The 144,179-nt window shown below is 38.2% G+C and overlaps 3 protein-coding genes across 5 annotated transcripts; 2 read left to right on the forward strand and 1 right to left on the reverse strand.

Annotated features, from left to right (window-relative positions):
- Nucleotides 1-3,552: 3,552 nt before the first annotated feature.
- Nucleotides 3,553-71,311, forward strand: SRFBP1 (serum response factor binding protein 1). Of its 2 annotated transcripts, XM_058827447.1 has the most exons (8): nt 3,568-3,681; nt 25,934-26,022; nt 26,956-27,028; nt 47,457-47,528; nt 66,685-66,766; nt 67,643-68,378; nt 69,551-69,588; nt 70,304-71,307. In XM_058827447.1, exons 1-8 carry the CDS (start codon nt 3,652-3,654, stop codon nt 70,492-70,494), a joined length of 1,311 nt encoding a protein of 436 aa, XP_058683430.1. In that variant the 5' UTR covers nt 3,568-3,651; the 3' UTR covers nt 70,495-71,307. The 2 variants fall into 2 exon arrangements, with proteins under 2 accessions (XP_058683431.1, XP_058683430.1); XM_058827448.1 differs by lacking the exons at nt 25,934-26,022; nt 26,956-27,028 and having other exon boundaries at nt 3,553-3,681; nt 70,304-71,311.
- Nucleotides 71,312-74,464: 3,153 nt separating this feature from the next.
- Nucleotides 74,465-87,721, reverse strand: LOX (lysyl oxidase). 2 transcript variants are annotated; one of them, XM_058826611.1, is made up of 7 exons: nt 86,679-87,502; nt 86,202-86,310; nt 84,764-84,901; nt 82,420-82,576; nt 79,932-80,027; nt 79,664-79,779; nt 74,465-78,186 (listed from the first exon to the last, which is right to left on the reverse strand). In XM_058826611.1, the coding sequence occupies exons 1-7, from the start codon at nt 87,400-87,402 to the stop codon at nt 78,180-78,182; spliced, it is 1,347 nt and encodes a 448-aa protein (XP_058682594.1). In that variant the 5' UTR covers nt 87,403-87,502; the 3' UTR covers nt 74,465-78,179. The 2 variants fall into 2 exon arrangements, with proteins under 2 accessions (XP_058682594.1, XP_058682595.1); XM_058826612.1 differs by lacking the exon at nt 74,465-78,186 and having other exon boundaries at nt 79,660-79,779; nt 86,679-87,721.
- A 44,367-nt stretch (nt 87,722-132,088) lies between these two features.
- ZNF475 (zinc finger protein 475) lies at nt 132,089-142,868 on the forward strand. Its single transcript, XM_058827997.1, is given in 3 exon segments — nt 132,089-132,763; nt 139,324-139,504; nt 142,717-142,868. Coding segments are annotated over 3 exon segments (1,008 nt in total).
- The last annotated feature ends 1,311 nt before the right edge of the window (nt 142,869-144,179 follow it).

The following is a 144,179-nucleotide window of genomic DNA, read 5'->3' on the forward strand; positions in this document are numbered from 1 at the left end:
TACTAATATTTGTTGCTTGTAGGTGGAAAGGGATGGGTTGAAATTAGGGGGAGTTAACTCATTTTAGAGTGTCCACATCTTTAAGTTGTCATGACAAAAAGAAAGGGAGCAAGCCCAGAACAGATGTCTTGGTATCAGTAAAAAGAAACTCCTCTGGCAAAAGTCAAAGCACAAGCTGCAGGAAACAACAAGTTGCAGAAAGCCGTCTGGTTTTGCTGTCCTCAGTGTCTAGTTAGCATTACTGACACTTCTTTCTATGAAACTTCTTAAAGTTTAAAGCTGATTCACAAAACATTAAAGATTAACAGAAATTTCTAAAATTTACTTATTGGCATTTTCAACACAAAGCAAACTTCATATATATTTCATTACATCTGTACTGAGCATACAGATGCAAGTGTCTGCAATAATCACTTATTTCAGCAAGTATTCCAACATAACTTTCAGGCATTGCCTCCAGGATCAAGTTGTAGCCACAAGATGGTCTTCACAGCTGCTACCACATCACATGAATCTGGAGAGTGCCAAGATAAAGGGAGAGAAATAGGACCCAGCCATAACCCCCTCTTTCTTTACATAGTTTTCCATTTCCACTCCCTTGTATTGTTGTGCAACATCGTATGTTGGAACACCCCACAAATCACACCACATTCCTTAGAGCATTGTCCAAACACTTATGGATTTCTGTCAGGCTTGATGCTGTCATCACTTCATTGAGGAGCCTGTTTAGCCATCTTCTGGGTGAAAAACCCTTTTCGAATGTCCAACCTAAAAAAACACATCTTCAGGCCATTCCCTCGTGTTCTGTTACTGTCACCCCAGAGCAGAGATCAGTGCCAGTTCCTCTTCCCCTCACAAGGAAGTTGTAACTGCAGTGAGGTGTCCCCTCAGCCTCCCCTTCTCCAGGATGAACAGACCAAGTGATCTCAGCTGCTCCCTGTATGGCTTACCCCTCTAGGCCATTCACCATCTTCGTAGCCCACATGTGCTGCCCTGCAATGCACACACACAGACAGTTGTTCTCTAAGGAGAGAAAATAGCTCGGAAAAATGCATTCCAACAATGAGAATATGTGCCAAAATACTGCAGTGAAATACCGACATGACAGGAAGAAATGTCAGAAAAAAGCATCAAAGTATATAAGTGTTATATGGGGCAATGCCTTAAAGAATCCTGGCTGTGACAAGCTGACAAGAAAATCTTGACTTAGAATGCGTTTAAGTAAAAAATAGTATGACAAAGGGCCGACAAGGATGCTATGAGGCACAAAGATTCTTAACTCTGGAAGGCCACTGAGGTTTAAAAAGGGAGAAAGAAATAAACCACCTATTTTCAGCAATAACTAAGTGAGAATAAAACAAAATCATTGGATGAAGAAGGGCCAGAAGTATGTCATCAGGTCCTACAAGACACTTTCAAAGCAAGTTACTTCAGTGTTCAGAGGAAATGGAAAGGAAAATTGAAGTTATGACCCAGTAGGCAACACAGACGGATTGATGTGAGACCAAGCTGACACTGGTTGGATTCACAGAACCGGAGCTGGCTCCCTGCTCCTGCTTTTCTCTTTGCTAAGATGCACAATGGAACTTAAGACTGGCATATTTAGGGATTAGTTTTGCATGAAATATCAAGACAAAAGGAAGGAGCTCTTTATTTTCCTTGAAGATCCTTCCTTCAGTTTTTTTTTTTCATTCAATTTTACACTCACTGCAAACAAATATAACCTAGGTGTAAGATTATATCCAGTAATTCTTAAACACGTATTGACAGCATTGTGTATATCACATCCAATACTAATCTATACTCAGATATAGTGAAATTCACCTCCTCTTTCTGTAGATCACTATAGCTGCCTGACATTGGTGGTACTACAAAGAAAAGTTCATTCTTTGATGGTTGGCTGACTTTTGCTAAACTGGATATAACTGTCCAAGTCAGAATTTTTATGAAGCAGCAGCTGTGATAAACACCCCACATCTGCAGTGAGTTGCAAAGCAAACATACACCTTAAAATTCAGCTCCTGTTGGAACAAAATTCCTTTACTACGAGATGAAGGGATGAGTTCAAAGTATTTCCAGTTGGCTCTTTACACATCCAGATGAAACCTAGACTGCTACTGAACATCCAGCACCACCTTCAGAAACATCCTAAATGGAACTCAAAAGCAATACTTTGAAAGGACTAGTTTGGCCTAACCTCACTTGCATGTAAAGCATGAAAAAAAGTGCAGTCAAGGGTGATTTTGTTGCAGTTCACTCACAGGAGATGCCCAAGCACCAGTTAGAAAGCAAACACTAAAATATAACAAGATCCAAATGCTAGGTCCTGCAGATAAAATACATTACAGAGGCAGCTGACAACAGTTGTATTTGTTTAAATAATCAGACTTCAAAGCAGAATTCTAGGCACAACAGTGCCATCCAGGGGTCAGTTAATTGCTGGTAAACATCCAAAGAATTTCCTGAAATTGTTTTTGGGTTTTGGTTTGGTTTGGTTTTTTTTTTTTTTGGGGGGGGGGGGGTTGGGGGGGCGGGGATATAGTTTTAGGAGTTTTTTGGGGTTTTTGGGTGGTGGTGGTGTTTTTGGTTTTTTGGGGTTTTTTTGTGGTTTTTGTTTTGTTTTTATTGTGTTTGGGTTTTTTGTGATGTTTTTGGTTTTTCTTTTTCTTGTTGTGTTTTTTTTGTATAAACAGAACTCAGTTTGTTTAAAGTTATTTCCCCAAATATTTTCAAATATGACCTCAGTTTTTTTTAATGCTGCAGAAAATAAAAGGGAATGTGGAAAAAGCTCCAGTTCATTCTCTAGACATACCGAATTTTGCTTACTTTTAAGCAAGAGTTTTGCAAAAGTTTCAGTACAACATTTGTAGCGATTTAAATCAACATGTCCTTCTAGCACAATAAACTAGCAATGATAAGGAAAGTTCTGATGAAACTTTGCCAAACTTATCAGACTAAGACATCACTCAGTTCAAAACACGTGCTCAGTCATGCTTCACCAAAGCTGTTTAAAAAGTATTACGTATATAAAATTTCATACAACCAAAGCTTCAGAACGTATAGTTTCTACCCAACCCTAAATCTTCCTACTGCAGAAAGGGAAAACTCAATCTGAAAATTGTAAAGCACTTTGAAAATGGAGGATGTTTTGTCATGGTGGGGATAGGGTAAGTTCTAGAGGTACGGCAGCGCTCACGGTTTACTCCTGTAACACTCAGCAGCAACAAGCGGAGAAAATAAACCCAAAATATTCCTAAGATTATAAACTAGTCGTGGGCTCAGAGGCCACTTCAGTTAAAGGATTTGCAAGAGTACATCCCTGCAGCTTTGGATTCAGCCGAGCACGCCATCGGCGCCGCAGCGCGGACCACAAGTCTCACCTTCTGCGAAGCCAGCTGTTTAGGAATGGCCCAGACGCCTCGGGGTAGGCCGGGTTCGAGATCCGCCCCCTGCCCACGCTGCTCATCACGGGCGAGCACCAGAAAAAAACACCCAATCAAAGCTCCTTATCCCCATTTCTGAAGGAGGGTTCCGGGGCGGGGCAGGAGTGGCCTCTCAGCGCTTGCGCGCGGTTTCGGTTCGTGCGGTGGCGTGGGGAGCGCTCGGAGGGGCCCGGTTACGGCGGGGCCCGCGGGGCTTTGTGGCGGCGCCATGGCTCCCGTGCTGAACCTCAACAACGAGGTGAGACACCCGCGGCCTCGGGGAGCCGGTGCAGCGGGCCGCGGGGGCTCGGGCCGGGAAAGGCCCGGCGGCTGCCGGGGGAAGGGCCAGGGCGGCGGTCAGCGGCGGCGGATCGCCCTCCGAGCGAGGCGGCTCGGGGCCGACCCTCCCCGCAGCCGGCGTGGCTGCCTGGAGCCGTAGGGAAGGCCCCAGGTAGGTGCCGTCGTCCCTCGGCGGCGAGGGAAAACATCGGCATCCCATCGTGCTGGAGCTCAGCTGTGAAGAAAACAATGTGAAGTTAAGGGGGGTGACACTCGATTTCGACACGTGTGCCTCTGTGCGACGTCCTGTCCTTGAGTGTCGTTTCATCAGCCTATCTTGCTGTGTTTGTGTTCACACCGAGGTTTTGCAGGTGATCTAGCGGACCCACCAAAGCCGCAGCTGCCTGTCTCCTGGATGACAAAGATACTGCCTTATTTTCTTGGACACTGAGGGATTGAAAATGAAAATTTAATGGGTTACAGCTAACTATTTCCTGTTCTGTAAGAAATCTGGTGTTTCATATTTATTTCAGTATATCTTTTTTCCTCTTTATAGTGTGAATTCGGTTATGTGTGTTTCACTTGTGTTGGATTTTGGTTACACATTTGAAAGTCATTATGCAAAATAAGCCTGACACAGCTAAAGTAACCTCTTTTTAGGTGTTGCACCAACAGTTTAGAATAGCTGGCAGTTCTGCTCAGCAGGTGTGGTGTGAGCATCTGCACTTGGCACTATACACTTAAAGAATTCCTACATAATTGGCAGCTTTAATTGCAGTTATCAGCAGAACAAAAATTTCTGTGTTTTACGCATATAGTAACTTGGAGAGGGGTTGATTCGCAAGTTGATTTCCTGGTCAAGAATTTAGTGAAGTTTAGCCTCTTCACCAGGAAAAATGTTTGATAGTACATAAAATCGAGATATTTACTCAGTGATTTTTGATTCTTACTGTTAACAAGTGTAAGGTCAGAAATAATTGATTTGACATTGAAATATATCTGTAAATTACCAAGGAAAAAAGAGGACATTTCATTCATCGCTGTAGTGTGGAGTTGTGATTGATTCAAGTTCGGGTGATGGTTCATAGTCCTTCATCACAAAAATGCCAGTATAACAGGGGATGAAAATAGAAGCATTGACTGAGGAGTTCTTCAGAAAAAGAGTACACTAAGTTTCTGTACAAAAGATTGGAAGATTTCAGTAAGGACACTGGGAATGTCATTTCATCTTATACTTCAAACATAACCTTCTCCTAAGAGGAAACTGAAAGTTCTGGAGGAGGTAGTTTTTACCAGTTTCTACAAAAAGTAGACACTCTGTAATAATATCTGAGATGTAAGGTAGCACAGAGACCGAAATTCTGGATGCCATCTCTTCAGCAGGGACAGAAGGTCTGTCTGGCTTAGAGTAGGATGGAGACCTATCAAGAATAGATTAAAAAGTGTTTTTCATTTCTATGCGTATGTCCTTTTGTAAGTGTCAGAGCTGTATTAATAATTATGGTGTTTAGTTATGAAATGTGAAATAAATTATTTACCAACACCTGGATATTTCATATCTCTGTAACATATATCCTCTGTGTATTTGTTACAGAGATGCCCTTGTAAGAAAGCATTTTAAGAATAAAAATCATGTCTTCCTCTAATAAGCGAAGTGAAGGAATTTTTTTAGGATCATGTTTAAAGGAATAATTTTTGAAAATGCAATCTATTAAATAATATTTCTTGTGTATTCTTCCAGTTTGCTAAGGGAAAGCAAATTACAGAGCAGCTCTATTCTGTTCACTTCAGCTTTTTGGAGTCAGGCAATACTAGGGATCATGTGGGTTTATCCCTATTAGGCCATATACAGAAGGCATGATGGTGTTTGTTGCAGAGACAACCTTGTGACCCTTATATAGCTGTTGGACTTTTTTGTCTTTGCTGGATTTACAGGAGTCCAGTATCTGAAGGGAGTCTACAACAAGCCTGGAGGGAGACTTTTCTCAAAGGCATGTAGAGATAGTGCAAGAGGGAACGACTTTAAATTAAAAGAAAGTAGATTTAGATTAGATATTAGAAAGAAATTCTCTGCTGTGAAGGTGGTGAGCCATTAGCGTGTGTTGGCCTGTGAATATGTGGATGCACAGTCTCTGGAGGTGTTAAAGCCCAGGTTGGATGCTCTCTGACCAGTCTGGTGCAGTGAGAAGTGTCCTTGCCCATTGCAGCAAGGCTGGAACCAGGTGGTCTTTAAGGTCCCTTTCAACCCAAACCAATCTATGAAATTCTGTGGTATTAAATTTACATACTTCAGGTTTTAATTCTAGTAAACAAAGAGTTCTGCTTTAATTAACATAAAATACCATGTGCTGCTAGATGGTGGAATCTTGAGGAATTCTTGAATTATAGATTTCAATTTTTTTTTTTTTTACCAATTTACATTTTGTTTATAGGAAGAACAAGTATTCTTAAGACCAGTGTTTGTCAGTGATATGAACTGGCACTTATCTTAATGTTAATTGACCTTTATTTTAGTTACTTACTGGTTTATGCTTGATATTAGTAGCTAACAAATAGTTATAGATGTCAAAAAACTTGCTTGTTCTGCAGTGTCTACTACATGAGTTGTATATGTGCTTTGAAACTAGAGGACGTTTAATTGTGCGATGATTGATGATGATTAAGAAAATCCTCCAGGGAAATGAGACAAATAGTGGACTGTGATGCCTGTGTCCATTCTAATAGCTTTTGAACTCACTGGCTAATTTCAGAGAAATTGGAAAGGAGTGGAGACCTCAAAAGTTGTTGGGCTTTAGGGATTTTTAAAGTATGATTTGGTTAAAGAAAAGTACCTCCATGGAGCAATGTTGTCCCAGCTGTTCTGATCTATAAGGAACAAAGAATGAAAATGTACTATTTAGGTGACTGTATGAATGAGAGATTCAAGGTAGCTCTACAATGTTAGGGACCCAGGGTGAAAAGAGTAAATTGCAGTCGGGATGAGGTGAAATAGGACAGAAAATGATAGGAAACCAATCACGATAAATTATTCACAAATAATTAGTTTAGAGATTTCATTAATCTTTAGTTTCATTAAAAGTTTCTACAGCAGTGTAAATGCTTCAAAATGTCGCATTATTTCCACATTAACAAGTAGGACTTGTACCAAAATTGTATAAATGTTTGCTTTATTTTTCCTAATTGAATATATATCTAGATAATAAGAGAAAAAAAGCAAGGTCTTGGCAGAACCCACAGAGAGCAAGGTCCAGTAATTTTAGGAAGCCATATTGCTGCTGGTAAATAGCATGGAACAGTTTTAGTGTTGCTGCACTAAGTTGAGATTAAGAAGGGTTAAGAAACACTTTTTTTTTTTTTTTGTAATTTGGGCATTGTATTACTGTATAGGATTGCTGCCTTTTGATTACTGCCCAAGAGGGAATTGTGTGGGAGAAGGAGAGAGGATGGGTGCAAAGGAAATAAAAAACATAGAAAAATGGAACAAAGTGAAATAGCGAAGACTAGAGTTTTTGGGAAAGAAGAAAATACAGAGTTTCTTACCATTTTCTACTCACTGAGTTCATTGAAACAAAGGAAAATGTAAGTCAGAATGAAAATTTCAGTTTTGCAATTCTATATTCACTGCATATGGTCTTACTTTTGAACGGTTTGTATGTATTAAGCCTGGTTGTATTCTCCAGTTGTGCTTACTCTTACAAGCATGCAGGCTGAAGGAATAATTTTAAAAACCTGTCGCTGTCTTGAATATGTTTCCTGTTTCAAAAAGCTTTCTAAGACATTTCAGGTGTCTTGCCACAGATTAGCTTCCAAAGTTAAACTTTTCTGGAAACATTTGCTAGATGGCAGCACATAATCATCAGCTACCATGGATATGGGCAAGTTTAAAGGGAGATATCTCATGTTTAATGTGAAAAATTATCCTTGTTAATCAGCAGTACACGGTAGTGTGAAATGGAGGCTGTTGAATGGGAGCCCTACAGATTTATAGGGTTTTTTTTTCAGAACCTGTGCTTCTTAAACTATGCTTTTCTGTTTTCACTATCATCATCTGCTATCAGTATTGTATTATTGCAACAAATACAGTTACATTCCTACCTTTTTTTTTTGAGTAGTATTCTGTTTGCCGATGAATGCAAACATATGCATTGAAGTATGTATAGTTTTTTTAAAAAAAAGTGTTCTAATATGTACCTCCATGAATGCTGTAATGACTAAAGGTGAATAATAGTAAGGCATCATATTGTATAAAGCAAATCCTTAAGAGTTGAGGCTCACTTCTCTCTGTGGGACATGTGAATCAAATTTTCTAGGCTTGATTGGATATTGAAACTTTGTTATCAGGTGAATTTTTCTCTTGAATTTGGAATAATTAATCATATGTAGGCAAAGTAATTTTTCTCTGCACTTATAAAGCTACAGGTTTTAGATAATAAAAGCTGATGTCTGCTTAATGCTTGTCATCCATGAAAGAATTGTTTGGATTTTTTTCCTAAGAAGGTAGGACCAACATATCTTATCTTAAAACCATATCTTTGAGAATGATGTGTGTGCACAGATGTTTTTCAGCCTGCTAAGCAAAGTCCAGAATTAAAAATGTTATGTAGGGAGCTTAGTAATGAAGCTCAAGGTGATAAATTCCATTCATAATGTTCTGGATCCCAGTGATACTCTGCATGGCAACACTCAGGTCTTCTGCTCTTTAGATTTAGGGCTGACATCCTGACTTCAGATTTAGCTGGGCAACAGTTTAGGTAATAGCATGTTTAGAAAGCAGTCTGGACATGTAAATTAAGAATTTAGTTTGGTGTATGGCAAAGTATGAGTAGCATGGCTGATAATGAAAAAAGTCAGATTAAAAGCCATGGGGAATAGTCTTAACTTAGGGAGAAAGACTGACATACACTCTCTGGAAGTCCAAAACTGCAGTCTTGAGTTTTAGCTGTAGTTCAGTAATTATACTATATGATAGTATAGTATATATCTGTACTATATTATGAACTATATCAGTAGTTACTTAATCTTTTTATCACAGCACAAACAGAAGTAAATGTATATGTGGAGGTGCTTATATAAAGGCTGAGTTGTCTTGGTGTAACATGGGTATGTGTTGTGTTTATCCTTCAGACACAACTAAGATAAAAAACAAAAAGGAGAGAGCTATTGAAATTGCATTTATACATGTGTTCATTCACAAATTGAAGACAAGTTCAAGAACATCCTTTCATAAGTAAAAATTTTTGGTTACCAACGTTTCTGTATAGCAGTAAAGAAAACGTTGTCTGAACGGAAGATCAGGCAAGATTAGGGAGGGGGGAATTTGAGTGGGTTATTCATTCTTCTTGAAGCTGAATTGACTTCTATAACCAAGAGCTGCCTTGTAATTTTTGTAGGGTGCACAAAATGTGAAAGATCTGAGTATTTACCCATTCTAGTTCTTAGTGTATTATTTATTTCTAGTTTTTATATATTATGTCCAGGACAGTTGTATAAATATTTTTGAAGTGATACAAAATAAAATTTCCATTAAATTTTTTAGTCTTTGAATGGTCACCATTTTTGCAAGAAGCATTCTGCACAAAGTGAGTTTAAGACTTCACCGTGTAAGATCATCCTTGTTTTCAGCTTTCTTCAGCATTATGTATGACTAGCTTGTAACTCAGATTATTATCTTATTAATAATTATAGTGGTGTAATATAAATTAGACATATAATTCAAAATCTTGTTTATTTGTGGTCTGGTTTTTTGCATGCATTTTATTCTATAGAAACCAAAAGAGTTTTTAACATTGAAGTGCCTTTCATATAAGGCTTTTTGTGGAGAATTGCTTTGCAGTTCAGACAGATGAGATATGCCCTTGAATGTGTGTGATTCTCCATCTGTGTTTTGACAAGCATCTGGACTTGCTGCTTCTGAGTCTGGGGCTTCTCATTCACCCATTCCAGCCACATGGTCTTGCTTCACTCTTCTGTGATCACAAGAAGTTTGTTACTAGAGTAGTTTTCTACTACAGATTCATGGAAGCAGGGTCTTAAAAGCCATGGAATTCATCAGGAATGTGGGACCTGAGGTGAGTGGAATGGGCACAGAGTTGGAAAGATGGACTATCCTACCACAGTGAGTGAGCTGTTTGGTTGGCTGATAGAGCTGTGCTGTTTTTCATCTCACTTACGTGCTGTCTTTCTGTGAAATAAACATAGGCTTTAGGGAGGGTATTGAACCAGCAAAACCTAAAATAGGGTGATATATAATGTGCAGTTATGTTGTCTGGCAGGTGTTTGTTACAGAAGTTAACTAGTGGTCAAAGCTGTAGAGGCAGGAGAACTAGAGAGTTCAAAGGGGAAGTCAAAGAGGCTCTTATATTTGTCTAATCTTGACAGCTTTACATAGTTCATAGGAGACTAGTTAAAAATCATCTTGAAAGAAGAGTCTTAAAATTTCAGTGGTGTCTAGGTATACAGGTGCCTAGGATGCTCTGTGGTCAGAATTGAAGCTGTGGCTGGATACTGGTGCTGCCAAGATCTATTTATCCCTGACAATTCATGATCTTAAATACTTACTTGAACCTGGTCATACAGTCTCTTATTTGTTACTAGGTTTATATTCACTTTTTGGGAAATGTGACTAAGGGTAAAAAAATGGTCTCTTACCTGTTGCAAAAGAGCAAGTTGCAGTCTAGTAGTAAGTAGAGGAAAATGTAATGTTGGAGTTGTATTCCCAAAGGTAATTAAGAAATTAACACTTGGGCCTTCGTGGGCTCTCATTCAAAATGCTTTTTTCTATCATGGGCAACTTGATGTGTGCATTCCGGCTTTTAGTGTACTAGATGCAAAGATCCAGATGGCTTTTATTACTTAAGGTCAGCTATGATATTTTAAAGCATATTCTTAAGCCTTCCTTACAGTGATGAAAAAGTATCCTAGATAGGAACTTTCAAAACAACAGTGACAGAGTGCTGTAGACGCTACTGTGTGTAAAGCAGTTCAAAATACTGGGCATCCGGTCCAGTGCAGTGATCCAATGTCTCACTGAAATAAAGTACATAACCCCAAAGATCTCTTTTTATGCTGTCCCCTGGCTACGTGGTGATGCAGGAATCCTTAGGGCAATTCAGTATTTGTTTCTGCTCTCTTTATATAAAGAGGAAATGAGACTTGAGGTGAGGCATCTGAGCAGTTGCCTGGTACTGGACTGAGCTGTGAGATGTCTTAATGCTCATAATTCAAAATGTAGTCTTGTCCTTCAAGGGATAAAACTGTCTGATGGGGGAAAATGTTTTGTTTGATGGCTTAGTTGTTATAAAGCTTCCCAGTAACTGAGAAAGCTGATGTATAGGTTCCCTCAGTCTGAGGTGAGTTGAATCCTGTGAATCTCAATGACCAGCAGAGTGCACTAATCACAAATATTAACAAATACTGTTGCTGGGCTACTGTCTGGCAAAGAAAGGTGATTTTATGGAATGAGGGGAGCCTGGTCATGTATTTCACCAGTGGGAGCATTTCCGTAGGAAAAGTCCTTGACCGTACTCCAAGGGCTGCTTATCCAACAATTAGCGTAAAATACTTGAGCTCCCTGAAAGGAAAAACTGGAACTCAGAACTCCTGAGAAAATTCTTCTTGCTCGTCTATAGATAAGTTCTCTTTTTCTATTTTCTCTGTGGTTTTTGAGCTGTATTTCATCCAGCACCTATAAAGTATGCTGGCCAAGCCATTTTCTTGAAGTAGAAGTATTTACCCTAGACTCTTATATCAGGTTTTTCAGTACTTTAAGTGCCCCAGCATCTAGACTCTTCCTCAGATGGTGGACACCGGTTCTTGTACTCTTCTGAGCTATCTGCCAGTATGGTTTATATGTATCACAGAGTCTCTGTCTCTTGGTCATCTTAAGCTGGCTTGAAGTTCATCTGTGACCACTTCAAAATTATTCTTAAGGTAGAGTGGCTAGCACTTGGATACTTTTGAAAAAGTATGGGTGTCTAGGATGCTTTGTGGTCAAGTTGGAGCTGTGGATGATTACTGGCACTGCCAAGATCTGTGTATCCCTGGCTCACATAGGTCTTAAAGGCTTCCGTGAAGCTGGTTCTCCATTCTCTTAAATGTCACAAGTCAGTCTAAAGTCTTGGAAAGGCATATAAACAAGTTATGAGAACAGAGAAAAGATAAATTTCTGCACGATTCAAAACTAAATAGCTAATCTTTTCCATCAGTTCATTTCTTAGTATATTGGCAAATCACTACTTTTTTTCTGTATGTTACAAGTCTATGCAAAGTTGGAAAGCAAACACGGGTTTCTTTTTAAACTCTGGAATATTTGGCAGCAGTCATTTTAGCTCAGTGGAAATGCAAGTAAAAATTCTTGCATTAGTTGTGTTACTAATAAATAATTGTAGGCACAACAGTTTCTTGAAGAAGAAGAAAGTTGTGCTACACAGGGCTTGATTTCTGCTTAAAACGTTTCAAGTGTTAAATTGCTGACATTCTTTTACAGACCATGTAAATGTCCTAAGGAAAAAGTCTTTTGAAAGCTATGAAATTTCCAAACTTATACTCTATGAGATAAAATTCTGAGGAATTGTGGCTTTTTTTTTTTCCTAGGAACTCTTCCAGCAGCTGTTTCTAAAGTTTCTAGAGTTGCCACATCATCAGTTTTACTAATATTAGCAGCAAATTCTGATCTGCTTGCTCTTCACACAGTTTTTCAACAGATTACTGAAGCAATTAACCAAGGCTAACAAGGCAGTTTACTTCTGACAGTATTGTATACAGCCATTGTTGGACTACTGTACTTCAGGACAGTAATGAAAACTTTTTCTTAGCTCAAATGGTTTATATAAAGTGTGTGTGGTAGGCCACGTAGACTAGTAAGATGCTCTCATAAAACAAAAACATCTGTAGTTCCTTGGTGTGGTAGTGTACAATAATGAAAAAAACATGCAAACTGTCATGGGAAACTTAGTAACTTTTACTTTAAAGGAACTGTGAGGTACTTGGAGTACACAGTGTAGTTTTTTTTTATTAAATGTAATTTATGGCTATATATGCCTGAGTAAAACACAATTTTAAAATGGTTCTGTTACAGTAAATGTGCATGCATAATTGCTAACTGCTGTCCTTGCAGAGGTCTTTCAACAGCCTTTACATTGCTGGGTCTGGAACTTGTTGCTAAATGAAGATGGGAGGAAGGCTGAAATGAGTGTAGAAGGGAAGGTGTGCTGTTAGGCTTTTTCATAATAGAATTTGGAGGCTTGGGGGAGGAGATGTTCCTAGAAGGAGAATATTAGTCAATTGTGAATTCGTTGCAAATTGCATATCGGTACACAATGATAAAATTCTCTGCAATTTATCTTGTGCTGCAGAGAGGTCAGTAGTAAAGAGCAATTAACAGAGAAGTAAAGTGACCAAGTACTAAATTTAGTGAGTCTTTTGAATGTCATTCAAATAATATAAAGGGATTTAATTTTCTTCTACTGATTTTATATTAAAAAAAATTATTTCCTTTGCAAAGAAGGGTCACAATGATACCTGTTTATTCATATGGCATGTAATACCACGTGAAACTGTGCATAGAAAAAGAAGCTGAGGCAGAGTACTCTCTACAGCTACCTGAAAGGAGGTTGTAGTGAGGTGGGGATTGGTCTCTTTTCCCAAGTAACAGGACAAAAGGAAATGGTATTAAGTTGTGCCAGACTGTCTTTCAGGGAGGATTTCTTCACCTAAAGCATTGTCAAGCACTGCAACAGGATGCTCAGGGTAGTGGCTTAATTCCTGGAAGTGTTTAAAGATGTGTAGATGTGGCACTTAGGGACATGGTTCAGTAGTTGGCTTGGCTGTGTTTGGTTTATGGTTAGACTTTGTCATCTTAAAGGTGTTTTTCAATGTAAATGATTCTGTAGATCCTCTTTGCTGTTTTATAAAGACACATATGAGAAAACATAAGGTCATGTACAAGTATGTTAATACAGGAAGACATGAACAGATAAAAGCTGTTTGCACGAGAGGCTGGTAAGAACTGTTTTGAATACCAAATGGTTCAGAGGAATGGATTTGATCCCGAGGCAGGTATCGCTGAGGAAATGCTGCAGAGGTTGTGAATAGCTCAGGGGAGCATACCTTACATGGATAAGATAGAAGTTCCAAACAATATAAAACAAAAGGGCAGTTAAGCTTGCTCATGCAGGGAAGGGAAGGAGAAGGGAAAAATGAAGGAGCTTGTAAGTATTTAAATATTAGAACAGACAAAAATGATGTGTGTGTGATGAGGTGTTGAACAAGATGAAATAGATTGAGGAATGAGGAGAGTTTATAAGGATGGAAAAGGGGAAATCAGTTTGGTAAGAAAAACCTAGAGACTGAAGAAGGAGGTACCAAGCTTCAGAAGAAGAAAATCTTCTAACAGAACCAGCACTTGGTGTGGAAGAGAAGTTGTCAATAGCTGGATAATGAACATACCATTGGGCAGACAGGTGAGAGTACTTGTTCTGTCACTACATAGAAGATTTTTCAAGAACCTTTTAGCATTGCTCCGAGTTGTTTGTAAGTAATACTGGGATAGTTGTGTACAAATCTCCTGTAGATTTGGCATCTTGGCAACTGATGAAGGACAACTTGTGGAAAGGTATTTAAATTAATGAATAGAGGTCAGACATCTGGCAGGGATATTTTAAGTGCTTTATTCCTTCTACTTTTCATACTTGTCCTTTTCCCCAGTTTGTACTGATGTCATGAAGAAACTTTGAGGAAGAATGCAGATTACTAAGATTTTGGGGGATTTTTTTAAACACTGACTTTCCTGTGTGTTTGTGTTTATGAAAAATTTTCATAATTAAGTTGTTTTTTTTTTAAACTGATATGAAAGAATAAGGAACACCAACTGGTGTAGCAAGGTAATTCTCCGTTCCTACTAGCAAGAATTCTTCTCATCCTTCTGAAAGGACTGAGGAGTACCTTATGTGGTAGTACCACTTAATTTTTTTTTTTTTTTTTTGCATTAATCTGTAATGACTGACAGAGAAAATTCTCACAAAAAATACAAGTTGTAGAGACGTAATAGCAGAAAGCACCTTAAGAGTTCATCAGGCCAATAATACTGCAGCATGTTTGAAGTGAATGGAAGTTTACCTCACATTCTGGTGATGTTTGTAGTCTTTGGCTGATTATTCGTCCTGTTTGGAAGTGTAATTCAGAAAGATCTGTGATACAAATTTGGATTTCCTGTATATGATGTTTTTATCAGAGTGTGTTTCCTGAGACCATGGCTTTTGCTGGTCACTGGCATACCCTAGGTCTGAACAGGGGTTGTGCTTACTTGTACTCACTGGATGCATTTTGATACTTACTTTTTATATACGTGTCAGATATCTGTGCTAGGGGCAACATAAGACGGATGAAAAGTTAGACCTGATAGTCTATTAGTAAAAGTTTCATGCTTCTTCAAAGAAATTTGGAATTGGTAGCATTTTTCTGAATAAGAAGACAGACTTTTGTTTGAAGGAGAAAGGCAGAAGTACCAACTTTGAAATTCAGAAAGCACCAACACATCTTTTCTGTTCTTTCCCAATTTTCTTGTTCTCTTTTCTTTTTTAAACAAAGGATTTTTTTCTTTTAAAAATGTGGATACTATATCTTTATTTGGTTCTCAATAGCTTTTTTCTCAGGCATAAGAAGAAAGTGGTTATGGTTTTTTCAGAGGCCAGTTGTTTTTTTTTGTTTTCTCTTCGGGTTTTTTGTTTGTTTTGGTTTTGGGTTTTTTTGGGACTTGTTTTGTTGTTGTTTTGTTTTTTCCTCCTGGAACTCAGCTCAATAATTTTCATTTACTCAGTATTTTGGACTTAACATCATTCCATGTTTTTCTTATTGTGCTGTGTAATTCTATGGCATACTACTCCCTTCCTGTGTGAAGGTTTTTGTTACAGTTTTGTGATGCTATTTAGATAGATTATTTCGTTCTAAACTTTATACATATCATATCAGAACATCAGAAAACACACTCTTGGAAGTTACAGATTAGAGATGAGAAACTTCCAGTATTATTTTAAAATATACTTGCACAACTGAAATTTCTTAAGGTTGTGAGGAGAGTGTAATGGAGAAAGCTGCTTATCCCTCCAAAATGTATCAATACTGGTGATGTTTACTTTTATCATGAAAATTAGCTATGACTGTTGCAAGACATAACTTGAGGCCGGGTTTGCTTCTATCTAGAACACTGACTTCTGCATGAGGAGCAGAAGTTGATGGCTGTTCCTTTTGTTGATAGTTGACCATTCCCCTTTTTAACTGGGAATTTTCACATAAATAAATAGCCTTCCACCCTTTTTCCAGTACTTAGGCCTCTTCTTACTTGTGTTGACAAAGGACAACCTTTACAGAGGAGGAGTTTGAAGAAAAATAGTTTCAAATTTAAAACAAAAGTTATTTTTCTTACCATAGGAAGATCAGTTACTTTTATAATACAGGCTAAATATATATTTATGGTCAATCTAAAAATTGCTGTATTTAGCTAAAAATTTTATTTTTTAGATTTAGGAAAAAATGGAAAACTATTTAATAGCTATTTTTTCAACTTCACCACTCCCCTCCTGATGCTGTTTTGTTTCATTTGATAAACTCGAAGAAATTTTTCCTTAATTATTCCTTTATGCTTGCATAATAATAACTATATAGTGATACTGAAATACAGATTTTGAAATGGATGAGTCTTACTACAAAATGAGTGTTTGTGTTGAATGGCAGATAATAATTATGATGATGATGCATTTCCTGGTAATATTAAAATACAAATATTTGTCAAATATTGTGATGCTGTAACATTGCATAGGCTTCCTATTTTTTTCCTGGCCTCTTGGTGTCTGAGACAAGTGAAAGCTGAGGGCAATTGAAGTAACTCTGAAAGTATCTTTTTTTTAATGAAGTGTCTTGCACAGAGGCAGCTCTCTTGCTTCTGTCCTCTTCAACAAGTTGTCGGTGTTCTAGTTTCCCTTGAAGTTTCAATCACCAGATTAAATCATCAGTACAAACGATGTGATAAAAATTATAAAAATTATGTGTGTAAGTTGAGAACTGGTGATGCCTGGCATGTTACAGCTTTGAGTCCAGTATTCTATATAAAATTTTATATAGATACCATGACTTACTCTGCTCTTTTTAGTTTTCAGTGTGTTGTTCTTGGGGTTACTCTTTTAGAGTAACTCAGATTAGAGTAACTCTCAGTAACTATAGTTATGGCCTATGTTTACCACCAGTCTGGACTGTCAGGAGAGGGTGTTCTGTGGCTGGTTCAGAGCCACATGTGCTGGTGAATGAGTATGCATGTACTGTTCTCAACCAAAATGGAAAAAATGAAAACCATGCTGATGTTAATTCACAACTCCTACATGGCTACAAGTTTTCACAAAACATGTAAAAGCTCTGGCCTGTGATGATTGGTCAACCTTGATTTCAGTTTAATAAACCCAGAAGTTACCAGAGATGGATGCTGACAGACAGACTGTATGCTGATAAACCTAAGCCTGAGAAGCCAGGCTAACAAATATAATTTTAGAACACACATTTTTGATATTTCTCTAAGAATAGTTTGAGAAAAGTTGCAACATACTAGCACTAACATACTAGCACCACTTTTTTGTGGTGACTTAGGAGGGTGTACCACCATCTCTTAATCCCAAGTCAAAGCAGTCAGACCATCAAATACACCTCCAAATTAATACTGGAATCACTATGGTAGAATTTCTGTATTTGTTATGGGGAAAGGTTCTTACTGAATTTTGACACAATTTTCTTTTCATGATGGCAGTTCAACTCTACAGATCTGGATCTTGTTTGTGACCTTATAATTAATGTAAAAAATTACAGGGATTGTTTGTGAGTCATTGTAGTCAAGCTGCGGTGTCATGCCTCAGATTATGCACATAATGTAGAGATCCATAATGTTGCCTTGTGATCAGTGCTCTTTTCCAGCTGCTTAAAAGGTTCACCATTTGAAGAGAGGTAAAAGCCCTCAGCACTCTTACTATTTATTCATGTGTGTTCACCCTTGTAATTCTTAAGTCACTACTAGAGCTTCTGCCGTTACTATCGTTCTGTAAAGTCAAAGCTTAAGGAGTCATGAAATTCACATGTGACTTCTAGCTAGAGCTCTGGTCTAATTAAGAAGTCCTAGACAACGAAGTCAATTGATTTGAGCTTGTCTGTATTGGATGTCTTGATCACATCCTCCTTCAGCATTCCATGGAAATATTTTTAGCAGAGTGATAGCTGGGGTTTTTCAAACTTGTATTCACCTGATCAATTAAATACAGAGTTAAAAATTAGCTTGAGGTAGTCCTCTGTTTTTGAAAACGTGTTTAGTTTCTACTTCCACGTGGTTACATATGCAGTGATATGTCTAATATAGCATCTTGAGGCTAGTTTATAACAGTTATTTCTTATCTGGACATTTACAACTACTAATGTGTATTTAGGGTTTAGAAATGTGTCTAGCCGTCTTATGATCCTGGTTTGGACTTGAATGCCTTCTGAAGTACTGCATAGAGTCTGACTCCATCCAGTGAGACACTGACTTTGAAGCAGCAAATCCGTTAAATTTTGGTCTTTGGCAATGATCAAGTAATTCTAGGCTAGCCTTACTCCCTCCCAACTACTTAGATACTTGGAATTGCTTTTCAAAACCTTTAGATGAAAATCATCTTTTTGAGCATTTCCGAGTACTCACTGTGGTTTCCACTTGGAGAAATTACACTAGAAACAACAACTGTTCTCCATGCAGGAGAAAATACAGTGCTATATTGAATAAAGAAACTCATATTTCAGTGCTTTGGTGGAGAAAGTACAAAGAAAGCAGCATGGGCAGACTGTGGAGGAGGGGTTTGACAGTAACTCACAAGGGGTATGTGGATTAATTTTCCTGTGAGGAAGGTGGAAATTCACCCAAATGTGCAGTGTGCTTTTTTTCATTCATCCTTAGCAAAGCCCTTGGGAAACCTGACATAATGATTACCCAGAGACCTGAGATGCTGCAGGTGTTTTGCTTTTTGGATGCTCCAGCTACCGACATTTCTGCCTGCTTTGGGCAGCAGGGTGCAATAGTTCAATTCATAAGAATTTACCTCATGTTTCAAGAATTTTTATATGTTCTGGTAGTTGTATTAGGATGGAATTGAATCCACTTGATTCAAACCTGTTCTCATGTAGCTGCAGATGGCAAATGCAAGATTAACACCACATTGGAATGGCACAAAGAGTAACTGAAAAACTGATTTCCTTAGCACTTTCTATATTGGGATTTGATCTTTATATTAAATAAAGGGATAGCTCATTTATTGTAGTCTGCTTTGTTGTGGTCCATCTCTCTGTCTTCTCTATGTTCTTACTTTTCTCTTTTGTGCTGGAACTAGCTGACATTCATGTGACCATAAGGGACAGCAGTTCAGGAAACTGATCTGGCTGAAAATTCACCTTGTTTTGGTTTTTATATATATTCTTTTTTGCAGTATATGTTTGTATAAAACTGTTCAGAGCTGAACACTGATATTCCACACAGGTGTGTTTATGTTGTTTCTTGCTGCTTTTGCCACCCTACTTAGATATGTTTTTATAATGCAGGTGCATGAAGCCGTATTAAGTCTTTCTGCCTAGTTCCACATATTTTGATATGTATAAAATATATACTGTCATACAGGAATTCTTTTTGTTAAAAGAAAGCAAATTTCCAGGTTTCCTTTTTTCCTAACTTTTCCTAAAAATCTAAAGATCATTAGATCTTTGAAGCTGGCATTCCAGATAATAGAGAGAAATATTTGTTATGAAGTTCCAGAAACATTTTTTCACTTAGATTATTCACTCAAAAAATTATGTACTATTGTTAGTTCTGGCTAATATGCAATCCAGCTGCAGGTGTTTCAAATTTTAAAACTCTGTGTTGCCAAATAACACCAAAATTAACATTTAGAATACTGTGTTACCATGGTAATTTCTTGGTTAGAAGAATGCCAAGTAACTATAAAGTGAAACCAATGCTTTTGATGTGCCCTAAAAAGAGGAAGGGAAAAGAGATCAGTGAGAACTGAAACATTACTGAGTCCATGATTTTTTTTTGTAGGTATTAGAGAGACCTTGAATATTCAACTTAAACACATTTCACTTTCTTTTTATTGTTTCATTTGGGTTTTCTTAAGCTGGATTTCTTGCTTTGACACTTGTTGATGTGTAATTTAAGCACTTAGAAAAAAATTTGTAAAAATGGCCACTGTACAAAGCACAAGTGATTTTGTTGTATTTTAGTGACTTCTTCCCTTTCTGCTTTAGCAGCACTATTCAAACTTGACTGATTCAAAATTAAATCTCTTACTGCATTAAAATCTAAAATCTATTGTGTACCTATGGGCATATATTAATAATTTTTTCCTTTTGCTTTGAGCCATTTTGATCCTGGTAGATCAGGCTCTCATTGCAACCTCCTAGGGTTCTCTTGGCATGAATGGAATGTATGAAGACTGAAGTATATCCTGTACATGCAATTTCATCTTTTTTCTGCCATTCATTCACTTGATCCTGGTGTATGGTAATTTGTCATTAGCAATATGGTAGGCTATATTTAAAATAGACTCTTCCTGGGACAGAAACAACAGCCTTGGTTCTTGATGTTTTCTCTTTGTTATCCCACTCTAATGTGTGACCCTTGTGTCAGATAAATCCTGTTAGCCTGGAGAGTACAGGAAGAAACTGAAATGGAAAAGTAAGCTCAGAACTATCCTCCTTTATTCCAGGCATCAAGTGATAGAAAAGACATAAGAGACCTTATATTGCATGGTGAATTTGGATGGGTCTGCATAAAATTACAGAACACTGCTTTGGGAACATCATTTTCAAATTGTGAAAGAAATATTTTTGCAGTTGTGTCTGCAAAATTGTCTTGTTGAAGACAACTTTTATATAGGAGAGATCTCAGCATGTTCAGGGAGAGGCTGGAGGCCTCTGTTCAATGGGTGTGTATTTGTTCAACATTATGGATATTTGACAGTGTTATAAACATTAACAATTAAGTTCTTTTTCACTAGATGAGGTTAGATGTAGTGTCTTTCCTTGTAGAGAACAGAATGATTTGTCTTTTCTGGTTGCTTGTACCAGAACTAGGAGTAGACTGTGTGCTGGCATAAAGCAGAAGTGGATGAAGAAATTCTGTCTGTCTAGTGCGGGTTGTTTAAGGATTTAATAATTTAAGTGCATTATTGGGTCAAGACCAAAATATTCAGTACCTCGTGGGCTGAAGCCCAAGAAGAACAGTTGTATGTGCTTCAGACTGCTCTGAAGAAAAAGACCTGTCAATCAGTTTATTGGCTGTAATGCATTTTGGATAGCTGGGACTGACTCTGTAAGTTAACTTCTATTACCTTTAGTTAAGAAGAATTTAAGACATTCTAGGTCCTTCAGGTATTTTCATATACAGTATTAGCTTTTGTATGTGGTAATGTAAAAAAACCCAACAGTTTTCCTTCACAGTTGTTCTAGTATTTCAGTGTTTTTTAGAATAAAATGCATTCAAACAAGTCATAAGCAGAAACATATTCGTGCTTCTCTTAATCCATTGGATTTTTTTTTAAATAATGACTTGGGTTTGGGATTTGTTTTGTCAAGTACAGTTGATACTGTAGTTCACAGTAGACACGTACCTCTCTTGATACATCTACAAATCTTTAGTCACACTTTCCTTTATTTTTTTCTAATTGGCTGAACACTAGCTTAGTTTGGAGTCATGTTGCTTGTACAGACCTCAAAACAAGTTTCAGAAGTGGCCAAGTATAACATTTTATTCTAATGTAATGTTCGTTTAAGAACTTTGCTGCTGTTGTCTTTAAAAATGTGAAGGCAAGTATCTTTGACTAGTCATGTGAATTTGAATGTATAATTGTACCTGCACTGTCATTTTATTCACATTCCTTGCTGTGTTTTTCTTGCCATCTCTAATATGAGGACTGTTTTGTAGTAATATAGACCTTGAGAACCTAAACTAGACTTCTTGATATTGTTTTATCTAAAAATGCCTTAACATTTCTCTTAAAGAAACTTGAAAATTTTCAAGCAAGTTTTTTTGGAACAGCCTAATTATGTGGGAGGCTCTTAAAATAACTTTTTATTCGACTGCACATGTGTTTTGTCTTGTATTATGTACAATAACAGTGTCCCATTAATAATGTCTGTTGATCAGAAGCCGTTTCCAGACAGTCTAATACTGATTTAGGAACTGATTCAGCCCTTCCAAGACTTTTGTTAGTCTAAATTAATTTGTAACTATGAGTGAAATACCAGTGTCAAATCGGAACTATTTCATGAAAAAGACCTAGAGATCAAAGGCACAGTTAAGTAATCCTGTGTCAGTTTCTTTCTGGGCACAGGAAGGCTTGGACATGCTAAGGATTGGGAAGGTCTGATTGGACTACCACACAAAAAGACAAATTTCTGGGAATGGCTGTTAACCCTTTGGAACCAGCTATAACCTGAGATAGAAAGGCAAAGTAGGTGAAGCTATTAGTTTCTCCCTTTCTTAGCTGTGAGTTCTGGGTTAAATACAGTTCTTAAGATGTCCTTAAACATACATCTGTTCTTTATTATTTACTAGAAATCACCATCTTGGTTTGATATGTACCCTCTCTGATGCCTTTGTACTATGTCAATAGTACCCATCCATTAAAGTTGGGGTTTTTTTCATTGCCAGATGAGTACTGGGAGCACTGAGCCAAGTATCACTTTAATGTAGGCTGTGCTGAAGGCAGCAATTCCTGTTACAATCTCCCTCAGTAATGTGCACTCCTTGGAAAAGGTGAATTGCTGGAGAGTTTCTAGATCTTGTCTGGCTTGTTATTTGCTAATCCCCTGCTGTGCTCTTTGTTTGACCTTTCTGGAAGGGGAGCAGCAGCTGCCATCTGCCTATGGATTGAAATGGTTTGTGTGCAGCTGGCTGGTACCTGCCATGGTTTGTGGCAGTGCTTGCTGCAGGTGGCAGGCTGTTGGGTTGATGGATGCCTCTCTGTGGAATCCCATCAGCCAGGGCATTTTTTAGGATTTCATCTTTGTTTAGCATCAGTAGTAATATAAATAATTATAAAAATTCTGTGAAAAGGCACAATGCCAAATGGATGATTTCTGTTCATAAGCATATCTTTTGAAATACGCTTATGTGCATTCATGCTAGTATATGTTACTACCTAGGCTTGATTTCAAAAGTGAGTTAATTTCTTTTATGGTTTCTTTTGTGTTTAATAATTGATATGTAGTTTGTTCGTACTTCGATATTATCTATTATTAGTAATTTGTGAACACAGACATTTGGTAGCATTAATGAGTAAGTAGGAATGGCTTAATTGTCTCATAAATAGTATTTCCCAACAAAATAAAGAAGTGTTTTCAACAAAGGAAAGCATGTCTCGTTCTTTGTTCAAAGAAGTCCTTGAAGTGGTTATTTCCACATAAAATTGCAGACTTCCTTAATTTCCAGGAATCCTAGATCCTATTGATAGAAGAAATTGTTTGGTTTGTGTTTTGCTTGTTTATAATTATTCTTTTGTGCTTACTGTGACTGCTGAGTAGATTAAAAATCCTTATTGCCTAGCAATAAGCAATTGTCCAGTCTTAAAGCATAAAGTCTGATCCTGACTTACACTGCAGCCTTTTTATGTTTCAGTGCAAAGACTTCTCCTTTTCTTCCTGTCTTTTCTTGAACTATTTATAAAAAATACCTTATTATGAATACATATTTGTTATTTTTTGAAAGTCATGACTATTCATGGTGGGGTTTTTTTGTTTGGTTTGGTTCAGTTGATTTTTTTTTTCTAGTGATGGCAAAGTTGCCTCTCTCACTTCATAATACAAGAGACCAGGGCCTACCCTGGTGGTCTAAGCCCCATTGTTTAAGGCACACTGTAAATCTGAAGTTAAACTTTTTTGATTTCTTTCCCGAAGAGCTGACTGTTTTCTTGAGAACATTATGAGTACTTCCAAGAACAGAGTTGATGCATACTGTCCCGTGTGAAAGAAGTGACTGGATTACATAAATTGATACTCCTAGTCTGCCAAAGAGCAAATACCTTCCTTCATTCCTTCTGTCATGTCTATACAGCCTTCATTGGCTGGCAGCAGAGGAGGCTGAAGTTTGGCTCTTGTAGGCCCTGGAAACATGCTGTGTGTGCATTAATATTTCTATTAAAAAGTACCTGACAAAATATTTTTAAGAGAAAGTTAAATATACTTAATGTTTGCATACACACTAACTAATATGTAAAGTATGAGTTACTTAAGTTCCAGTATGTTTCTAGCTTGTGGATGTTTTAAGTAGTTATTAAAAAAACCCAGAGGATAAAAAAACCCAAACTCAAAACAACCTCCCCTCCCCAGACATTCTAAGAAGGCATATCAGGTTTGCATCTGACATTCCAAACTCATTGAATGTACATAGTATCAAAGAGGAGTTCAGTCAGAAGCTGAATTGTTTTCTTTCTTCCTTTTAGAAGAAGATGTACCATAGGGACCTATGATAATCTCATTCACTGTCTTATAAAAAAGAAATATCTGCATGCCTTGATGGCAGATGGTGATGTTATGGGTTTCGTCCTTAGCATGTAAAGACTTGCGGAGTGCTGCTGTGTAGCAGAAACTTGGCACTTGATCATTTTGGCATGTGGTTTCTGTTGTTAACTGAAGTAGAATGCTTTTATAGGTAGAACTGTGCATACAGTTACTTTTACTAGGGTAACTAAGGTAAGTACTGACCTTTGCTGTAACAATTTTTGGAACAGGAGACCACTTTTAGGTCAGTTGTTTTTGGCCCAAAAACCTTTACCTTTTTCCTTGTCATAGTGCAAGTGACTAATCACTGCCCCCCATACATGCCCCCTTCCCTTGCTTCTCAGAGGAGTACTGCTTCACATGTTCCTTTTCTTGCCTGGCAGAGGTAAGGCTGACAATCAGCACATGCCCCTCTCTAGCAATTGTTTTGCTCTGATTCAGCTTTCATTTAAGCCACTGCTGAATACAGTTGAGTGCTTAACAACTTGATTGAATCAGTAACCTAAGCTATAAACATAATCAGTTATGCAAAATATGTATTCTGCTTTCCTTTTTTTTTTTTTTTGTTCAAACTAGATGTAGCACTAATATTCCTCATTGACCTGACTAGGTGTGCCATCATCATCAATCTGTTATTTTTATGTTATCTCTGAGAAATTAGGATAGAAATCTGATGTAAAGAACTTTATTGAGAAAGAGGTGCCAACTTAATTTTGAAACTTATCCCACTTGATAAATTTAAGATAAATTTGGCTTTTGTCTGGAAGACTGATTTTTGTTTTGGTATTTCACATTATTCAAAGTTTAATTGTTAAATACAAAATCTTAATAGACATAGTAAGATATATATGAATAAGTAAGGGGGAAGCTGAGTTGTAAAAAAAGGGTCACTATTGACTCCCTGTGTCTCTGAAACGTTCATCATTAGACAGCACCTGGGTTTTCTGTTATGGAATTTAATTGTAAAAATTGGAAAGATTTCTTTGTTCATCCTATCTTTCTAATAATAATAATGAGAATTCTCTTTCTTTGTTATTGGGGAAGACAAAAATATAATTGCCAGATTTTCTTTAAAACTGCCTGCTTTAAACTTGGGAGCACAGTACTGGGTAGGATGGCAAGTTGAGACAGACTATAGTGAGTTAGAAATCTCTTGGGTTTTTGTTTTCAACAAAAATTAATTCAAATATATAAAAATTTAATATCTCAAATTCTGCTCTATAATAATGTTAATTTTGAGAGTCTTTCCTTAACACTTCAAGAAGTTTCATAATGAAAATGCTTTTATGTATTATTCACCAATGGACATAATGTACTGCTGGTGTTTCAGTGGGACAAAAATAAGCCAAGTGAAGGCAAAAGGTGAGACTTGTCAAATCTAGCTCAGTCTAGCTCTAAGAATAATACTAAATGGCTAGTTAGGAATGTCTTGTCTTCTGTTTAGACCTCAGACGCATTTTTAAACTGTTGGTTCTTCCTCTGATGCTTATGGAAGCAGTTTGATTTTAATGGAAATCTGAATTCAATTGAAATGGGATTTGGTTGGCAGGGAAATGCACTCTGTTTTCAAAGTAGTTCTCTTTGTTCAACTAATTTCTAAAATTCAAGTCAATATAATGTATTATATATGGAATTTAATCAAGGAAAACACTTTATAATGTCTTACATATTTCTCACAGGTTGTGAAGATGAGAAAAGATGTGAAGAAGGCCAGAGTCCTCACTATTCGCAGACTAACCAGACACATCGGGAAATTAAAATCGAAAAAGTCAGTTTTAAGTAATAAAGTTTTTTTGTGGTTTATAAATGAGGCAGTATTTTAATTGTTTTCACAAAAATGGAAAAATGGGAGAAAAATGTACTACATTTAAAACCTGAGGCACTAAAACACATAAATTCTATTTGTCTTATTTTTACATCATTTTAGACTAAAAATACTATCTAAAAGGAGTTTCATAAAGCAGAATTGGGGTGGCTTTTTTTAATGGAATTTAGTGTATTGGAAGGTAATCTGAATCAGTTACAGAACCTCTTACAGCACATCTGAATGTGCCAGTTTTCATCTTCTAGATTATTCTGCTGTGGAATTTAAGTTACACCAAGTTTTCTCACTGTAGCTGTCTTTTAGAATTGTGTAGCAAAAAATACTTCGTTTGCATAGATACACAGATCATACTTGATTTTTAGTAATTACTATTAATTAATTTTTATACGAACAGTTTAAACAATATTTTGTAGATTGTTTTTAAGGATTACTGGCCTGAAATAACATAGTATGTGAGATACATATGTTGCTGTGTTCATACTGTAAATTGAGCATACTCTCACAATTTTAGCGAGTTGTCCAAAATAAGCAAGCCCAGTGAACTGCCATATTTAAATATTACAGATCTTAATATATAATTATATTTGAGACACTCATGTCACCTATTCTTGATATGAATTGTGGTTTAGTATTTTCTAATACAGTAACATTCGTTTTTCACTTTGTTCTGCTAAATCCTCAGTGTTTCCTCTGCTGTTCAGTACACCAAAAGGATTAGGCTATGTTCAGCTCTTTGCTAAAACATTAATTTGCCAATAAGGTATTGTGTTTATGAACCATCTCCTGATATTTTTAATTTTGCTGCTTATTATTGCCAGAAAGGAAATAAAGTAACTGAACTGAGATTTTCTTAATAAAGATAGACTTCACTTGCAGGGGTTCAGAAGACTTGAAATTAAAGAACCAAAAACGAGTTGAGAGATTGATAGAAGAAATCCATGCCATGAAGGTAATGCCATGTTTAGATAATTCAATATTAGAGACAATTATTTTAGTAACTGAAAGCTTTGTCTGTTTTCTGCAGCTGCATTACTGAAACTTCAAGTAATTTCAGAGTAAGACCAACTTAACTAGCAAACTGTGAGTGCTTGCATTTGTCACGATGTTAAACTTTTTGAGTCTTAAGCTTTCCAGGCTAAACATGAATTTGCTTAGTAGTGTGTTGTATTAAAAGTTTTTACTGTAACAGTTAAAGCACAGAATTTAAAGTTCTTTTGCCACTCAGGAGTATGGGAAGGCATTTTGTGTGTCTGACAGTACAGTATCCTCATTGTCTGCAAGCTTTAAATACAATGCCATTTGTATTTGGTTCTGTAACAGTTTCAAATTTTAGCTGCAAGGGACTGGTTACGCCTGAGTCAGATTTTTTTTAAATTTAATTGCTGTTAAATTGATACAGTGTTTGTATCTTATATGTTATGACATCAAGAAAATGCTTCAGAAATTTTATAACTTCTTAATGATTTGTGCTAGTCTCTCAATTTTAGTGATACTACATAAGATTGTGTGGTGAAATGAGTTACGAATTCCAACCATAGGGCTTGAGCATAAGTCATGTATCGGTCGTGACAAATGTTTTCTCACAATATTGCTGTTTTGATTGTTTCCTTGATAAGTGTAGTTGATAACTGTAGTTATCCATGACTACTACTATCCAAGAGTGATACTACTCTTACTATTGCGTGCTATTCTGGGAGGTTTTTTGGGCTTTTTTAACACTTCTTTTTTTCCTCAGCATTGCAGAGATCTTAGTCTTCAAAAAAAGGCTAGTAACAGGAAAGGTTTCATTGTCCAATTCAGATGTGCCAGATGGATCAGGCAGAACCATAGGGATTTTTAGCTTCATACTTCCAGTAAGAGTCTTCATAAACAAGTAAAGGGGAAAAGAAAGTGGCCAGCACTGCTCAAACACCATGACATTAACATTGAGGCACTCTGCATTACTGACTTGTCATCAGTCTTAAACTTGGTCATGTATTTGCTCCTTTTTCTCTCCTTTTTTTGTTCTAATTTTTTAATTGTTTTTACATGCCATGTATGTGTGTCTCAGTGTGTTAGAGAATGATCAAGTGATCACATGTGTTACAGCACTGAGCTCAGAAGCCCATGTTTTATGGGGCTTTTGTGAGTGTCCTTGAGATTTGTTCCACATGCAATTACCAGGAGTGTTTGTTTTGTTCACATTGAGCTTTTTCCTTCCAGGATTGGCTCATGCAGACATCTTAAAGCCTGCCTGCACTGAGGACTGTATTGGCCAAGTACATTCAACTCCTCTTTCAGTTGGCTTGAATATGTACAGGGCTTGTAAGTGGTAGCTTTAAAAGTGATTGTCAGGGGAGGATAGGTTTGTAATCTAGAGTAGCAGTCCTGCCCAACCTGGTGTAACGTAAGTCCCACCCTTAGGGAAAATATATTCTCGGACTACATGGCGTGGGTCATTTTAGTTCATGGGATATATGTAGTCTTTTAAGGATAAGCTGTTCTAGTTTGGAAGCAAGATTCCTCTCTATTTGGAAGCAAGGATCTGCTCTCTCTGTTGGGGTTTCCTACTAGATTACAGCTTTTCAACATCCACCTCCTCCAACATGAGCACCTTTTCTCACAGGCTGCCAGTGGATATCTGGATCCCCCATGCACATCATGAACTACAGGGAGATAGTTTGTTGTATTGTAGTCCTCAACACAGCTTGTAGAGGAATCTCAGCTTGAACTTTCAAAGCACCTTCTCTCCCTCCCTCCTTTCAGTGGCCTTAGTGTCACCATGTTGTTCCCCTCATGTGTCTTCACCTTTTCCTTTTCTATGACTAGGGAGAAAATTGTTGTCTGTAGGTTCATTTGTTCTCAAGCTCTATCAATTGTTTCTAAAGTTCTTGAAGGTTTTTGTAGCACTGAAAGGTTGATCTTGTCTGGGCTCAGTATTGGGGAATTGCTTGTTATGCCCCTCGCTGCTGGCCACGTGAGCCTCACTGGCACCACATGGGCTGTGTCAGACACCACGGTGCTGGCACCATTCCACACCTCTCTTATTGTGTGGCACCAAAAAAGGAGAAGCCGCTGCTGACGCCTCTGCCCTTCTGCCTACAGCACGGCTGGCTAAAGGCAGCTAAGCAGGCAAAGTTCACTGCAAGCTGTGTAGTCCCAGCAGCCACTTGAAGAGGAGGCAGGACTGTGTGTATTGTTTTCCTTCTTAAATATGTCATTGCAGAGGCATTACTTACTATTCTGATTGGGTCAACAACACGTCTGTCATCAGAGCCTTCAAGGATTGGCTTTGCTGGACATAGTAGAAGCTTCGAGGAGCTTCTCTCAGAAGCCACTTCTGTGGCTTCCCCCACTCCCACTTAGAGCTGCACCAATGCACAAAGCCATCTCTTTTAAACATCAGTCCTTTTTCTTCCATCATCAAGAACAGACCCAGACTTCTTTCTTCCTTATCAAATATCCAGAAGGAATGAAAAAGCCACCTGAGAGCTGTTGGCAGCAAAGTCTTTGGAAGGACTTTATGTATTCTGATGACCTCAGAGCAGTTATTGGGGGATTCCATTTTACAGGGAATTTGTTTCAGTCTTGGGGGAGAAAGACTGAAATTCTGCAACCTTGACACAGTTGTCTGTTTAACTGAAGTTTTTAATGCAATGGCTCAAGTTTCTCTTACTCAGAAAAAAAAATCTAATAGTTTGAAATCCTAATCAGGGAGAATCCTTTGCTTTCTTAAGAATTATGTTTGTCAGTTCAGCTGCCTGTAAATTCACAAACTTTTTGAGCCTGCAGCTCAGCAGGACTTTCCAGAATGAAACAATTTTGAACTTCCAGTTACAAGATTTTAACTTCTCTTCTAATTTATATTTTTTCTAACTATAATCTGATACAACAGGAAGGACAAAATGCTTGCTGTTACCAGCAGCAGTATCACTAACTCTCAGGGATGTTGTTTTCCCATCCTCAAGTAAATTCTGAACAGACAGTGCTGACATAATATCACTTTAAACACATTGGTTTGTCGGAGTGAGATAGTATAAGATCCTTTTACTTTTTAGGCTTAATAGAGTGTCTTTTTTTTTTTTTTTAATGTGCTCTACATAGACATGCATGCACAGTTCTGCATATATATTAAAAATCTATGAAGTGTTGGTGCTGGGCTGTGTTGAAAACACCTTTTGTTATTTGAATTTGCAAATAGTATATATTGTAGTATTGTTAGACTGACATGTAATTTTTTTCTTCTCTATATTTTCATTGTTAAAACTGAAGAATTAAAAAAAAACTTAACTGGCAAATAAAAGTTCTCAAGCATAACAATCAGAAGTAAACATTGTGAGAAATTAGAGCAGTGTCCTGCATGTGGATGGAGGAACTGGGTTAATGGTTTACAGGAGTTCTCAAAGCTATTAGAATAATACACCAGCTTTTGAATTCTTCAGTTTTCATTTTTCCAAAACTGCATAAAATATTTATTCAACCATTCACAAAAGATGGGGAGAGAGAATGGAATGATCCTTTCTAGTCCTCTACTATGATACTACTTCTGTGAAATACAAAACAGTGTATACTTACAGGTATTTACTTGTTTGTCAGGCTTGATGATACTATCAAAATGGATTCATTATCCATGTAGAGTACAACTTTCCATATTTAAGAAGCTATTATTTTTTTGAAAGTTTCTTGGAACAAAAAAACAGATTGTCTAGTGATTTCTTAGTAATGTGTAGCTTTCCTTGAGTTATTGGAGTTTCTTGGCTGAAGATTTTAATACAACTGTTGTTTCTTCACCATGTCTCTAGGAATACTTTTGCTACTTTTTATCTTACAACAAAAACCTTGGCATTATGGAAGGTATTGCTATATCATGTTTGGGGAATTCCCATTAAGAAATTATGGACAAAAGGCAGTTTGCAGTGCTTGAAGGCAAAATGCCTTCCATTTGTCAGGAATGAGCAGCAATTTGTTTCAGCCATTTTCAAGTGTCTTGAAAAAGGAAAGATGCATTCTCTGTCCTGAAAATTATCATTGGAGAAACAGATCAGTTAATACAAAGAGGGTTTTTTAGTACACTCAAACCACAGTATTTATCACAGAATAATGAATTTAGTACAATAGATACAGGAAAAAAATAATGGTTTACATTATTTTCTCTTAGTTTTATATTCTAGCAAGACGTTAACAGAAGTAGACTTAAATATGATCTCCATTATTAAGCTTTTAAAAGCCAAATTATTTTATAAAAGTAGAACCTCAGTTTGATGTTTTCATACTCATTGTCCTTGGAAAAGTCATTCCATTTCCTGAAAGTAATAGAGATAAAGTTGAGAACAGGGCTGGGTAACTGATAATTTTTGTAGGAGGTCGGTTTAAGGAGCTTGGTAAGTCTGTCTTTTAGAATGGCCTTTTTGCATGAAAGTTTTATATCCTGAATATCAGGCTTTTTAAAAAATCTTTATAATTCCCTTCTAGCAGTGGTGTTTTCTTTCTTGGTTAATGGTTTCATCTTCTGTAACCTGGCTTTCAGTTAACATCTTGCCATTAAATGGTCTTAAGTCAGAGTGGAAACTAATGCAGTTTTTTGCTTTTTCTTTCTCTTAGCATGCGTTTCCAACAGTCATGCATATCTTCTTTTAAAATAGGTAGCAAACATTCATCCTTATGTTATAGAACCTTTATCTTTAAAAGTTTTTGGAAGAGTAATGGGAAGTGCTTAAACTTCAGTGTAATCAGTCTCTCAACAAAAGAGGTTGAGCTTCTCAACAAAAGGCTGAGGCAGGAGTGGGTCAGATTTCGCAATGGTGTGGGCCAGATGCCACATGTAGACCATTTCAGGGAAGGAGGAAGGAGCAGAACTTAAAGCTATTCTGCCTTCAGTGGAGCAGTCCAGATCCGTGCTTTGGTGCATGTGTCTGACATTTTATCTGTGCATGATGCATTCCTCTGCAGTAATATAGGAAGCCATGGTGCTTTGAGTGGCAGATATATCCATGTGTGCATTGGTCAGGCATACACATGCTACGAGTCAAGCACTATTAGGAAACACAAAAGTTGGCTACTTGTGCTCTTAACAGCACATTCTATTTTGCTTATGGCAGTTCATGGCTGTTCTGGACAACATATGCCTTAGTAGGGAGTATTATTTTTGTTAAACTGCATATTAATTCAGTGGCTATCTAAAATTATGTCAAGGTTGAAGTAAAAGCTCTACCAAATAAGGAACACAATGTAAAGACCACTTAATGTAATGGAGAAGGTGGTATGAAGATTTTCAGTGTGTTCCTGAGCCCAAACATAACCAGAAGATCTACCAAAGGTGGAAGCAAGAACAGCAAGCCTGTCAGGAATGTAGAAGACACTGCCTGAATGTGCAGAGATTGTTAGTAAATACAAAACTGATGGATTTTCAAGTAGTGAGGAACGGGCAGCACTGCACAAATGGATTCTGTAGGTACACTGCAGCAGAAGTAAGGCTAAAGGAAAATAAGATTCCACTGCTCAGTGTGAAGATAAAGAATAAGGTGAGCTACTTAATGTTTTGGTTTTTTTAATTGATGGATAAGAATGAGGAAGGAATGCCTCATCAGGAACCTACATAAATATGTCTCCTCAGTGTACCCACCTTACTTGAATATTCCTACTTAATATCCTTTTTTGATTCTCAAAATAGTGAGAAGGCAGGTTGGTATAATCACTGTCTGAGTTCTGTTCTTTATCTTCATAGCATTTCATGTTCTTTTCACTGATATATTGCTTCCTTTCATATTTATGCTAAAATGAGAAACTCCATACTTTATATTCTTACCTGTTTTCCTAAACTAGTCTCTTGGTTGCTTTTCACGCAGGGTCAAAATACGTTGAATGAGCAATCTCAGCATAAGAAAACTATAGAATATACTTTTCTTTTTCTATATAGCAAGCATAAAAGGATACTTAAAACTGTAAGAAAGACAGAAAAATTAGTGTGGGATCTTGTAGTGTACAGTTGTAATTTGAAGGAATAAAATAGCTGACAGCTATTCTTACTGTTTTATTACATTATGATAGCAGAAGTTTTTTGGTTTTTTTAAAATATTGAAATACTGTCCTGGATTACATAAAAAAATGGGCTGCATTTCTTAAAAATAAAAGTCAGTAAAAATATCATCAGCTTCATTTTGAAAACTTTATTGTTGACAAGATACTTAAATAGAAGCAGCTATCGTGAGTTTTTTTTATGCATTAGATCCCTAGTTAAAAAGCCAAAACAGATCACAAGGGCAGCTTTTTGTTGGATTTGAGACAACTTAAGGAAAATATTACAGTACATTCCAAGTGCAGGTTGTCAGCTGACTTAAAAATATGGCTTGCAAATTAAGCTTTTTCTAATCAAATCTTGCATAAGAATTTTACTATCATATGTTTTGAAAGGATGCAGAATAAGCCTATTTCACGTTTTGAAAAAATAGGGTTTGCAGATGTGTATTTTCATGGTTTATTTTAATAAAGAGGCAACCTTTACAATAATATTCAAAAAAAAATAATGCAACTCATATGCCTTTGTGAAAATTGACCAGTGGCAGCAAAACAAACCACTTACTATTAATCAAAATAATGACAGAAGTGTCAGCTTGTTCTGCACTCATGTTGAAAATACTTGTGTTTTCAAAATAGATACTTTTTTTGTTGTTGACTCTTTCATCATCCCAGCATGCATTTCACTTCCCTGAACCAACTTGGGCCTTTTCTTAAATGTCTCTGTAATTCGTGAGAAGCTGAAAAAGAGGATAACGTTTCTATAAGTACTACATAGATTTCCTTCTACTTCGATCATCCTCTATGCTGAGGTATGATAGTTGTCAAAATAAGATGATCCTCATGGGATCTCTGAGGCAATTGTAATTAATTTCTTGCTGTATACTAGCTGGTCTTTGTACTTAATTTATTCTAGAGAAGTGAAGAATAATATCTGCAGTAAATAGTGAATCTACTTAGTATGGTGGATCAATATTAAACTATCTAAATATCCTTAATCAACTGTCCTTTTCTGTCCTCTTTCTTCTAAAGAAATTTTCCATAGAAGTTAGGTTTTTTTCCTTCACAAATAGAAATCCTTCTTTAATATTGTGGTAAAGGTTTTATTCCTATTTCTTGTAATTGAAGAGTTTGTGGTGGGTGAGAAGAAGAAATTGAGATCGCTGTATCTTTATAGTCACTTGGAAATTAATGAATTTGGAATGGCAGCTGCATGAATTGCTATGACTCCTTATTCCAGCTGATGTTTTTGAGTGTAAAATTTTATTTCCCCCATGGCTACCTCCTGTGTAAAAAAAAAAAATGAAAAATGAAGTCTTTTTGGGAATGTAATGCTAATGTGAATATGACTTCAGTGCTGGACAGACGTTTTGGCACTTATTATTTAAGTGAGGATTTAGTGAGCACATGGATGAATAGTAAGAGGTAGAATAATGGTACCTTTAGGAGATGAAAGTCATGCCTGGCAAATCAGTGGGAGTTCTTTGAAGGAGTAAATACATAGTAGATATTGTTGATTGAATCTGTACAGTGTTTTGTATTAAGAAAAACAAAAAACAACATAATTGTCCAGCTTTCACCCAAAGCCTCTAGTGGTTTTATGTTGTTTTAGTTTGGCTTTTCTTTTTTTAAAGCTGTTCATGGATATGAATTTTCTTCTTTTAGTCATAGAGTTAAACATAGTAAGCAAAAGAGAAGAAGAGATGCTTGGCTTTTGTAGTGTTGGAAAGCTAACAGCAGAGATTTGTGCACATCAGTGCTGGAAATGATTCAGAAAAAATGAATGAATGACAGAACTTTATGATTCCAGAATTTTGGGGTACTGAAGATACTGATACTAAAACACTGCTGAGCTGATCAACTGGGCAACAGAATGACTGAAGATATTCAGTGGTGATAAATGTTTAGTACTTGTGGTGGTGCTGAGAATTACATTTCCAGTAGCTCATTTTTGTATTGAAAGAAATTGTTTTTTGCTGATACTGCTAGAACGTGGATAGCAGCGTTTCCATAGATATTAGTGAAAATGCTAGATTGCTCTTCCTTGTCTTCAGACAGAAGTCAGTCTTTTCCTTTTAAAATTAATTATTTTACTGTATACTGCATAAATCATGTTTGTGTATGTAAAAAACAACCAAATAAACTAGTGAAAGTATAAAGAAGAGTGTCAAGAACTATCAGATATGGCACGGCATCTATATAACGTGTAACAAAATCGGAAGAGGATTCACCGGGATACAAGGTGAACTACTGATGTTGGAGTTTAAACAAAAATCACGTATTTGTCCTGGATAGATATTGTGTACTAGTATTTTGCTGAGGAGGTTTTAACAGCCAGTATGAAAATCTGCATATACTAAAAATAAAAACCTCTTTTTGTGTTTTGTTACAATCTCGTTTTTTCACCTTTACTCCTCACCCTGGGCAAATCAGGTGACAGGTTTGTCTTGCTGAAGTTTCAAGATCTCTAGGAAAGGACAAAAACTAATTTTTTTTTTTTCCATGGAGCTTGAAGAAAGGACTGGAGGAGGAATAATTTTCCTGGTGACAGTGCATACTGGGAAAAGGAATGGAAACAAGTTCTTTTTATCTGCATGATGTCTAATCTTTGAACTCTTTTGCCCTCTGGAAGCAGACCAAGGGGTTGTGCAGAAGGGGTCTGTATTCACGTGATTCTGCTTCACACTACATCTCTCCGGGTTCTTCTGTCCTCGCTACTTGTTTATGTTTCCGCGTCTTCTTTTCAAACCCGGACGTAGCGGGTGGGGAGTTACTACGCAGATGGCGCCCATTTGTCAGTCACTATCTCGTCGTTAGGGAATGCTGTGAGCATCCAGCACGTCCTTTCGCTGGCTGCCTCGGTGGCGCCTTGCTGGCTGTCGCTGCTGCCGGGCGGGAGCGGCGGGAGCGGGGCCGGGGGTGCCCCGCGCCCTCTCCTGGCAGGTAGCGCCGCTTTCCTGCCGCTCTCGCTCAAGCCGCGCTGCTGGCACCCGCCGGCGCTGCTGGCAGCCGCGCCGAATACCACGGATAGTAACTCAAAACCCCAGGCGCTTCCAGCCAGCAACAGGGCTGCTTGGAAATATGGAAACCCTCAAATCGCATGTGGTTGTTATTTTAATATTAGGAAAGCACTGTGGAACAAATTGTGTCAGTACAATGAAATTACAGATTGCATTACAGCGCAAGTGAACGCTGACATTCAGAACTAAGAGATGTTTGAAGAAAAAAGAATACTCAAGTAATAATTTTTGGCATCATGCTTGCTGTGCTTCTAAGTTTTTTTTTACTTCTCTTTTTTTTGTCATTTTTAATGCTTGTAATTGTAGTTTACTTTTATAGTACCTTCTACTTCTGAAATTGTCACTAAATTGCAGACTTGCTAATTGCTTTCTGTATGCTATGGTGAAAACGGTGACTGCTCTCTGAAAGTGACTACTGAATCAGATGTGAACCTCCAAAATGAAACAATTCATTTAATCTAATTGACAGAATAAAATGCCAAGTTCAGAGTGTTCATCTCGGTAGACTGATGTAATTGCTGGCATTTGACTTGCATACCTCTTGAAATATTAAATTAGTTTATAAACGTGGCAGAAAAGAGCAGCCTATACTTGCCAAATAAAGTTTGGGTATTTTACAAGAGCTCAAACAATTAGCCATGTTAAGTGTTCTTTTGGAGAGTTGTTTATTTCATTATGTTTTGTTATTAAAGCATGAATAAATAGTCTTTCCCTCATCTGCTTGTTCTGCTCTTAGAAAGGGTTATGCAGTGTAGAGAAATGAGGGTATTTAGCAAGAGGAAGGTAACCATTTGTGCAAAACTGTGTTCACAGGAATATGATGTAGTTTTATTAGATGAGTATTTCTGTAAATTTAATTTTCCATAAAAAAATAAGCCCAAAAAACAATAAAATTTTGTATTGTGAAACCTACCAGATGAAAATTCACAGGTTGACGGTGAATTTCACTTGGATCTAAACTGAGACAGCAATACTGTAGACATTTAGTAATGTTTAAAATTGGTGCCAGCAAAAACCTGACACCAGTGCAGTTCACAAAAAGAACAATTGCTAGACAAGTTCCCCTAGAAGTACATTCTTACATTCCCAATGATTAACTGTGATTTTGGAGTATTCTTCCTTTTTTTTTTTTTTTTTTTTTTTTTCCCTTTCTGTTTTGACAGGTTAGGAATAGTTAATTCCCATCAAAATGAATTGTGCTATGTTTGTCTAAAGTGAGGTGGTTCTCAAGCTTCTGATTTTTTTGGGAAGCTATATTCTGGTAATTTCCTCTAGTGATGTCTTTGGTTTTGTTATTTTAAAATATGAATTAAATTTTACTGGTTTTTTTCTTAATGTGTTTTGTAGTATTTCTCTCCAAGTTGTTATTAATCCAACAAAGTTGAAAATTAATGATTTCAAGAAAGGTTATTTTCTTATTTGGAGATGTCTTGTAGTAAATTCAAAGACCAGTTAAAACAACATAAAATTCAGCAAAACTTTTGAAAATATAAGGCAGTTGATAAAGCATGCAAAGTCATTAAAAATGCATTAAATGTCTTTGGTGCATACTTCAGGAAAACTAGAAACTGTAGAACCATTTTTTGCTAAGCTTTTCTTCTTCTTTGTAATACAGACCCTTTTATAAATTAAAAACTCTTAATTACTTTTGAACATCATAATAGTCTTAAACCCAAGTGATCCAGGGCACTGTATTTAAAATATAATTCACTTAACCTGTCTCCAATTAGAGAGAAAATGTCTTCATTTCTACGGGATAAGACCTCTGTTTTCAGTATATGGTGAAACAGAACCAAGTCATGCAGTCAGTTTGCCGGCAAAAGCTTTGTTGGCTACACCGGTGAAACGAACAAAAAAAAATCCATGGAATTTTTGATTATGCCTTTGCTTTCCTGTAGTTGTCTGTCCTTTATGACACAGGTATGTACAGTAAAACTTGACTTCCACAGAAAGCTGCATCTCTACATACATTTATTTTCGGACATTTATCAGACTTGCTGCATTGACTGTAAGCTTAGCAAAGGTTAACTTGTTGAACTTGCTAACTTGAAGTTATTTATCAAAAGAATATATGTTGTTTTTGAATATGTGTAAACTTCTGAAATAGTATTTATTCAAGCACTATTATACATCTATTTGAATTCTGTTAGTACATATATGTCTTTAGTAGTGAGAAGCTTCCACAACATGCAGAGCGTTACTAGTTAGAAAGATACACCTACCCCTATTGTAATATGGTATCTAATTTTTTTGGAATAATGAGTACATTAGTAATATGCTGATCTGTTTTGTTTGTATTAATTTTGAGTGCACATATGCATCGACAGACAGTCTTTACTTTGTCACTATATTACACTATATTAGATAAAAAGGACTTCCCAAACACATGCACCCCACAGTGGTTAGTTACTATCTTTCATGGTCTCTTATCACTCAGTAGAGTCCTGTGTATTTTAAGAAGATTTACATGTTAGCACCACTTAGATTTTATGTCCATCTGTAATTTAAAACAAGAATTTATGCCAGTGAGTCACCAAAGAAATCATGAAAATAGCTCCCAAAAATAGATTCCTTTATTTGTTCTATCTGAAAGTGTAGGCTCTGGCGTAAATGTGTGCAAACATTAAAAATCCTAAATGTTGTCTTGCCAGTAAGAATGGCAAACTGAGTGAGGCAGAGAGATCTTTAACCTTAGTGTGAATAAATTAGGTATACCTTGTCTTTTCTTTCTTTTCCTAAGAACTTTGTAAATGTTTCTGTCCTTTTTGAGTATTGAAAACAATGGGTTTAATGGCATTTTATTTAAATCCAGCATTAACTGTGTCTTAGGCATAGCAAGGCCCTTCCCTATGTGGTATGAGTGGATTGTGGTAACAGAGGGGAGCTGAAGTGCTGAAGTTTCTCAGCACATTCTATGCCCTGAGCCCCAAGTGTAGTTTACCCAAGAATGAGTCCCCGTTTCAGCTGCATGGCGTAACGTGAGCTGACGCTTTCAGGATGGACAAGTGCAGGTTTTTTCCTAGTGATGATTAAAAAAAATCTAGCAGGAAAGTTTTTAGCATGGAGATGCGTAGATATTTACTAGATTCATGAATGATTATAGTATTCTTAACGAGTGACTTGTCAGTCTTCATAATTTTTTGGTTATCCGTCAGCTTCAGCCCTAGGAGAGGGGTGGCCCTAACAGCACCATCGTGGACTTTCTGTCAAATCAGTCTTCCCCTCATGAGACTGGTACTGGCCCCCACTGGATTCTCCCTTGTGGGTTGAAAACCTCAGTTCTTCTCAGCAGGAAACTCTTGGTGTGTAATGCTTTCACATCCAGAGATGTGTCTGCTGCAAAAGGAGGCAATGGCGGGTCTTTTTAGAATTGCTTTAGAAATGCAATGAATTCAACATCTTAATGATTATCCAGTTTCTTTACACCAAGGAAAATAAATGGAGCAATTGAATCATTTGAGCATTCTCATTCAGCCAGGGTGGGATGAATTGTTACTGAGAATTGCCACAGTCAGAAAAGCGGCAAATCATTAAAACAAAAGTGAGTTCTTAGGTAAGAAATGCTCTACTGCAGAAGGTGCAGTTGCATACAAGTGGGAAGTACAGCGTTCAGAGTTTACCTATCATCAGGGTACAGTTTGGGAAATTTGGGACAATCAGTAGGCCTCTCTGGAAGGATTTTATGTAATTTACAGGTAATGGATAAAGATGAGAGTGACCTGGATTGCCTGGATTTCATTGAGGAAAAAACTAAAGCCAAATGGAAGATGAAATTTCCAGGGCTAAGATTACAGACTTTTGTCTAGGTTTAGACTTCTCTTTTTCTGTGCAATATTACCAGGAGAGATACTGCCTCCCATTTTATTCTTGTTTTAAAAGTTAAAAGATGAGAGCAAATACAGAAAATATCTAGAGGCCTTACAAATCTTTAAACTTTTATTCTGTGGTAGGTGATGTTCAGGACATCTAATTACTGAGAAGAGAGCTTCAGAGGTGTTTTAGTAATCATTCATAAAGACCTGGCAGTAAGGCAGGCAGCTATTTCAAAGTGCTTAGCACTGTCTGTGGTAAAATTACGTAGGGATTTTATAATGAAGCAGGTATGTCAACATAGTACTGACTTGTTTAGTAAACAAGTCTTAATAAACAAGACTTGTTTAATAAACAAGTTATTAATAAGCTTAAGTCACACTTAACTAGACAATGTCATATTTTATTTACTGGATCAATTTTTTTGTTATTCTGTTTATTAATTTTATCCAGGTTTCTCTTCTGGTAGTACTGTTCATCTTGGTTCCACATCTAGTAAAACGGGGCCTTGACGAGATAGAGGTTTGGGATTTATTTATTTCTATTTTTTGTGTTTAGGCAGAGTGCCATTTACTTTGGTGTGGTGGTCCACTGATGCAGCTTAGGTCACAGCTACTGACAGAGGATTTGGTCTTTATAAACTGCTAGCAAAAGAAAGTATTCTTTTTATTTATAATCAGTTTGATAATAATCAGTTACAACAATGCATTTCTGGAAAACATGACTTTGTGACTTAAACAAATTTGTGCTCTTATAATGGATTTAGTTTCTTTTTGGAAGCTGGATAAACTTTCAGGTGCCCGTGGCTGAATTCTTGCACTACTTTGAAGATATCCCATTTTTGTGTATTTTCACAATGGTAATACTTACTCATAAGTCTAAGACTACTTTTTTTCTGAATGAGTAAAATACTGGACTTCTAAAGACTTAGGAGAGAAAATTGGTTATGACAAGAAGACATACAGTGATTAAATTACAGGAAAAAAAAATTTGAAAAAATGTTCTGGAATTTTTTTGTCTTATACATTTTTCTACACTAAGCAACCAAAAAAATGACAGTAGCAAAATCAGACTGAATGCTGTGGAAAAATATAAGAAACTTTGTGAGAAAGTAGTCTCAAACACAGGTTAGAGTAAAAATTATGATTAAATTTTAAAAGCTGAAGGTATTATTGGGTAGCAAACTATAGCTGAGATTTTACCAGAAATACGACTTTTGCTATGGGTGTTCTGTTTTTGTTTCTATATACCCTAATTCTACTACTTACTGTTTGGAGAAGCTTCACCATTTTGAGAAGAAAGTCATCTTTTCATATGGAAGGGCTTAAAACTTGCACAACTAAAAAAATGTGAAAAAATAATAATGAGAAGTAATGATTTTTTATGATAAAGGTAAACAAAAAATATTAGTCAAAACAAAATTGAAATTGTGTCATTTTTAGTAGTCTGAGGACTCCTAAATTGTTTCCGCAGGCCACTGGCAGACTTTAAGGTTTTTTCCTGAGTCATTTAAAACTGCCTGAGACAGCATAGCTGGGAATACATTTTGTATGAAAAATCCTGCATTTCTGAGATGTGTCGAAGCCTCATTTGACAGCGAATTTGTTTTTGCTGTCTTCCAGAGGCTGTTCAATAAATTACATTTCCATGCCTTTTAGGTTAGGACCTCTCTCTGACTCAGTATTGCTTGGATCAAGTGTCATCTGAGCAGCCACAATCAATATAAACATGAAATCCTATTTTCACATACCACTTATGCTTGACATACTTCAATATAGTCTTGTCTTTCTGTGTAAGACAGTTTCGGTTTATTTTAAAAAAAATCTCCCAACATTGCTGTTCTAAGTTTCTGTAAGTACTGGCGTGAGATCGCTGCCTCCCGTACTCTATTCAGCGATGAGTGCCTGCCCCGTAGCTACCCATTCCTGTGCCCCAGTGCTCACTTTTCCCAGACCACGCCAGTCTTTGCCCACTCCAGTCCTTGCCCATCTATAGTTACTCTTTCCATAAATTTGGAGTTTGTGTGCAATGTTAGCTTCATGTGCTATTACTAGTTCAGTTACCTTGGTAACAAGATGTCCACCCCTGAAGTCTGCCCTGTATTCCACCTTTCCATGAAGGTTGTCTTGTTTTTGTGTAACTCTGCCCTAATGATCTGTACAGCCATTCTGCAGCTTCTTGCATTATCTATCATATCCAGCAGTTCTCGTATGTCCAGTAGTTTTTCACATCCTGTTTATTCATCTTAATCTCAGGCCAAGGCCTGGTCATCTGTCTGCCGGCCTGACAGGATCCAACTGGCTGACAGGCCAGTTCTCCTGACATCACTGCCCACTGGAGCAGCTGCCTGGGCAGTGAATGCCCAGAGGAGCATCATCCCCAGACTGTTGGAAAAAATTGCTGATCCTGCTCCTTTGCCACCTCTTTCCAGTGTCATCTTGGCATTCCAGTGGCCGTTTCAGGCCGAGGCATCAGGACAAACAGCTACACCATTGTGCTTTGTGTCATGTGAATGTACAGCAGAGTGTTTCCTTGCTCATGCCCCTGTCTCCAAAGGATTTCATAATAAAGACTGAGATAAGGGTGCAGTTTATAAGTAAAATAAAATTATCTCTTCCATTGTTCGTTACTGCTCGTTATCCACCAGTTTGCCAGCTAGAGCACTAATGTCAGTAGTGCTGACAGTGTATTACCTCTCGTAGTTGTCTGTCTCCCATGAGAGAAAACATGGTCAATCTGCAAAGGAGAAGGGTCTCTTGATCTCAGCTGTTTTTTATCATCCCTCCATAGGCAGTCAGTACATCAGCATCTTACTTTTAAGGTTTTGGCTTGGGGTATTTTTAGACATTTGGGGAAATAGGGAAGATTTTCAAGGCAGAAGAGTGTGTGCATTGGTTTTTAGGAGACCTTTGTCTGTATTTCCCTAACCTGAGATGGTTGTAGTTTGTATACTTCATAAAGTATCATATTTACCTTGTTTCCCCTTAACTTTTGTATTCCTTGTTCATTGGAACATAGCATCTCTCTTGGAAACCAAGTGGCATAGGTTATGACACCAAGCATTAATACGATTTCAGAAAACAGCTATAATCTGTGAGAGTATTTGGAAGGCAGTGAGTGTTCTTCATTAGGGGCCTCCAGAAGTGGATCTTCGCAGTGCTAAAGGGATAGACAGGAAAAGGGGAAGGGCTGAAGCAGAGGTGCAAGAGCTGGTGGACAAGGGATAAACAGACAGGGACAAAGGCAGATCATCTCCACTCACAAATAATGGGCCATTAAAAAAACTACTGATACTGCTTTGCAGAAGGCCAGCCTTGATTTTGTAACTGATAAGGGAGAACAATAGGAACATGAGGATTCAGGGACATAGGGAGGACCTGTGACTACACAGAACTTACTAAGCAGCACTTAGAGGGGCATAATTGGGAGTGAGCATTTGAGGGGACAATCTCAGCCAGTTCTGGTCAGTAAATTTACCTGACCAAGCAGTGCAACTGATCAACATAGTCTGTCACCTTTTTTTCTTTTCTTACCTGTTTGTAATCTCATGTCTTTGTCCCCGGCCTGCAAGTGCAGTAAGGATGAGGTGCCAGCTACTGGGGTATCCTGGTTTAGAGCAAATTTTGGGAGGAAACCTCTGAATGAGGCCCCTCCAGAAGGCAAATGCAAACGGCCCCTCTCCCAACTGGTTTGGGAAAATATGTTCTTGGGGAAAAGTGGAAAAAAACTGTTTATTTAACAAGTAAAGTATTCACAAGCATAAAAAAAAAAAGAATATTAAACAATAAAACCTCTTGCTGTTCTGAAGAGATGGAAAATTAAGAAATTCCTTGTCGTGGGGTGTACCTGGGTTCTCTCAGTCTCTTATCAGTCCATCTGGTGCTGGAAAATACCACATCCTGGCCCTGGTGGGCCCCAGGTTTGAGCTCTCAGTGTTTGTCTGGGTTTTCAGTTCTGAGCAGGTTTGAACAATTCCAAGAAAAAGAAAAACCACTGTCCAGGGAACTTCTCTGCCTCAGCTAGCTGAAAACTAACTAAAAGCAGAGGAGAGCTCTGTCCCACTGTCTGTCTGTGCTGCAGACAGCACAGTGCAGGAGCAGAATGCAGGGGAGTGAGTGCAATTTCTGAACACAAACTCTGCGCTTCTCTCCCCGCTTCACTCTCAGAACTCAATATCCAGCATAAACAGACAACTGGGAATACAAGCATCATGAAGTCACTCCAGGGCATGGGTGTATGGGGCAAGCAATAGGAGTGAGGGCAGGAGTGTAGGTGCGTCAAGCCTGGGGTATCAGCAGCAGTGGGTGGGGGTCTCAGCTCCAGGCATGGGCAGTAACAGCATGTGCAGCACCAGGGAGGACAGTTTGTGTCCTGCATGTATCTGCGCGTGAAACTGGGCTGAGTCATGCCTGTGAAGCTCTTGGCACATCTGGACTGGGCTGCCGCTCATGGCCTGTGTGCTAATGCTGATGGGGCAGGCAGACTGTCTAATATTCATGTGCTTTGACTCCAGGTGTGTCTCTGGCATGTGCAGTTCACTAGCAAATCTCAAATTGGAGTAGCTGTGTGTGGGAGAGGGACTTTTTACAAGGGCACGTAGTGATAGGACATGGGGTAATAGCTTCAAACTGAGAGTAGGTTAGGATTGGGTATTAGGAAGAAATTCCTTACTGTGAGGGTGGTGAGGCACTGGCACATGTTGCCCAAAGCAGCTGTGGCTACCCCATCCCTGAGAATGTTCAAGGGCAGATTGGGCAGGGCCCTGAGCAACTTCATCTAGTGGAAGGTGTCCCTGCCCATGGTGAGGGCTGGAAGGCTAGAGGATCTTTAAGGCCTCTTCTAACTATTCTGTGTTTCTAAGGTTCTGTAGTCTGGGAAGGCGTATCAGGTGGCCAGAGGGCCCTTGCTGGTGCCTGTAAGGTGGGTCTTTGTATCTGCCTGATAGTGACTTTCTGCCAGCCAGCAAGTAGGAGGCGCAGGAGAGGGGCACAAGAGTTATGGACCCAGGCCAAGAGGTATTAGATGGACAGAGGGATATACTGCACTGATACTGAGGGATCCACAAGTGTGTTTGTGCCTTTTGAGGGGGTGGGAGGTGGCATACTCTCAATAGTGAACTTCAGTCCTGATCAGAAAAGAAGGAAGAGACCTTGGCTGGCTCTACTGCAGTTCATGTGAGTCCTGGGAGTGCTACATGCTACATATCTGAGCTTCACTACTGGTTGAAACTGTCAATAAGAAAGTATCTGCTATATCTGTGGACCTGGGACAGACACCTCTCTGTCTCTGGACATACTGGGCTGGGCTGCAGCATCAGGACAGGTGGAATTCCTAGACTGGTCTCAGAGATGCTGGAGGGGGCATCCATCTGTAACATCCCTTAGCACAATTGGAAAGAGGGTTACATAATAGATACTCAGTACGAAGGTTTTCCTTGTGAGACAAGTGCATCTCAAAGTTGAGAAAACTGTGCTGGGAAAAATACCACTATCTCCATTTTCTATTTTATTGTCTGGCCATTAATAGAGACACCATTAATAGAGACAGAATAAATATGCTTATTACAGTAACTTGACTCATGTGACTATGTCTACAAAACCAAGGTTTTGTGGAAGAGCATTTAAGTAAAAAATGCTTAGTTTGCCTTAAATCTAAGAGAAGTGAAGGAAATAATTTATAAATTTGGAGATTTAAGCCTGAACAGAAGGTTCTTGGCCTCATTCTGTATCCTAGGCATTTCAGAGTGGCTTTCATGACTTCACATTCCAAAGTGTAATTCATTCTCCAGTATTATTCATGATTCTGCAATGTCTTGGGAATTCTGCAATATGTCATATCAAAATTAAACTTCTGACATTCTCATGGAGGGAGCGCTGAAGTTTGTCTGCCTCTGCCCTGAACCCTGTTGCTGCATTTAAATCCTAAGGAGACAGGAAATAGGCGGTTTTATTTGGGATGAAGATCATAGGAATTATCTTTTTGTGGTTGTTTTTTTTTAATAAACCAACAGCTTGATTTAATGAATAATGTTGGGTTCCAGATCTTTATTCGTAACCCCCAAGCTCCTATGTGACAGTAAGCATGTCACTTAACCATCATGTCCTACTTTCACCATCTGTGAAACACTTTGGAAAGTCATGAAAAACTGAATCATAGGTCTTTTCCATCTCTATTAGGTCATCCAACTGTTCATCTGCCAGTAGAAGATTGTTTCCTACATCTACCAGTGTTTTTCCAGTGTGGATCCTGTCCTCTCAGTGGCTTCCACTAGTGCCTTTGGGAGATGATTTTGCAGTGTTCTAGATCTCATTGTCAGGGAGCTCTTCTGACATTCACAAAAAGAGGTTGTTGTTGTTGTTGTTGTTGATTTAACTAAGTTCTCTTATTTTTTCCCATTACTAGATAATTGTTTACAGTTTTGAGACATGCAAGGCTTGTAATACCTTAAAGGTCTAGATAAATTGCAAGTCTCTGTAAAGTGTCTTAACTATACAAAAAAGAAAAACATAATTTTTGAGATGCAAGATATGACCTTTTATAAGAAGGTAAACTACGTGGTTCTTCCTGAAATTATGTCCAAGGAAGTATACAGACTGCTCCGGATTTACAACAGAAAAGGGATAGAATATGGAACTTAGCAGTGGAGTAAAAATGAAGGTATTGGAATAGGTTTCAAGAATGCTTAAGCAGGAAATTAAAGAAATTAACAGATACAATATAGTTGAACATGAAACCTATCAGAATAATTAAGTTACTTTGTGCAGAATTTAACTTTTTAAAATGCATGGACATTATTTGAGTCTGGCATAATAATAGTTAAACTGCTTTTAAAATGGCCATATATATATACCGTGATTTTTTGTTTTGCTGCCCTAGGAGGAAAATAATGTTCAATTAATATAGTTGATGAGGTTAATAGAGCATTTTATAATGCAACCTACATAAAGCATGTGTCTTAAAATAGCAGGAAATCTGTTGTGGGGGCATGTTTCATAAAATATTCAGCTTTTAACAAAATCCACTTGTCCAGGATTTTCATTCCTCTGTTTCAGCTGCCAATGGAAATGCTTAGGTTCAGGAATGCAAACTGCATGTTCAGTCAGTCTTTTTAGAAAAAACATAATATTTTTTTCATCTCAGCTTCATTTTCATTGTCTTTGACTTATATATTCATGTACATAGATAAGTTCTGATATAACTTCATTAGAAGATAAGTCAGGAGTTTAAGGCCTTCCAAAGTTTATTTGTAGTAGAACAGTATGGGTAATTGAAATGTTTCTGCAAATAAAACCACCTATTCTGCGTACTTTGCTGTTGAAAAATCCCTTTTGCTTTCAGCACTAGTATATTCAGTCAAATTAAGTATAAGGTTGTGTTTTCGAAAGGTCAGTCAGTATAAATGTAGCGTTTACATACGCACGAAAAAATTTGCCATACAACAAACTCGTTTTCTTAGGGAGGTGGCATGATTCAAATGTTTATAAAGGAGGTGAATCTTAGAAAGACTTAATGAAGTCTGATCATAAGAAGAATAAATCTATCTTTCATCTACAGGAAATAAAACCAGATGAAGTTACCAGACTTGCTCTTAGGACAGAAGTTAATTTTGAAAGTGTCTGCAAAAAGGTAAGACTTGCTGGTTTTTGCTTTCCTTCCCCTGCTTCTCTAAGTGTGAAAAGGTGTATACGTGGGTGCAGGTACATGGATTTGACACACTGTTTGTTGTATTGTATCTTCATTGTAGTTCTTCGTTTTCTGAGGGGGTTTGTCCACTGGGACATATCTACAGAAAAGTGAATAGCTGTCTAGTATGAATTGTCATTTGTCTGGTGGGCTAGTTCCTAGTAACTGGAACAGAATACCAGGAAACATAATAGTGATTTCTTAGTCTTTATAAATAGATTTGTGTTGTTTATGTAGTATATATAAATTATTCACTTAGTGTAAATAAGTAATCTTTCTGCAACAGTTGGAAAAAGGTTCTCAATACTTTGAAATGCAGGGAGAAATTTCCACATGTAAACAAAACATGACAAACATTAGCTTGAAATTAAGGTGAAATTCTAACACCTCTGTGGCTTGTTGCTTCGGTGTAATGTTTCTCTTGAAGCCTGAAGGTACAGTCTCAAATATTAACTGCCTAACTAGTGACATCTGTCAGAGATGCAATGAAGACAGAGAAGTGCTCATTGAAATAAGCAGCTGAGGCTGAGAGCAGTACCATTTCAAAGAACATGCTACATTTTTGATGCCAGAAAGCAATTCTGAGTTTAAAAGTATCAATACATGAAGTTTTATGGGTTTTTTTCACTTCAGCTTTAATTCCTATGAGTGGTCCACTGAAGAAGGCTGAAACCTGAAGTGTTTATAGTACACAGGCTAAGTTTTAATGTAGGATTTGGTAATTTACTGCTGTAATGGCATCATTAGTTTGTAATACAACTCTGCTGTTGCATATTACAGTCATGCGTGATGTAGTTCAGTTATTAGCATAATGTGCTGCAAGTTTTTCAATGTTTTATGTCAGCAAAAACAAGTTAATAGGAAAATATCATAGGAATTTGGTATTTCTGGAGAAGTGTTTGGGTAGAAGCATCTTAACTGTTTTTCCTTATCTGAATGATGGAAGAGAGTAAGGAAAAGGTCACAGATACACTGACATGAAGCTAAAAAGCATTCTTCTTTTAAATTTATTTGACCAGGATTTTCCAGTGTGAGGATGAGGTAGTCAGAAACTGCATATTGTAATGTTAGAAATGGAGCAGACATGAAGATTTCAAATGTCTGGAGGATATGTGTAGAGGGATTTCATTCTTGAAGAAGGATGCTAAATTCGAACAGTCCCATTTTTTCACTTAACCACAGGAGATTCTTCTACCAAGATTTCAAATACATCAGGCTTACGCTGATTTCATAAAGTGAAGGAGCACTAAAATGAAATTATTGATGCTATTTTTTAAAGGTGGTTTTGTAGGTTTTATTTTCTAAGGTGGCAATTTTATTTACAAGAATGATGAAGGAATATAATTAATCTTACTTTCACCCCGTTATTTTTTTTATATTCATAGTCATGACTGATGTTGTGCTTCTCATATTACTTACTTAAAGTCTTAAAATAGGCTTTAATTTAGCTTTAATTCTTGAAAACATATAATGCAGGTATCTTCATGGAATTGTTTAGGGGTTTCGGTCTGTTGTTTCTGTTACTTTCTGCTGCTGGTCCTGTTTTTCAGGGGAATGGAAGTCTGTTAATCTCACAGTTTTTAGTGGATGGAATTTACATTTCATATCAAGCTCATGGATTTTTAAACCCATAGAGGGTTTTCATCTCACTGCAGTAGAAGAATATGTACAGTTGTGTGACAAGTGGTTGCTGTGCCATTACTGGTTGCTTTTGGTTTGCCATAGCATATCCCCAACATAGGCATCCCTTTTGTGCCTAAACAGAAATTAATTCTCCAATATTTTGTTTCTTATTTTCCCACAGTTAGTCATTAAACATACAATAAAAAAAATTCTTATTTTCTATCCTTAGCAATATTCTGTAGTCTCATGAAATACAGACCACACTGTTTACCTTTTCATTAACTTGAGTTTCAAAATATTTGAAGGAAAACATCCTGTGGCTGTTTTCATTTTCAGAATAGGTTTGTTTTCATTGACAAAAGGCAATCTGCTTTTAATTCACTGTGGAATGCTGGATGTTAGTTTTGCATAGTGGTCATGTAGTCAAGATACTTTTTTAATTGCTTCTCGTCACTGAGCTTTTATGTTCCATTTCTATTTCCCAACATTTTTCAGAATAAGTTGAGTATACTTTTCTATTTAAAAAAACTTCGCATATATTTCAATCAAGTACAATAAATTTGTGCTAACTGTTTAGCAAGTGGCAATTTACTGGGAGTTCCTATGATTTAGATTTCAATGCGGCTGTATTGATAGTAAGCAGATCAGAGTTATCTAGTTGCAGGGCTTACTGGTGGGAGTCATCAACCCCATGACAAAAGACTTTTTATGAAAACATTACAAGAAGCAGCAGCAACAATTCTTCATGCATGTCTGCTGAAATGTTTTTAATCCACTCGAATATTGCTGCATCTGGCACCATTGTTACCAGCAGGTGATAAATTCTACTGTAAAAATTGTAATAAATATTACCATGAAAGTTTGACTAACCTTTATATTGTTGGTTCCATTTACAGCTGTTTTAAAACAGGACCTGTATTTTGTAGGTTTTCTCCTTGTGTGCTTTTTGTACAAAGTTGTACATTGTCTGCCACAAGTATATTTGACTAACATTACTAAAATCGGAAAAACTTATCATAGAACTCATATTTTAAACTCACATTTGCAGCTGTGACGGCATTTTGAACTGTTGCACACAGCATATATTCCTGCAATGTATGGGAAGCTTGATTCATTGTGTTGTACTCCAGGACACCTAACGTATAAATTGGAAGCTAATCCTAATAATGCGGTTCATTACAAGCAGAAAACTGAACTGAGCACTGGCAAAGTCTTGACTATTATCTTCAGCTTGTTGCCAGCATAGATTTAGGGTAATTCAGGTAGGTGAAGATAGGCAGGATAAATAAGTTAATATGAATTAATGTTTTTCCAGTATTAGAAAATTATAATCTGGGCTGTTCCCTCAGGAAAAGGGGATGTTGGTCCAACTGCAAACACCTTCATCATAACCACAGTTGTTGCCTTTGCTAACAGATACTGACTAACTTCTTGTAGCATCTCATTTAGCTTTTCTTCCAGTAAGTCTTCGGTGTGTAGCACATGAGGAAAAAGTCCCTTTGCTTTAAACACTTGAGAATGACAGAATTCCAGCTCTGCTACAAACAGTGATATGTCGTCTTGCCTCAAGTCAAAATACTTATTTTTTCTAAAGAATAAACTTTGTATTTCAAAATCCAGCAACTGTCTGATTTGGGAAGCAGGGTTGAAACAGAAATTAACTATTGTATTTTACTTTGAGTGAAGAATAGAGTACCAATATACATTTTTATCAGAGACTGGATTGAGCATGTGCTTCTTACTTGCAGAACAAGCACTCACAGATGATAAATACCACCTATATTTTTTACTTCCAGATGCAGTCTTCACATATCCTTAGGAGTATAGTATTCCCTTCTTTTACACTGATCTTTAATCTGTGGTCCTTTAGAAGAAAGCCATCTTTTCCTATTATATCTTGTATTTCCACCTATTGATCAAAAAAAAGAAAAAAAGTTGTATTTGAATCTTATGCGGATGCTTGTCTGCAAAGAGGATTCTGCACGGCAGATTTTGAGTATATCATGATCCTCAGAGTTTTTTGGGGCCACATCCCTCTGAATCTCAAGATTACTGAAAAGCTTGCCATGGTTTCTAAGAGTGCTGAGACATTTTTTGTAGGCTATAAATGTAAGTCATTAGTAGCTGCTTCTTTTTCTTTTCCTTTTTTTTTTTTTTTTCCCCAATTTAAGGTCTGGCAAGCTTATTTTGGATTGCTTCATGTACAGGAACCAACTTTGTCTTGTTTGGAATTTAAAAGGAATTCAAAGACTTTAGAAACAGGATCTCAGGCAGCTCATGAATAGCCATAGGGAGACATGCCAGGATTTAACTGAGCAACTGAGTACACAGTGTGAGTTTGATCATTTAAAATCCAAGCTGCCTGATGAGGACAACTCGGCTTAGCAGGATTTTGGAGGGTTGACATTAGTACTGTGTGGCTTCTGGTGCAGATGTTTTAACAGATGCCCAAAGACTGATATATTATACTTACAAGTTCTGGGGTGAGTGAATTTAATATCTATACCTATATGACTTTAATGAACTTGGGATGGGGGAACCAACCAAAATACTAACAGTAATATGAAAGGGTTTTTTGTCATTTATCAAACAGTACTTTGACTTGTTCACATGTGAGAAGAATATTTCTGTTTCATCTCCCAAACTTCTTGAATTCACTCGATCTCTGGTGTGGGGCTAAGGAAGTCCTTAGGTAAAAAGGATATGAGAAAAAGGTAGAAAGGTGTTGCTGTCCAGGACAAACAGGAAGAAGGACAAAGTTAAAGGGCTAAATATGTATTAATTTTATTCCTATCAAAAGTGTGTTTCAATCACATTATCAAAATAGCATTTGTCAGATTCATGTCATTTCTAAATTATGCAGGTGATGGCCTGAGATTAGTCTGTCAATTCACAGTCTGTCTGTCATAAGTAAACAAAAAGAGAGCAAGGGTGGAGTAGTCACAATGCTAATTTTGTTCTTCTTTTTAGATTTATATTGAAAATGTTTTTCACACCAAAAGTAAGTGAAAAGCAGTTTATGAAAGGCTGCTAGCTTTGAGGCTTTAAAGAACAGTGAGTAACTAATTGGAGCAGCAAGCATCCCAGAATAACTCAGTAGATGGATACAAGACATCGTTCTTGCTGAAGGAATACACAAGACATTGTCCTACTAAATACATGTATTTATTAAGGAAATTTTCAACTTTACACTCCTAGTACTTTTGAACTTTGTGTCAGGAAAAGAAAGATATAATTTCTGAATCAAGTAGAATTTTTGATTAAACACATCTACATCTGTGGAGGACCAGTCATCTGTATTTCCTAATTTTGAAAAATATAGAGGTTTCTCTTTTATCTGGTAATCCTAAATGTACATTTGGGATCTTTGCCTTCATTCATTTTAAAAATGTACTTCCTAGTGGAAAATATCTAAACAAACCCCTCTGCATGCACTGTAGATTTAATCTGAGGAAATGTACTAAATCATAAAAAGGGCCCCTGAAAAGGTTCTTTTGCATTTTAATTGGAGGCTTGCTGTTAACTTCAAAGGCTTTGGATGTGACACAGAATAGTTGCTGTCTTTCGTTTGGGGTTTGGAGGATTTTTCCATAACCTCCTATCTTCCCCTCCCCCCAGCCCTCCTGAAGAATTCTACTCAAAACACAAACATACTAATTAGGATAGATGTTACTATTTATTTATTGATGCAGAACTTCTGTTCCTGTTGTTAGTACCTTTAGTAGTAGATTCTTATGTACACGGATTTTTAACATTGCTTATGGAAATATTTTGTTTGCAGTACATAAACCGTAGGGACGAGACTATTGTATGAATCAGTTTTCTTTGTAATACTGATGTGGTAGTCCATAAACATTGAATAATATGCTTATCATTAATAACGTTGCAATTTTGCATTTTGATTTTGCCTATGTGGGGCAAATGGCTGGTGTTTTTGAGGAGCCCATGAAAAACTTCATTCTCCTTTTTATCTAAGTTTTGGTTGTTACACTGATGATTTAATAGCCTTCCTGGATTTCATAGATAATCTCCATCTCATTCCCTGCCCCCTTCTCTATCAGTATTAATTATTGGAAACATTGTTATGTTATTTCCTTTTGCTCCAGAAGGAATGTATTGTCTTACTAGGTACATGGATGTACATTTTCCAGCATGTTTATGCTGAAATTAGTAAAATAATAATATTAAATTTTAATTTAATAAATATATAAATATAATATATAAATTATTAATAATAAATAATATATAAATTTAATTTTAGTAACTATTAAAATGTTACCTTCCCATCTGATTTCAGTATGAAACAATAGATACTCGTTTGCATATTAGATGCCAGATAGACTTTTCTCTCTGTAGATGTATCTGTCAACATGTTATTGTTGACATGAATACATGGAATGTGTTGCATTAATTTAATAGTACAATTTCCTGCATCACAGACCAAAATAATTGTCTTTATGCTGGGCTTCAGTGTTACAGAGTTGAATTCTTTTTGTCCTGAATATTTTTACTCAGTTTGAATGGAAGTTACACTAAATGTTTGAAGCCACAGTTTCCTGAGAATTTTCCATGTCAAACACCAGATGTTAGTGTTAAACAGGAACGTCTGTAGTCTTCCTAAGACTCCTGATGAAGTGAAGAATTTTGCATTCATTGATGAATATCACATTCAGGTGTAAATACTTTCTCTGTGTGACTGATTGTTCTTTGCTTTCTTTTCCTGAAAGTTCCTCATCTTCCAAGCTTGATCACTTGAAATCCAAGCTGTTTAGCATGGCCTTTATATATACCAGGCTGTATTTTAGAACTTAGAATCCATTGCTGTGACTGCAACTGAAATTTTATGTCAGTATAAACGAAGTCTGTCAATTTTTGACAAATCTCTCTCCAGTCTTCTCCCCGCTTTGCACTTGTCCATCAGTCTGCTGGCCCAGCCAGTATCAATCCCTCTTCAGGCTTCTAGTGGGAGAGTACAGGGTTGTACTGGGTTCTGTGCGTGTCGCTCCCACCTTTGTTAGCCATTCCTTCCCTGCACCACACTCTTCCCTTACTGTCTCTGGAACAATCTGTAGGTATCTTCTCCAGTTGTCCCTTCACATTCAAACTAGTCTGCCATACATACACACTCCACTTAGTGCCACTGTTTGAGAGCAAGGAGGTAGACTAGACCAATGCTAGCATCAGCTTCAACATCAGAGTATCAATTGCAATGAGCTCAGTTTAACCACAGCTTTGATTTTGTTCACTCTGGAAGGAGTCTTCTTTTATGTTCAGTATTGAAATAAACTGCTAGTAACTTTGGCAGTGTTTCACAGAGATGTTGTTTATCTCTGACACAAAAGGGCTGTCTCCTTTCAGATTTTAAATTGCTAGTCCAAGAATCTTTCTACCACTCATTTACATTCCTGTGAGGCTGTATTTCTAAATTTTGTTGCCTGGCTGAACAGTTCAAATTTGCTAAAGTACAGTCTTGTTCCTAGACAGGGCCCAGACTCTGAAGTGGTGTGATTGCCTTTGATTTGAATGTGCTCATTTCACTTACTTGATGTGCCAGACCAGAATGTGGGCAAGCATATCGTAGTTAGTAAAGCTCAGAGGAAGCTGATTCACATTTTTGTGAGTGATACTTGGCTTGGATCCCTCAGGTAATTCAAACACAATGAATATGCTTGTGAGGGTATAATAGATGAAAAGGTGGGTGGGAACAGTGCTGTTACAGTCAGATAGGCCTGTGGTAGTGGTGTCGTGATGCGTAGTGCTGCACATACACATGGCTGTACTTCTTCAGTCCCAGAAGGCTTTGTGTTACAGCACTCACAAAGACAAGCAACTCACAACTTTCCTTCCTATTTTAAATGAGTATTTGAGTGATGAGTGATCAGTATCTTACTGGATTTGAGTTGTCATGGGAATAATAGAGGAGAATATTAGAAGTAACCTTGTTTCTATGCTTTCCTTGAAGAAAATACAGGGAAAATGGTATAACAAGAGGTTCTCAATGTATTGTGGATGATTTGGCAACCTTTTGGTCTGGTTTACTTTGGTTTGGTTTTTGTTGTTTTGATGTTAGTTGTTGGTTTTTTTTTAACTAAAGGAAGGCCAAGTTACTGATGGCCACAATTTCCTCTCCAGAATGTTGTCCAGACTCCCATGCAATGCCTATGAAACAGAATATCAGTGCCTTGATGAGTGTGTGGTGTAAAAATGAGACACATAGGCATTTGTAGTATATTTGGGGCCAGGAAAAGCTGGACATTAAGGATGACATGCAGCATAATCAAAATTGCACTGGGCTCTCAGCGCTAAAAATTTTAAAGGACATAAAGGAATATTTAAAAACACAGGGAAGGTTATATGCATGGAGGAACATCAAATTAACAATGAGGTGACACACAGGAAGCACATGCTTACTTTTCAGGATGTCTCTTGCAGGCCAAGGACAGAACAGCTCGATCCAGCAAATAAGGAAGGGAAATCAGACTGGCTACAATGGCAGTTGATTGTCTCCTCCAATACTAAGGGAAAGAGTGTAAATTATGAATGCTTCTATATTAACCCTTGCACTGAAAACAGTAATGGCAGGGAGCTAGAATTCCTGACATGTATCATCATCACAGATAATACAAATTCCCTCCTTCCACCAGTTTTTCAAGATACTTAATGCAGTTTACCATCTTTACAGGGATAATGGGGTGTGATGTACACGTGTGAGAGTGGTATTTTTCTGTGAATCACTGCAGTTTAACAGCTCAAAGGCATTACCAGAAAAAAAAAGCACTTAGAAGCATTTTGAATGGAAGTTCCAAGTGTCACAAAAGTTTGATACCAATAATGTACTGCAGGCACCAGTGAGAATGGTAATGGTGAGTAGAAAATGTTCAATGAGACTAGAAAGCCAACAAATTTGGGACAGTTAATAAGAGTCAGTGTTTTCAGTTATTCTTAATTCCTTTGGGTACTAAAGACAAAATCTTTGAATTTTATCTTTTATGTACCCATAGGGAAAGTAATCAGTTTGTAAAATTAATCCACATGAGAATTAATGATGAGGCAGGGAGATGGATTTGTGCAACCAAATGACAAAGCAAAATGTTTCCTGTGTCTTGTCATCTATCTGTAAATCCTCTGATAATTGATACTCATTAAACAATTTCCACCTTGGTTCCTATAGCTTGTTTCAAAAGCATTAGCTTCCAGCAAGAAGGGTTTTTTTTTTTTGTGTGTGTGTGTGTGTGTGTGTAGCTGAGAAATAAAGATGAGTGAACCCTGGAGGGGAAAGTGACCGTAGTTTATTACATTGATCTTGTTTTGGGAAGCAGAATAGAGTTGGCATTCTGTGATAGTGTGCCAAGTGAATGCATCCCTATCAAGAAGAAAAGTGTAAGGAGACAACATAAGGTAGAATTTACATGAGTTTAAAAATTATCTTGGTTTCTTGCTTAGAGATTTTTAAGTGTTAAGATCTTTAATGTTATATAAACAAGTGTGATTACTTGTTAAATGATGTTAAAGCCTAACAGTTCCTTGTGCGTTATTAACTGGAAAAGCTCCTGTATATTTGCTTTGTAGTGTGACTCAGAATTGCATTGCAAAATCAGGAAAAAAAATCTGATATTCCTGATATATCTAAAACTTAAAAACAGCTGCCTGATGTATTATGCTCCTTCTATTTTTACAAATGAAACTCTTATCAGTTTTTCACTATATATATATTATGTAAAAATAAAATAAAATATTCTGATTTCTCCCCATCTGTCCTAGCCAGGTAAGTTTTTCAGGTGCCCAACTCAGTACTAAGAAATTGACACTTGTAAAAATCAAAAAAATAAAACAAGGATTATGGAATTAAGCAGGCTCTTTCAGCTCATTAGGAACTCCATCAATCTGTTGTTAACACTGGAAAACTAGAAGAAAAGTGCTAGAGCCACTGTTGCCTGAAACTGTTGGAGATGTTCCTGAATTACTGGAATTCTGTTTAGAAAAAATTTTCATCTATTGGGATACCAATGAACATAGCTGCTAAGATCACCCATGTGTAAAGGTTATAGCTTGGTAGAATGACAGCATAAGTTTACAGCACATCGTACCTCTGGCAATATTGGTTGGTAAGACAAATATGGGAAACTGGAGGAATATAGTGACTTAATGGAAATACAACAACATTAAATTTCAAGTGGTGATAGTCTAGCTTTTCTTGGGTTTGGAATTCAAATAACTGCCAAATGATTGGAGTGGTTCAGTGGTTGCACATTAGGAAAACAGCATGCCAAAGTTAAGTAATAACAATGTAATAGCCTAGAAGATGCCTGAGAGCCTCTAAGCATACAGGTTCTGTGTGCCATATACTGAAATACCTGCTATAAAATCTGAACAGGATTACTATTCATTTTACATCCATACTCTGCTGATGTGCACAAGTAATACCAAGGATTACATATGCATCTGACATGTGTTTATCACTAGAGTAGGTCTTGAATGCATTAAGTCAGTGGACTTAATGATGGAAAATCTATGTTTTGTTGCCAGAGGCATGTTTATCTCTGATGTTTTAATAGTTTTTCAGTTAACTGAATTTGTATTTCCATTGTATTTTTCAGAAAAAGTCTGAAAGACATATATATTTAAAAAAAAAAAAATCTGTTTTCAATCATGCATGCAAATTGTGACGTGATGCCAAAAAATGCTGTCTTGAGTAGCTTATTATAACATGGTCTATCCCTGGCTCTCTTAGTTCCTTCAACAGTGCTTTGAACAGAAGTACATCTCTCCTGAGAGTTTTATCTGAAGACATTAACCTGGCAATACTTTAGTTATATATAAGTGTGTTCCCTGGTGGTAATGCTTGCAAATCTAAAGGTCTGAACAAAACAAGGTTCGTCCACTGGGATAATTATTTTTCCTTTATGTTATAAATTATCTGAAATATACCTGATTAAAGTGGTGCTTGTTTATGAAACGTTTGCTAGCTAGTTTTGAAGCATTACATCTGTTTTAAATTTGAAGAACTAAACTACGTCTGCTTTCTCTGCTATAAACTTAAGTTTATATGTGCTTATACTTATGGCACAGTGTCAAGCTGCATCTGACAAGTTATAGTTTGAAGTTTGAGCATCTGTTTTGAAGTGAAATATTGTAAGGATATCTCAATATTACACCCCTGATAATTTGGTGCAGAGTTTTGTCAGCATATTGGCATCACAGGGAGAGCTGTGAATATCTCAGTTCTGAAACTTCTTTGGTTCATCCAAGAAAGAATATTTTTTGGCCCATTATAATAGTTTTAATAATGCAGAGCTCATCCATGTATCATTGCTACCATGTTGCTACCATGAGCTCCACTAAATCCTTAGACAAGCCCATGGTACAGAGCTGACTCATCAGAGTTCAGATGCATTCAAGTTAAAGTGGAGTCAGAGAATTCTGTTTACTGCTTGGTTTACAGCGCTGCCCAAGTGGTGTTGGTCTCCTTTGTGTTTCTGCTCTCTTTTCTATAACAAATACGTATAAATAATTAACATTTTTTTTTTTGCTAAGAAATGGTTCTTTCAAATTTCCTTTTTATATAATACCTAGCTTAACTCTCTATTCAGAGTTAATAAACAATTGCCTGTTTTAATTTTTCAGACCCTCATTCAAGATGGACAGTTACAAGAAATTATCTCAACTTCATTTTCTTGTAAAAGTCAATTGTAGTTTCAGATCAGATACATAGTTGGTGTCCAACTAACTATGATGTTTCCTCCAATTTAATTTTCTTCTCTTAAGACTACATTAATTTTGTGGCAAAGAACTTTCTCTTTCTGACATATACTGCCTGTTATCCAAGATGTATTTTGTTTTTACTCCCCCTGAAGGACATCTTTTGTTTCAGGGTTTCTATTTCATCTTATTTTGCTTTCCAGTTTAATCTCTCAATATGATTGTCTCTTGCCTTTTTGTGTGGAATATTTGCTTGGTTATGTGGGGTTTGGGTGGTTTTTTCTAGTGCCATCTATGCTTTCCCCAAAAATTGTTTATGCAGTTTGGCAAGGTGCATGTATTTTATAGCAATACTGTGCCTCAACCAAATGTCAAAATATATGAAAGGCATATATTTTATAGAAAGCTATATATACAAAAAGAAAGCAAAAACATGTTAACTTTATATTGTTATATTTTATGTGTTTGATTTTATGTTTGTGTAAGTCAGAACTGCATGTATTTTATCCTGGTCAATTGTTCTGGCTGTACTATTTAAATTATGTAATATTTTTAGATTACTGATATTTCTTAATAATATTTTTGGACTCTAACTTAGGGAGCACTCCTTTCACAACTGTTTTCCACTCGGAATTTGTCCATAGCTTTCTACAGTATAAAGTAATGTTCAGCATTCTCCTAGGTTTTCTTGAGGGCCAGCAGTGGTTTCAGTGTTGGTATGAATTGGACTATCACAACTCAGGGAGGAGTTGTCACAGTGCTCACTTTATGTCCTCTTTCATAACCTTAAGAAGTTGTTTTTTTTTTTTTTATGTGCATGTTGTTTGTGTGGAATGCCAGATCTAGATGACTATAGACACATAGCCTTACTAGCCTTGGAAAAAATGAAGATGAATTTGAATTTGAATTTTCTCACAACTTTGCTGTTTCCACTTACACCTAGGGTTGACCCAGTTCACCATAAGGAAATAATTAAGAGTCCATGCTTACTTTAATCTTAACTTTTTTTCTTCTGACTTTTCTTTATTGGAACAATCATAGGAATTGTTTATTTGCATAAAGAGAAAAAGGGAAGAAGTGTAGAAGATTAAGTACATAATTTGTACTTGGGCAGGTCTGACGTTTATGCCAGGCTCTGCTGTAGATCACTCTGATAGTTTGGCATGAAAGACTCCGTTTTTCTTCGACCGTTTCTGAATCTGAAAAATAAGAATTTACTTCATACATCTTTGCCTGGCTAAATTAATTGTGACAGGTTAGTCTGAAGAAACGTTATTGATTTTTTTATACTTACATTAAATATGGTCATCCAACATTTGCAGAGTGCTAGGCTTTTTAAAGAGACTGTGAACTTCTTAGAATGCTTAGAAAGTAGGTATTTTTTACCATGCTTGTAGTAAAGAACAGCAGATAATCTGTTTTTGTTTTAATCTTTGACCTATTTGGAACTCCTATTTTAAAAGAAGAGGAGGATTGATAGGAACATATTTATACATATATTTCTTTTTGATAAAAGATAAGCCAAAAACCAAGAAAAGATTAACTTAATGTGGAAAGGAATGTGAATCTAAGTAAACAAATTTTTGAGAAAAGGATACCTTTGGTCCAGACATTCAAATAAAATTAGAGCAGTGAAAGTACCTTGGTAGTATTTAGAAGAATCTCATGCTGTTACCTGATACTGGATTCAAGAGTCTGTGGTAGGCAGTGATGAGTGGAGTCAGTGCTGCTGATGGCAGCCCAAGCTTAGATAGATTTTCCAGACTTCTGCTTTCTACTGTGTGCAGTTTTACATAAGAGCAAAAAGATTGTCTATGTTGCTATGGTCTTCAGTTTCATAATGTTCTTCATAATGTTTTGTGTTGTGTGGTACGGCAAGATTCTGGTAGATGGGTTGGCTATAGGGGTGGCTTCCGTGAGAAGAGGCCAGAAGCTTGTCCTGTGTCTGATGGAGCCAGTGCCATCCAGTTCCAGGGTGGACCCACCACTGGCCAATGCTGAGCTCTTCAGCAATGGTGGCAGCATTTCTGAGATAAGAGACTTGAAAAGGAATGGGAGGGAATGCACAGGAGCTGTTGCAACCAGGGAAGAGAGGAGTGAAAGTATGTGTGAGAAGGAGCCATGAAGAAGAAGGGGAGGAGGTGCATCAGGCACTGGAGCTGAGGGGGGAGCAGCAGAGACAATGTGTGGACTGATCCACAGGCCCCCATTTCTTATCTCCCTGTGCTGCTGGGGTGGAGGAGGTAGAGAAAATGGCAAGTGATGTTGAACCTGGGAAGAAGGGAGGAGTGGAGGGAAAATGTTTTGAGATTTCGTTTTTATTTCTCACTACCCTATTCTTATTTGATTGGCAATAAATTACATTAATACTTCCCCAAGCTCAGTCTGTTTTGTCCATTGTGGTACTTGGTTAGTGATCTCTCCCTGTCCATATCTCAGCCCATGAATCTTTCACTGAATTTTCTCACCCTTGTCTGCTGAGGAGGGGAGAGATAAAGCAGCTTCACTGGGCACCTGGCATCCAGCCAAGGTCGACCCACCATCCATCAAGATAAATAAAGTAAATATCTAAATACTTACATAGTTGAATTACCATGATAAAATAAAACAATGTAAATTAATATAAACTGTGACAAGCATTGAAAAGAAAAATAGTTTACTTGTGTATCTTGATGTTTTGTAAGAAATTCTTCAGTTTCAATTCTAGTATCTCTATCACAAAACATTGTCTTGATGAGTTTTTGGAAAGATTTTATGTCTGTTAAGACATTTTTTAACTTCAAATGGATATTTTTCATCAGCCTATTTTTAAAATTGTGTATCATCCAGTTTTAAAAAAATTCTGCTTAAACTTGGACAGTTTCCTGAGATCCGTACAGAACTGATTTCTATAAGAACTTCTCACCTGTCATGCTGTTAAGCTTTTATAGCTGCTACTTTAATAACACCTGAACAATCATTTTGGCGTTACATTGAAAATAGTTAAAGCTTGAGTGAAAACGAAGTAGTAGATTTTTATAAAAATGAGAGGTTTTGGCAGATGATGAGTAAATAATTTGTCATAATTAGTCATCATTAATGTGAGATGCAGTCAACAACCAACCCCTGCTCTCAGGAGCTGTGAGCCAGTAATGCTGCCATGAGTGATACCATTAACTACTTGCCTCCCATACCAAAATCTTCACCATGTTTGATGGCCACAGATCACATGCTGTATGTTTTACAGACATAAAGCAAGAGGGAGAACTAGCTGCATTTCACAGTGTGAAAGTAACTTCTCTCAAGTCTTATTGCAAAGTAGTATGAGGTCATGGTATGGACTTGGGTGGTAGCCATGGTTTGGCACCTTCAATCACCCTGTGACTTCACATTAATCACATCTGCTGTTATGAAAGACAGCTGTAACTAGTTAGAGTTTTGTAAAGAATGTGTGGATTAACAGGTTTTCTAGTTGTTTATTTGGTTTTTTGCTGTTTTTTAATAGCGCTTTTCTCCCAAGCTGCTATAAAAGGTATTGCAATAATGTCTTTTTTTGGCCCAGAATTTGTTGTTACCTTTTTCTGCTTATTCTAGTTAGTATTGATTCTTTTTTTTCTTCTTCTTCTTCTTCTTAAAATCAGGGTATTATTAATGTTTGAAATTAAACTGGACTTCAAGAAACCAGTATGACATTCTCCAAGGTTGGTTTCTGTGTCGTGTTTTTGCCATGTACTGCTTACTTCCCAGTGGGGTTTCTTACTGTCTCCATTTGAATTTCATTGTTTTAAATAACTGACTATCGACAGACACAGAGCCACAAAGTATTACCAGTTTGGTAGCACACTCGCCCAGGTGAAACTCTAGTTGTTGCCCTTACAGTAGTATATGCTTCTAACAACGGTCTTGTTTCTGATGAGATCTGTAATGAGGCAATTCCCTTTTGTGCCAGCTGAAGAACAGAAGTATGACCTCTTTCCTATTATTGATTATAACTATAGCAGACAGGGTACAGACAAAAGTAGTCTTGGAACAGAAAGATTATTCAGAATAAAGCAGTGGTCAAAAGTCTACATTTCATGTTCTCAGATCAGTCACAGGTTTCTGCCCTTTAATTCATCCTGAAGCTCTACTTGTCTCAGGTATACTACCAAGGCATGCCATTCAGCTCCTGCAACCCCATCTGCTTCAAGACCATGAGACACTCAGCTTCTCATTTTCACATTCCTCTTTTTACCCCCCACTTCATGTACTGACCATAATGTCAGATGGTCTGGAATATCCCTTTGGTCAGCTGGGGCCACCTGCCCCAGCTATGTCTCCTTCCAACCTCCCAGGCACTCCTCACCAGCATGGAAGTGAAAAAGCAGAAAAGGCCTTGGCTCTGAGTAAGCCCTACTTAGCAGTAGCAAAGACCTGTGTTTATTATCAGCCCTGTGTCCAGTACAAATCCAAAACACAGCCCCATACCAGCTGCTCTGAAGGAAATTAGCTCTACTCCAGCCTCAACCAGCACAGTAACTTAAAATTTCTCACTGCAAAGTGTGACTATACACTGCTCTATTGCTTTGTTCACTTTCCAGTGCCTCAATTGCACACTGAAGGAGGATGAATGTTCTTGTAGAAAGTCGTAGCACATTCTTCCATAAAAAATAAGAAGTGCAAAATAAAACAAGAAGTAACAGGAGTATGTCAGAATAAAAGTGTACAATTCTAGTATCTAATTAAACATCCAGGGGAAGTGGGGGGTGAAGTGTTCTTGCTTTTAAAGACATTTCTTGTCTTGCTTGTAAAGTCTACGTTTCTTTGTTAGGGTTTTGTGGGGTTTTTTCTGTATTGTAAATATTTCTGTAAGGTTTTATATACTGGAAAATACTTGATGGAAAATAAATTGAGCATAGGCTGTGCCAAAAAAGCCCCAAACCAAAGCAAAACCAAAAAACCCATGCACTGAAAAATTAGAAATTTGAGAGAATGTGAATATCATATTATGCGTTTGTTAAGTGGTGGCTGTCAATGTGAATAGTGTTTGTGAAGTATTTTGCTCTAAGGAAAAAAATGTGGTTATTCCGTATGGATTGGCCTATATATGCTTAAAATCTTTCTATAGATATTTAAATTAAAAGACACCAGATGTTGCACAGAAGCTGCTGCTTCTGCTTTCTGAACTTCATGCTATATTCTTTCAAAACCCACAGGAAGTAGCTGAGGGAAAAAGTGTATTAATTAAGTTCAGAAATAGATTTTCCAGCTATAGGAAAATCTCCAAAGAAAATAGCATATGATCTTCAGAAATGTGAGCTTTCTGTCCCAAGAATCTGGTGGCAGCATGAAGCACTGTCACATGGGGATAAAAATTCAGATTTCAAGTTTTCAGAGGTAAGGTAGCCTGGAAATAAGCCAGTCTGTGGCCCTTGGAAATGGACCCATCTTTTGACCTGTCCCCTCTGGCCAGTGTTCATCGTTCTATAGACAGTCTTCAGGAAGATTATTTTTACAGGTTTTCTTGACCTGAAGAAATAATGTTGTAGTAGCAGAGACATGAGGGGAAAGCAAAGTACTAGAATTTCCAGATGCTCTACACTTCAAACATGAAATATGGCTGAGCATAGAGTATATTTTATAAGCTCTAAAACTATGGCAAAATAATTACAAAATGGGATTTGCTTTGCACTGGTTGAGGAAGAAGATTTATGATTGGCAAACCAATTAAATATTTCTGCATTTCGAAGTACAGACTCTGGTGTATTTGTAGTGCCTTCTTTTGCTCTTTCTCCTTCAGACCGAAGCACTGAGAGTGACTCTCCTGCACTAGCAGTTGGTAGAAAGTGTCCCGTCTGTCTTTATGCAATGAATGTATATATAACTGTTTATAGTTACACGGTTCTGCTGGAAGAAAATGGACATGCAAACAAGTAACATTCACCACTGAGCAGTCTTACATGGATCACATCAGCTGCTTTAAATGTGAATTGCTGATGTGTTGGGTATCGTGTGTCGTTGTGGCATTACCCCAACCAGCAGCTAAGTACTCAGCAGCTGCTTACTCACCCCACCCCTGCCGAGATGGGGAGAGTATCCCAAGAGCAGAAGTCAGAAAAACTTCTATCTTGAGATACGACATTTCAAGGAGGGAATCAAAGCTGTATGTGCAAGGAAAGGAGAAGGAATTTATTCACCACTTCCCATTAGCAGGCAGATGTTTAGCCACATCCCAGAGAGCAGGGCTTCACTTCACGTAATGGTTACTTGGGAAGATAATTGTCATAACCACGAACATCCCCTTACCCTTTTGCTACCTCAAGCTTTTATTGCTAAGCATGACTTGAAAAGGACTTGATGTCCTTTTGGTCCACGTGGATCAGCTGTACCAAGCATTAGCCTGTGGCAGAGGCAGAGCAAGAAACAGAGAAGGCCTTGATGCTGTGCAAGCGCTGCTCAGCAATAACTAAAACATTGATGTGCTACTAACCCTAAAATGTTTTAGTCACAAATCCAAAACACAGCACCATCTTGTCTGCTATGAAGCATGTTAACTCCATCCCAGGACAGGGCAAGTAGTACTTACACTCCTTGTTATCTACCAGGTAACACCTGTGGCTTGGGCTCCATCCGCTGTGGTGATTGCTTGGGACAGGAGAGGCAGCATGCTTTGTTGAGCTGATGACACCAAAATCAGCTCAGGTTAGGTCACAGGCCACTTCTCTAGTTCTTTATGAGTGCCGTCATTTGTTGGTTCTCGTAGCTTCTGCTGTGGTACTTCCATAGCACAAAGCTGAAATCACAGAAACAATTTGAATGTGTGTCCATTGCAGTACCACTAGGAGGAAGAGAGAAAGGTATGTTTTTTGTATGTCTCTTCCACTCTCTCCCAGAGAATTCCACTACAGGCTTTAAGAAATCCTCCTGATAAAGGTGTGTTTTACAAATCTGTTAGACCGACTTTTCCTCCTTTCAAAAAAGAAGATAAGAAAGAAAGAAGGAAACAAACCGACAATTCCACAGAAAAAAGAATAGAAGAAAAAGGTGTCTTTGGAAAAGTCTTAGATACTTTTCATTTTGTTTTTCATACAGTGTGATGACAGGAACCTGAAGATGAGAACTTTCACAATGTGTCATACCTGTGATTTCCAGTATATAAAAGAGGAAGTCAGAATAGAATAGAAACTACTTTTTTTTTTTTTTTTTTGTCAAACTGAAGCAACAAGATCATATTTCTGCTTTCTGCTTTGAATCAATCTGTAGAGTTCTAGTATTCTACCACATCAAATTTAAGGTTATTTGTCTTTATGATCAAGTTAGACCTTGCCTTTTAACATTTTACATATATTCCTTCAATATCTGCTGTGTAGTTTTGCCAACTTTAATGAGATCAATACTGTTATTCTTGCGAGCTGTTGCATTCCTTCAAGCAGAATGCCTTCTACCAGTATGACATTCTTTATTCAGTGAGTTCATGAATTTTCTTTGCTCTTGTATGAAATAGTAAATGTAAAATCAGTGAACGATGTGTCTAATATGTTTTAAAGAAAACATAAATCATGTTATACCTGTTCAGTACCTGAGAAAAATCACATGTTGAGCATCTGCTATGTTTCTGTCAATGTTTAGGCAGCCAGATTTTAATGCATAAAGAATGATGGTTATACACGAAAAATAAAATACTTGTTAGTGTCACAAGCTTCCTTCTCATTCAGTTCCTGGTGAGAATCACATTAGTGTGCATTGTAAGGTAACTGACACTGAACTGTGTAAGCTGACAGTTCTGTTGACTTCGTGCCTTTGAATTTTTCCTGTGTAGCCAGACTGTACTGCAGCTGAGAGAGCAATGGCAAGACTTGCAACACACCCCACCTTGAAGCCTAGATTTGTTGAACTTAAAGGTATGAAACATTTTATTTAATTTTCTATTATATCTGTAACTGGTGTGTTACCTTATTCATGTGTTTCTGACTTGAGCAAAAGTAAAAAACCCACAAAATTAGGTAATTAGGCTAACTAGCTGCAGCGAACCAAGCCACAGACTTGAAACGTTTATATGGCTTTATGTGTGACAGTATGCAACATGACATTTATTTAATGTAGGGTGTTGAACAAACAGAGCTTAAAATGGGAATTCTAAAAATGAAATGGAGATGTAATGCAGTGTTTCTACATTAAACAGGAACATAAATGGATCATTACCAATGGGTTTTCAAAGACACCTAAAAGGTTTTACAAATTATTTTCTTAATCTTTCCTGAAGGCTGTCCTCAGAATTCTTAGGATATCTTTCCTGGTTATTTAGGCTTCCTCTTGCTTCCTTGAAATTGAAATTTTCCACTTAAAATTAATGTTAAAAAGGATCAAGTCCTAGTAGTAACGTCACAAAGTTATTTCATTAATAACAGAGAATATCAAATATCCATTTAATTGTATATGAACAAATTAATATTATTTTGCAATTTTACACACAAAGTAGTGCCCTAAGTGAACATGATTATCAGCTGCAGATTATTTTTTGAAGGAGAAGTTCACAGTTTAACCCAAATTTTGTCGTGTATTTAATTGATAATATTTTTCAAGGATTTTCCTTCACTTTTGCTGATACTGTAGTCTAAGGTATCTCTTGTCCGGTGTGTTTGGTAAACAATTCATAAGGACATTCAAAGTATGCTCAATACAGATACATACAAGATGAAAAAAGTTTTCTTATGTAAAAATAACTTGCGTAAATTCATGTGTAGCTGCAACAAAATATTTTTCTGCCCCTTATACAGCTGCTGTTAAAGCTTTTAAGGATGCAAGAAAGAACCCAGACAAAGCCACTCCTATGAAAAAGGATCAGTCAGAAGAGCAGCCTAAATCAGCAGAACATTCCAACAGCAACTTGGATGACCAAGCTTCTAAGCAGCCTCAAAAACAGCAGGGATGTGAACACAAAACAAAATCAGGCATGAAAGTAGAAACTGACAAGATGGTTGAAGAGCTCTGTGAGAGTGAATCTGAGCAGAAAACTGTGGAAATGGAGAGAGCATATGCTCCAGAAGAACCTTCATTTCAGGCAGTAAAAATGCAAACAATTACTCAGAACAAAACAGAAAAGAAACTTGGCTATCAAAAAAAGAAAGAAAATATGAGTATGAACAAATTAAATGCAATGAAAGAAATAATTGATGATAGTGACCAAGAGCATCCCAATGAAAAGGAATACTTTGATGATAGTACCGAAGAGAGGTTTTATAATGAGTCATCAGATTCTGACAGTGACAGCAATGATGATTTCTTCATTGGCAAAGTTAAAAAAAAGAAAAAAGCAGCAGTTAATAATTTTTCTTCAACAAAAGGAAAGGGTAGTGTTCAGAAAAATGTAACAAAGACAGAAAAGTGCATGGTGTCTGGGACAGCCCACGATTTGATCATGGAAGAGAGAAAGCACCTTGCAAAAGCAAGCAAGCTGGAGTCAGTGTTCTGCAGTTCTTTGTCTACCACCAATCAGAAATCTCAGAGCAGAAGGTAAACCTTTTCCCCATGCTATGTTCTCCATTCCCTCCTTTCGTCATGGTAATGGAAATGGCTGTGTGATTTCTAATAGTCCTTACTAAACAGAGAATTTCAGCCCATTAAACCCTACAACATTTTCCCAGAAACTACTCACTAGTCTTCTTAAAGTTCTTTGAAAATACATATTTTTATATTCACAGTAGCCCTGATTTATGCATAGGAATGCTAACTAGATCTACACCCAAATTCAATCACTTTTTAGTTCTTCTCTTTCTACTGTTAACATGGGTGTGTAATTTCTCTCTCCTTGACTCCTTTGGGCTCAATTCTCTATGGATATAACTTTTCCCTAGTCTCTCAGCCTCCTTTGGGCTGAATTCCTCTGGGATCCTCCCTCGTGGGGAGTCCCACTTACCTCAGTCCTTATTATTCGAAGAAAACTCCTGAGCTCGTTAGAATCTTGTTTCTTGTGTTTGTTAACAGGTGGTCACAAAACTTAACAGGTCTCTCCAGGCTGGTCACAAGGTTAATCTTTGCAATTTGGCACATTTCTTTCTTCTGATGGTACAAACAAGGCCTTGTGGCACACTTCATGTCTGATACACAAAATGGCCCTGAACTACGCAGTTCTTTTATCTTTTTACCTATTTTTATCCAATTAACAATAGACACGTATATTATTTTTCTTAATGACCCAATGACCCATCGCCTCAGTGATGCACTGCGGCATTTTCTATCTAATCACTAACTATTACCCAAAAACCTCTAGGAGAAGAACATGAAGAAGAAAGAAGAAGGGACAATGGACAACACCCTAAATCCTCCATCTTGTCTCCTGTTCTCTAAACTAACTTTTTCACCCAGTGATTTAAAAAACTTTCTAATCTACATACTTACACTTTTAGCTTATTTCGTCTAACTTTAACATTTGTTTTCATGTATCACCATGAAAACATGCTCATGAATTTCATATTATATGAAATTCAGTGTTTTTCTAGATCTTATAACTAAGTATCAGAAACAAGGGCACACACTCTGTATTCCAGGCTCCAACAGGGTGGAGCACTGTTGAAGAAGCTTGCATGTTACGTTTGAAAAGTTATTGCATGATGATTCTTTATTTGCAGGTGTTTGTAATCTTACAATTTTATTGAAAAATCTTAATTTCTCTTTTTTTTTTTTAGAAATACTAAAGACCAGCCTCTCAAAAATGAGAGAACAGGTATGTATTACTTAACCTGGTAAAATTAGGAGAGGAAAAAAACATTTTCAAGTTTTGTTGCATCTACAGTCTATTCATGATGGGAGTTGTTTGTTTCTTTTCAAGTTTATAGCACATATTTTAACATTTGTTGTTAAAATGGTCAAACTGTTCAGCTTTCATTTTAATCAGTGGATATTGTGTGCTATTTTCTATTTTCTCATTTTAGAAATACTTAAGGTTTACACCAGAAAATGTTTTTCTGTCTGTCAAGCAGTTAGTGTGACTTGTACACAGGTAAAATACTAGATATGTAACTAGTACCTTATCTCATTAGTAATTTCCTCAATAGCTCCTGAATATGGAATATTTTACTCCATTTATATTCTGTGGTACCATTTTGGAGTTCATTGGGTTGAGGATATAATTCCAGTCTTATTGAGTTACATTGTGTAACAGTCATTGGTTTATTGTGAAGAAAAAAGTTTAGAATGTGCTGAATGTTTGTCTACACAAATTGTGAGTGCAGTATTAATAAATCTTAACTGTCTGCAGTCTAGTGAGTGGAATTTACCAGGCTGCAAGATGAAGAAATCTTGCTGTGAATATTCAGATGACTGTGTTCCCCATGGCTCATTATGAAATTTTTGAAAATATCTGCAATCCCAAGGTAGTTTGCATACTTTTATGAATGTTCATGATGTAGTTAATGGGGTTTTTTTTTGTATTTGCACAGGTTTCCTTAAAAATGAAACAAAGCTTAAGAAGAAACCATTTGCAAAAGCTTCAGGGGGTATTAAGTGCAACAATAAGAAAGCACTTTTGGAGCAGCCTCTTCATCCTTCATGGGAAGCAAGCAGGAGACGCAGAGAGCAAATGTCTCAAATTACAGCATTTCAGGGGAAAAAAATTAAATTTGATGACTAGACTATATGTATATGGAGGTTCAAAAAACAATTTTTTAAACTGCTGTTTGAACATCTTTGTTATATTGTCCATATCCTTTGCAGCCTACAAAATTGCAACTATTGTTTACCATCTTAGAATATCAAGATTGCTTCATTAATTTTTTGTGCTGTCTGTTGATTAATGTAATGGCCGTTTGGTGTTGGTTCTTAAGTCAAATTATGTAGTGCCACCAGTGCCAGTATATTCATGAAATATACCCTAATATAAAACGTGAATAAAGGATTTTTAGGAACATAATTTGTGCCCTGTAGGGATATTACAGATTCTTTGGAGAGGGGTTTGGAAGGGGATTTTTTGTGTGTAAAAAAAGCTACTTATATGAGAATTTGGTTTTCAAAAGAAAGGTTCTATATTGTCACATCTCAACTGAGACAAAGTAAAAGATTCTTCTGCTTGAAGAAACTTAATAAATTAATCAGTCTGTTGGATAGCTGGAAAAGTCAAATCAGTTGTAAGCATAATATGAAAAGTTCTGGAGAGAATAAAGTATTGTGCTTTTAAATTGTGATCTCTGTTCTCTGATTATACTGCCAATTTGAAGAAATGAGAAGGTGTCTTTAATACTTTGTTCTGGTAGGTGTGTCTGGATCCTTCAGCATGTGTCTTGCACTTTCTGAAAGAATGTGAAAACCTGAAAAAAGCTTGTACACTAAGAAAGATTTGACTTTTGAGTGGCAGTCTGACATTGGGAGTTCATCTGATTGGGATTTGACATAAAAAAATTCATTAAATACTGCTTCAGGTGCTTTTCCTACTACCTAATTAAAAAGAAATTCCGAACATGTAATTCATTTTTAATAGTGTTGTTTATTTTAGTACAGTTACCTTTCATAATCAGATTAATTCATAAACTTGGTAAATGACTGAACTCTGCTATTCATGTAGCATTTTGAGATGCCTAAGGAAAGCCCTGCATCACCCCAAAGGCCCATCTAACCTAGTATCTTTTAAAGTAGCCAAAAAGGGATGCTTTAAGGATAGAGGGCGCACACACTGATACGTCATGCAACATCCATCTCTTCAGGCTTCCAGTTTTATAGCTCTGTGACATCTTGTGGTATTATAGCTTAGGGTGTTTAATAATCCTTTATGAATTTCCTTTCTTCAGATTTGTCTGCTCTTCAATCCCTGCAAACTTGTAGAATATGTCATCCCTTAAGGTGTAGATGGCCTTCCTATATATTGCAGTCTGAAAAAAACAAGTTTTTTTCTGTGTCTCAGGCAAAGCCAGCAGGCCTCTGGGCTGCATTAGAAAATGTTGCTAGCCAGGATGAGGATCCTTGCCCTGGAGTAAGCACAGATAATGCTGCATTATACATGTCCCATCTTGTGTTAAGCTCCTGAAGACTAAACCTTCAAGTTTGTCTGTTCTGTATTAATATTCAGGCATGGTTTGCCCCAATTACTTACGGTTTCTTTTCTATATGCTGAACAAATGTCAGTATATCTAATTGTCACTGCATGTAACTGTCTTTAATGACATTGCCTCCCAGAGGAATGATAAATTCAACCAACCTTCCATTTCAAAGTGGCTTTGATGCTGTTATTTTCACTGTACCATATGGAACAGTATTTAAGGCCAAAAGCTTCAAAATAAAGCACAGAAAAATGTTTACTGTGGTTTTGTAGGGTCATATTTCACAGAAAAAGGCATGCATTTACCTGCTTTCTATAAACTTCAAGGTTTTCATATGCAAACATTAATCCTTAAAGCTTTAAATGAAAAAGTAAGTCATAGATGAATGTCACACCAAACAAAGGTTTGGTATGTGACTTCTCTGCTTCCAGTGTAAGCCAAGAGAAATATCTTTTGGTAGATATTATCAGCTGTAACAGCTTTTCGTGGACAGCTTACCTTTCTTTTAGCAGATGAATACCCTATTTAAGAATTAAAGATTGCAAATAGTTTGGAAAAAACCCTCAAGACTCTAAGGAGCTAAAGATCTAAAGTGTTTTTTTGGCATGTGCTTAAAAGATCTAGGAGCATTATTGGTTCAGCTTGTCACTTGAGCAGGTTTCTTACTGCATTATTACAGCTGTAATTGGTGGCCACAGAATTCTTCCTGAAGGAAGCCTGACTTACCAAAACAACCTTTTTTTTTCTTCAAAAATACTTCTGAGCTCTTACTTTAAAGAAAAGAAAAAAGATAACATTCACTGAGCATGAATGAGAGAAGGCATTGCTTCATATTTTAATGGGTTACTGCCACTTTCTGCTGGTGTTTAGTGAGTCACCTGGGTCACAGCCTTAATTCATTATACAAACAAGTAGTGATGGTGGAGATTTGATAGTATCTCTTACGTGTAACTGGGCAATTCATTTGTGGACTGATAAACCCAGTGAACTTGCCTGGAGGTTGTTGATAAAGTTCAGAATGTTTTTTCTTCATTATAACAATATAACATGTTCAGCATACGTGTGATTTTAACGCTTATCTATAGCACTGTTTACACGGAGACCTCTCACAAAGTACTAGCCATTTATTTTTATAGCAACGTGGGAAGTTATTTCTTTCTATGATTAGATTTTAAAATGTTGAGAACTGTGCTTTTCAGTTCAGTACCATACCATGAAGAAATGTCTTTAGCCAGGTACATACCAGTCAGATACTACTAGGCTGCTTCAGGTGCACAATTTTTTCACCTCGGGTTTACCAACAAAATAATCTCAGATTTTTCAGTATCTTTTAAGACAGTCATCACTTGTTTAAATATGATTAGATTTTTTTAATACAAAATGTGTGTGTATTATTGATGGGACCATTTTGCGACTTCCAAACTGGCATAACTATCTCTAATCAGTTTTTATGGAATTATTAGATCAGGAAAAATGGGTCTTGAATGAAAATTCAGTTACAGCAGTACTTTCTTAAGCGAAAGTGTTGAGCTGCTTTGCGAATGTAGACTAGTGGTTGATCATTTTGGGATACTAGGCAGGTGATCTAATGTAAAAATGAGATAGCAGAATGGGGGTATAAGGTACTTGGGAACTGGGAAATATTTTCAATAGATTTGAATATGCTGTCTGCAATTGTCATAATTCAGTTTTTACTGCATTTATGTATTTGCACAGATTATGATCTACTCCAGGTTCTGTTCAAATAGAGTTTGCATATTCTGATCCAGTCCAGGAATAGCAGATGGAGAAATTCTCAGCTCTCAGCTCTAATAAGTAGTAGGATAGGAAGTAATTTTTAAATTGAGAAACATTACACAAAGTGGGTTATATCTGAAATAATTCTACATTTATTGTACAAACTTTAAAAGATATTACATTGGTTTTATCTCCATTTACATGAAGCCAAGAGTGCCAATTATTTGATATTGAAGTGTTTGACGACTTCGTATTAGAACAAGTCTCCAAGCTTTTTAACCATGCTCTTCTGTAGCAGTCCCCCAGTGAAGGGACAAGAGATGCTTCACAACTCAGACTGTTTCATCAGTTTAGCATACAGACTGAAGAGGCAGCAGGACACTGGCTTGTACTGGGAGGATCTGTGTAACAGGATAAAATGTGGAATAACTGCAGGTTTTATCTGTTAGTCAATTTTCTAGAGTACATAGACTTCCTACCATGTACTGCTCAAGTATTCTTTCTGTGAAAGCATAGTTTTGGAGCAGAAATTCTGAATGTGCTTTTTAATTCCTGTTTTTACCAAGACAGATATGATAAGGAAATTGTGTGTCCAGGTGAACCATATGCATCCTCCTGTTCAGCCTTGATATGTCAATCCTTTGTGTATTATGAGGGGTAATTTATCATGCCTCAAAATTTTTTATTTCTTCTTTCTACCTTCTTGTGACATTTTTTCAGAGACCACATCAGCAAGACAGAATTTTCTTCATGTAGACATAACAACCTTAACTGAAGCCTTCTCACTGAGAGATGCATCTGGCCTGTGCAGTAAGTGTAATACTTTGACAAGTAGAACGCTTGAAACATTTTATTCAAGTCATTTTCACATAAACTTGCAACCATAATACGGGCATGTAACACAAGAATATGAAAGTGCAATGAAGAATACAAAGCTAGTGCCTGAATATTATAAATTAGAGCTCTTCAGATAAAGATGCAAAGTTACTGAAATTAAGACTGTTTCAAGAAAAGTGAAGGAAATAATGAAGTCTTCAAGAAAGTTGCAAAAACAAGTGGCATTTCACTGTATCTGTAGCACTTCGTTGCATAATAAAAACCTCCCAATTACATACTCTTTGGTTTTAATTCAAGTTAAAATCTTTCAGCACCTTTCAGGATTTGGAGAAAATTAAAATGCCTTTTTGGCATAAATGTGAGACACAGGATAAACCACCTTTCAATGTCTCATTTATGAAAACCACCCTGCTGGTTTTGAATGAGCACACTGCAAACAATGCATGAATGACAATAGGAAGGTACATTTGATATGTGCATTCATTCTGGAGCAGAGAAAAAACAAGTAGACTTTTCCTAACACAAAAATGTCATCTACACAATATTTTGGTTCCATTGGTGACCAGTCTGTCTTTTTTGTTACACTTTTGTCTAGAAATACGCAAATATCAAATGTATTTCAGGATTAAAAAAAATATATAACAAACCCTTCCTCTGATGAGCCTGATGTACATAATGTTCCTTATGTGCAATTCTTAAGTAAAGATTTTTAATGTGGGAGGTTATTGTTTCACACACATTTATACATTCTGGATTTTCAGAAGAAATTTGAGACTGCAAGACAGCAAATTCATAGTAGAAATCTCAGAAAATTCAAATCTGGTTTTGCTCCCACTGAGGCCAATGTCAATATGCTTTTCAAAGACGAGGGAATAAGCCCAGTGTCTGGTAAAATGGAATCCAAATATAACTTGCTTTTAAAATAAAAGCTTTTACCAAAACAGTTTTTAAAAATGTTTTTGAACAAAAATGCACATAATCCCGAAAACATATTCCAGTATGCAAAAAGTAAGGTGTCAAATCTGCAGAGCCAAGATACTGAAAATACTGGTTGGCGCTCCCCTATTTAAAACTACTTCTACACATGCTATATAATAAACTCTTCTACTTCTACTGCTTTGTGATTTACTATAGTTAGACAGGGTTAAAGTCACATTCCTTAATTTTTTTTAATCCTAAAATCCCTTGTTTTTCTGTTCATGTCTTAGGCAATTTTTGTGCTATTGTACATCAATGTCATGTTGCTTAACACACATTTCAAAACAAATAAAATATTTTGCTACGGAAAAAAAAAGCTACATCTTTGTAGCTCCAATATCCCCAATATTCAAAGTTACAGCATTCAACACCTTTCCAAATGAGGCCATTCCCACTTGTTCCATCTACACAGGTGCTCAAGGCCCTCTGGCTCCTTGCTGACTTCAGTGGAGTTCTGCACGTGGTTTGGGCACAGACGTGTGAGCAGGTGAGTGTGTCATGAGCAAGGGGTACCCCCCTTCCTGCGGCTGCTCCGCCTCCAGTTAGTGCTCTCATATCCCACATCCAGCATCAGGCACAATGAGGTACGAGCACACCACCTCTTCCCAGGAAGCAGCCCATGCCCACACCCTGGCTGCCATTCAGTAGCTTTTGTGTCCATTGCCAGAGCTGCTCTCAGCACTTTGACCCCAGTTTTAACCTAAGTCTGTAGAAAGGTGAATGCGCTTGCATCCCTTAACACCTCTTAAACTTAAAAACTCTTTGGGCTGAGATTTCAGAAGCCTGGACTTTAAACAGGCCCTCATTTTTGTAGACATAGGTAACAAATGGTTTTCTCATAAATCAAGTTTCCGAATTTTGCTTCTGTTCATTGCCCATACTGGTTACAGATTGCTAAAATGGATCTCACAGCAAACAGAAAGGGACCTGCATGTATAAATTACATTACTCCTCACCCTCTCCCACTGGTGGGTAGTAATCACCAGGTTGCTGGTTCTCAGGTTCTTTTTAAGTTCTACTTGTGCAAATTTGTAACCAAGTTATGATTAGGGTGGAAATAAATAAATGTACTAAAGAACAGCTGATCCTTAAAGGATATTATGGTAATTCATCAAACTTCCAAATTAAATCCATAGGGTTCTAATGCGTAAAATATTTCCAAATACTGCCCGAAGTATTCTCAATAGTGACAATAAAACCTCTCCATACTCCTCAGATTTTTTTTGTTTTTAACTATTGAATAGCACATTTTTTTCCTTTTTATTTTTTAATTTATTGAGCTTCCAGTATTTCATTAGGTGTTTCGAACTGCGGATCAAATTTAATGAATACCAATCAATATTTCTAGGTCCCATTGTTCCAAAAGTAGATTCTTCATTTTACATGATCAGAAATCTGAAAAAAACCGCCAGATCCCCTTGTGATATGTCATTTCACAGTTTAAAACAAAAATCACAGCTACTGTAGCTTACAGCAGGGTGCACTGCAAAAGCAAAATAATTTGGGGATGGGAGGAGTAGTATACCCAGCACCAGTTAAGCAGTTCAGCAAAAACATTAATTTCAGCTGGAAGTTTTTCCCCTTAACAATGTTGCACTTGGTTCCTGAACAGCCTAAAGTAGGATGTAAATACACTGACTTTTGCTCTTCCTCTCTATATAGTATATTTTCAACTTTGTTATTTTGAATACTGAGATATACATTTTAAAGTCAACTACAGTACTTAAGGGGGAAGCAGGTAGTAGGCTTTCTTCACACTAAAAATACTTTCTAAGAGTTTCTGACCTACTTCTGTTTGTGGTGCCACCTGAGTTAATTGCCTGTATTATTTTGATGGTTAATCTGTTCAAGTTGGATGTTTTTCACAGATGACCACATCAGGGACTCTTCATCATCTTCAAGAGCCCATTTCTTGATAGGTATTTTTTATCCATATTTAGTTTGCGGAAGTTTTTTTAAGAGTACCACCTTGAAAAGTTTCTTGAACATATAAAGGTGGGTAAGCTTTTTCATTAATTTTCACAGATGAAAGGTGTATTTCAAAACCCCATCTGTTTTTCATTTTAGAAAATGGAAACTCTTCTAATGTATTAAAAATGTAAACATAACTTTTCTTGCAGGGGTATAACTGATATATATAATATATATGTATTTCTCTGCTATATGTTAATATTCCTTGAAAACTGAACATACTTCTCTCTTTCATATCAATGTATCGTAGCAAGAATTTTTAGTGGTACTGTATCATTAGTCTTAATCTGTTTTTCATTATGGTATTTTCTGAGATAGCTGACATTACTAGTTTCTCTTCAGTTTTTATTCAATTCCTTTTGTGTACATTTTTTTCTGCTTTTTAAAATATGTTTAACTCATTCACCAGTAAAATTCCCACTGAAGTCTGTTACCACATAAACTCCAAATCTGAAGGAGCTAAGAAATGGTCCCATGTTTTTATGAATGAGTTAGATTATCAAAATTTAAAATATCTCTACATTAAGCACCAGTTTTACACGTTTCAATAGCAATACAAGTAATGCCAATTTAGATTCTTAAAATCCAGTTAAGTTTTGGTTGAGAAGCAGCAGAAATGCTTCAAAGTCACATAAGGTGTGTGTATCTATCTGCGTATGTTCTGTAGTTTTGTTTCTATAGTGTTTGCATCCTAGTAAAATTTGTATAATGATACTTCAGTTCCAAACATTTGGCACCATCTCATCCATTTCTTGCATCTTTCTCAGTATCTGTTGAAAGAGGAGAAATAATTTTATGCAGGTGAGCAGGCACGCACAGAAAGAGGAACTAAACACCTACTTGTCAGCTTGAAAGCACAGGTCAGACACCAGTAACAGACTTTTTTCCCTAGCCCTGCACTAACATGTACCTGAGAGAGATATAAAGTATGGTGTACATATATACACAGATATCTATGGGGTGTTTGCCTGGGGAAGAGGAGGCTGGGGGGAGATCTCATCACTCTCTACAACTGCCCGAGAGGAGGCCATGGTGGGGTGTAGTTTTACGTATCTTCTCCCATGTAACCAGTGAGACGGGATGGGAGGAAATGGCCTCAAGGGGTTGTTTAGATGGGATATCAGTGGAAACTTTTTCACATAAAGGGTTATAAAGCATTAGAGCAGAAAGCCCAGGGAAGTGGTGGGGTCGCTATCCCTGAAAGCATTCAGAAGCTGTATGAATGTGGCACTGGAGAACATGGTTTAATGGTGAGCCTGGTGGTGATCCGAGGTTGATGGCCGGACTTCATGATCTAATAGGTCTTTTTCAAACCTTAGCCATTCTATTATTCTATGTACTCAGTAACACTTTCAGAGGTAGGATGGGGAGACTAGAAGTTAAAAGCATGAAACATAGGTTTGCCTTATTTTACTACTGATTTCCTAATGCAAAGGAATGGATAGGAATTCATTCAACGAGGAATGCATATTTTACAGGCTAATTAAGCAAGTTGCATTAATTCAGTCTATTTGCTTCACTGGTACTGTTGTAAAACACTACACTGGTCATCTGTTTTACTTTCCATCTACTGCTCTGGGATTTGTTTCGTATGAACATCTATACAATGTTAATACTCACTCCTTATACAATCCAAATGAAGTCTCTTGATAAATATTTCATATGAGCAACTAACTGTGTTCTGTGAACTGCTTACCTCTGTGTTACAGAACACTGCTTTCTCTGTTTATCTTTTTGTGTTTCACAGATACTAAGGTACAGTAGACCTACCAGGAGGACATTAATTAAACAACTTTGCCTTTTTGGAGGAAAAAAAATGTAAAAAAGGCATAATCTTGGCATTGCTTAAACTTTTAAAGAGCAAAACTGTAAATGGAGGGTGTGTGAAAGAACTGATTCAGGGAGGGTGGCTGCTGTGTAAGCAGCAGCAGCAAAGTAACATAGGTATGTGGGATTTTTTCAGAATGTCTTAATGAGCACTATTGCTGCTCAGTTGTGTGTGGGTGCTGTAAAAGGGTACTGAATGATCCTAGAAAGGTCCCAGTGCAAGTACAAAGAAGGTGTGTGAGCCAGAGGTCGTTACCTAGCAGACCAGACAGGAGCAGCAGTTCTGAAAAGTGTTACATACGCAACAGCACAAGTGCAAGAGCAAAATTCCCAGAAATATAAAAATTCCCAAAACCCACGAAACAAAAGACCAACAGTGGGGCACAGTGACAGAAAACCCAGCAGTGGGGAGGCACTTACGGTGAAATTGTGCAGCCGGAGGCGTAGGCGTGGTGGCCCGTGTAGCGGATGTCGCAGCGGACAATGTTGTTGGAGTAATCAGATTCAGGCACCAGGTAGCTGGGGTTTACACTCACCTGGAGGGGAGAAAGCAAAGCACTGTCTACTGCCATGTTTCAGCTGGTAAATTAGATGCCAAAGGATGTGTGCAAATTATTTGCTTCTTTAAATAGAAAAAAAGAAAAACCTCCCAAAAAACCCCAAAGCTCCCCATTCCCAATACACTTACCTTCAGAATATAATTTCCAGGTTTTACATCAGTAATATCAATCCACTGGCAATCTATGTCAGCATTGTAAGTGTCGTAGCAGCCAGGGCTCAGACCCTTAAAAATGAAGTTAAGATGGATGTAAAAAAACATTAATCTTTAGAAACAGTGGCATTCTAGACATTAGGGACACTCAGACTGAAGTTCACTTAACTATCACAGCTCACTTAGAAAATTATCTTAGAAAACAAGTCTTATTTTTAGTTGCCATTTTATTTGTGTATCTAAACTAGAACACCTATGTCCAATGTACCATGATTACAGACAGTCCTTTATTATTAATGGATTAAAAAAACACCCGTAATGTTGACAGTTGTTCATCTGTGACATATCTGCATTTTCTTACCATCACTTGTTACAGTACTACTTTTACGTAAAAACTGTTGATGTTATTGTTTCCCGTTCTTTACATAAGATCAAAATACAATAAAAATTGACCAGAGACTGGAGGTAAGCATCTATAAATGTCAAGTGAGTATCTTCTGAGGTCATGAGTACAGTCAGACTTGATCACCATGTTGGAACCTCTCTCTACCCTTAGGAATGACACAATTTTTTGCTATGGATGTACTCTGCCCAAGTGCCATCTTTGAATAGTAGGGTTAAGAGCCATTTTCACACTGAGCTTTGCATGCAAATAGTGTCTCTCCAGGCAAATAGTGACACAAAAATCTGAGGGAACTGAAAATGTATCCTTTATTCCCAATGCATCTTTCTGAAAAATTCTTTGTTGTTAGGAGTATTAGTAAGAATCCCCACATATGAATGTATCTGGGATTCAAATCTAGTGTCTTTAGGTGTGGCCTATACAGATTGCTCTAGGCAGAGCTGATCTATTCTGGAAACACACAGAGTGCAGAAAACCCAAGTCCTGCAGGAATTCCCTCTTGACCCAGCTGGTGATCAGCTCAGACTCTTGCATGTTTGTGCCAAGTCTGAGGCTGGAGCAAAGTTTTACAGTCCAATTACAAACCCCTGAAATATGGGCTTCCAGTGGAAATGCTGACACAGCCGTGATTCTAGTGACACAAATACTCCAGCTGTAAAATATGGATGTTGCTTAGTTAGATGTCATAGTCTACAGAAGTAGAAAAGGTATTTATAAAACCTCTTCAAAGCCTCTATGTATTGCAGATCATTCATTATAGTTAAAATCCAAATGTGGACACGTCAGCCAGAGAAACATAGCTGTCATTTCTCTGTGACAGAATAACTACCTTCTAGATTAGAAACTGCAGAATAAGGGATACAAGTTTATGTGTACATATGGCCACACTGAGTTAAACCACAGATCCATCAAAGCTCAGTGTCACGTTTCTGACAGTGGTCAGCAGCAGATGCTTAACAAGATCAGAACATAAGCAATGGGATGTGTAATGTCAGGCAAATTCCTTCCACCAGGCATTTCACTGTATTTAAGGCATGGGGTAATCAGATTTTTGTGTTTAATAACATCCATTACTTTGTGTAAATTCTTCTTGAGCCCATGGAGATTTTTGATCTCTGCAACATCCAATGTCACGGAATTTAATACTTCATTCATGTGTCCAAAGAGCATTCCTCTGTTTTAAAGCTGTTGCCTGACAGGTCTTAAGTTCATATATTGTCAGAAACATCAACAATTGTCAGTAAATATCAATAACTTCCTCTTTCAATTCACAACCAGTCAAGTTTTCCTCTTCTGGTTTCCCAAGTGGAATAGTCTATGAAATCTCTTAGCCATACTACACTGCTGATCAACCTTGTTCTGCTGGAGTTGGCTGGTTAGGATTTTTTAAGCTGTCCTTCAGCAGTTCTGAGATGTGGTGATGCAATGCTCAAGGTAGAAGTCTTGCATGGATTTGTCTATCATAATGGCATGTTCCATTTTCCATGTTCCCCTCATCAGCCCTGGCACCTGGCTTTACGTTTGTACATGACCCATCATAACATCACACAGCTGCCACTCCCTTCAATAGCCTCCTGCTGTACAGGCACAGAACAAAACTGAGATTTCTGTGCCAGACTGCCAGCCAGCACCAGCAGGCGTTAATGGAATCCAGCACCTTACAGCTTCAGACTCCGCAAGGGCGAGAATACCAGCTATGAACCCTGGCACCAGCCAAGGACATCAGGTTGGGGGGATGAACACTGGGAACAGCTTATTTTCGGGATATCTTGAGTGCCCCTTAGCAAGCTTGACCAGCTCTACTGCCACAAGAATTTGTGGTGTGCTTCAATATAGTTCAGTTACCAGTGTTACTACACTAGTGAATGTCACTGCCCTTTAATAAGAAACCCACAGGTGAATTATCAGTCTCCAGGTTAGTACCTGGTCTCTATAATGGGGAATTTCAGAAGCTAGTTAGGGCATCAGCTCATTTCGGGCATCAAGTGACTGGCAGAAGAGTTATCCAACTACAAACGAGGGAAGGCAAAGACACTTGGTTGTCTCCAACACAGCTCCTACCTGTGTGTGTGCTGTACATGCATACCGCCTGTAATATCCATAATCACAGGAAGTATCTTCAAGACAGAAACTTGCTTTGTGTCCTTCAGCAACTTTTCTATGTGAGCTTGCATCCAACAAGTCATAGTGGCTGAATTCATCCATGCTGTGATAATGTCTGTTAAACCATAGATACATTATTAGAGGTGGATTAGAGCTTATCAATAACATTTTCATATATTCCTACTTAATCTACATCCTGTTAACTCTGGACAAATTTTATTTACTACTCAAAACTTGTGTGTTAGTAAACTTTCGTATATATATATATTTATACACATATATATATATATATATATAAAAGGTTTTAATTGGTTATGGGAAAGATTCCATAGCAGCACTGTTTTTCTAAAATTTTCTGTTTCACCTCTTTTTCAATAACAATAGCAAGTATTAAGTAGGTCATGTACCTTTAACCAGAGTTTTGCTAGGAATGCTGACCTTACATACTTACATACTATAATTTCCATGGAAGTTTGCTACTTGAAACCAACAATTTGGTTTCGTATTTCCATGGCCCACAGACAATGTAACACATTCATAACACTGGTGAAGACAAAATCTGCATAAAGAAATCAGCTTCTGTGTACTGGCAGTGCAGATTTCATTCAGTATCAACTATTTTTACTATTTTTACTATTTTTACTATTTTTAAGTCTATACTTAATGCTGTCTCTACTTCAGAAGTGTATTTGCTTTTGATTTGGGCAAAGTGATGCCTTTTTCTTGCTTTCACATAAAGTGACTTCTAGCTCTTACTGTGGAGTTTTAACACCTTATATTCTTGTAATTCCACTTTTTCCAAATGTGTGGGAAAATAAACTTGTCTTCTACCTGCACTGTGTCTCTGCAGCATTTGGCTGCAGTTACTTTTGAATGCTTTCAGCTCAAGAGGTATATAAAAAAGGCCTAATTAAACAAAATTCAAGTGTATTGGTAAAACAAAGCAGCATGGGAGCCTCACAAGCAGACCCATGCAGAACATTGAAACTGATCCACAGATGATGATGACTAACACTGAGGTCTGATGGCTAGCCAAAGTAATTGGCAGTTAGAGTTAATTTCCAAATGAATTTTCTTCACTGTTATGGAAATGATCACAAGAGATGCATTTTTTTGTAAGCAATGCCTTTTCTATCCAAGAACTGAATCAATATCAGAGACACTTTGCATCTGGACAGTGATAGCTGGGCTATCATGGCACAGCAGGAAACTGTGTTTTCTCAAATGGAAAACTGCTACTGCTCCCTACCCATTTCATCCACTTATTTATCAAGTTTGTAAGCACAAGGTTGGGGGATTTTTGCTTTTGCTGAAGATTTTGTTCAGGGATACAGGTTAGCTAAAGCATTTGTGGAGGCTTTTTTGTTAAGTTTGATTTAGCTTTAGCTTTTTGATGCTTACAAGATTTATAAACTGATGAGTATTTTTTTGAAAGAAATTGTTCTAATGATACTGATTTTTCATTCAATGCCTAAAGTTTCTGAACCTTGAGAGAAATAGTCCATTGGCTCAGAGGCCTTCACATCAAGCCCACACTGCATGCCATTTTAAGTTATCCTTTATGTGCCTATAGGAGCAGAGTGGGACTTTAAGTAAGGTGGAAATAAGTATTCTGAGTAATTAGTTCTAATATTTTATAAATTCCCCTGCTGAGATGTAGCAAATATTGGAACAAACCTGCGTATGAGTTTTCTGAAAAGTTACAACTTATACTATTCCTAAAGCAATGCTGCTATGTCAAAATATCATATATATATTATTGATCATGGGATCAGTCAGCTCAATAGCTTTTCTTTTCCAAACTGATCAGATCGTTCATTGTGAAGAGCTAGCTCATTAAATTCAGCTCAAGAAGTATGGGTCACTGTTTAAAATCATGTGGTATTATAGGAAATATGCTAATAAATGTACATTTTAGGGTTTCTATTTATTTTAACATGGTTGGGACTTTTATTTACTGATTACACTTAAATGTAAGTGGGCTACGTGTAAAATAAAAGGAGAAAGTGCTACTGTCAAATCTCATTTTAGACTTATATTTATATTGAATCTACACATTGTAAGAATTTCAAACATATGGATGAGCTTTGTATCCATCCTCGTTTCATGTGTCTGTATAGAGTGATTATTGCTACATACAAAAAGTAATTACCACAATTAAAATTAATCAGATCATAAAAGGCTAAAGTTTCCCCATGGTTTCTCACTGCTTCACTTTAGTTTTAGAAAATGTCCCCTTATAAGTGACAATTTGTTAGTGAAAAGCATAATTAGAAGATGCCATACTGAGCACTTCACTCACTGGTGACAGCTGTGCCACTCCCATGAATAACGGGGTCTGCTGGGCAGGAAATCTGATGTTCCTTGATTTTTTACTCTTTGGGGGAATCTCAGGAGCACCCGATTGTCATAGTCTCTAACATCTGCTCGATAAGCTGAACTGCAATGATGCAAATCAAAGAAAACAAAAGAAAAAGCCATAAGTATATATGCAAGAAATACTTTGGAAAATGCTTTATCAGAAGTAACTGACAGCAGAGATTTTTTTCAGGCCCCATAAGCCTCATGCATTGGAGATTCACACAGAAATTCCATATGGTGTGGAAATTCCTGGTGTCCGACCAAGACCTGACCAGAATTCAGATCTGTTTTTAATTTTATAAACGGGAGTTTGACCACTGACTAACTCTGTCTATGAAGAAGATCACTGCTGAGCTATAAAACTACTGTGGTACCAAAAAACAGAATTTTATTAGTTACTAAATAACTCCCTGTGTATGCAAGATCACACAACAGATGTTTGATTCCACTGTAAAAAAAAATAAAAATAATACATATCTGAATCAGGCTGTGTTTTCCTATTCTGCATAGCTATTATCTATTCCCTTTTAAATACTGGAATATTTTAATCAACTAATAGCCAGCAAGAACACTTTAATGAGTCTTCACTGTGAAGCTAGCAAAAAAAAAATACTGCTTCTTATGTCATGTTTTCTTTTTCTGCAAGTGAAGAGCAAGACCCTGAAACAGTCTGCATAAAGTAATCATGCTGGTAAATAAATAAATCTGTTTTGCATGATAAGGTATCAAACATGTTAAAATGGTTAAAAACAGCCATGTTGATTTCTTTCCAAACAAAACAGGAAAAATCTCTCTTTGCCAACTGGACAAGACCTAACTTCATAACAAAGCTGTTATTTCAACCCCTTAAGAGACTTTGAAACACTTTTCAGAGGGATTTTAGTTTTAGGAGATGGTAAAAGGCATAGGCCCAGAAACAATTAGCTTATTATAATCTCAACAGTAAATTGTGCTGGTTAAGAATAGGGGTTTTGTTGTTTAGGTTTTCTTTCCTTTTTTTTTTTTTTTTTTTTTAAAGAAGTAACATATGATCTTGTGGGAGTAGAGGAAAGAGAAGAAAATCAACAGATTGAAGTGGTTTTCTAGGTGCCTCCATTTCATAACATTCAGAAATGTTCAAGTGATCCTGACAATAGAAACATGTAATACAACTTCTCACAGCATGTAGGTTCTTCAGGAGATCTGCAGCTTGTCTCTCTACTACGGCAGGACTGCTTTCTGATGTGTGTGCTCTACCATCTGCCACAAACTTGGAAGGTTACAAAGGGCTGTGTTTTGTTTCCTTGAGCCCTCCAACCTCACCCTTCTCCACTTTTCACCGTGTTCACAGGAGCACAGCAACCCACAGCAAACGGGCAAAATCCTGGGACGATGCCTACCTTGCCAAGCAGTTCTCCTCGGCAGCACATCTCAAGTTATACATGGACATCCTCTGGACATATGTGGACGCCTGGATGTAATAGGGATCCGGGACTAAGTCAGGGAGACCTGCAGTTCATCAAACCAACCACATAACAGCAAGATCAACCCAGGACACGTTTGCAAATACTTGGCTACCATCCCAGTCGTTAGGAGACGTCGTTTTGCTGCGGACCCCCGCTCTCCGCTAACCTCGCATTCCCCTTTGCTCAGGCTTGTCCCAAACACCTCATGGCCAACACGACGCCCCGCGGCGGGCTTATCGGCAGCTCGCCCCTCTCCCAGAGGCGGGGGCTGGGCTGCCCGCAGCCCGAGAGCCGGGCGACCCCCGCAGCTCATCCCGCCGGGACCGGCGTGAGCGGAGCGAGGGGACCGTGCGGCGGGGCCGGGGCCGCCGGCAGGGGAGGGACGGGACGGGCGGAAAGGAGGGCTCTTACCGTACTGGAAGTAGCCGGTGCCATAGCCGGGTCTGTACCTGCTACCCTGGCGGGGCCTCTCGTAGGTGTCGTAGTAGTTGTAGTAGGGGTTATCGTCCGTGTACTTGTAGGGGTTGTAGGGGTCGTCTCCTACCATGACATCTTCCCGGCCGGGCCTGAAGCTGCTCAGGGGCGGCAGGCTGCCGGCCCCGGTGCTGCTCCCGTTGCCGTCGGTGCCGGTGCCGCCGGCGGGGCTGGCTGCGGCGCTGGGTCGCGGCGCCCCCGGGGAGGCGCTCCGGGCCGCAGAGGTGGCGGCCGCCGGGCTCCGCTGCGCGGCAGCGGCGCGACCCCCGGAGGAAGCCTGGTAGCCGGCCTGGAACCAGTGCCGAGCGCCGGAGCCCCCCCGGCCGCCGGCGGCGGGCTGGGGCTGGGGCGGGGGCTGCGCGGCGGCGCGGGCGGCGGCTCTCCGCGGCAGCACCGTGCCGTTGTTCCGCAGCAGCAGGATGGGGCTGCCCGCCGCCTCCGCCGCCTGCCTGCGCCGCGGGGGCTGGTACTGGGAGCCCAGGCTGAGCAGGCTGTACACCTGCCCGTTGTTCTCCCACTGGATCCGCTGCCTCCAGGCGGCGGGGGGCGGCGGGGGATCCCGGCGCGGCGGCTGCTGCTGGCAGCCGGCGGGCCAGAGGCAGCTCCAGTAGATGCACGCGTGAAGCTGGGCGAGCAGGAGCCCCGGCGGCGCGAAACGCATCTTCTCCTCTTTGGTGGGCGCCGGCGGGTAGAGAGATACGGGCGAAACCGGGAGGGGAGGGGGAGAGGGGGGGGCGAGAGGAGAGCGAGGGGCGCCTTTCCTGCTCGGGATGGAGCGAGGGGGCGGTGCGGGGAGGCCGGGGGGTGCGGGCTGCGCCTCTGGAAGGGTCGGGCGGGCAGCGGGGTCTCAGGCGCCGCGGCACCCGGGAGGTGCCATCGGGCAGGTCGGGCCCTCGGAAAGTAAACCCGGCCCGGGGGAGGCGGCGAGAGCGGCTTTTCTTCTCCCCGGTATTTATAGGCGAGGGGATGCGAATGGGAGCCGGAGCAAACAATCAGCCTCTCTTCGTCCTCCGGCCCGCGCTGGTGTCTGGAGCGAGGGAAGGAGGAGGAGGAGGAGGAGAGACCAGGGACTTTAAACTTGCTGGCACGCTCGCAAAGTTACACAAGCCCCGCTGGCTGGGCTGGCTGCACCCCCGCCATTTGTTCACGTAATGCGGCTGGAAACGTGCGGCCCTGACAGTTCCCCCACGGCCGCCCCCCGCCCGCCCCGAGCGGGGGCGGCTCGGGGGGAACGGGGCGGCTCGAGCCGGCGCGGCCACGGGGGCTCCCCATCCTCCCTCCCATCCTCCCTGCCATCCCCCCTGCCCATCCTCCCTGCCGGCCTCCTGCCCTGCCCTGCCCTGCCTCCCTGCCTCCCCCCGCGCCCCGAGCCGCGCCAAGCCGTGCCGAGCCTGCGGCGGGCGGGCGGGCGCGCTCAGACACACGTAGGCTGCCAGAGTATGCCGTGGGGCAGCGCCAAAGTATGCAAAGGAAAAATGCTATTAGCTCATCAGCGCTGGAGAGACTAGAAACGGGGTGGCGGGGAGGGGGAAGGGGCCGCTGGCGAGAGAGGAAACATGTTTCTGGAAAATGTGCTGGACTGCACATCTCCCGGGCTGGAGCAGCTGCTGGTGACCTTCGTCTCAGCGCTGAGTAACAGTCGGATCCCCTTAATGACCTCTTAATTAGGAGAAAACCTCCATCAAATAAACTCTTGACTATTGACTTTTGGGTTTTGTGCATATGAGTCACACGAGAAATATACTGGCGATGCTCCTCCTGGAGTAAGTTTTCATTGAAAAGTGAAATTTCACATGGGAGAGGCTTAGCCCCATCACCAGAACAAATAAACCTAGTTTGGGTAGTGTCTCCCCAAAACTGTGCTGGGGTAGAGGAGCAGGCTGCGGCCTGAAAGCCTCTCCCTTCCTTCCTGCTTTTGCAAGAGTTCATCAGGGCTGTGTTTTGATAAGTACAATCACCCAGTAAGGCAAATGAATTAAGGTCCATGGATTTCAGCCAAAACTTCTTTTGGGTGTATTTTTCCAAAGGCTGTTTGCTTATGAATCCTTGCAAAGGAATTGAGAAGAATACACAAAAGTTCTCCTTCACCAAAAGTTTGGTGGCGAGGATATTGAAGTGAATCCTGTCAATGAGGATCAGCCTGGGCTGGAGGTTTTCTTTCTCCTTACTCAGGTAGATTTAAGGCAACCTGGGACTGCTGCCAGCTTCCCCAGTTCAGGTTAACAGTCCACATGTTACTACTGGCCAGGTGGGTATTTGCCACTGGATTTTGATGTTCTTGATACAGTTCTCCTGTCATTTGCTGTACTTTGTTTTATTTGCATTTTACTTTAAATGGTGCACACTTTATAATAGAAAACCAGCAAAATGTGGTCCCACATTGTGGCTGTGATGGATGGTGAAGGCTGATTTACACTGCCATAGAATTTTTGGTTGCAGTGCTCATCTTTAAAGTACTTTCACCACCCTGAAATCAGTGGTGTGACCCTGCACACAAAAGGTTCCCCCGTGGATGGGGGTCACTGGCTCTAAATGGTGCTGGCACCGGCTGCTTGCCACAGCAGGCTTGCTGGCTCCACTCTCACTGCAAAAATGGTCATTCTGAAGAGCACTGAGGAACACAGGGCACTCAAAGCACCAGTGCTCCAAAGACAGCAAAGTCTTCTTACTCGAGAACATATTCAATGGCCAAGTGGGTGCTTGTTACCATTGCTAGCCAGCACCATGATATTGAGGGGCATCTGCTGGACTTCTGGCCCACAGCCAGGACAGTAACTGGTGTCTCTCTGCAAGCAGATTATGTGTGCTAGTTTAGGCAGTCTGCTGCAGAGGTGGTTTGGTTTGGGTTCTCTTATTCATCGTATTTGCAGGCTGCTCATCCCCTGCGATCTTTCTCGTTATGGCTTTGAAAATCCATTTAAGGGTTTGCCTGGAACAATCAGTGACTAAGGCTGAGTAAAACGGAAAGGTTGAAGATAGGGAAAATGCAACACTGAAGGAATGAGGTTTCTGTCTTTTTAATCTTCCTCCAAATCTTACTAATGTTACAAACAGCAGGTTGTTGCCCAATGTGTGATATTAGACAATGTTTCCACACAGTGGGATTTGAGCCATTTTTTCTTATGCCTGATTAAGTTACTATTTTTCATGAAACTGGAGAAAGAATATTTGAGGCTGGTATTCTCACCCATCTATCAGCCATTCACACTGTTTGCCATTTTTTTCCATAGTACAAGTTTCATTTCTTAATTAATTTAGGGTTCATAATGCCTGAAAATCATTATTAGCATCCCCAGAGAGTCATGTCCTTCCCTTAGCATTAGGTGCCTGTGTCCATTTAACTACTTTCCTCTCCCCACAGGTTGCCTAATTATGCCAGGTTTTTACATCATGGGTCTGAAAAGACCATCAAAAAGCACTGTGACCTGAGGTGTGGAGGTGAAAATTTGTGCAATACTTGAAAAAGATCATAAGCAAGTCAGGTACTGCAACTGCTTTAAAACTGCCTTAAAAACAGTCATGCCCTCTGGTATTAAGCTTTCTCATGAGGTTGATACAGCTGCTTTGTAAAGTCCAGTTCTGATACTGATCACAGTTAATTTAGTTATTTAAGCATTTGCTTACCCTTTTCTTTTTTGTCTGGAATGACTGGTATGCCTGGGTACTTGTTGCACTGCGGTTTTGATTTCTGTCACCTACAGAAATAAATACAGTGTATATCAATTGAGAAAGTAAATCTTCCTTCACTAAAAAATGACATTAATTAAAGCAGATGTCAGTAAGTAACTGCAGTAATGTCCCAAAACCTGGTATCAGGTGGTAACCTATATTTAAATTTACATTTAATTGTAAGGTCATAGTAGTCCTCATTCAGGTGTTACAAACAGAAAAATGTCTCCAATGGCATTAGTAGCATTTGGAGTTACCTTAATGTGTACACTACTCCTAAACTGCTAATTCAGTTGTGAATCTGGAAGATGGAAAAATATTAACCTGCTCACCACAAAAATCAACAAAAGCACCCCAAGCAGAACCAAAGCTATTTGAATTTGGCATGTCTTAATACATGCCCTAAGACACACATTTTAAGGTTCTGTAATCTTACTATTTGACATGTTTATGAAAAAAGTATGATAGTGTAAAAAAGAGGAAGGAATTTTAAATGTCAGTTTATATTCATCACATTATTTGTTGCTTTTAATATTATTTTTTAAATATCAGCTCTGGATTTATGGGTTGGATAATTCGTGTTCTTGTTTAGTCATAAACTGATATGCTTAGCTAGGGTCACTCACATAAAACAAGAAATATAAATAATTTTATAAAGTCTTAACAGAAAACTAGACAAACTTAATATGAGTTAAGTATGTTTATAAACTGACATTTTTTTCATTTGGGATTGAAGAGTTGTTTGTTGAGGAGTAACTACAAGAAAAATCTTGAAAAGTAGTGGTTTGTTTCAGTTTTTTCTACCTGGGAAATATTCAGTGTACTAATATGATTTATGCTTGAATAGACAAAGAATTTACTATGATTCTTCTGTTTGCATAAACACTGAGTTGCAACTAGGTTACTCAAATTTATCCTATTTTATAGATCTTACTTATAATACTTTTTATAACTTGCCATTTTTTGCATTCAAATATTACAAATTGTGTAATTTTGTTGCACACCAGAACACTGTGGATTTTTCTGAAGTGTATTTTACAGAAGATACATGTATCTTTAGGAAGTCACTTGTAAATCCATTGAATTAAAAGGTTCCTAATTATAATGAATTCCCCTTAATAATTTGGATTAAGATATTCTAATAAAGGTATTCTTTACAGTATGTGAACTTTTCTAGAAACTAAGAACACTGAGAACTTTCAGATTCAGGTCTGTAAAGAGCTTTTTTTTAACAACCAACTTAATTAGAGACAAGGGCTATAGACTTTTTCTGACATCAGAAGTCTTTGGAGAAGACAGTTATTATTTTTATAAAAGTTAGTCTTCTAGTTAAATTTAGCTTCCCTTTGTATGTCTGATTTTGAAGTCTCTAATCAGGCAGCTTTCCACTGCCATAAGTAAAATGCAAAAGTAAACTTACAGACTTTTTTTTTTTTCTGCTCTGAACTTATAGAGGAACAAATAGATTTTTGTTCATTCAATAAACTTGTCAATTTGTTGAAAAAAGAAAATCATTATCATTTATTAGCAATTAATGTCCTCAATTCAAAATTAACTGCCAAAAGGCCACCTGTCCCTTATCTAATTCTTTGTTTTTATCTATCTGCATTACAATACCAATCTGTGGTTGCTTTGCTTTATACACCATGGGTAGGACTGTTGAATTGCAAAAATGTGCACCAGATGAAGTAAATTAATCTCACTTGTCTGTCTCTTCAGGATCTGACAACTTGATCAGGAAAAGCAGCTACAGGACCTGAGACAGCTGTTGCTCTTTTCTTGCATGGTGGGGGCTGAAGACAAAGCCTTCTGATATCAGTGGATTTTTTTGTCAAATCTGAGGTTTACAATGAGGTTTTAAAAGCAGTATTTTTTAAACCTAGAGTATTGATGTGTTGCTAAAGCTGAACAAGAGTGGTTTCACAGGATGCAGTTATATGGTTTCTTTATTGAATGTAGATTTTAAAAGAGCATAGTGAATATGAATATGAATATGAAACAAAAAGCTTTCACTTCTTGAATTTATAATGTGTTCAATCTCTGTATATTTCTCTAACTTTCCTATTTGTTTTCTTTCTTCCAAGATTTTTATAAAAGTGAGATTTCTTAAAATGTGAGATAAATAGATAAATATACAAATATACAAATTCAGTTACTGCAAATTCAGTCAGAGATTTGAAAATCCACCAATGGTTTTTCTTTTCTTACATGTCAGCACCTGTAATGAAAGTTTCCCTATCTATTGTCTATGTAGTATTCACTCAGTGGTCTGCATGTTGTCTGATGACCCATTCAAAGGAACAGAAATCCAAAGTAAAGAGCCCACTCTCTGTGCATTAACACCTGTGATAGGTACTAGAGTTGGATTCATTTAGGAAGGTCAATAAAATTCAGATTAGATTAGACAGCGGATGGGTAAACAGAACCTTATTGCTTTGGGAGTTCAGTCCTCTATTGTCTCCACAAGCTGAGCACCTGCTAAAGGAATGCCCACCATCTCAGACACAAATATCTAATGTTACTGAAACTTGTGAATACTGAGGAGAAATTACTGTGAAAAACACAAACTGGCAGAACAGTTGTATACACAGGTACATCTTTGTTGTGGCACTGCTCCAAAATGAGTCTTCCCTTCTGCATATTTTGTATAAAAGTAAAAAAAAACATTTTTAAATTCAAGCTGAGGAAGGCTTGAGAGAATAATTACTTTTGAATTGAGACATTTACCAGATTGGGATTATAAATGTTATGTATGAAGTGAGAGAAATGGATAGCTTTCCAAATCTGTCATTTTCCTTCCATCTTCAGCAGGGGATGAGTCCCTGTAAATCATAAACAAAGAAGAACACTGCCCAACGTAATGTAAGAATGGAACTTCTCAGCAGAAATTTTGGAACATGATTTTACTATGCATCTCATCAAAAACTCTCCTAAATACCTGGATGCAATGTTTTTTTTAAATAGCATCTTAGTCTTCATAACCATCCCTGAATGGACATCACAGATAACTTAATGCATGGAATTTCAATGCCTGATGGACAAATTCAGAGAAAATCCCTGTTTCAAATCCCAAGGTGAATTTTCATAACTGACATTAGAAAAAAATATGGTCTTATACTGACAAGCCTCAATTAAAACAGTGATCAGTATTGCCCTTCATAGTGCAAATGTGAATGCATGAAAGTGGGGCACTGTTGATGATAAATGAAGAGCTGGCAGAGGAACTCCTGTGTCTAGGATTTTAATTGTCTGCTTTGTTTTCACTGGGGAATATGTACAAGGTAAAAAACAAGCAAGCTCCCTTCACGTCTGCATTAGAGAGAATGTTTGGAGGCATCAAGGGCATTAGAAATACAGTTTGCAGTTTGCATTCAAAAAGAAATGAGAGTAGAATAGAAACACTTGCGTGGTCCACCTTCTGCAAAATGAGATCTGCTTCTAGCAGGACCCAGGAACCTGACAAAGGTCTTCTGGTAAGAAAGGCAGGTTCCAGCTTGTGAGTTGTATTAGGCAAGCTCCTATAGAAAAGGTATTGTTTAGGCATATATCCCTCCTGAATATCTACAGCAGTGCTTTGCTGTACTGATGTCAAAATGGAAACCTGATCAGGGGCAGGATGTTTCTAAAATACCTCACATTTACAACTCAGTCTTGGTTCCTAGCATGGTGTTGGCAAGCAAAAATTAGGTCTTATTAACACTTATTGGTTCTATTTTGCTTGTCAGACAGCTGTGTTCAGAAAGTTTTATGTGCAAAGTCTGAAAAAGGTTTTCTGTGTGGATTACATAAACATATCTGGTGCATCTTCCTGGATGATCTGTCATGGCTTGGGGGTGATGAGGAGTTAATTAGAGGCAGCCAGCATGACTTCACCAAGGGCAAAATCCAAATCCAACAGGATTTGTCCAAATGGTGATCAGTAACAAAGAGTGTCCGTGAAGGGTACATATTTAGACTAGTAATGCTCAATATCTTTATTGATTACACAGACAGTGGGATTGAAGGCATCCTGAAAAAGTTTTCTGAGTGGTGCAGTTTTCTTTGCTGGAAAGAAGGGGTTCAATAGACATACTTCCAATCCTGAAACAAGCCAGCATACATGCAACAGTAGAGATAGATGCCAATTAGCCTAAAGTGATGGTCTGGACTAGTGAGCATTTCTTGGCTTCTCAGCATTTTTCTATGTAGGCATAACTAATTAAACTATTTTAAGAAGATTGAAATAAGCAGTATCTAATTGAATAAGTCTTGGGAAAAACTGACTTTATTTATTTACCTTTCTTATAAGATGAAGAGAACACTAAACCTATTGAGAAATTGTTTGTTGTTCAGATTCTCATCCTATCAAGTACAGGATCTTGGTTCTGTTATCTTTCCTCCTTGCTACTCTTGTTTTTTTCCAGTTGTTAAGTCCCTTTTTCCCCAAGACAGGGATCATAGCTTCCTATGTGTCAGCTCAGTGATGCTCACAGTCGGACACTGAGTCTATTACTTTTGGCCATTGCTGCAATGTGAAGAGCAGCCTTGAATACAGAATGCTGCATTGAACAAATGCGACATTTAGAACATGTGAAAACCCTCATGCAGCTGTGTGTGCTATTGAACAGAGCTGACACTCAGTGATTCTGACTAAAATAAAACACCCATGGTGGTTTTCCCTTTGGTCTAAATTTCATCATAATATTTTGTCTTACATACCAATATTATGAACTCTTTTACTATTCTGCTTTATAGTAGATCCTTTTTGAAATACATTCCTAATCTAATCCCTGTTTTCATCCACACATAATTATCAGATTTCACTTTAGATATTCTCAGTGATTGGGGAAAATTTTTGAAGTAAAACATTAAGTCATTCAGTTAGATTGAAAGGAATGTTTATAAAAATATGTTGAAGGTATATCAGGGCAATGGCTGTAATATTTGCTTTACCAGCTAGGAGTAGAAGAATATATAGAAGTGTACTTAGAAAGAGCTTGTTTTAATGAGCTGAAATAAAGTTGATGTTAAATAGCTTTTTCCCTCACAGTGAACAGGCCAAGCAGCTCCTAACTGAAGACCACTCTTTGAGGGCAAGCTCAGAACCTGTATGGTAGGCCAAGCTGATTCACTAGGTTTATTCTGAGTTGAAGTCTCACACAGTAATTGGTTTAAACTACTCTAAAGTGTGTAATTTCACAGCATTCAAGATTATCTCAACATTCAGTGGCATGTAGACAAACCGAAATTTCTGTGAAAAGAGGTACTTTATTCAGAAGTGTGTACATTCAGCTGTACACTGCAGTGATGGAGGTGGCTGCTGCCTTTAAGTGGGAAAGGGAAGCCCCTTCTCTGTCTCTCCATCTGACTTGTGTCATCTCCCTGTGCTATGTCTGAGTGGTGTGATAGCATCAGGTGAGGCACTGGGCTGATGCTGCTAATCAGGCAGGCCCAGGAAAGGACAGGCAATGGGTTGAGGGACACAGCCATCAGCCTTGACTCTGCTGCAACACTGACTTCCCTGTGGCATTGAAAGCACTGGGGAAAAGCTGTGGTTTCACACAGTGGCTGGGTTTGTATGAATTATCTGTGTGGTGACATGGAAGCATGATCTGAGGACATGAGATAGGGAAAACCAGGAACAATTAAACCCCTTACTTATCCTCCCCAATAAATCTATAGTTAAACCCACAGTGTTTTTTCTTTTGGTCTAGTTTTACCATGGTAATTTCTTTCTGTACTTGTTCTTGTTTAACACAACTTTCTTTAGGCATCTGTCTATATGGCATTGTATTTAGGTACAAGTAAAATTTCCCAGCATAGCTTGAACAAAATCAAATTCTTGGATCTACATAGACCATCAAAAAACCCCCACAAAAAATCCTAAACTTCAGGAGATTTTATACTTCTGATCACCTTCGTCCTTTGTTATGGGGAACTCAGCAGGGCAGCAGCTGTTCTGCAGCATGGATTGTCTTAGCAGTCACAGTATGACAGACTACACCTTCCAGCACAACAGTCTGAGGGGGCTGTAGAGTGTGCATGCTCCAAGGTTTTCTGCTTTTTCAAGTTTCTGTACCTGCTCCAGGGAAGTCATTGTTGGGTAAGCCAGATAGAGTTTTTCCAATGAGTCACAAGAAATCAAAAACACATACAAAAATCTTGACTTGGTGGTATTTTTTCACTCACTGTCATGGACCTCTTGAGGAATGAAGAGTAGAAACTACAGAGACTGCTATAGGGCTGCTGTAGAATCGTATCAGTAGAAGAGATCATGTAGAAAGACAGAACCTGATTAAGCCTTGGCAGGTTTAAGAAGCAAAGATGCTGGTTGAGGAGAATGAATGTCTGGTTCCAGAAGCAGATGTTTCCCCCACAGACATGAAAGGAATACGGTATGTCTGGATTCCTTTTAAAAGTTTTGTGGATAATACTGAGTTCTAGGGAAAAACTCCCATGGAAATTGAGTTACATCAGTATGAGACTTTGCAGCTTAGAGTAGAGCATTTAACATGTTTTTATGTGTCCTGTTATGGAATTTTAAAAGAATGAAAATTGCTCCAGGTATTGTATTTTCCACTTATTTCATAGAATCATAAAATCACAGAATATGCTGAGTTGGAAGGAACCCACAAGGACATCCCAAGAGTCACACCATGTGCCTCAGACTGTTGTCCAAACACTTCCTGAGCTCTGTCAAGCTGGTGCTGTGACCACTTCCCTGGGGAGCCTGTTCAGTGCCCAGACACCCTCGAGGTAAAGAACCTTCCCCTGATATCAAACCTAAACCTCTCCTGACACAGCTTCAGACCATTCCCTCACATCCTGTCACTGTCACCACAGAGCAGAGATCACTGCCTGCCCCTTCTCTTCCCCTCCCAAGGAAGCTGTCACTGCACTGAGGTCTCCCCTCAGTCTCCTCCAGGCTGAACAGACCAAGTGGCCTCAGCCACTCCTCACACGGCTTCCCCCCAAGGCCCTTCACCATCCTCATGGCCCTCCTTTGGACACTCCCGAACACCTCAATGTCTTTCCTATACTGTGGTACCCAAAACTATTTATTGTAGTTCTGGTTTTGGATTTCACTTCTCGTTAAAACAATAATGGTTAATAGCACAATTCTGGTGCAAAATTTTGGTTAATTAAAGTTTAGGTTTAAATGTATAGGAAGCACAATCTAGGAGTCCTGAGTTAAGATGAGCAAGGTACTGTATTTCTCAAACTACTACTTGACTTGCCATCATTACTGCACTCTCCTTGCAGGTTAGTATTCCCCAAAGACTGAAAACCAGCAAGAAGAAACTTTGGTTTGTGTCATGTCATGTCATGAAAGATTCAAAAGCATGTTACAGAAATCTCTCTCATGACTGATCTTTGCACACGGAGGAAGAGCATGTTAACTCTGTTGAAGTAATGTAAATGACCAGTGTTGGACAAAAAAAAAAAAAAAGAAATATTCTTTTATAGAAATCCCCGGGGAAATCTGTAAGTAAGATTATATGTGTTAGAAATTTGGATTTACAAAATGTTAAGGCCAAGAAGGACCTGTACAGTCTGATCTTCTGCATAACACAGGCAATGGAATTTTACCCAGTAATTTCTGCATAAAGATCATAATTATCTGAGCTAAGATATCTTTTTTAGAAAGACAGTCTTGGATTAAAGAGGTCAAATGATAGAGAGCACACCACATCCCAAAGTCAGCTGATGCAATACTTTTTTTCCCTTCCCTACAAAACAAAACAAAACAAACTGTGCCTTGTTTATAATTTGAACACCTCCACTGAAGTTGCCATTCAGGACAGCACCTGTACTAAGAAAAATGTTGACTAGAGACTTAAGAAAAAGAAAGCAAAATTTTGTTTGCTGTTCTTGTTCCCTCATTTTTATAAGGTGCCTCATTTTTCCCTGCTGGCTGCTTGCTTTATGAGGGAGGATGAGGTTTTGGCTGAAGAGCTGCAGCAGCTTTGGAACACCTTCTAAAATGACCCCTAACATTATCTGGTCGTTGGAGTGACTGTCCTTCCCTGGGTTTCTAACTGAGAATGGAGCACGTTGCTGTAAAGGAAGTTTTGGATGCAGACTCTGGTGTGCTGAAAATGTATTTATCTAACTTTTCATTCTTCCTGCAAATGATGGAGTGATACTGGTCTGAGAAAACCGCTGTCTGCTGGGAGAAAGAGATCCACTTATTCCCCAGAAGCATTTTGGGAAGTTTTCATATCCATGCTCCTGAAGACAGTCTGATATCTTCACACACACATTAATTAGGAGAAATTGCTAAGTCTTCTCTTTTGTTATATGGCTTTTGCTTGCTGAACACTGGGATTGGAATGAGCACTGCATTGCTTGAAAAAATCCAAATTGCTTCACCATTCAAAATTTATATTCAGAACACATTTATAAATGTAGCTTGTAAAACTACATTTAGGATCCACATTGCAGTCAAAAAGCATACTGGGTGGACGGGCTTCCTAAGAAAAGCTTGGTACTGGGGGACCACAGAGCTCCTCATGCTTAGTCTTACAATATGATTTGCAGCTTTTGCCCAGGCTTAAAAGATGTCAGGTAAACTATATTGCATACCTGAAGGAACTGACCAGGTTCCTTTCTCTGGCTTCAAAAGACAGCAAACAGAGGCCAGAAACAACGTATACATTTCCACTACAGTTAGTGTGACCCACATAGTCCTGTCTTGCCTCTGCAGTCCCACTGAGTCCTGTGCACCTGTCCATTGCACCTCCATCGCTACATGATAAAACCCTTACTGGAAAGTACTTCTCAAATAAAAAGCCTGTAAATAAAAATAGACATTACTGGTACATTCCTGCCTGTTCTTTTGAATCTTTGGTGGCTGTATAGCATCTGGAGAGCATCTCTCATCTCTAGGTTTTAAAACACTGTTGAGAAAATTCACCTTCCTTTTTATTTTGCTCCCTGTGGCAGCACCCCAGTTGTAAAAGTAAGGCTCTCGTAAACAATAAAGTTTGTCCTCTTGAAGAATATAAGATTTAATTCAGTCATTTTCTGTGACCAAAAAAATGGTCATCTTCCTCATATCCCATGAGATCATGTTTTTATAAACAGGTATTTAAAATGCATTATGTCAGAAGGATCTTCCAAGCAGCGAGCAAACTGTGTAGGTTAAGGGTGAGAAAACAATGTCCTGGAGAAACATGAACTCAACTCATTTGAACCCATAAAAAACTAAGCACTGAGGTTAAACCATAAAATGTGGTGGGCAGCTTCTCACTGCAGTAAACCGCTAGACTATTAGGTATGCAAGCAATATGTGTTTGTTTGCTCCCGTGGATACTAAAAGTATTCTGAATTCCTCAGGACTTTAAATATTATGTTATAAAATATTAAACCAATACCTTTAGGACAAAAACAGAATCCAACACATGCCACCTAAATTACTAAGGTTGAAAAATAAAAAATCAGGACTTGAGCTTCAGAAGAATATTTTTTTGGTGGAACATATTTCCAATTCAGCTATAAAAAGCCTCCAGTTTAAACCCCTGCACTTGTTTATACCTGAGAATAAAGATGTACCTTATTCATTTGCTTTTGGAGAGGGTTATTTTTGTTTCTGCTAAAGCAACTTTTTATTACAGCATCTTTGAAGTTAACAGTTACCCTGTCTTCTTAAACTAAGAAAATTATATGCTTCAATACAGAAGGACAATTTATTGTTGTTTATGTCTGCAGTGGACTTAACAGCAACACATAGAGCAGCAAGCATTTTTTTTCTGGGGAAACCAAACAAATGCTGTCCTCCTTTTGTTAATGAACACGTAGATTTTTTCAGAGTTCACCAAAAGTCAAACTTCCTGAAAGTGACTAAAATGAACTAAATAGGATTCTTAAAAAGAATATGTGCTGGGAAAGAAGCAACTCAAGAGGGCATTCACTTGAAGACTGTTGTGAAAGCAATTTCTTAGAACAGATCTTTTTCAATGGGTTTTCCAGTTCTAAATGCTGATTGTTGGGGTGGGTTTTTTTGTTGTTTTCTAATGCAAATTTCTGTGGCATTAATTCTGGGAATTTTTCCAGTTAAACACATTCTTCCATTTAGCGCAAGAGGAAATTCTCAGCAGCAATTCTGAACTGTTTTTTATTTTAGCAAGATGGATGAGGAAACCTTTGGTTTGCTTTGGGAGACCCTTAGACCTATTGTGTGCAATGCAGTAATATTTAACCCCAGAACTGCAGGTTCTTCAGGGCCAGTGATGGTGCAAATATATATTTATCCCTTGATTAAAAAAAAAAAAAAAAAAAAAAGGCATACCATTCAGTAACTTGGGCCTTTCTAGCTATCAGGAATATTCTGTGTGCTCATTGCCCTCTCCTGGTTTCCTCTGGTAAGTTTTCAGGTTTCATATATCCAAAATGGATTTCCTAAGAACATTAAGCCCTCCTTGGACAGACTTTTTGCCCTTGCCAGTCAAAGGTGTCACTCATGAAGACAATTTTCAGGTAGCACAAATGACTCCTCTCATCTCATCAGGGTGCAGATACCAGGCAAGAGGCCTCACTGCAGTCACACCTGTGAGCTCTTTTCTCCCTGTGCTGCTGCAGCACCTGACTGCAACACCTACTTCGGGACATGCAGGCACTTCTTGAATTGTCAAGTCATGACTGGTGCAGAGAAGGGGAATAGGGAGATATTTTAAGTACTAAAAAACATGACCATTGCCAAGTTTACACTAAGATGTAATTTTTTTTTTACACTAGCACATAATTAGCTTGTGAACTTGCTACATCTGAGTAATGTAGAGGGCACAATGCTATCTCATTTCTACACACATTTCTTTTGTGTGTGTGTGTATGTTATGCATGCATGTGTACATGTATAAAATGTAAATACAATCAGTACATTTCATTCAGAAAGTTATTCTCTGACCTGCTGTCCTGCTTCTACGAAACGACAATGCTGAAGTAGTAAAAGAGACTTTGAAGGCCCACATCTGAGGGAAGACTCTCCCAGGCCTGGAAGTGTGACAGTGAGCAAACCAGGTGTCTTCAAGGGCAGCTTCATAAGGGTCACATCAGCAGTAAGCCTAGGGGTGTGAGACAGAGTAGTGAATCATCCCAGATTTTCCTCCTTTGAATGGCAAGACCCTGTGTTTTATAATGCAAGATCAGCATTTTTTATTTATCAAATCCTCAGTCATTTGCTCTGTTAGAAAACTTGCATTAACATCTACAATTATTTAAGCAAAATTTTGGATCTCACAAATTCATATACCCTCACAAACTTGCAGATGCTATGTTGTTGTGAAAGCCAAAATATTGGGACATATCTGAAATTTGACTTTTCCTTTAGCTATGTTATGTATTAATCTACATTTGAAGATAATTCCATTCGGATCCCAAACTGTCCAGGAGATATGTTGGTGGTTCCAAGACCTCCCAGGAGTAAGAAAAGTCTGTAACTTCTGATGGGATGAGACTTTGAACTGACTGTTTATACTAAAGAATTTGTCTAAAATAACTTCATAGTGTTCCCAAAATAATCTGTCTGCCAGATTTAACAGACATTCTGGTAGGTTTTAGTGGAAATGTCCACATCCTGCAATCTGGCTTTTATATAACATGGTAACACTAACAGGGATTAGAGCTTCTGGTTGTCCTACAGCTAAAGATATACAGTGACTATTAGCATACTAGCCACAAGGCATCATATCCTGTGTAGTCCTAGGTAGATCCATAGCCAGAGTATAGAAGAGGTTTTATCATGTGCCACCACACAGGGAGTGGCTATCTAAGGCACATCAATGTTTTTGGGTTCAAGGTGGGAGAGCCTTGTGGTTTAAATTGAAAATAAAGAGCTTTTGCGCAGTGGTTACTTGTAGATTATTTGTTATGTGACTACATACTTCAGTCCAATCCAAATCCACGACAAACTACATGACTCTTCATCTAATGCATGCAAATGGCTGGAAAGGGATGTATTACCTTGTCTTTCCTTTAGTAAATCTTCAGGAGTACACCCAGTACCAGATCCAGAGTCCTCTTAAACACCTCTGGGGATGGCAAATCTACCACCTCCCTGAACAACCTATTCTGATGTCTGACCACCTAACAGGGAAAGATTTTTTTCTGATATCTAATCTGAATCTCCCTTGTCTCAGTTTAAAGCGATTTCTACTTATCCTCTCACTTGCAGGCACCTTACAAGAGACTGATCCCCACCTCACCACAACCTCCTTCCAGGAGGCACAGCAGGTAACTTACCATCTCCTCCCAGATTGTGCAGGCTTCACAGATCTCCCCAGCCCCAATTTCCTTCTCAGGGAGATGAGTATCTTTAGGACAAGTGGTTTTGATACTAAAGACTGAGGCAAAGAAGACATTAAGAGCCTTTGCCTTTTCCTCACCCCTGGTCACTACAGTACTTTCTGCTATCAGCAGATGACGGAGACTCTCCTCGAGCCTTCTTTTGCTGCTAATGTATTTATAGAAACTTTTTTTTATCTTTAACTGTAGCTGCCAAATCAAATTCTAGCTGAGTTTTGGCCCTTCTAATCTTCTCCTTATATGACCTCAGGATGTTCTTCTCCCAAGCTACCTGACCCCCCTTACAGACACGGTAGATTCTCTCTTTCCTCTAAGCACTAGCCTAACTTCTCTGTTTAACCAGGCCAGTCTTTTTCCCCTGATAATCTGTCTTCCTACAAATTTCGACAGCCTGCTCCTGAATATTTACCGGTTCCTTTTGAAAGCACACCCTGCCTTCCTGGACTCCTACATCCTTCAGGAATGATTTTTGCTACTCTCCTTATAGCTCCAGGGTCATGTGTATGTGTGTAAGACCAACTAATTCGATTTTTCAAATAGTAGTACCGAATGAATATTCAGGCAAGGATTTTCAACATACTTTTAAAATATATTTTTAACATAATTTTGTACTCTAGGCTCATTTCTATGTGTTATGATTTATTTAACTAAGATCAGGAAACCCACTAGATATTGAAGAGTACAAATACTTTTCTTTTATAAAGTGCTTTAAATGTATTTAAGAAACCATAAATGCAAAGCAATTTTTAAACAGAGAGCTGAAGACTAGCTAAAACAATACAAGGGAATAGTTGAGAAGCGGTATCTTAAATGTAGTCCAGAGGAAGGCAGACAATATATGTTCAGCTCTCTCCAGCTCTATGGAAGTATAGTGCTGTAAAGTACTGCACTACATGGTGACAACAGCCTTCTGACTGCTAACAAACCCTGTCGTCCAGCACAAAGGTAGGAAGTGCTGTGTTGTTCAAGGTACCCCATGTTACACAAGTTGAGGGGAGAATTACAGCTTAAATAACTTGCAACCATTATATGTCAAGAAGTTTTCAAGAAAGAAAGGATGTTAGCCTTGGCATAAAAGCCAAGTGATAATGTGAATGAGTAAGTACACCCACATGAATTCCCCTTTATACTTGCATCATACTCATTGATGCAAAAAACTATTTATAACTTGTTTTCCCATCAAAAGAACATGTATATAATAATAAATTACTTATTGTGTATAAGCAGACAAATAGAATGTTGCAAGGCTGATATGATGATTGTATTTCTGTTTCACTTAGTCATCACCTAAATTATTCCATTCAAACAAATATTCCTAAAATATCACCTAAATTATTCAATTCAAATTAATTAATTAGCAGAATAGTGTATTTAACTCTCAATTACATAGGCCCCAGTCCAAATTAAATTCAAGAATTTTTATAAACCAGATAAAACTCTATAGAAAGCTTTAATTATACCTGTAAATGGTACCAAGATTTTTTCTGGAGCTGCAGTAAACCTGATTGTCTGTGATTTCTCATCAGGATGATTCTATGCTCCTAGCCCAATAATTCTGTGCTCCTGGCTCAAAATACAACTTTGCTCTGAACTGTTCACTTTTTTATATGTATAATGCATATGTATAATGGGGTATAATGTATTGCATATTTTATGTTTTGCCATCACTTCTTTTTCCTGTGGCTACTCTTCACAATAACACACTTCAAGTGTGCATCTCTGTTAAGCCATTCTATCAGCCTCTATCAACTTTGTCCTAGCTAAGTGGACATGATTCTTCCATTTTTTTGTACTACCATGATTCCCACAATTTGACAATGAAGGGTGCCACAGATGGTGGCTTTGCCATTCCAGACTTTTAGTCAGTATGATCCACTTCCAAAATACAAACAAAAGTAGTGTTTACTTTAGTTGACTGCCTTATTTAATAGGAAGACAACATTATTCCCAAATATCATATCTAATATCATTAGAGTCAAAGTAAAGCTGGCCTATTATTTGTGAAGCAAAACGCACCTGTTTCAGTTAGATGTAAAGGATGAGTCACTATATCTACACTAGATCAATAGGGAAATTCTCCAGCAAGCAATATGAAGCAAGAAATTTTGGAGCACACAGTCTTGCACATAGCTGTCATTCCTAACCTCATTTTAGGACAGGACATGATGCTGTATGTGTATGGCTAAGTTGCACTTCTTTCCTTGCATATGGGAAAAACAGATAAACCAGACAAAAACAGAAAAACAGAAAAAATTAAATGCTCAGTTTTTATTAAAGTAGGTGTCGCTTTACATCTAAAGCAAGTGAATAAATCATAGAGTTTCCCCAGCCTACTCCTAGAGGAGGACTGATAGTTTATGGCCTAGACAAGAGGTCTATGTGGTGAATGAGGGACTGTCTGGATGCATCAAGGGGGTGGTGGCAAATAGTTCCTTTTACAACCAGGAACTTGGCACAAGGGGGGTCTCCCAAGGATCAATACTGGGCTCAATGCTCTGTTTAATAGCTCTGTAAGTCACTGAGGAAATGGCATCATGCATAACCTGAAAAAGTCTGCTGATAATTACAAGCTGAGTGGGGATGTGGACACTTTAGAAGAAAGAGCCACCCCTCAGGAACCATAGAAACATCGAACATGCTGAGTTGGAAGGGGCCCATCAGGATCATTGAAGTCTAACTCCTGGTCCTGCATAGGACATCCCAAGAGTCACACCATGTGCCTTACAGCATTGTCCACATGCTTCTTGATCTCCATCAGACTGGTGACCACTTCCCTGGGGAGCCTGTTCCAGTAACCAGACACCCTCGGGGTGAAGAACCTACACCTCTCCTGACACAACTTCAGACCATTCCCTTGTGTCCTGTTGCTGTCCCCACAGAGCAGAGATCAGTGCCTGCCCCTCCTCTTCCCCTCCCAAGGAAGCTGTCACTGCACTGAGGTCTCCCCTCAGTCTCCTCTTCTCCAGGCTGAACAGACCAAGTGACCTCAGACACTCCTCACACGGCTTCCCCCCAAGGCCCTTCACCATTCTCATGGCCCTCCTTTGGACACTCCCGAACACCTCAATGTCTTTTTTGTATTATGGAGCCAAAAACTGCCCCCAGCATTCCAGATCTGTACAGGCTGCAAAAATGGGGTAACAATAACCTTACGGAGTTCAACAGAGACAAGTGTAAATTTTGGCACCTGGAAAAACAGAATTCATGACTGCAGCAGTGGCTGGGATCTACCTGGCTAAGGAGATGCTCTGTGGAAAAGGACCTTGTTATCCTTGGACTAACTCAGTGAACAGTCCTGCTATGGCAGAGAAAGCCAGTGGGATTCCAGGCTGCATCAACAAGGACACCACCAGCAGAGACAGAGGAGTCATTGTCTGACTCTACTCAGCACTTGTCAGGCTATACCTGGAACACTGTGTTCAGTTTTGGCCCCTGCCACACAAAATGGAAGACATGGATAGTCTGGAGAGAGTCCAGAGGAGGAGCACAAAGAACCAGGAAGCCTGCCAGATGGCAAAAGACTTAGGGAAGACCTAATTGGTGCATTCCAGTATTTAAAGGGTGGCTATAAAGAAAACATTGGAACTCCCTTTCCACAAAGAGTCACATGGAAAAGATGAGGGGCAATTGGTACAAGTTACTCATGGGGATATTCTGTTTGGACAGTAGAAGAAAGTTTTTCACAATGAGAACAATAAGCCATTGGATTAATCTCCCCAGGAAAGTCATGAATTCCCCAGCATGATTGGGTAATTTGGCTGAACATGGTACTGGGTCATCTTGTCTACACTGTGCTTTTGCCAGGAAAGTTGGGCCAGATGATCCTTGAGATCCCCTTCCAATCCTAGATGATCATTCTATACAACAGACAGTAATTAAGTTGTAAAACTACTACTTAGAAATTTAATTATTTTTATTTATATTATTTCTATTTTATGGTTTCAGCAAGAGTTGAAGGCACAAAAAATCTGATCTATGAAATCATCACTGTATTTTAATAAAGAAATTATTTTGATTTCTATCAAAACATCCAAATAGCAACTCTATTGCTATGATATTTAAAGGGTTGTCAGCCGTACAAATTGTCTTGTCCTACTCCAGAAGAATTCATAGCAGCATCCGCTCAATATTTAGTCAATCTGTCCCTGTCCTGAACTGCAGGTGCTCTGTACAACTGAATTAAAATACTTTGCACTTGATCCATTGCATCTCTTCTTGTATGCCAATAAGAACTAAAAATGGGAGAGGCTTTATTTTATATATACATTGAGTGACCCCATACAAATCATGGGTCAGCAGGAAACTGTCAGTCAAGTTTCTTTAGAACAGCACCATTCTTGAAACATATTGGCTACACATATCCTCTTTTTCTCTTTTAAAAATATATTTTTCTCATTTCCTCCTGTTGATATTTTTTGTTCTTCTCCTGTTTTGAGAAATATTGACTTCTGAAAAGGCAGGAAAAAAGGAGACTAGGAAAAATAAATATCTCCTAGAATCAAATACATGAGAACTGGAAACCTCTTCCTCTGAAAACATTAAAGTGCTTCAAAAAGGCAATTAAATGTGAAAGCATTTCCTTGTTTATTTCATCATACTTCAGGATCCAGTGAAGCCACAATGTGTTCACATTGAATATGTAATTTTTAACTTTCAGAAGTTTCCCAACTGCAGATTTTTCTGTTTTCTTGCCCATATGATGCACTGCATTTTACTGCTCATAATTTGTGCAAAGCTCAGGCTGTTTAGTATTACAGGGCTGGTACAGGAAGGATTACTGACACTAAGAGTACAGAACTCATTTCAAAATCTGCGGTTTCTGTAGTTGCCTTCAGAATTCCTTTCTTTAAAGTATTTGTTATAGGTGTAATATTAAACAGATGCTGATTTTTCTGTAATGCGTAGTAGCAGCTTGGATCAAGTACACTTTAACTACCACTGTCCTCAGCTGCTTTTTTCAGCCAAGATCTGATACCACAAATCACTTTCCATGCCTAAAATGCTGTTATTACTCCATTAATCCTTTTTGTTTCAACTCTACATTCCTCCCATCTCCAGGACTCCAGCACAAAAATGGAGGGACCTTGTATTTATGTAGTAAATACAGTATGGATTTACTGGCTAAGTTACAGGCAGGTGAACATTCTTTGAGCCTAGTTCAGTCTGCACCTATGCATGGGTTTTGGTTTTTTTATTTTGCCATAGGTAACTGCATCCGTGGCTGTTGGAAATGCCTCATAATGTCTGGAGTGTATGTTTTCAAGTTCCCCTTCTTCATGTCCAGGTTCTTTCTCCTCACTCTCTCACTCCTTATTTTCCTTTTATCATCTCTCTCTTATTTTGCACACAAGCACACAGACACAGATAACTGTCTGACAATATTTGTTTAGATGATTAAATTGCTGTAGGTACAGTATTTCCTTTCTGTTTTAATCTTCCCATGTGGTTCAACCTACAAGTTTTTGTATGTTCTGGAAGCTGAGAGAAGGATACAGAGAAATTAGATTTGCTGGAACAAAAAGTACACAAAGAGTATCCTCGCAAACCTTCAACACCAATACAACAGTCCAGTCAAAAATTTTTGCCATTTTTCCTATCATAATGTCACAGCACAGAATGATATGACAAAACAAGTATCATGGCAGGCACTTCTTTGTACAGTCAGGAAATACCATATTGGTAATGTGTCCAAAAAAAGGTTTGGGAGCAGTCTCTGCAAGAGGAGATCAGGGGATGCCCCATGCTGGCCACAGCTGCTCAAGGCAGCTCCAGTGGACATGACACAGCTGAGCCCTTCAGCCATGATGCTGGCATATCTGGGAGCACCTACTTTAAAAAGTACAGAAAAAGCCATAAAATGAGAAGGTGAGAACAAAAAGAATGAGAAGCAGCACAGCGAAAAACCAAGGTCAGACAAGCAGAAGGAGATCCTCCACAACAGAGCAGAAATTCCCTGAAGACCATGGAAAACCCATATTGGAATAGGTTTATCCTGAAGAATTGGAGTGCATAAAGAGTACCCACACAGGAACATGGGAACACTGTGAGGAGGAAGGACCAGCTGGGTGGGAGTTTGACTTCTGTGTATTTATTGCAGCCCCTGCTGTGCAGCTCAGAGTGGGATAGAGAAGTGAGGAGTGAAGGAGTCAGTGTGGGCCTTGGAATGGAGGGTAGGAGAGTTTCTCCCCTGATTGTCTTTGTATCTCACCATGTAAATCTATTTTAATTGAAAATAAAATAAATTTATTTTCCTCAATTATGTTTTCCCCATGAAGCAACTGGTAAGCAATCTCCTGTCTTTATCTCAACCAATGAACTTTCTCAACCTACATTTTCTTCTCCTCTGCTGGAGAGGGGTAGTGAGCAGCTGGGTGGGAGTTTGGCTGCTAGCCAGAGCTAACCCACCACAATGCATTACTGTGTTATGGTGGCATGCAGAGGTCACAGCTGTCACCAGACAAGGAATGACCCTTGACTGTAAAGATTATGCAGGAAGACCACCCTGGAGCAAGACACAGAATTCCTGTGCCACAAGCTTATGAATCAGCTAGACAGTCACCAGTTTCTCTGATGCTCTAAAATACATGTCACTGGGGGAAAACGAAACCCTGAGATAAAGAAAACACACACGCTTAATTGGTACCTCATATAACAAGTAATTACTGATGTATATTGCTGCTCTCAAAAAACTGGATTCCATGGACTTTCTGTGGTGAGATACTGCAGTCAGGATAACTCTGGCAGCTATGACCACTCATCAGTTTAAAAATCAGTACAGGAAGAACCCCTTTTCTTAAATTTTCTCAAGTCAATAGCAGAACACCACAAGAGAATCTGACTCCACTGAAATCATGATAATGGAAGAGAAGGATGGATTTGAAGAATATTTCAGGGTAACTCAAAACTCCTCTGTATTGTCAACTAATTTTCAGCTATCTTTATGTCCTTAAAAAAAAAAATTTAAAAATTTTAACCAGAGATGCTGAAACAGCAGCATTCTTCCCATGCCCACCTTGCCACTCAGCTTGTCCTTAGGAGCAGGCTTTCCTTTCCTTAACATCAAATGGAATTCAACACAACTTTAACAGAAACTTCTTAAAGCACCAAAGGAAAAAAAAAGGCTCATACTGGATTTGTTTCCTTGGATTTAATGTTTTTAATTAAAAAAAAAATAAAAAATAAAAAGAGCGCAAAAGTTTATGCTTAGAGCTTCATTCTAAGCATATTCAAAGTGCGTGCCCTCAACAGCTGGGGATGAAAGCAGTTTTGTCTTATGGGACACTGGGTGGGCAGCCTGCATTGCTACTTGTTTGGGAATGGTTTTGCACTCAGGAAATTTGTCCATCGACTTTGGTAATGATCTGTGTTTAATCTGCTGAGAAAGAAAACAAGCTCAGATATCTTATGCTTCTCATCTTTACAACAGGTGTATCACCATGATAAATTTATTTTCTTTTTTCAGTATTTATTGTACCAGAGATATCCTTGCTGCATACTAATGCCCTTTTTTCATGTGAGACTGCAAGTTCATTACACTGGGATGTTTTTCTTAACTTTCACCATGATAGTAAAAGCACGTACACCTCAGCTTAAACATGTAAATCATTATTTGTCTGAGTAGTGGCAAGAAGTTTTGCTCTAATATTTCACAATAAAAAAGTTTAAAAACACACAATGAAATATATGTAAAATCGTTTTGTTTATCCAGCTGGACCAGGCCTTTGTTAGAAATTGTTTGAAGTGGATGGATACTCGTGTAATTTTGGAAAATGCATTAAACGAGGAAAAAATGTTTTTCTTTTATTATAAGTCAATACCAAGAGGGAAGGAAATACAGTAAATTTTGCCGCAAGCAGTCTCTCAGGGGAGCAACAAAAATTGACTGCTTAATGGACATGGTCTTCAAATAAATTCAGGCAAGAATTTATTGAATTTTTTAGGGATATGCAGAGACTGTTTGTAGACAAAGAAGCCTGATAAAGTTTGTATTTCATGTAGATTGATATGTAATTTTATTAGGGAGAATGTTTAGTCATAGAAGTCTCTCTCAATAATCAACAGTTTGATTTGGTAATCCTTCTGTAACAAAAAAATCTTGCATAAAGTGCTGAAACGAGAAAGATGTTTCCCATCTTATTAGTTACTGTTTTCTAAATACGTTTGTTATTGAACCTTCAGCACTTTTCTCTTGAGTACTCTTTTCACAGTGAGGCTGCTTGAAGGGACTACTAGGGTCTCTGTTTGTACTTTGAATAGACAAGTGTTTTCCAAAACAGGAAAATGTTTTGTTAAGCAGTGCTGAGGTCAGACATAAAATGACAGTGGCTTCTGACTGTCTGGCTTGATGTGGTTGGGAAAATCTGGACCCTATTCTTGATGAGAAGATGAAGTGATAACCTACACAGAACCTTTCCTTGAGGAGTATTGCCAGGAACCATCATGCTGCACTCTGCAGGATAAATGACTCAAAGACACAGAGAATAACCACTCTTTTTATCTGTTTATAATGTGGAATATGTTTGTATTGTTGACACTCTCTGTAGAGCCAGTGTATATGCTAGGGTCCCCTGTTGATGCCTGGGAGGATTACACTTCCAGAGAACCTCATCAAAGGGACATCAGATTTCACAGATCTGTCCTTATTGACAGCCATTTAATATTTTGCTAATGCCATCATATCACTGCCATCCACAAGTTTCAAGTGAGAAGGAGAGAAAGAGGTCCCTGCATACCCTGGTCACAGCAGAAAGAAAACATGCCCCATCAAGTTCACAGTTTGGGTGTGTGTTTAAAGACAAAAGATACTAGTGGATAACTCTTATCAGAGAGAGATCCTGCTCTTAAAACCCCGCCTATCTGAGTGTGTGAGAAAAAAATAACTTCTGATCCCAGGACTCTGCTGAATCTTTTCTGTTGGCTCACTGTACACTTGCAAAATGCTGAATCAATGGGGAGAAAGAAATGCTGGCTTTTGGTCTAATTTACACCCAGTGAATCTGGGACTACTCTTTTATCTCTCTTATTGGCCAGCAAGTGTCTGTCCACTCAGAAGACAGTAAGTCTTCTTCAAGTAAGAAGAGCTCAGAACTGATATTGTGCTAGTTAAACACTACAATGTCAAACTATGGATGGAACTCATCACACTGAAATAACAAAAATGGCACTACCTAGAGAAAGAAGTTATTTTCAAATTCTTGCCTCCAGCAAGAAGTTGCCCTTCATAAAAGCAATGGTGATGGGTTTTGTGCTGCTTATTCTATAGGGAGATCATGGGCTCAGCATTTAACAAATGCAATGTCTAATTGTGAGACGCTTGATCAGGAATAGGGGAGGTAGGAAATAGCAAGTGTCAGGGAATTATGATCCAGTGTTGCTATAGACACTAATGCAGCATGCTCATTACATTGTTTTTGATTTCAAGCAAGTTTTCATTCCACTATTCTGTTTACCACCATGCAGCTATAGGATTACATATAGGGAAGCCAGACTGTGAAGAGTCAGAAATTAACTGTGAAAAGATTATGAAAACTGGATGTAATACAAAACTGAAATTACATGAGAAAGGAACTCCTAAGAAACAGCATGAAACCCATAGTACCATTCATTAAGTGGCTCCAGTGGAGTGCAACAGTTTGCCTTATGGAAGATATAGCCGACGACTTTTAACTTGGTAATTTCCCTTTAAGGATCAGATAAACAAAAATGTCAATGACCTTGGCAACATGACCTGGGTGTCTTAGTTTCACTAGGATGAACTGTTCTTGGAAAAAATTCTCCCCAGTCTGAGTCACAACCAGGTTTTTCCTTCTGGAGTAGGAATGTGTACTGTTCTTCCCCCTGCTCCCATCCCAGCTAGCAACGCAGGCAAATTCCAACTCACTAGTCTGGCATTTCAATTTCTGTAGGGTCTTCTCATGTTATGCCAGTGTAGAAGCTTTCACATTTTTTGTAACATTCTTTTGAAACAGAACGCCCCCAAAGCACCTTGCTAGAGTCCAGTGACTGAACTTTGAAAAGGACAGTCTTTGTTCACAAAATGTGCAAAAGTAAATTTCCTTCTCTGTGGCATATTAGAGAGGCCTGTGAGCAGTGATTGCAAAAATTATTAAATTTACGCTTAAGAATACAGTGGCAGAGATATTCATGTGAGAAACAAGGTGATGGACACCACAGCTATTAAACATTAATTATATGGTGCAAAACATGTATTTTTACCTTTTATTTAACAAAAAAAAAAAAACAAAACTGTATGCATTCTTCTGATCAACTGCATTTAGTGATTTTTTTGTTTCTTTTTTTCTGTCTCTCTTTCTGGAGGCATGTAGACTGCCCATTCAGGAAACAAATTGTGCAAGTAGTTCACATTTTTGAGAAAGTGAATGCCAATGGCAGTGCTTTTAATCATCGAGTGTCCAGAGCACTTGGTGATATGCAGGATACAAATCTGATGCCTCTCCCAGGTCACAGGAATTATGGTTTAAACATTCTGAAGTGAAGAAGAGCTACCTGCTTAGCAAACCAGGAAATTTTGAGATGTCTGGGCTCTCAAACCCCCTGGCCTGATGCTGCTTTGTCACAGACACTGGTCGTGTTCACCTCCAGGCTGCAGAGTCCTTCTCTCCCAGTAGCTGTCAATGCATTTTGAGCACAGTAGGTTAAGTCCTTGTGCTAGGACACTGATGTGACAAGTAGGTTCCACTGTAATTTTTACCAGGGTTTCAGTCTTCTCTCTTCTGCCAGAAGTCAGACCTGACCTAAGTCAGGCTTAGTCTGACCTTCAGTAACACCATTTTCTCTAAAACAAAGAAACCATTCTCTGGCATGAGCCCATTTTGCATTACACTACTTTGAAATAGTTTTTAATGGCAGTACTCCAGCCAAAAAATAATTATGGTGAATTCTCCATTATCTGATGGAAAGAAACAAACATAGCAGAAAAACATGGATGATGCAAGTACCAGGAGCAGTCAGGGAACTAGTTCTCACAAGACCAGCCAGACATAGAAGTATCCCTTCACTGTACCCCACAACACTCCAAACTGGAGGAGGAGTGCACTCATTCATGCACAGCACCTGACCTTAACCGATCTCTAAGTGCACCACATTTCAACAGAGCTAACAAGCTTTCTAGGAATCCAGAGTGCTCTGCAGCACAGTAGGAGCCAGATGATGCCTGATATGGCATGAACACAAGTGCATAAAATCTGCTGGCGTCATAATGGCAAAGAAGAGCCTGTTGGATGCCATTTCAGAGGGTTCCACAGTACTGGTTTGGTGTGTGCTGTGCAGAGACAAAAAATCTGCCTCTCTAGTGAGATAAACCCAGTCCAAGCCTACCCTACACTCTGCATAAACTGCATTTTGCCCAAAGATAATAACCCAAGGAGACCAGATAGGTTCTTGCAGAACCAGCATTTTCTTGTCTTCTGTGACACAATTAATCAGTGGTACAGATCCATCACTGACAAAGAGTCAAGTGGGAAATATATGGAGAAATATTTTATGCTTGTGCCACTTGATTTCTTGTTGTTTTCTGTCTTACCATCTGCAAGGAGGACATGAAAGTCAAATAGCACTATATTGTCTACGAAACCTCGACACAATGCTATTGCTCTCTTATTACTTATAATCACATCCTTAGGCATCTTGAAGGTTAATTTGCAAGAGTCTGCTACTGGCAATACCTGCAAAGAGAATTAAGGGAGGTGAAAAGGAAATAACAAGTATGAAAGGATGATACAAGTAATCTAGCTTTAGTGTATATGCCAAACTGCCAAACTTACATGCTGTCTTTAGCAGTCAAAGATCGCACATTAATAGACTCAAAACTTTTAATCATGGTATTGTACTGATACTATAACTGATGCCAAGCGAATAACAACATAATCCCCATTCTGACCTCTAAAAAAATACTGAAGTTGAAAATGCAAATGTGTCATAGCATTTTTACAGTTGACAGCTATCTATTACAAACAGATTCTGTAACACAGTTAAAAAAAACCAAACAAATTCTGCATTTGCCATTAACAATAAATATAAAACAAACTACGAAGACAGGATTTGCAAAACTTTCAGTTGTATTTCCAATCACTGTAAAGTAAACTTTTCTAAATTATTTGACCATGCAATATTCATTAAAAATAACCTCATACGCTCTCTTTAATCTGTATTGACAGCATTCAAATCACAGAGCACAGTGAAATTAAACTGAAATTGCTGAACAAAAAACTCATATTCTCAGTTTTCAGAAACCAAAAGGACTGAGAATAATCTTGAATTTTTTCCTAATTATTTCCTTTAAAAAGTTGTTTAATGTATATACAATATCTTCCTTTGATTTTCTGAATCAGGTAACAAAGATTTCACTCTTCAAAAGGCTCAAGAAAACTCCTGCTAATTCTGTTAACACCAAGTCTTGTACAGCCAGAAGCAGAGCATAGAAGTCTGCTGTAGAATTAAGGATGAGAAGAACTACAAGAAATGTACCATCCATGCAGCTTGTGAACAATTCAATAAAAGGCAACTATAAATTCCTGTCTGGTGTGTCTAGATAATACCACAGGTATCCTCAGCCAAGCCCAGAAAAAAAAGCAGAGCAAACAAACAAAATACCCAAACCGCCTACAAAATTAAGTGAAATACTGATCTAAATCCTTTATTTTCTTGTTATTAATATTTCTGTTTGTGTCTCCCTCCTGCAGCTCTTGGCAAACACTGAACTTGAACTATTTGGAAAAGCAGTTCATTCTTCCCACCTCATCTGTGCTTTTTCTTAACCCCCAAAGTCATTAAGCTTTGTGGTCCTTGCTGAAATCCTGTTTACCAGTGTTGCTTTGTTACATGGGTATTTCCAAGTTTTCAAAGGAACTTTTTGTTCCTACAGAGTGAAGTCTCTTCATGTCATGCTGCAGCCACGTTAGCCAAGGTGCTGATAGCCCCCTGCAGTGAAAGAACATGAGGAGAGTGAAAACTGGGGGAAACAGAGCAGTCTTTTCAACTGTCAACATTTATTTAAATGTGATCACGAAATCTGGCTGTTCCTTGGGCCATGTGGTGTCTGCCCACTCTGCAGGGTGGGGCTGGAATTACTGCTGGCATGAATTTGTTTGGCCTCTTATTTTCATAACCCTTCAGAGCTACACAAGGGGAAAACAAGAGACTACATAAGTACATTTGAGGGCTAAATGTTTGTCTGGCATGCTTGCATCACACAGGATTTGGAAGGGCCGAGGAAATTCTCTGAGCTTAGGGAATGTGAGGTGAGCCGCATAGTTTGATATGCAGACAGACAGCTGAAGAGACACAGAAAGAGAAAATACTCAAGAAGGCACCAAAAAGGGTCAATATGTGGGGATCAATGTCAGAGGAGAAAATGGGTGAAAGATTGTCTCTGTTGTCTTCCATAATAATGATTTAAAATCAAATAAATAGGAAGGAAGACTTTAGCAGGTGACAGCAATTAGAAATGGCTCCCATGCCTCATCTTCAACTCCTCCGCTTCTCTCTACTGCAGCAAAACCTGACTACAAAATTATGAGAATGATGGGAAAGCCTAGAAAACTTGAAGGCTGTGGTGGAAGGAAATCTAGAAGATGATTTAGAGAAAGTAGAAGAAGTACTGAAGGAGAAATGGAAGTTTTTTGCATGAGCAAATTAGGAGATCAGCACAGTGCTTGCAGTTACAAGTTACATATATTGAGTAGTAAATCTGTATATGGGCCTCCAATAAAACAAAAAGAGTATCATGGACAAAGATGGATGATAGGTGTAGTCTTTTGGGGACACAAATATATGACTGAAATAGGTAAGTGGCTAAGAAAGGAGAGAAAAAATGCTCAAACAGTACAGCTGGGCAATAAATACAAAGGGTGAGCATGCTGAAAAGTGAAACAGAGAAAACAAATTGGGGAAAAAGAGAAAGATGATGAAGAAGGAAATTGGCAGTGGCAGGCTCACCACACAACAGAACATTACCGAAGTCAAGTGCTAGGAGGATAAAGAGTACAAAAAATTTAAAAAAAAGACCAACAAAAACCCAAAACCAGAAGACAAAGGAAGATTGCAATATGGGAAGGGAAGGAGGAATCAGACAGAAGAAAGGGAGATAGTGACCAATGTGACAGTGACAGATTCTTTCATCTATTATTAATATAAAGGGGCTGCTGATCTTGCAAAGTGGCCATTCTGCTTCTCACACCAAGAATTTGCCTGGTCTCTTTCAGAACATAAATCTAGGTTCCCAGGAGAGGGCTCAGTGGACGTTTTACGTTTGGCACCGGATGCATTGACAGACTGCACATAGGAGGCCTTCAAGTATTTTCAGACCCATCTGAAGACTGGAGAATCTCTGACTTTCTTCACTCTTTGGTTGAGTGCAGAGTTTAAAGTCTGTGTTCCAGTTATAATATGCAGCTGTTGTCTTAGTGACATCTTGGCTTAGAAGTATGGGATAAAAACTGATCTAAGTGCAGTTCTTGATTTTTTTTGGCTGTAATTAAATTCTGGATCTTGCTTGTGAGAGATTTTTAAGGAAGAACTGTAAATCAGTCCTTTCTGCTGACATTATTTCTGGCTTATATTTTTCCAATGCAGTTATTAGAGGGAAAAAGACAGAGGATAGGGAATCACTTGCAGCTATTCTGCATTGAGATCCATTTTGGTGGGGCTACTGTGACAAAATAGGAAGAAAAATGTTTGGTAGATTAAAAAATAAAAATCTTTAGCATGTAAATGCAAAAAGAAATGGTAAGAGTTTAAGTCGCAGAGGCTCAAATCCCTGTGGGGGCCACTTAGGAAGAATTACTCGACTCACAGATTTTAGAGCCAGAAGGGATCAACAGATTGTTAGTTTGACCTACTGTGTAACATGACCATAGTATTTAATTCAATTAATTTTGCAGCTAACCTAAAGCCTGTCTTTCCTGAAGTCAGGTGGGCTTGATGTGGAGATTTGAGGGGTTGAAGAACTCAATACATGTTAACAGTTTCTCCTCTGGTAGTTTATTCCTTCTTGTTTCAAATAGGTTGGTCTTATATTTACCTTTATACAGTTCAGCCTCTTTTTTTTTTTTTTTCCTTTTTGTTGTTGCTGTTAAGCTTTTTCTGCTTTGTTGGAAGCCTTCTTTTGGAATAGGATTACCTATTTTCTTCTTGATGTGAAAGACGCTTATGAAATGAGAAGGGTACGCTAGGTACAAAAGATAATGTGAAAAAAAGGGCATCCAGGGAGCAGTAATGTGAGTGACTGGAATGGGGAACATCTGTTCCATTGTCTCATCTTGAAGTATACTGTGTGTATGTAGCTGGGCTCCCTGCAGCTGATGCACTGCTGTTCCAATTTGCATCTAGGTATTGATAATTGGGGCACAAGCTCACTGATGGCTAGACAATGTGATAGCAGGGTAAAGGGGACTGCACTGGAGACCAGGTGATTCCAGTGCTTGGGACAGCTTTTGGTAATGGTGGTTGCCTATGTGGGACATAAGAAGAAGGGAAAAAGTGTGAAATGGCAGACTGTGTGAGGCTGCAATGAGTCAGCCACTCCGAGGGGGCTGGAAGAAATGTATAGGCTGTATAAAGGAGCCCTGGGCTGCCCTGAGCTGGAGGCAAGGAGTTCGGGTTTCTGCAAATCCAATTCCTCTGATGTTCTTGGCAGTCAGGGGAGGAAACTCACAGCAGAGAGCTCTGGTGTGTGCAGAGTGATGATTCTCAGGCTGCCTTCTGGGAAGGCTGGCCAATAAACCTGGCTACCATGTCCTGCAACAACAGTCCTGAAGAGGGAGCATAAAATTATAGCAGTGTCCAGAGCAATATAATATGCATCCTTTGTAATGGACTGAGAAACATAAGAATAATGACTACAGCACTACACAACCATTGACAGAAATAGTTCACATACAGATGTCTTTAATAACCAATGGTTTGGTTATTACATCAAACCTTCTTGCCAATAGGGAGAAATTCAATGCACTAATTAAAATTATTCTTTCTGGAAGTTTTTTTGGTTTTTTTTTTGAGAAGTTCATTATTTTACAATCTTCATGCTGCCATTTATTCTTCCATTACTCCTTCTAAATACTGGGTTTCATCTTTTTCTGTCCAACCACAAGAATCCTTCCTCCCTCTTACTGCATTTTGTAGCTTCAAAATTCTTTCTCAGAATTTCTCTTTCTCTTGTTAAAGATACTAATTCAGAGGATCTGACATTTTTCCCACCAACCTTTGTTACTGACAAGTATTATCAAAGGTATCATAGGAGTATAATTGTGAGATAAACACACTTCTGATGAAAAAATCACTAGGTATTTTCAGGTGGTCACATGGGGAAATGTCATTAACACTGTGTAATTTGCTTGGAGTAGTCCAGCCTTGGAACGTGTGGCAGTATTTCTCTTCATGAAAAATAACTGTTGCTTCAGCTGCAGCCATATCCATCTTCCTGGGAAAACTTCCAGCTTCAAAGGGAAATCTGGTTGTACATGTTTGAACTGTGTTCTTAAGTGCAACATAATCTTTTCTGTCTTCTGGTTGTCCACTGGAAACGGTAATGAAAACAAGGCACACGTTCCTCTCAGCCTCGGTGTAACCTTCCTTCAGGAAAGAAAAGTTACTGAACACAGATGGTAATTAATTTACTGACATTTTTTCAGGTGCTTTGAAGATACGTTCTGAGGGAGGGTCTGCATGCTAATTTGTAGAGCAAAGCCAAAGGGTGGCACCTAACAAGACAATGTCACAAAATTAATACATTGGTCTCCTATGTCTTCACAACAACTGAATCATATTAAACATAGACTGATTTCATGGGCTGAATAGTCAAGTTTTTAATCTTCAGTTACCAAAACAAGTTGTCATAGGAAAATCTTCCTATGTGGAGCTAATACTACTGCTTTACACACAAGAGAAAAGAAATACTGATAATGGGAAAGACATATAACAAACACTTCCAAACTTTCAGAAAAGCAAGCCGGAAAGTAAAAATAATGTATAATGAAATAGACTTCCCTCATTTGTTTTCTCTCCATGAGCAAATGAGCTATAATAAACAGTAAAAATAAAGAAGTCCTAGAAATTGATGACCTCTCACCTTTACCCCATCCAAGCTACTTTTTAAGGCATTATTCATACTCATGGTTTATTTATTGTTCCTCTGCTGCTTCCAAGTTGACCTTCAGATAGGATCTCACCCAGAGTTTTGAAGGAAGCAAAATAGGGCAGCAGAAGCAAAAGAGTTATTAGTTGGAATGATGGTTACAAAAATATGTGCGAAATGATTATATCAGGGCTGTTCCTGTCTTGCTTGGACACAAATATTTTTATTGATGTTTGTCTCAGGCCCTTTGGGAAATTATCAGACACATTGATATCCTATGATATGTTTCCCATGGCTTCTGTATGACCCTTCCTGTTATGCCAGGGTGCCCTAATTGCACACATACATGAAATATAAATTATTTCATATAATAAACCCGGTTCCAAGGAGTATCTTGTCCACTATGTGATAGAATCTGGCTTGAAGAAGATACACAATGGAAAGAAATTAATTTCTGCTGTTCTTCTTTATCTGGTAAAAGTAGTTCCTGTGGTTTTTTTTGCTTGCTAGTCAGCAAGAGTTGATAATGGAGTATGGAAAAGATACAAACCAGAAGAGATTAAATGTAATTTTGTACCATTTAATTTGAAATAATACAGAGATCTGTACCAGTCAGCTGCAGTAAACCACATGTATGGTATATGCAATAAAGCAAACATTTTCCAGGGTTGTCCATTTTTGCTTTTTCAAATACCTAAACATCTACATACATACAAGCATATGTACATACATACATGATATGCCAATCAGGAATTCAGCTGGAATTTTCTCACTGATCTTTAATATATTGTTGGTATAAATGTATAAAAAAAATTACCAAGTTTTATATACATAGTAATATATTAAAAATCCATCTGTCTTATTGACGGTACTTGTAATAGAAAATGTATTCCATCACTTTGATGAGAACTTTATGTTAAGGATTTGGGGTTGGCTTTTAAACTGGAGTAGAAGTATTGTTTAGTTTGTTTGTCATTACTAATAATCTGAAAACACTTTCATTGATTTCCTAAATCTTGTACTGCAATTACTTCTCTTGCTATTTTCAGACCCTTGAGTTGACTTCTGAGACAGCTCATGTGGAAACAAGTCTTACCTGTCTACCACCTGAAATCATATAATGGAGAAAAATATTTTTTATTTTCTGAAGACACACAGGTCAATGTAGGTGTTTACAACATGCAAACATATTTTTATTTCTATTTATAAACTTTCTGTTAGATCTGTGAGGCAAAGGGTAACTTAAATCTTAGCACTTGCTAGATTTTTTACTCCATAACTGCACTATTATCCTTTGGTATTTGTTTATCTGTCACATACAATGATCCATTTTGTAACTTCAAATAACTAACAGTCTTAGGTGATAGAACCAGTGATGAAATATTTTTTTCTCATATTTTTCATGATACCAAAGCATTCTGCAAATACAGCTAAAAAGAAGGTCTGTATCTTAATTCTGTCAAAAGGTGGGAGCGCTGTGTCATGCTGACAATAAATTTGGTGCAATACAAATTGTGTTTAATCCCTCAGGCAATGTGGAGGTTAAATGTAATTTGCTTTTAATCCAGGTGCTACTCACTTGATGAACATTGTTTGTCATAGACAGCATTAAGCTAAATTAACTGTTGGGCTTACTGGTGCTGCAGCACCAAAAGGCCTTGCCTGCTATAATTTTCCTACTTTGCACACTTATTTTTTGCAATACAACATGTTCTAATCAGACAACCTGATTTTACTTCTCTGACAGCTTTTTGTAAACATAATTTTGGGTCTCAGGCCTGGGAATTCACCTGGTTGAAGGATGTGATTTTGAAAAACCTGTTGATAGGTTTGCTTCACATTGGCCTTACCAGCACGCCAGGCACACTGAAAATTTCAAACAGGTTCTAGAATTTGTTTGCAGTAGATCTCTGTTGCTTAGCAGAACACTTGCTCTTGGCATGACCCTACATAAACGATGCCTGTTGTGCATTTTAAGTTTTCACTAAGCGACAACTGAAGTTTGTTATGCAGAAAGGGGCAGCATGAAAGCAGCTCTGCTGGCTTGCTCTTGGCACTGCCACCAGAGAACACTTGCCATGGGAATGTTTCAACCAGTGGTGTTTTCTTGTAGCAATTACTTATCATTGTTTCTGTCAGAATTAACTTCCACGGAAAGTATGAAGCTTGCAAAAGTTAAATTTGGGAAAGTGTTGAAAACAGTCTGGCTGAAAAATGTGGATTTTTGAATGAGAAGAGTGCCTACGTGGGAGATAGATTCAGGACTCCTCATGCTTATCCTTCTCTGCTGCTTGGACTTCACAATGATGCTATGTGTCCCTTCCCACCTAGGCGAGAGGGGAAAGGGACTGAGATGGGGGTCCCTGTGCAAGGATGCAGAGCCTGAGCGGGGTCACTTCCCACAGAACACACAGGCCGGTGTTCAGCTGTTCAGACGTTCCCCTAAGTCGTATTCCCCTCCAGGAAAAGACAGGTTTTGTCCTAAATCCGAGGGGCTCCCCTCAGCGCCCCCCTCAGCGCCCCCCTCAGCGCCCAGCGGGCCGGGGGCGGGGCAGCCCGTCCCGGTGACTGACAGCCTCGCTGGCCAATCAGCGGCCGCGCTGGCGGCAGGGATTTGCATGCGGTGGGTCGTTGCCGCGGTAACGGCGGTGCGCGTGGTAGGCCGGCGGGGCCTTCGCCGCGGGCACGTGAGCGCCTTCCCTCCTTCCCTCTTCCCTCCTTCCCGTCTTCCCTCATTCCCGCCTTCCCGCTTTCCCCCTTTCCCCATTTCCCCCTTTGCCCCTTTCCCCCTTTCCTCTCTTCCCTCCTTCCCTCCTTCCTGCCTTCCCGCTTTCCCGCTTTCCCCTCTTTCCCCTCTTTCCCCTCTTTCCCCTCTTTCCCCTCTTCCCCCTCTTCCCTCCTTCCGGAGCGGACAAACCGAGCACAAGGGCAACAGCTTAGAAGCACAGCCTTAGGGGACGTGAGAGCATTTTGATCCAAGCGGAGGTAATAGGTGTTTAGGAGATCATGACAAACTAGATGCCGCGGTCTCAGGAGCCTTGGATCTGAATTAGCCTGTGAACTCTTTTTTTTTTTGGCAGGGCGGTGGAAGAATGTTTGGGCGAGGAGGAACCATGCTTTTCCTTCTCTCCCGAAGCCACTCTTCTGCCTGGCCAACAGGCACGGGATCCTCTGGGCTCACAACCCAGTTTTGGTAGTGTTCACCTGATTTCCCTGCAAAGATGGTACTGACAGTACGCCTGGCCTGGGCCTCAGTTAGCTGAGGTTTAAATAATGCAGTCCTGTGTCCTGTCCTCATCCAGCTAAAACAGTGTTTTCCCTCAGTACCAGATGGTCAGATTCCTGCAGAGGTCAGGGGCCCACTTGTAAATAAGGAGAAAGGTCAATCAACAAAGATTTGTGTGACTTTATATCCTCAGACCAGCTAGCTGCTAATACATTCATGTGTGTTAGTGCTTACTATGAGGATAATGCATTTGTTCTCTGGAATTTGTTTTTGCAGACGTTTGCCTGGCCTGGCAGAAATGGTACGTGAGCATTTACTAGGTCAGATGTTCTGACTTCTTGGTCCCCCGCTCTTCTAGTGGACTGAGTTCATTTATGTGTGTGTTTTAATGGGTGGGAGAATACAATTGCAGTACTCGTGGCCAACAATGTGGACATTGAAAGGTAGAAATAATACTTTCTGTAAAAGGCAGCCCTAACTGGCACATAATTGCTGATTGTCCTATATAACAAATTATCTCTTTCAGTTCTGTTCCTGGAAAATACGTGGTACATAACAATAATGAAAAGGTTTACTAAAAATCCATTTTGTTTTGCATTGTTTTGTTTTGTTTGGAAAGCGCAACAGAAACAGAAAACTTTGCTGTCCAAGTGGTTTATCTTAAAGCTTACTGCAAAATTTATTCTTAAGGTGCTGTAACTGAACTGATTCCTCAAGTTACAAACAAATACCATGTCCTTCATTACAAATTTATATATTTTACTAAAATTTGCTTTTCTAGCTATTTAACTCCGTATGACATTGATCTGTAATAGAAGGCACTGGTTTATAAACAGGTAAAATTATGGCTACACAATAGGGAGCTCAGACATGTCTCTTTTTAAGCCACATTATATTTCAGGCTTATATTCCATATGTATTTTTGTTGGCACATGTAATTTAATCCTGCTCCCTAAAGAATTATAACACAGAAAACAGGACAATACAGACCAGTGCTTCAAATACAAAGTGAGTAAAAGATACCATTAAACATGTCAACTTACACATCATCGGTACCCAGGGGTACCAGGGAAAACTTGATGACCTTTATCCATCACATCCTCTCGCACCAGTTGTAAATCACTGTTGATTTAATCTGAAGGAGAAAACCAGTAATATAGAAGAATGATGATTTAAAGACTTTTTGCAAACAAGAATCTTCAAAATGAGTGCTATAATGCTGTTAAGGCTCCTGCTGGACTTGATGAACATTTTGATAGCCCTCCTAGCAAGCTGTTTTCTGTAACAGATTCAGTAGGCAGCCCTTTCTTTTTTGTGCCACTACATCATGAGTTCTGCAAAGTATTAAGATGTGCTGCATTATTCATGCAAAATACAATGAGTATTTAATAATGTCTTGTTAGGTTTTCCCATTTCACAAAATAATTGGAATGTCCAGAGTTTTGATTTTCTAGACATTTTCCACTGAAGATAATCTCATCTGCTGGTCTAGATTCCCTCAGTTTCTCTTCTGCTATTTTTGTTCTCTGCTCATTATTTACTTCTCATATTTTGGTAGCTGGTCTGTCTTGCTGAGTTTAGTAATTTCCATGGTAATCAGATTAAAAGTACCAAAAACCTTAGTTATGGGATCATTTATCAGCAGAAGCACTTTTTTTCAGTTCAGAAAAATCAATCTATTAATTATTTGATTTACACTGTAAAAGAACATTTACTCCTTTAGATTACTTTATCCTGTATAATGTAACTGTGTTACTGCAGTTTATTAGGAAAAGTTGTCTTTCCATCACTGAATCCCTTTATACTTCCAGTGACAGCCTCTCAGCACATGTGCAGTGTCATCCTTTTCTGATTTCCACTGACTTGTGTCAGTTTGTACAAGCTGACATTCTTGGCTTCTATTATTTTTACTTCAGACTCATAACTGAATATGCATTTATCCATACACCTCATAAGGATGAGCCTACTTTCTTGAAATAATTGCATAGTCATCATCCAGATCCCTGGGAAAAAACTTGATTCTGTGAATATGACTTCCAGAAATGGAAATGCTGAACAAAGACACTTGAGCTATAAAGTACAGGTAGCTCAGTTTGAGCTGTGTAAGCATACTTGCTTCAATGTCTGTTTTCCCTTGTACTTCCATGCTGTGGGCAGGATTAACATACCCAATCTATTCATTATTTGCTGCATATCTCATATGCCATCTAGGATTTGCAGGGTAAATATCACAGATCTATGCTAGTAACTGAAGATGGTTAAGAATGTGATGTGTAAGTATCCCCATTGTCACCCAAACTGGGAATTTATCTGCTGACTTTTTGCACAAGTGTGGAGGCAGTAATATTATTCCTTTGGAATATGAGATGAGCGTATTAAGCAATTGTGAGTAAAACAAGGGAAATCTTTACCCTCGTAAGTTGTAATGCATCACTAAGTAAAATACAAAAAACAAGGACACTGTTTGTTAAGCATAAAGTATGTCTGAGATTTGAGAGAATGGTGTTGCTGAATTTTGAATTTTAAAAGTTTTTGAATGTTAAAAGTCTGAAAAGTTAGGTTTTTTCCACTAGAAATATTTAATTTTTTCCCATATATTTTAACTAGTAGCAGTCATAATTTCTTCATATAATGTTATGATTTCAGTCAAATCAAAGGAATTATTTCTTATGTCTGAGCAGAGGAAAAAGTAGCATGAAAGAACTACTGGGTCTCTAGAACCAGTCTCTAGCTTTCTCTGGTAACAGTGTCACAAACTTAAATACAGCTAATTAAGTAAACTCAATATAGTTACTGCATAATTTTATATAGGGTCTTCTTAAATGCCAAGTATATGCTGGCTGCTGTTGATACCAGGGATTTTTTGATTGACCCATTAAGTTTCAGGTAGGAAGATAATCAGATCCGAAGAAAGATGTGGTCATTTCATTGGTCAGAGGAAAACTGCAAAAAGCTTTGACTACATTGGTTGTCTCATTAGAAAGAACACCTTAAATAGTTCTGTATAAGAATTGTATAGAAACCTCTGGGTTATGTATTTTCCTTATATTTTAATGGACCTTTGCACACACACATACACACATGCAGACACAGGCTCAGTGACACCCATAATTTTTCTCATGTGTATGTCATACAGGGTATAAGTGAGGAAACTTCCACTTTTGTCTAACCAACACTTTAAACAGTGGGGAAAATGTTCACTAGACGATTCCCAGACAGTTCTAGCTTGTTTGCAAATATCAGAACACAATGGCTTTTTAACTTGGCCTGTTTGTTTTTGAGTATTCTTGTACTGTCCTCCTGTCTGGCTGCATCCACTTTAAACAGAGGCATAACCATCACTCTCTGGGCTGCAGATTGCATGTGGGAAAAGGTACAAGTGCACCTGATCCTCTGCTGGAACATGCTCCACACTTTCCACTGTTTCTGAATGTTCATTGCTCCTTAGACATTTAAGCCAGACTGCTGTGATACTAGATGCTGCAGACTAACAAAGTCTGGAAGCTGACAGAAGTGAGGTATGTGCCAATATTTGTATGTTTGGAGCTTTCAAGTGTTTTCTTGAGATAGGAGGATGCATAAAAGCATGGATCATGCTCAGCTGTGAAAAGGTGAAGCATCTTGACACAGTAAACTTTGGATTTTTTACATCTCAGTGGTATTTATTTAAATTCTATAAAAGAATAGATTGTTCTTTTCACATGACTGAAGGAAATGATTAGTCTCTCAAAGTAACCAAAGGAGATTCCTTCAGCCAGAAACTGTGGAGAGAACGTAGTGCTGAGCTGAAAAAATGTGAGGTTTTTAATATGTGGTTAATTTGCTAAAAATATTGTTGGAAACATAAAAATGTTTTTTCCTTTTATCTTTCAGTGAAAAACAGATCCAAGAGTAAGATACTACAAAGTGTCCAATATTTTTGTCCAGCTTGAGTATTTTGTCTTAACAGATTTTTAAAATGATTTATAATTGAACAATATAAAACATTTAGCACAAGGAAAAATAAAGCTCAAGATGTTGGTTTAATTTCATTTGCTTTCCCTTAAAGAATAATAGGAAGCCTCATAGAAAGCATTTTATCTGGAAAGAGCCTGAAGCAATGGTTTCTGGCACTCAACACAGGGTGTCAGTTTGATCCTTTCTGACACCTATTTTATATGTAAGTGTTATGAGAACCCAGGAAAGTAGAGAAAAAAGACTTACCTATATCTTGACTGTAAAGTTAGGGATCAGACTTAGAAAATCCTCGACTGATTCATTATTGGGGTGCTAAAAAATCTAAATTTCATTTCCTTCTTTTTCAGTCTTGCTATGTTATGCTTGGCAGATCGCTTATTTCATCTCTCTATATCTTATATCCTCTTATACAGAGTTTTCCCCTTTGTCTGTTTACACAGTCCAGCCCAGACTGAAAAACAAGGATCTCTGGGTCCCCTTGTAGTACAAGAAGCTTTTGCTTATTGCTTCACTTAAAGCTATTTGAGACATTTCCAATTTATATAACAGTAAAGTTAGGCATTACATTTTCTTTTAGGATACTTGTTAATTTAATCCAATGTACATAAATCACCCTTATTAAATGACCCACAGAACAACGTAGTGTCACAAACAGAAAGCTTAACATTCCAAGCACTGCATGGTGGACAGGCAGAATAAGTATACAATTTATACAATACTGAGAATAGTGTTGAAGAAAGGGAAAACAAAGGGAAAACTCAGAGTGAAGTGGGGTTTTACATAAATGGGGGTTCACACAACCAAGAGTTCTTGAATCCAGGATAATGAATTAACCAGTTCCTTTCTGCAAGCTAAAATTAGTCTATTCTTTTTTTGGCACAGACAAATTAATCTGTAGCTCAGCTTGTGCCAGGATTTTGTATATGCCATTTGGACCCATATGTTGTCCTCTTAATTTATGTGTCGCTGTAATCTTTCATCCTCTCCCTCAAACATACCAACCTATGTAGACATTCTCATAATTCTATTATGGGACTCCTGATTTTAGTAAGCGCTCTATAACTGTAGATAACCTCTCCAAAGAGCCTTCTGGATTTAAGCCACTGTCACCTGAAGCAAGTACTCCATATAAATCCTTCTCAGCTTTATCAAGCACTTTTTAAAAAAATAGCAAAGTAATTGGTTCCCACTGCTTACTTCACTTGTTTATAGTCTTCCTGGAAATTGTCTCTGCATTTAGATGGAGTCAAACATGTCTGAGAGGTTCTTGGGGTATTTTTGACATGTAAACTTGAAAGCTCTGTGCCCTTTATTTTAGCTCTGTTTATTTGGTGCAAGGATTTATCCTTCTGTGCTAGCAGATTAGAACAGTGACGGTAAACCAGCCATATAGATTAAATAGAATTTATAGTCTGATACAGCTACACATGGAAAGGCTGTGATACCAGTCAGCATCCATAAACTGTACAAAAACAGATTCTGCAAATTCTCACAGCTGTTGCTGAATTTTGTCCACTGAATAAGTGTGGTTATGTCCTGATAGTAGGAAGCTTCATGCAATGTGTTTTTCCATAAGGTAAACTGTGTTTTTTTTAGAGCTGGGAGGTCTCCGTGTGGAATTCTAGCTAAGTCAAAAGCAGTAGTGTTGAGGATTCATTGGAAACAGTCAGTTTAATCCCCCAGCTAACACAAGCATGTTTTGTTCAATTCAGTCAAGGAATCCAGGCTTATGAAATGACCTTATAATGGTTTTTGAGGAATTGTTTACATGAGAGAATCAAGAGAGATGAAAAACAGAGAGGGTCGCTCTTCAAAAAATGGGCTGCATACAGGAAATAGGAAACGTATGTGTCAACTTTGCTTCCAAGTTCCAGCACTGACATGAAACAAGACATAATGAAGGCTGTTTCAGGGAAGAAGTTTCTACTTCTATAGGTTGAATTACACATGGTGGCTAAGAGAAGGCAGCATAAGTGAAGCATTGTTAATAATGTTTTTGCTGTTGTTGCAATAATATTATTGTTACAATTGATTAAGTGAAGTTTAATAACTGTGTGCAAGATTTCCCATTCCCGCTTCAGGACAAGAAAATGGTGTATGTATTGAGCTGTTTGTGCTCTCGTCATTCTGTTCTATTTTGGTTAGACTGAAGCTCATATCCTGATTCTAAACTAGCCATAATATTTCATTTGCTTTTAATTACATTGAATTTCTCCACTAGTTGCAAGTGGCCTGTCACTGCAGTTCATGAAATTGTTTTAAAGTATTGTCCTCAGTGGAATTGCAGAGGAGAGAAATGTTTTCCCATAGCTATACGCAATGATCAACTGTACCTTCCCACTTTATTAAAACATGCTGCAACATTCTTAAAAGAAAAACATAAGAAAGTTTTATGTTTTGAATTGTTAGATCCCAGTCCTGATTTACTTCCACATCTTTACCACTGAGCTTGAGAGAAGATTTGAACTGCTCATATGCCTTTTCATTTCACACTGAATTTATAGAAAGTTTCCAAATAATAACAGTCAACTTGGCAGGAATAAATGTAGACCAAATGGTGTAATCCCCACAAGGAAACATAATTCTCTTATGAAGTATTTACAATAGCAAGCTTGGAAATCCAACAATAGGTTATATTGTTAATAGATTGTTTATAGCATCTTTTATTGACTGATTCATTCCTAATGGCAACAGATTTAGTCACCTAACATTCTTCCTATGGCGGGCAGTTCAGTGTTCACTGTTGCTTTAAGAATCCTCTCAGGTACGAGAAAGTTTCATTCTGACATAAATCAATAAATAGGACGTAAATAGGACCTTGCAAAGTTCAGAAGTTCCTTGAAATTTTATTGAACTTTCTGATGCTCCCTTCCTGTGACCTGCCAATAACCCTTATCTTTACTGCCTTCATGACCCTTTAATGTTTCCCTGGCTCTCCATTCCCTTCATCCTCCTAAAGAGCTTGGCTACTTCCCAACTTGGATTCATCCAACAGGCCACCCTCCTTGGAAACTCTCCCAGTCTTTGAAACAGCCTTTCAATACAGTAGCCTAAATACTAGTTTTCACATTTAAATTTCACATACTGCTGAACGTGTTATGTTGGTATCTGAACTAAAAATTCCAGTGCTACAGTTTTGTGTAACCGTCAACATACATTGTATGCACCTGGAACACCTGATAGCTTCAGACATGAGGGAATACTGCAGCCACATACTTTACTGTTTTTCAGCAGACTGCAGTTATCTAATACAGTTTTGGATGAGGTGTTAACTTTGAATGCACAAATTATAGTAACTCAAGAATTTTATTTTTAACAGCTAACTACAACACACTTGCTCACAGAGATTTGTTCCAGTACAAATCACAGACTGGATCTGATGTTCTTCACATTTTCCAGTTTGCCTTCAAACAAATACAAGCTTCACAGGAATTTTTTTGTAAAATAAGAAAGTATCCCAAGTGTGCCAGAAATATGCAGCTTTCTGAGTATTTAAGCAAGTAGTGTCAGTGCAGCCATCTAAATATTTTTGTGTGCCTGGCAAAAGGATGACTACTCTTGTGAACCTGGTGACAACTTGTTTTTTCACTGTTGCCTCTGTACTTGAGATACCCCCTAGAATATTTGTAAGAGACTAGAATGAGCTCAGTTGCTTCTCAGTGACACAAAGTTTAAGTTTGTCATTTCAAAGGTAATGACAAAACTGCATCATTGCACTTGGGCATAGGACAAGTCAGCCTGTGGGTTCAGAAGTGGAACAGAAAAGGGTGAAAAGGCTGTTGAGTGGGAAGAGTCTTCAGTGATGGCGTGGCGAAAAAGCAGTAAAAAGATCCAGGTTGGATGGTTGCAGGAGAGGAAGTGAACCAAGACACCAAGGCGACCAGTGTGGATATATTTGTGTTTTAGGAACCCCCTACAAGTTTGGAAGCATTGAGATAAAGTGTGGAATATTAAGTAAAGGCAAGATGACTTTAGCCAGATATACGTTCTGTTACAGATAAAGTAGATTGTCCTTGGCAGTTACCTATCTATGCAATGTGCTAGTCTGTTTTTTCATTTTTCCAAGCAGTTAAAACAGTAGCCTCTGCCATACATGAGTATGGTCTGAATTATATTTTCTTATCCTTGGAGGACCAGCACAAAATATTGTAATAAATGAACATTTAAGGGATAAAGCACAAATTTATTTGTTTACAGGTGCAGACTGTACATTGAAAAACTGAAACATATTTAGCACTGTCTGGAAACTAAACAAATGCAGTGCCATTTTTCTCTCATCCAGGATGTGCTTCAGCCCCCAAAGCACCTCAGTAATCCTTATTAAAAAACCTGCTCTGTTTCATTAATAACACTTTTGTACTGGGAGAATCAAGACTGGTCAGAGAATTTGAGACACCACTTCAAGTGCTGAACTAAGGGGCTTAATAATCTCCTTCAACCAATAGACTGACTGGGAACACTATACTTTCTGACTGTCCCTTTGTAGATTGGACTTTGACATCTCTGTACTACGGGACTTTTTCTTGTGTCTCTGAAGACAGGGAGATGATGTTAAAGTATCAACTTCAAAGGCTTATAAATTGAAGAGACCCAGAAATACTAGTTCTATCAGTAACTGAAAATAAAGCATATTTATTATACACCAAACCACTTGCATCTTAACAGCTTCAGTTTGTGCAAACCCATCTGTTTTCATGTCCTTCATGATTCTACAACCACTGGGAGCAGAATTTCAGATTTACATTGTTCAGCTGCTCACTATGGATAAGAATATATTTGATGTTATTTATCTGCTATTTAAAAATATAAGAGATTAATAAGTTTAATTGTGCGTTGTGATAAACCAGTGGTTGGTAACCTTAACTAGAGAGAACATATTTATTAATTTGTACTAATTTAATTTATTTCAGGGTCCTGTAAGAACAAAAGACAAAAGGAAAACTTACAGAAACCCCCTTTCTCTACTGAAACAGCCACTAGGTTCAGTGTTCCAGCTTTGAAGTCCCTAATATATTTTGGTCCATGAAAACGGATTAAGAAGATGTAGAATCATTTTGAATAACTTTCCCAAACTCTTTATGCTTAGGAGAGAGAGAAGTTTCCTGAAATGTGATATCCTTTATGGAAACAAATGTCAAGAAAAAGAATGTGAACAAAACTTTTAGTATTCTATCAAGTGCTGAAGTGTCTCCAGCACCTTGCCTTTAGGTCGTTTCACCATCTAATGTGCCAAATCATCCCAGAAGTTTTCCCAAAGTAGTACATCTAGAAGCTGCAACCCAGAAAAGGTGACTAGGCACTGCAATAGTATCACAATAGTCAAATTGTTCAGACATGTCTCAGACACCCTTCGCAAGAAGACCTCCCTTCAAGGTATGTTACATCTGTGGCAGAGAATTTGGGTCACATTCTATTGCTATACATGAACCTAAGTGCCTAGAGAAGTGGCACATTGAGAACGATCAGCTACCAAAGCACCTTAGAAGGCCAGAGCCCAGGAAACCTGAGGTCCTTACTGGTTGTGGTTCCTATACATTTACAGATGAAAATGAAGCAGCTTATTATAGTGCTCAAGCCCAGCTTGTGCCCTGTAGAAACTGTGGCCGAACCTTTTTTCCCGACCGTCTCCCTGTGCACGAAAGGTGTTGCAAAGGAGGCAGCAGCCGTGCAAGGCAACCAAGCGCTACCGCTGGTAAATATGGTAAAGCACCAAGATTTGGAACTGGCTCAGGAAGTGGTGAACCATCTAAGGCCCGTCAAGGAACGAGCAGGGCTGCACCAGCTGTATCAGACCAGGTAAATTGCTAAGCATGTGCTGTGTGAAAGGGTGTGTATGCATCTTAATGCTTGGCACTCCAGGGGAGACTGGCTTGCCATCAAATTTAAAATCACTTTTCTTCAGAAGCACCTTTTTAGCTCCATGCAAATGTTTTTCTGCTAAATAGAAGATAAAAGAGAAATACTGGGAATGGAATAAGGGAAACTACTTATTCCTATTTATTTTGATTCTTGTTTTGAATGGGAATAGTTGAGTTCTCTGTTGCCCTTTAAGAGTTATATCCCCGAGAGGGACCATTGCTTGATATAGTTCTCTAGGAGATTCTATTGAACACCTTAGGCAAGGTTTGGATATCATATGTTTTAGGAGATTTTAGGTATTTTTATTTACTTAACATGAAATGCAATGTTTCATTGTCCTGCAAGTATGCAGTACTTCAAAACATGATTTTCATATTGTACTGTTATTCTTAACCTTGGCATGCAGCATGAGTTTACTGAGGACTGCATGTTCAAAGGCAGCAGTTCTGGATATAACAACAACAAAATAAATAAGACTGCACATTTTTTTCCACTGAATTTGATTCAGGATCCAAGAATAAAGAAGCTGATTCACATTATCCAAAAGCTACACAGAGTTTTGGAAAATGGGATTTTTTTTTTCTACATTTGTTTCTGCACAAGCTGTCTTTTGGGCAGGACTTTTGTAAGATAGATGTCTAAATTTATACCCAGTGTCCAAATTAAATTGCTTTTTTTTTTTTTTTTTTAATATGAGTTAGAATTCTGATTGCCTACACTACTTTTGAAAATGGGATTTATCTCTCTCAGTTGCCAAAGGAATGCAATACTATGCAGAGCATTTCTTAAGATGCTTTAGAAGGCAAAGTATGTAACATGTTAGTTTACCAGCTACTGAGTAAAATTAAAATAATAGCATTACCCTAGCTCACATGAAACCAAAGACTTCATGAGCCCTTTGTTTATTATGCTATATAAGGCCACTAATTTATATATTTTGGCAAATTAAGGTTCACTTCTCAGGTCTTTTATCAGCAAATTTTACGTAATCCACAAGCAGTTCAAAGTGCTGCACAGCTGCATTTATAGCTATAGGAAAAGTGATGCTGTTTACACTACATTGTGCTCTTTCCCAAAGAGCTCTCATTGCCCTAAAGGTGATTGTTCAGTGAAAGGCGTGGGTGTGAAGCAGAGAGTTTAATTTATCACATAATTCTATAGATTAAAAAAGAGAGGGTGAGAGCAATTTTTTATAGTTCTGATACCACTGAAGAAAAGAAAAAAAAAAAGAACTTTAGAGTGTGGTTTGGCACTGACAGTGACCCTGTAAAAAATGTTACCCTCTTGCACAATGTATCTGCTCCCTTTGTGGATTCACTCACATCTGCTGACTTGTTGAACAACAACATTATTACCACTTTTTACTTCTGTGAGCTCTGCAGAGCCAAAATGAAATCTGTTCAAATCTGTTCTTCCTTCTGTGTGAACAACAGGTTTCCTCATTTACTTCCAAGCAGTTACAGTTCATCAGTTGCAGCAGAACTAATGAGGCTGTACAGCTTGCAGCTTGCAATTGACTTTGAAAGACTTGATTATTTGACTTTCTGGAAGGGATGATGGATTTTACCTCTCTGGGGTCTATTACTGTATTATTTTTAGAGCTGTTCTTTAGTACAGAGTTACGCATAAAAGGTTAATATGAGATGGGAAGACTGAAAGAAATATCCTGTGATCCAAGGTGTTCTTCAGGACTCGCAGGCAGCTTATAAGAAGTTGTCAAAGGAAACCACTTTCCTGTAGGTTTAAATTCTCTGTGAGAAGATCTTCATTTTCAGTTGAACATTTTGAAAGGTCCACACATTGAAGGGTGTGGAAAAGCATGGAGGTTATGGAATAACTGCACATTAGTTATGAACAGGGACAAGGTTTGTGTCTCTGCTAAAGTCTTTCTCTTTTTCCAGCATATGGTTTTAATTTTGCTCACCTTACCAGCTACTCAGCTGCTTATTAATTCTGTTAAAATATAGTGCTTCACTAGTGGTGGAGTGAAATGGCTACTGTTTTGGTCCTGGCTGGGAGGCATTTGGGGCAGTTCCTGTCTCATCTTACAGATTTACTCATTGTGACAATAAATTGTTTAAGTTCCTGCTTAAAGTCCTGATTCAGCAGAACATCAGAGGAAAGAAATAACTTAAAAATATTACATATTAAATATTACCCTTGTGTAAGTGTATTTAAGAGAGATATTGTCAAACAAATTTATGCAATGAAAGATGCCTGAAATGAAAAAGCTGTATTTTCCTCATTTTCAAAATAAAGTTTTGACTGATTTTGTGGTACATCATGTAAAGTGCATTTTAACTTTACAACTGCAAGCACTTCTCCCTGTATGCCTCTGCCTATATGTCCTGGAGTTCTCTCCCCTTTAGCAAGTGTTGCATCAGCTAGGCCAGTGTCATTACTGACAAACTCTGTTCTGCATTAAATGTCTTTAGAGGTGGAGACTAAACCACCTCTGTAATCTATCTCTTCCAGTATCTGTCTTCTCTCTCAGAATCAATGAACACATTTGAGTTAATCATGTCTGACTGTGTAAAACAGTAGCCTGTGCTTAGAGATTCTCAAGGGTCATCAGCTCAGAAATTCTGCTTTGGATTCTGCTGTGATACCCCAGACAATGGAAGTGGTGTCTGCATCTACTGGAACTCAGATGTGCACTAAAAGAGTCTGTGTTCTATTGTTTCGTAGACAAAAACGTGTGATACATGTAAGTGAGCATCAATAACTTGCTGTGTGTATATGAGTTATGGGGTTTTTGACAATAGATAATGCTGATCTTAAAAGCCTATTAGATGGTGCTGCCATCTGCTGTTTTCTTCTTATCTGGTGAACTACCTAAAAAGATTTCACTCATCTTCCTTTGCTGAATTGTAATGCATTTTAGCACAGTGTAAGTCTTGAAAATTTGTGTAGCAAGAACATAGATGTATTTTGCTGTAGCATAAAGTCATGTAGCATCTTGGTAAAGGGAAGACTTCTTCAGGTGCAGTATAATTTTAATGAAGATGGAAAGTAAATTATGAGCTTTTTTTGCCTCACTGCAGTAGTTTTGCACACCTTTGTAGGAGAGTACTGACAAATTTGCAAATACAGAAAGTTAGAGGGGAATGGACAGTGAATGGATGGTTTGAATGAAACTTAGTGAGTATTATCATTGCGAATGACTGGGCTTCCTTCCTTTGCTTGTACATGGATGCCATATTTATTGTACTGACTTACTCAATTTAAAAAGAAAGCACATCAGAAGCAAAATGGTATATTTCATGCTTCCAGTGGAGTAATATTTTTAATTATATGCATCATCTTGCAGAATTACCTTGCTGTTCAAGGAAATTTCCTACATAGGCACATGATCCTCATGTAAGTGCTGTTGTGTCTGATTCAGAGATTTGGTAGGCTGTGAAGTGCAGCTTTGGATAGTCATGAGAACCATGCTATACCTTGTCTGTGATCCGTATGTAAAATGCCTTATACTTGGCAGAGAGGAATGTGTGGAGAGGCCTGCTTTCATACAATAGAATGCTGCTGCTAAGTGCTTGTACTGATCTTTTCCCGAGCCTCTAATCCTTGGGCAATTCAAGTCTATGACAAGAGCTCCGTCTCAGAGCAGGATGCCCCGCCTCTTCCCATTAAAATACATGGATAATTAAACAAATAAAAAGGGCAGAGCTGTGTGCAGTCCTGGATGATAAATATTTATGTAGGGGAATTTGGGATTCAGTCTTATTGTGTGTACTTAGGAAAAATAAAAAGCTTTGTGCAGTATGGAAGGATTTGACCTCATGTAACACCATAGCAGCAGCCTGGGGCTAACCTTAAGTAATGTCAGGTTTATTGAAAATACATAGTTGCATAGCCCTCGGAGCTAAATAACTTCATTCATAGTCACGCAGACATACTTAGCAGTCTTAGAGTAAAAAAGAAAATACTGAGACACCAGAGGAAAGCCTAACTACACTGTTAGGTATTTGTAGGTATTTTTATAATAACACATATCCTCAGGAACAGACCTTCCCTACAACCCTTTTTGAAAGTTAAAAACAAAGCAGTGAACAGACAGCCCAGCCACTGGCCTGTGAGTAGTTTGGGTTGGAAAATTGCGGTGTTTCCAAAAATAGTTTAGTTTCAAACTGCAGGCCTCCAGATGTGACATTTGGGAGAGGAACACTGAAAATAAAAAGAAATGAAGGGTAAATATCATCAGCTGTAGAACTTCCAAGTAAAGCTTATCATATCTTGGATTCCACAGTTAAAAAAGAAAAATCTGTTACTACCAATTATTAGGCTAATGTCTTTCAGGTTTTAAACATGTGTGCAGAGAAGAATTTGTGTATATAATTGCAGGTGTGGTGATGGGTCAATCTCATTATTTTTCTGGAATAAAAATAATTATATCTTAAGAGTGACCTGATTCCTCTAAATTAATTCTGCTTTCTCCTGATGTTTCTGTAGCATTTTCAACTGTGGAAATCACAAAAGACAGCTATTTCTACTTGAAAAAATTTCTTTTTCCTATTCTGTTAGTATATGAAGAGTCCCTACAAACTGAATGTAGATCAAATTGCTCTTCCCTAGTTTGCAGCCAATAAGTACCCATTTAAATGAATGGCAGGAGCCTAGCTAATGAGAACATACGGGGAAAGGGTGTTCTCAGTGATTTTACACCAACAGCAGGCATGCCCACTAAAAAGAGTTCTCTCGCCTCAGGAGTTTAGATTGTAGTATCCTCATTTAAAGCTCTCCAGAGCCTACAAATAAACACATAGTGTCTTCAGAAGACTTTGTATCTGGACCCAGAGTCTTACTTCAAAATCAGACAAGTTCTAGCTCACGACTTGAAGTAAAGAAGTAAGTGAAATTTGATAATGAAGAGTTATAAGGTGTTTTTAAAGCAGCTGTTGTATTCATCTTAAAAATAGGAGAAGAAGGCTGTATTTTTATATATATTAGAAAATATGCTTGTATAAAATAGTGTTATCAAAGATCGTAAAGAAATTCCATTTGAAAGTCAAGAGGATGAAAATGTCCTTGGAGAGCCTGTCTTTGGATGTTATATTCCAAGACACTGTGAGAACTTTCCAGATGATGTCCAACTTTTCCCAGAAAAATACACTTTATAGAGTAGTATTTCTTTCATGTAAGTGAGATTACATATGTGATACAGGAAGGCAGTCTTATGCAGATTGTTCACTAATGACATTTTCAGACTGTAACATAAATACGAGAAGAGCTGCCCAGGATTTTGTGAACACATTGATGGGCTGACAGACAGAGTCATAAATTTGGGAACAGGTTATGCTTTGTCTTACACAGCAGCAGAGGAAAGAATTAAACCCCCACCACTCTCGTTGAGTGAGAAAGGTTTCCCATATTTGGTCTGGCATGGCTGTCTGTCTAACTTGATGAGGGCAGGGAATAGCTCATCTCTTACTGGTATTCTGCAGTCAGAAGTGTAGGAAGTGCTGGCAGTTGTGAAACCCATCTGTGTGCCTCAATGTTCTTCTCTACAGCATGTTTTTATCCTGCTTCCTGTAGCACGGCTGGTACTGACACCACGCCTAGCCCAAGACACGCCTAAGAACACTGCTGAGTCCATAATCTGCAATACCACAGTAATTATACACTTTTTCAGCCTTAGATTATGTCTTTGTGAGGTTTGGGGTTAAGGAATCTTTTTCTTCTGTTGTTAAGCTGTTTTTCTCTGTGAAGAAAAGCAGATCTTTAGTATGGAAACAATGGCTTGCTTGGAGTCCAGTTCTGTCCTTGCTGCAGTAACTGGCAAAGTTGACACTAAGGCCTTTGGGACAAACAAACAGCAATTCCTATTTTGCCCCTCATCCTGAAATATCCTGGATTGTTTTTAATCTTTGAAGGCCAAGAATTCTACCAGCTAACTGATAAGTGGCAAAAGTGGGGTAAAGAATCACAATCACCTCTTGGGAGAGCTGCTCTCGCTGTCCAGATTAAGAGAGATACTAAGGCTGGACGCAGCACTTTGAGCTGTTTTCTGATAGAAGATGGAGTCTTTCTGTTACTCAACAGTTCAGCTGATGAAGCTTTTGTTGCTGCTTTCCATTTCACTTCTGCTTTGTAAGTAAAAAATGGCTTGAGCCATTTAAGGTGGATGCTGCATTGCAACCCAGTGAAGCAGACATGTTTGTTTCTTCATGTGAAGACTTAGCATTTTCATGAACTATGAAAATAAAAGAGCTGAAATTTGATATAGCTAAGTATTAGCTATATTAAGTCACGCACATGAATTTTCAGCCCAGCATCTGCAGAAGAATCCTGCCTGTTCCAGGTGCCCAGTTAAGGAGGCAATATCTATTGCAAGCCTCAGGACCGATTCCAAACAAAACCAGACTGAAATAAACAGTTACACAGATTTCACAGATATCAGGTTCCTTATCTACACAATTGCTCTCATACAAAGTCATTCTGACTCAAAATTAATATTGAAAACAATATTTCTTCTTCTTCACCATTTTTATTTGCAGGCAAAAGTGATAAGACGACCACCAACAGTGATTTGCTACATATGTGGCCGTGAGTATGGAACAAAATCTATTAGTATACATGAGCCACAATGCCTGAAAAAATGGCACCAGGAGAATGACAACCTCCCCAAGCACATGAGAAGGCCAGAACCCAAAAAGCCAGAAGTCAGAACTGTGCAAGGTAAGATACAGACCAAATTAAGAGGGATAAGCAAAATAGTGGGAGGAATTAAAAAAGATAAAGCAACAGGTAAACAGTTTGCAAGTACTTTGGTCTCCATTTTACTTTCAAGACCTTGTTCTGTCTGCTTCACAGAAGGAAGGCTTAAAACAAGGTCTTGAAAGTAAAATTAGTCACTATCTTTGGAACATAGATAATGTCCCTCCTGGGACATTCCCCTCTATGTGCGAATGTGTCCTGAATCAAAACACTAGTAGATTAGCAATCTGCTTCATAGCTACATTACTACTTTTTGTCTTCTTTTAACACTGTAGACAAGCATTTCTTAAAATGAGCAAAAATGTCCAAGAATAATGTGCAGACATGACACAGAGTCATTAAAATAAAATACCCTCAGGCAACATAGGTGTAGATACTTCAGCCAGATTCTTCTACCGTGAGCAGCCTGTTGATGTTATTGATGCCTTTTAATTTACAAGTCTGAGAAGCCTCCATTGTGAGACAGTGTAATATAAACACAGTGGAGAAAAAATATATGTAGTACAAAGTAAACAAATTTATTTTCGCCAATTTTACGTGTTTGTGCTGTGGGTTCTGCTTTCTAAGATTCTGCTTCTTCAAATCAACGAACACTGATGATCCCCAGAATCCACAGAGGTGGGCTGTCATATGTATCCCAGAGTCGTATGTTCATTGTAAGATGAAAAGGAATTCCTATCCATCCAGCCTGGAAGCTGTTCCCAGGACTTCCCTGTTCTCACATAAAGTTATTTCACCTTTCCTGCTGGATGCTTTCCCTGGCCCTGCCAGCTGGTCTGAGCTACTTTGGGCCAAGTTTGGACCACTTCCTCACAGGCATTTAATTCACACACACTTTTTTTTGTATTCCCCACAATTTCCCTCAGCTTCCCATAATGTCTGGAAAAGTAGACAAAGTCTCCTACAACTCACTTGTGAAAGAGTCATACACTAGATCAGTTTACAGCAGTACAAAGAAATATGTCCTCAGAAGACATGCAGAGGAGAGCAGGCTCACTGAGAACACTTACCAGATGTTCAAAATAATAATCAAAGTCCAAATAATATAAAATCGGAACTTGGTTAACAGATGCCAAGTGGCATAGTTGAATTTGCAGTAAAAGATGTGTTCAAAAGACATCTTCATTGTATTTGCTTTTTTAGATGTTAAGGACTTTTTAATTATTACACATTGTGTGGTAAAACAGATGGAGAAAATGAGAATTCCATATGAAAGAGGAGGATGCAAAAAGGCAAATCAGGTTATTTTGAAATTCACTATTCTTATTTTGAAGGAGTGGAAGCAGAAAGTCAACCACTCTTTGAGAAAACAATCTAGCAGAAGGCTCCCAGATATGAATCAGAAAGTTGTCTCATTTACTCAGTGAGTCATATCAGGCGCCTCGCATCTCCTGTGAGGTGTTGTGTGCCCACGGTTCCTCTGGGGATACTGACCTGCTTCCAGCATCTGTCCCTAAATGCCTGCTGATGCAAGCCTGATCAGTTATTTAGCTTGAGCTAAAAATGTTGTTCCCCCTGCAGCTGCCTCACACTCCTGGCCTTGAGAAAATAATCTCAGTGTTGTTCTTTTTCCATAAGACTTACTCTTGATCATGTGGTGAATGCTATAACTGACCTTCAGACCACATGCATGTACTGCATAGCTTCTCAGCTCGGGGGGGAGGGATTACCCCTGTTGTTGAATGAAATAGACAATGTTCAAAAAAAACTCAGAAATATTAACTGCTTACATAAAACTTTTTTATAACTTACATAAATCTTTTTCTGAAAACTCAAGTGTCAGGGGAAGACAACCAATGCCCTCATTACTCAGTGTTTTGTTTGTGGAATGCCTAATACATGCCTGCAAGGAGAAAGTTATCTCTCTTTCTCCCTCTCTTTTTTTTTTTTTTTTTTAATATTCCATAAACTTTCTAAAGTACAGAAAATACACATTCATTTCCTGCAAGCAAAGGGGATATTTGTCTCAGCCAAGAAAAGAAACACTACTTGGTTGCTCTTCTAACAAAAAGAACATTAGGAACAGGCATATTAAGAGATCTAAGGCTTATTGTGGTTATGTGAACCATTGGATATGAATCATATTAAAATTGTATGGGCCTTTAATGAAGAGCTGTATCATGTGCCAATGACAGAAACCATGGAATATGTTTAAATGCACAAATCCTTTTCTTTTAAAAATTGTCCACTTCTAGCAGTTCAAAGAAAAATCAGATTTTAAAATCTTTTTCTATATTGTCATACCAAATAAGAAGGGTGTAGCAAATACGTCTTCAATTTGAGCCATGTGGATTTTTTTCTGCATGCACTTCAAATGAAAATCCTTAAGATCTAAATCCAGGTATTAAGTAACCTGCCTGGCCTTTGTGCAAATCAGTTTGAAACAACACTATGTGAAAATCCATTACAGAAGGAAAGTCCATTTCAAGATGAAAGTAAACAAGATTTTTTTATTTTATTTTTTTTTACCCAAATCAAAGCTTGAAAACACATCTGAATGTTTGAAGAATGCTCTTGAATTTTCAGAGCAGTCATTCTTCCTGCAGTGGAAAATAACTGAGGGTAAGGCTGGATTAGTGTTTAGATGACAATAGATGTATCAGTGCAGTGACCTCACAGGAAGCTGTGGCATAAAAGTACTGTAGGTTTTGTCTGTAAGGTTTTAGGTTTTATCTAAGATTTACTCCACTTTTTAGTATAACTGACGCAGACTCCAGCAGGAAGAAAACTGGACAGAGCAATACAAAGAGCATATTTTCATGTACAATACACTTCCACCCATAGCCATGGTCAGATAACACATGCTTATTAAACAGAGCTTGAAGCAAAGCCAAAAAGTGAATTTGCTGATATTAGTACGTATGCAAAGATGTTAATAATTAGCTGAGAATGCAGATCATAACACACAGCATGATGTTTTCTCTGTACTCATACAATACAAAATGATTCAGTTTGAAGTTAATTTAATTCAACCCCTGGGACAAAAAACAGAGTCTTTTTTATATATTTTTTACTCTTTTGCTTCTTTCTTTTCTTTTTCATTTGCAAAAGCAATATGGTTTGGTTAAACTGAAAGGCTCAGTCAACAGGTATTTCCTGAAAATATTTTCCATAAAGAGTTGAATGTGGGTCTCCAGAATGAAAGCTGATACTTTCTTTTTCTAACTTTCCAGCCAAAGGTTTCTATGATCTTGATGCTTTAAATGAGGCTGCCTGGACCAGCGCCCAAGCCCAGCTAGTTCCATGTGATATTTGTGGGCGTACTTTTCTTCCAGACAGACTGATCGTCCACCAGAGGTCCTGTAAACCGAAACCTGCAAAGTGAAGTGGATATAACACACTTGCATACAATTGCATGTCTGCTCACACGTACACAGACAGACGCACACATTTATCCTAAGCTAAATAAAGTGTGTGCGCGCGCACGCACATGAATACATACACATGCAGCCGTATCTTTCAGACAAACCATGAAAGAAATAAAATTCATCTGGAGAGACATGGTCATCAAAACTTAATTGTGTAATAATATCATATGCTCCAAAACTCTCCAGAGTAAAAATCAGTAGTTGCTACTAAAGTGTAAAGTCAAATACAGAATACAGTTCTTTGAAAATTTTGCTTCTCCTCTTTCAGAGACTCTCTGGTTAGTGTAAGGACCTTTAGCCGAACTTGACTAATCAGAGAAACCAAGTAGCTCCTTTAAGTTTGTTCATTTTTGTTTGGGTTTTCCAGGTCCTTTTTTTTTGTTTGGAGCACTCCAGTGTTCACATCCTTGTGTAACTGCATCTCATGAAGCCCTTGACTGCTACAAGTGAAACCTTCCCATGTAAAGGGATCCAGTTATGTGGTAGAAGCAGACACAGGCTGTTTTTAAAAAACACCCAGAAGTGCCTTCTTTTTGTTTAAGAGTGATACGGACCATCTGATTTATTCTCATCTCAGTAAACTGATGATGCCAAAAAATTTATACGTCAGGGAAGCATGTCTTGGTTATGAATGTTGTAAAAGAAAACATTTTAATATCAAGACAAAACAAGCATTATGTGCCAGATGGCTGGCATTAAATACCACCCTGCCCTCTGTACCAAACTGTGCTGTCTGGAAGGGTGGGTATTACACAAGAAAGCCATGGGGTAGGAGTTTGGAGGTGCTGTTTTGAAAAATGCTGTTACATTATGTAGAGGAAAGAGTGCCAAAACACATCAGTATAGGAATAGGCTAAACATGTGAAGGAAGTAATAGTCCCTTTTACAAGGTACTGCAGAGAGCAATTATTATTTTACTTACTCTGAAGCATTTTATTAAGTGGTGTGGTTATTCAAAAAGTATGACAAAATCCAGTACAAGTTGTGAACTAGCTATCTAAGCTTCCTGATATCATGAAAGAAACTGTACCTTATGTATGGGCTTAAGGTCTAGAGTTGTCTGTTATGTATTATGTGATTGATGTGACTTTTCTCAGAGCATTCACACTTAGTATTGCACTTACAAATCAGAGGAAGTGAATGCTTTCATACACAGTAAAATGAAATATGGGTACCAACAACTTTTCTTTTCCAAGCTGTCAAGCTGTGTGATTTGTGGAGCAAGTGAAACAAGAAGTAGTATCTTTGTTCTGTTATTAGAGAAATGC

The sequence above is a fragment of the Poecile atricapillus genome, chromosome Z (genome assembly GCF_030490865.1).
Source record: "Poecile atricapillus isolate bPoeAtr1 chromosome Z, bPoeAtr1.hap1, whole genome shotgun sequence".
Lineage (NCBI taxonomy): Eukaryota > Metazoa > Chordata > Aves > Passeriformes > Paridae > Poecile > Poecile atricapillus.

Bases quoted from the DNA above. Each gene is read 5' to 3' on its own strand.
- SRFBP1 (XM_058827447.1), top strand. From the start codon at position 3,652: ATGGCTCCCGTGCTGAACCTCAACAACGAG. The intron at 68,379-69,550 runs GTAAACCTTTTC...TTTTTTTTTTAG, and splicing joins CAGAAATCTCAGAGCAGAAG to AAATACTAAAGACCAGCCTC. The intron at 69,589-70,303 runs GTATGTATTACT...GTATTTGCACAG, and splicing joins TCTCAAAAATGAGAGAACAG to GTTTCCTTAAAAATGAAACA.
- LOX (XM_058826611.1), bottom strand. From the start codon at position 87,402: ATGCGTTTCGCGCCGCCGGGGCTCCTGCTCGCCCAGCTTCACGCGTGC. The intron at 84,902-86,201 runs GTAGGCATCGTC...GCATCATTGCAG, and splicing joins GAGGAGAACTGCTTGGCAAG to TTCAGCTTATCGAGCAGATG. The intron at 79,780-79,931 runs GTAAGTGTATTG...TCTCCCCTCCAG, and splicing joins CTGGAAATTATATTCTGAAG to GTGAGTGTAAACCCCAGCTA.